The 136,902-nt window shown below is 55.5% G+C and overlaps 6 protein-coding genes across 9 annotated transcripts; 4 read left to right on the plus strand and 2 right to left on the minus strand.

Annotated features, from left to right (window-relative positions):
• Positions 1 to 307: 307 nt before the first annotated feature.
• On the plus strand, positions 308 to 3,591 carry TNNI3 (troponin I3, cardiac type). The gene is made up of 8 exons (XM_059153503.1): positions 308 to 437; positions 687 to 699; positions 846 to 932; positions 1,356 to 1,397; positions 1,690 to 1,821; positions 2,207 to 2,296; positions 2,779 to 2,955; positions 3,444 to 3,591. The coding sequence occupies exons 1-8, from the start codon at positions 427 to 429 to the stop codon at positions 3,525 to 3,527; spliced, it is 636 nt and encodes a 211-aa protein (XP_059009486.1). The 5' UTR covers positions 308 to 426; the 3' UTR covers positions 3,528 to 3,591.
• Positions 3,592 to 6,492: 2,901 nt separating this feature from the next.
• Positions 6,493 to 15,849, plus strand: TNNT1 (troponin T1, slow skeletal type). 2 transcript variants are annotated; one of them, XM_059153501.1, is made up of 13 exons: positions 6,493 to 6,539; positions 6,649 to 6,662; positions 6,852 to 6,881; positions 7,111 to 7,143; positions 7,850 to 7,871; positions 9,736 to 9,796; positions 10,085 to 10,201; positions 10,406 to 10,483; positions 12,787 to 12,900; positions 13,320 to 13,429; positions 14,904 to 14,994; positions 15,109 to 15,149; positions 15,712 to 15,849. In XM_059153501.1, exons 1-13 carry the CDS (start codon positions 6,508 to 6,510, stop codon positions 15,755 to 15,757), a joined length of 789 nt encoding a protein of 262 aa, XP_059009484.1. In that variant the 5' UTR covers positions 6,493 to 6,507; the 3' UTR covers positions 15,758 to 15,849. The 2 variants fall into 2 exon arrangements, with proteins under 2 accessions (XP_059009484.1, XP_059009485.1); XM_059153502.1 differs by having other exon boundaries at positions 6,500 to 6,539; positions 7,853 to 7,871.
• Positions 15,850 to 20,623: 4,774 nt separating this feature from the next.
• Positions 20,624 to 39,957, plus strand: PPP1R12C (protein phosphatase 1 regulatory subunit 12C). 3 transcript variants are annotated; one of them, XM_059153491.1, is made up of 22 exons: positions 20,624 to 21,004; positions 25,079 to 25,209; positions 25,297 to 25,415; positions 30,796 to 30,955; positions 33,897 to 34,041; positions 34,145 to 34,219; positions 35,431 to 35,504; positions 35,581 to 35,708; positions 36,012 to 36,085; positions 36,338 to 36,496; positions 36,574 to 36,641; positions 37,168 to 37,251; positions 37,462 to 37,552; positions 37,721 to 37,804; positions 37,882 to 37,942; positions 38,102 to 38,184; positions 38,276 to 38,316; positions 38,399 to 38,480; positions 38,620 to 38,724; positions 38,946 to 38,996; positions 39,176 to 39,226; positions 39,312 to 39,957. In XM_059153491.1, exons 1-22 carry the CDS (start codon positions 20,684 to 20,686, stop codon positions 39,396 to 39,398), a joined length of 2,274 nt encoding a protein of 757 aa, XP_059009474.1. In that variant the 5' UTR covers positions 20,624 to 20,683; the 3' UTR covers positions 39,399 to 39,957. The 3 variants fall into 3 exon arrangements, with proteins under 3 accessions (XP_059009474.1, XP_059009475.1, XP_059009473.1); XM_059153490.1 differs by having other exon boundaries at positions 20,625 to 21,004; positions 38,099 to 38,184; XM_059153492.1 differs by lacking the exon at positions 36,338 to 36,496 and having other exon boundaries at positions 38,099 to 38,184.
• A 1,833-nt stretch (positions 39,958 to 41,790) lies between these two features.
• Positions 41,791 to 52,758, minus strand: EPS8L1 (EPS8 like 1). The gene is made up of 20 exons (XM_059153489.1): positions 52,617 to 52,758; positions 51,954 to 52,006; positions 50,302 to 50,342; positions 50,115 to 50,173; positions 49,427 to 49,588; positions 48,943 to 49,092; positions 48,350 to 48,432; positions 47,504 to 47,759; positions 47,115 to 47,241; positions 46,860 to 46,948; positions 46,696 to 46,770; positions 46,444 to 46,592; positions 45,764 to 45,905; positions 45,630 to 45,658; positions 43,452 to 43,572; positions 43,233 to 43,364; positions 42,974 to 43,079; positions 42,615 to 42,789; positions 42,213 to 42,345; positions 41,791 to 42,127 (listed from the first exon to the last, which is right to left on the minus strand). The coding sequence occupies exons 2-20, from the start codon at positions 51,968 to 51,970 to the stop codon at positions 42,041 to 42,043; spliced, it is 2,133 nt and encodes a 710-aa protein (XP_059009472.1). The 5' UTR covers positions 51,971 to 52,006; positions 52,617 to 52,758; the 3' UTR covers positions 41,791 to 42,040.
• Positions 52,759 to 62,877: 10,119 nt separating this feature from the next.
• RDH13 (retinol dehydrogenase 13) lies at positions 62,878 to 74,179 on the plus strand. The gene is made up of 7 exons (XM_059152795.1): positions 62,878 to 63,078; positions 65,154 to 65,272; positions 66,780 to 66,935; positions 69,275 to 69,379; positions 70,214 to 70,426; positions 71,227 to 71,328; positions 72,682 to 74,179. Exons 1-7 carry the CDS (start codon positions 63,014 to 63,016, stop codon positions 72,909 to 72,911), a joined length of 990 nt encoding a protein of 329 aa, XP_059008778.1. The 5' UTR covers positions 62,878 to 63,013; the 3' UTR covers positions 72,912 to 74,179.
• Positions 74,180 to 102,945: 28,766 nt separating this feature from the next.
• LOC131818230 (USP6 N-terminal-like protein) lies at positions 102,946 to 112,324 on the minus strand. The gene is made up of 15 exons (XM_059152483.1): positions 112,025 to 112,324; positions 111,568 to 111,651; positions 111,202 to 111,271; positions 110,539 to 110,624; positions 109,315 to 109,354; positions 108,931 to 109,011; positions 108,489 to 108,596; positions 107,983 to 108,092; positions 107,275 to 107,323; positions 106,790 to 106,910; positions 106,026 to 106,120; positions 105,739 to 105,804; positions 105,104 to 105,203; positions 104,664 to 104,816; positions 102,946 to 104,362 (listed from the first exon to the last, which is right to left on the minus strand). Exons 3-15 carry the CDS (start codon positions 111,265 to 111,267, stop codon positions 103,581 to 103,583), a joined length of 1,857 nt encoding a protein of 618 aa, XP_059008466.1. The 5' UTR covers positions 111,268 to 111,271; positions 111,568 to 111,651; positions 112,025 to 112,324; the 3' UTR covers positions 102,946 to 103,580.
• Positions 112,325 to 136,902: the final 24,578 nt, after the last annotated feature.

The raw sequence follows: 136,902 nt of genomic DNA on the forward strand, positions 1-136,902 counted from the left end.
GCTGGAGGTCTGCACTCCTGGGTCTGAGGGAGGAGGGGCTGGGGGTCTGGACTCCTGGGTCTGAGGGAGGAGGGGCTGGGGGTCTGGACTTCTGGGTTTGAGGGAGAGAGAAGAGGCTGGGGGTCTGCACTGCTGGGTTTGAGCTCCCAGGCCGCCAAGGTGGAAGGGTGACCCAGCTGGACAGCAGCCCACCCCACCTCTCACGCGCCTGGTTATCTCACATCCTGGGCAGGGGGAGGAGGTGGCAGCAGTATATTTAGTCTCAGTCCACGCCCCTTATCTCAGTGTCCTCAGTGAAGCTTGAGCAGCCCAGACAAGCACGAAGTCCCGGGGGCTTTCAAGGTCACCCGGGGCGTGCCCTCACTGACCCTCCAAGCGCCCCTTGCCCCGTCAGTGCCTCCTGCAACCCCTGGCCCGAGTCTCAGCATGGCGGACGAGTAAGTGCAGCTTGGTAACTGGGACTCCCAGAAGCCCTAGGCGGTGGGGGGTAAGACTGCAAGGCTGGACACAGAGTCTGAGAAGGGAGGTGGGGACAGCATCCCTGGTATCTGCAGGAGGGAAGAGTTTGGGAATCAGGGCTCCTAGGATCTTAGGACGGAGGAGCTGGTAGGCCTTCCTCTGGGGTCTCTTAGACTGGAGGGGACACAGGCCCACCATTAATCCTTTCTCCCGGTCTCTCCCTCCAGGAGCGGCGATGCGGTGAGAGCGGGCACAGGCGAGGGGCGACCGGCAGGGGAGGGCGCAGCAGGGTGGGGCCTGGGACGGGAGGCTGCAATCCCAGGAGACGGCGTGGAGGGGGGAAGCGGGGGCCCGGCGGTGACGCGGCCCCATTCCCCCAATCCCAGGCGGGGTGCCCGCCCCCAGCTCCGGCCCCGATCCGACGCCGGTCTTCTGCCAACTACCGCGCGTACGCCACGGAGCCGCACGCCAAGGTGAGGAGGGGGTTGTGCGGGTCGGGGTTCCCAGTCTGCAGAGGTGGTGGCACCTAGGCATAAGGGCGGGACCAGAGCCTTAGATGGGGCGGGGCTTTGCTCGTAGGCGGTGCCTAGGAGCATGCCACTCTTTAAGGGCGGGGCTTTGCAGAGGGAGGGCTCGGATTGGTGAGACCTGCCTATGGGCGGAGTCCCGTTGTCCGCGGGAACTGCGATGCTTAGGGTATAGGGGGCGGTGCCTAACAGATCAGGGCCCAGGATTGGTGGGTGGGGAGAGGGGCGTGGCTTCCCGTAGGTTTGGCCAGAGTTGGAGGCAGGTCCAAAGCCGGACCAGGTGTGAGGGAGTGGCCGTGAGGCCCCCTGCCCACCCTCCGTCTTCAGTTCCCCACCCTCACTATTATTGGCTCCATTCCACTCCGGCAGAAAAAGTCCAAGATCTCCGCCTCGAGGAAGCTGCAGCTGAAGGTGCCGGTGGGCCTGGAGCGGGCGCCTAGGTGTCCTCAGGGTGCTTGAGGTTTGGGGGTGTAGGGGCGGGGCCTTCGATGGCTAGTGAGCGGGGCTCGAGGTGGGCAGTCCCGCTACAGGGGCGGAGCCTTGGAACGATGAACCCGACTTTGAAGGGGAGTGGCCCTGCGGGACAGCTGATCTGTCCTGGGCCTAGAAAGAGGGCTGTCCTGGCCAGGGCGGCTTCCCCCGTGTGGCGCGGCCCTCATCCGCTGTCCCGGGTGGGCTGCGGTCCCTGGCCTTCCCTCCGCAGACCCTGATGCTGCAGATTGCGAAGCAAGAGCTGGAGCGGGAGGCGGAGGAACGGCGTGGAGAGAAGGGGCGCGCTCTGAGCACGCGGTGCCAGCCCCTAGAGTTGGCCGGGCTGGGCTTCGCGGAGCTGCAGGTACCGACTCTTATCAGGGACCCCTGCCCAGCTGGGGATCCGAGGTTCCTAACGTCCGCTCTCGCATCCTTGGGGCTCATGGGTCGAGTCACTATGCTCCACTTCTGCTGGGGACCTTAGGGTCCAGCCTCCCAGTCCTTACCCTCAGGAGTTTAGAAATGTGGCCTGTGGCTGCCTAGGGTCTCAAAATCCAGAGGTTGATTTCTCCAGCTCCAATTCTGTCAGATTCTCAGGACTCCTGGCTCCTAGCACCCTTTCTTCGAGCTGCCCCAGAGTCCGCTTCAAACTGTGCCTCCAGGACCAAATCTCCAGACCCCAAACCCCTCCTCCCTTGGACTCAGGAGTCGGGGGCCCCCCACCACATATACCACAATTCCTTGACCAGGACTTGTGCCGACAACTCCACGCCCGCGTGGACAAAGTGGATGAAGAGAGATACGATGTGGAGGCGAAAGTCACAAAGAACATTGCAGAGGTTGGGGGGTCCCGGGCAGTCTTGGTCTCTTCAGGGTAGGGTCTCGTGTCTTACCCCCTGCAGCTGCGTTTGCAGACACCAGGAGACCCAGGACAGCTCTGTGGGTCTGGAAGGGACGGGGCAGAAGAATGAATAGAGTGGCTAGAAAGGCTGGTTCAGGCGGAAGGGACAGCACACAGAAGCCAGGAGATGGGAGACTGTGGAGCCAGAGCATCAGGGGTTGATGCGTGAGCCCAGGCATGGGTTGGGAATCATGGGACGCCTGCAGCTGGACCGGGATGTGTCAGTGCCTTGCTGAGAGGAAACGGGGCAGATCGGGGAGGACTTACAGTTACTGATGAGGCCGGTGGATTTTTCCCCGAAGGCAGTGGGAGCTGAGCCTCCTTAGGCTTGGAGAGAGGAGGGAAATGTAGAGTGGACGCATGGGGCTGGGGGAGGTGGATGGGGGGGCAGTTTCCACCTCCCCTTATCACTGCCCCCAGATCGCAGATCTGACCCAGAAGATCTTTGACCTTCGGGGCAAATTTAAGCGGCCCACCCTGCGGAGGGTGAGAATCTCCGCGGATGCCATGATGCAGGCCCTGCTGGGCACCAGGGCTAAGGAGACCTTAGACCTGCGGGCCCACCTCAAGCAGGTGAAGAAGGAGGACACAGAGAAGGTGAGTGTGGCTCGGGCCAGGAAATGGGCTGCTCCGGGGAGAGGGTGCTGGGACAGCAGTCCTTGGGCCTCAGCTCAGGGCAAGTGGCACTTAGAGTTATGGGGAGAAGAATCTGGTAGAAGGTCCTCTGGCACCCCTCTAGGACGGGCTAGAAGGGCGAGAGGAAGACAGAAGCTGGAAGAGGAAAGCAGGAAGTGTGTTAGGGAGGAAGGAAGTAGCAAGGAGTTGGGATGTCCATGAGAGAAAAGTAGTGCATGGGGGGAGGCCAGAAGGGGAAGATGAGCCTGGAGGCCTGCAGTGTGTGAGGAGGATGGGGTGTTCCTGGGGGCAAATTTGTTGGGATTGCCTGGGGGACGAGACATGTTCAGAACCAGATCCCTAGGCGGACATCCGGAACACCGTGGCCCAGCAGGCTGGAGGGTGGCCGGAGTATATTTGAGAGACTGTCGACCAGGGGGAGACCCTAACCCTTGACCGCATTCCCCTAGGAGAACCGGGAGGTGGGAGACTGGCGGAAGAACATCGACGCGCTGAGCGGCATGGAGGGCCGCAAGAAAAAGTTCGAAGGCTGAGACCGCCTGCTCCCTGCGCTAGCCCTGGAGGCGTCCCGGAGTAATAAAGTTGCTCTTCAGGCTAGGAGCGACTGCCTGTCTGCTGCCTGGGGGGTGAGGTGTGAGGCGGACGAGAAGATGGAGGAGGGGAGGGCCCCCCAGAGCTACACCATACCGCAGGAGCGGAGCTGGGCTGCAGAACGGGGAATTCTTGGGGTGTCCAGAGATGCCCGGACCAAGGCTCAAAAAGAGACACCCAGAGACACAGACAGAGCCAGAGACCCATGGAGTTGGGGTGGGGGGGGGGGGAGACAGAGATTCCTAGAAAGATGTGCAAAGAAAGGGACGCTGGAGAGGCACTTGTGCATCACAGGGCACAGAGATCACGGAGACAGACATGGGGACCCAAAGAGGGAAAATGACAGAGATGTGGAGGAGGATGCCCCAGAAAGATCTAGAAAGATAGAGACACAGATCCAGAGCCAAGGAGAGAGGGAAATGGGGTCACAGATAGAGACCTATAGATGGATACTGAGAGTGAGGCAGATTCACAGAGACCCCTGAGGAAATGCAGAGACAGAAATGTGCGGGGAGACCCGGAGAGTGAAAGACACAGAGGCAGAGAGACGCAGATAGAGCCTGAAAGCGACCCAGAGAGAACCCCCAGAGAAATGCCCCAGAAATAGACACAGAGATGGCCGACTGTGAGAGACAGAGAAACGGAGAGGCAGGAGGGGTGGCCGGCTCCCCTAGAGTTCAAGGTCATGGCTTGGCAGGGAAACGGGTGGGGAGGAATACCAAAACAGATCAGTGTCAGATGGAGGTGGGGGAGTGTGAGGTCGAGCGGGCCTGACACCACACCCTCTCCCCTCCCCCAGCGCACACCTGCTTCCCCACTTTAGCGCCTGTTGTCACCAGGGTGGAATCCTGGTGGCAGACAAAGGGGTGGGGGCAGGGAGGGGGGAGACAGAGACGAACAGATGGGGAGTCACAGAGACAAAGGAAAGAAGGACAGCGTCGGAGAGACACAGAAACCAGAACCAGAGCCATATAAGTGAAAGCAGCCCCTGTACCCCTTTTGTCAACAAGTATTCTCCAAGGGTCTATTGTGTGCTGAGCCCAGGGACCTCAAAGCATAGAGCACAGTCTGCTGTAAGGGGTGGGGAGCCCAGAGGTTGGAGGTCACCTGACCCAGCCTGGGTTCAAGGTTATGCCGATGGGGTGGAGGGGTCCCCAAGCAGCCAGGAGGTCTGGGATCCTGAATGTGAAGCCAGACTGGGGGCAGGGCAGCCCTTGAGCTGGGACTCGAGGTTGGAGAAAGGAATTCTCTGGCCCTCCCTCTCCCCTGGGGGGGCGGGGCCGAGCCTCTCCTATAAACCCCAGGGGTGCTTCAGCTCCGTCAGGAAGGCTCTGTCCCAAAGCTTGAGGACTCTGCAGACCCAGCCTTAGGTAACGGTCTTGGGGTCTCCAGGGACTTTGTCCTTGAGGGAGAGAACAGGAGGGGTGGGAGACATGAGGGGTGTGATGAGCTATAGGGCTGGAGGGGGTACAAGATGGAGGCTTGGGAATTCTGGGGAAGCTCGGGCTTTTAGGGGACTGAAGACAGAGTTATTAGGATTTCAGAGTTCCAGAGTCTGGGGTTTCAAGATTGGGGTGTCCCAGAATGGGGCATCCTCAGACCTAGCAGGTCTGAGATCTGATTCTGAGGGAATCTCAGAAGATGGGAGTATCTGGGCTTGGATGGTCTGGGATTCAGGACAGGGAGTCTCAGACTTTGGGGGTTTGAGAACTGAGGTCTCTGGGTCAGAGGCCTTATGACTGGAGTTGTCAAAATTTCGGAGCATCGTGAATACATCTCGGAGCTTGGGCATCTGGGTTTTGGGGTCTCAGGATATTGAGGCTTCAGAACGTGTTGAGACCTAGGGCATCAAGAGCTGAGGATATCTGAGCCCAGTCTGGAGTCTCAAGAATTGGGGTCTCAGACTCTGGAGACATGGGGACTTGCTTGTCCCCAGAAACCAGGGGGATCACCAGTTGGGGTGTCAGGATCTGTGGATCTCAGGATTTGGGGTGCTCTTAAACCTGGGTCCTGTGGGTCCCGGGGGATCTCAAAGATGGTGTGCTGTCTATGTAGGGCTCAGGATGAGGTCTGTGGACAACCCTCCTCCCCAGTCTGTGGGTTCTGCGGCAAGGAGGGGACAGGTGGGAAGATAACGAGCGGGTGGTGGGGTGGGGTGTGAGAGGGAGTTGGTGTAACTAATTCTCCCAGGGGCCTCCCCCCCTTGAATCCCTTCTTAGGAAATGTCCTCTGTTTCACCATGTAAGACATCCCCCCTGAAATAGCCTTTGGTGGGGGTGGGGCAGCTATTGTCTTCAGGCCACCATCCCTTCCCAAATACCTTCTCCTAATCCCCACTCAGATCAGGTTCCCATGGACATGTCATAAGACAAAAGAGGACAGCTGTGGTGGTGGAGGGGCTGAAGCAACAGCTTTCAGGCAGTGCCCCCCCCTCCCAGAGCCCTCCATTTCAGACCCCCCAGCACCCTCCTCCCTCAGACCCAGGAGTCCAGGCCCCCAGCCCCTGCTCACTCAGACCAGGAGTCCAGTCCCCAGGCCCCTCCTCCCTCGGACCCAGGAGTCCAGGCCCCCAGTCCCCTCCTCCCTCAGACTCAAGTGTCCAGGCCCCCGGCACCTCTTCCCTCAGACCCAGGAGTCTAGGCCCCTAACCCCTTCTTCCTCAGACCCCCAGCCCCACCTCCCTCAGACCCAGGAGTCCAGACCCCCAACCCCTGCTCACTCAGACCAGGAGTCCAGTCCCCAGCAACAACCCCCTCCCACCACCACCACTCAGACAAGAATCCAGACCCCCAACCCCTCCTCCCTCAGACCCAGGAGTCTAGGCCCCAGCCCCTCCTCCCTCAGATCCGGGGGCCCAGCCCCCGCCCCTCCTCCACTGCGACCCCACCTCACTCGCGTGTTCTCTGGTCCTCAGGTCACAGGATGTCGGACACCGAGGAGCAGGAATATGAGGAGTGAGTGGCGCAGGCGGGAGGGCTGGGGGCGTGGAGACGTGGGACACTCTCCCACCTCCAACACGTGTAACCCTGCCTCTCGCCCTTTCTTCCCCACCCCTGCCCTCAGGGAGCAGCCCGAAGGTGAGTGGGGAGTGGGCGGGCCTCGGTGGCCTGGGGACACGCACGCGGGGGGCGAGAGGACACCGGGGTCGCCCGCTGCCCCCAGCGCCCACCCCCCGGCGTGGCGGCGCCCCTTGCGTGCCCTCTCCGCACGGCCTGCGGCCCCGCGGGGCTCCTGATCCGCCTTCTCTGCCCCCGCCCCCTTTCCAGAAGTGGAGGCTGCGGAGGAGGAGGAGGAAGGTGAGGCCTGGCCCCCCCGCAGGTCTGCAGCCCCAGCAGCCCCGAGGGGCCGGGTGGGGGGGGGGCGCTGGTCGGGGCGGGGCCAGCGGGCACTGGGCTCGCTACCGCCCGGGCTTCAGGTCCTTTAACAGCCTCTCCCCTCTCTTTCCTCTCTGCCCCCCACACCCCTGCGTGGCCGCTCCCCCTCGCTTCCCCATCCTCGCTTCTCCCCCTGCCTCCTCCTCCCTAGCCGCCGAGGAGCCGGAGCCGGTGGTAGAGCGAGGTGACCGCGGCTGCTTCGCTTCCCGAGACGGATTTCCTCGGGCCCTGACCCCTGCGAGGACCCCCTGCGCCCCCGTAACCCGCCCAGGGCCGGTCCTTTAAGCCCCGGAGAGCTCGCTCGCCCTCTGGTGTCCACGAAGGGAAATAGCCTCGCTAAGGCTTTAACCCTTTCCCTTCCTTCTTAAAGGGACCGACACCCAAGCCTTCTCCCCCAGACTGGAGGAATACTTGTGGAAGGGTTGGATGTTTGCAGACAGGCATTCCCGACCCTGTCATGTTTTACCCCCATATACATTCAAAGGTTGGGGCCCAAGATGCAGAAGGGGCTCTCCCTGAGAGTCTGGGTTCCTGTGTCCCCAGAGGGGTTGGGGGTGGCGACACTCTGCAGGGCTAGGTGTAAATGGAGAAGAGCAGGAACTCTGGGTATGTAGAAGGAGGAAGGCCTGGGGGGTTTGGACTCCTGGGTTCCCAGAGAAGTAGGAAGGGGAATCCCCACACCAGTTCTGAATGTATATCTGAAGCGTGTGACCCTCTTCCCTCTTTATGACCACCCTGATTTCCCTTCTCCCCTATTCTACCCCGACTCATGCGTCTCCCCCAGACCTGCTCCTGGGGGCTGTGGCTTGGAGGAGGGGCTCCCTTCTCTGGGTGTGTCAGCCCCACCCCCATGAACTCTTGCTAATCATGTCTTTGTATCTCCCCACTAGAAGAAGAGCGCCCCAAACCAAGGTGAGATACTATAGGGCTGGGAGGGTCCCAATCCCATCCTCCTAAATATGTCCCCCACTCCCAGAGACAGGGCATGAAAAAGGCAGAAAAGGAGAGTGGGGCACTTGGAACAGGAAAGGACAGTGATTTCTTCTTTCAATGAATGGTTCAGAGAATGTTCCATGGCATCTGGCAAGTCAGATCCCATCGGCTCTGTTGGTGAAACAGACTGGGATCCAGTTATGGTAGCACACACCAGGGCCCTATATTTGCCCTCGGCAGTCATGGAAGGCTTCCCAGGGGAGGAGATTCCTGAATCACTAGCTGAAGAAGGTGGGAGGGATATTGTAGAGGAGAAAGCTGACGGGTACATGCCTGGGGCAGTGGCTGGATCTAGGCCACTTTTTGGGGGAAACAGATACAGACACAGGTCATTCTGATGACGAAGTTCCTAAACTAGGCAGATCTGTGGAGGCCATGAGAGCTCGTGGAGGCAGAGGGTCCTGGAGGAAGAGAGACTGAGGCCAAAGCTTGGAGATGCAGGGAGGCAGCAAGCTGAGCATGAGGAAAGAACCTAGAAGCAGACTTCTGTGGGCTGCTATGGGCAGTGGTGCCAATTCCACTGTGGCCAGAGTGTAGAGTGTAAGAAGGGATGGGGTCATGCGGGGTTTTGAGCAAAGATGACTTTGGGTCAGATCTGAGAGAGAGAGCAAGGGGGATCAGGGAAAGCTTGTTGGAGAAGGGAAGGCCTCAGGGGATGCAGTATACCAGGGGAAGGGCATTGCAGGTAGAGGGAACAGGATATGCAAAGGTCCAGGGGTGCAAAGGCACATGCCATAGCCAGGGAACCATGAAATGTGTGTGTCTGTGAGGGAGGAGAGATGTTGCTGGAGGAGTTGACTGTGATCAGGTGAGAAGGGCTGTGAATGCTGGGTTGCTTGGGCTTTGTCTTAATGGTGAGCTCTGAGCTAAAGTCAGGAAGGGAGATGAGCTGAAGGTGGACAGCCAGAGGCTGGGAGGCCAGGAGGAGGCTGGCATGAAGGTTCACAGGAGAGTGACTGAGGCCTGAGCTGGGCAGGGGGCGTGGGGTGGAAAGGGGAAACAGACTGGGGAGATGCCTAGGCAAAGAGGCCAGGACTTGTCATTGGGGCAAGGGGAGGGAGGAGGTGGGCATCACCTGCCCAGGGTCTCGGCTGAGAACCGGAGGGGCGGTGCACTCTCCCCACCCCCCCCCCCCTCCATCTTGGGGAGGTTGATGAGCTCTTTGGAGGCATGGTATGTGAGAATGCGGAGATGTTCAGGAGACGCTGGTTAACCTGAGTCTGGGATCTCAGAGAGAGCCTGGGCTGGAGACAGAGAGAGATTCCTGTGAATAAATAAAAGGGTGAAACCCTTTAAAGGGCTCTCTGGGGATGAGGAGACAGAAGTGGGACAGCCAGTGGAGTAGGAAGCAAATCGTCTGAAGGTGCTGTCTTAAAAACCACAGAAGCACCCAATACGATTTATGAATTTAATGCAAGCCACGTGTGTAAATATATGTATTTTTACAAGTCGCATTTTAAAAAGTAAAACAGAACAGGAAAACAGGTAAAATTAGTCTTTGCCGAATTTTTTATTCAACCCATTAAATCGGAAATTTAATCATTTCAACAGGTAGATGATAGGAGACATTATTAGTGAAATATATTCCATTCTTCTGTTTGAACCAAGTATTCAAAATCCAGTGTGTTTCTCAGACAGCCCAGGGAATGTCGATTCGGACCAGCCCCCTGTCAGGTGCCCCAAACCACGCTGGGCCGTGGCTGCCACACTGGTCAGGACAGCCGGCGGGGAGCTCGGTCAGGGAGCTCAGGCTGCTCAGTCTTTCCCCCTTCCCACCCGCCAGGCCTATGGTCCCACCACTGATCCCCCCGAAGATCCCAGAAGGGGAACGTGTGGACTTCGATGTAAGTAAGGGACCTCCAGTCCCCAGGTGCCTTTGTGCAAATTAGGAAGTGGTGCCTCTGGCTTTTCCCTCCTTTCAGAGCCTCCTAAATGGACCCAAGGTGTCCCCTAGTGCCCCTGCTGGGAACATCACCAACAGCAGCCCCTGGTCCCCTAAACGGCCCAGGCCCACGTCCGTTGCAGGAAGGGCCCTGCCTCGATGCGCCTCAGAGGGCACACAGGTGGGTGCCCGGTCCCCCTCACTGCCTGGAAGTGATGCACCCCCCTACCCCCACCCCTACGTCCTGCAGGACATCCACCGGAAGCGCATGGAGAAAGATCTGCTGGAGCTGCAGACGCTCATCGATGTGCATTTTGAACAGCGGAAGAAAGAGGAAGAGGAGCTCATTGCGCTGAAAGAGCGCATTGTGAGTGGAGGGAGGCGGAGTTCCGCAGCATCCTCCCCACCTGGTGCCTGTGCTGTGCCATCCTGTGGCTGGGAGTGCTTCCCGTCCAGTGCAGCCCCGAGGCTGTCCAAGTCGGTGGCCATACTCAAACTAGCTCATCTCTGCTCTTGACCTCCTTGGGGATGGGGCAACCCTGCACCCCCTCATTCCTCTCCCTTCCCCCAGGAGCGGCGCCGGGCTGAGAGAGCTGAACAACAACGCTTCCGAACCGAGAAGGAGCGTGAGCGTCAGGCCAAGCTGGCGGTGGGTGCCTCTCCTGTCCTGTGAGACCAAATGCTTCTTCTTAAGCCGAATGCTCTATTTCCCGTTCATGATCTTTTCTGCAGTCCTGAGGAAGGCAGGACTTGCACTGTGTTATTCAAGGATCTTTCTTTGGAAGGGACAGAAACCCTAACCCAAACTGAGTTCAGCAGAAAGAGAATTTTATTGACTCATATAACTAAGAAAAAGTAGAATGTTATTGGTTTCAGGTATGGCTGGATCAAGGAACTCAAATAAGATCACAAAGACCCATCTTTTCTCTTCCTATCCCTGGTCCCATCTTTCTATGGACACTGGGGGTGATGAGGTCGTCATGGGTTTGCCTGGGATGTTCCTGGTCTGAGCCCTGAAAATCCTGTATCCCATCAGTCCCAGGTGAACCAGATGGTAGGTCACCCAACTGGACACCCCGTTCTCAGGGGAGGCAAGTGACTACCAGCAAATCTGGCTTTCATTCCTCTTTTATCTGTCTTCTCCTTGATTCTGGGATAAGTTCAGATTGGTCACCTGTCCATCTTGGAGCAAATTGCTGGCTAGTTGTAGGAGGTTGGTGAAAATACTCCCATTGGTGTGGGCTTTGGAAACATGATCTGCCACTTGAATAACTTTAAAAGATTAAGAGTAGGGTGACATGGTAAACATCCTACTGGTCTCCCAAAGATGTTCTCATCCTAATTCCCAAAGTCTATGCATATGGTACCCTGCATGGCAAAAGAGACTTTGCAGGTGGGATTAAGTTAAGGTGGGAGATAATTCTGGATTATCCAGATGGGCCTCGTGTTACCACAATGGTCATTGGAAGAGGGAGGCTGTAGAGTTGGAGTCAGGGATGTTTGAAGATGCTGCTCTACTAGCTTAGAAGACGGAGGAAGGGGCCAGGACCCAAAGAATGCAGGTGAGAAGTATGGGGCAAGAGAGTGACTTTTCCCCTAGACCCTCCACACTGTTTACTTCTTGATTACAGCCCAGAAGACTCGTTTCAGACTTCTGACCTGCAGAGCTGTAAGGCGATAAACTTGTGCTTTTTTTTTTTTTTTTAATTTAAGATTTTATTTACTTATTTGACAGACAGAGATCACAAGTAGGCAGAGATGCAGGCAGGGAGAGAGGAGGAAGCAGGCTCCTTATTGAGCAGAGAGCCTGATGTGGGACTTGATCCCAGGACCCTGGGATTACAACCTGAGTTGAAGACAGAGGCTTTAACCCACTGAGCCACCCAGGCGCCCCACTTGGGCTATTTTTTTTTTTTAAGATTTTTATTTATTGGGCGCCTGGGTGGCTCAGTGGGTTAAGCCGCTGCCTTCGGCTCAGGTCATGATCTCAGGGTCCTGGGATCGAGTCCCGCATCGGGCTCTCTGCTCAGCGGGGAGCCTGCTTCCTCCTCTCTCTCTCTGCCTGCCTCTCTGCCTACTTGTGATCTCCCTCTGTCAAATAAATAAATAAAATCTTTAAAAAAAAAAAAAAAAAGATTTTTATTTATTTATTTGACAGAGAGCACAAGCAGAGGAAGCGGCAGGCAGAGGGGGAAGCAGACTCCCCACTGAGCAGAGAGCAGGACCTGGGGCTTAATCCCAGCACCCTGGGATCAGGACCCGAGCTGAAGGCAGATGCTCAACCGACTGAGCCCCCCAAACTCCGTGCATCCCAAACTCATGCTGTTTTAAGCTATTAAATTTGCACATTACAGCAAAGCGATAGGAAAGAAATTCAGATGGAGTGTGCTGGACGTGCCAGAAGCCATTGTGCCCGCCTCACCAGCGCTTTCAGTGTGGGGAGGAGCTGGGCTGGACAAGCCACTCTTTCTGGAACATGGGGCTGCCTTCATTTGACATTCTAGAGCCCCATCCTCAGGCTCAAGGCCATGGCCCCTTTAGTGTGCTGAGTCCCCCATCCCCATCCCCAGTCACCCTCTTGCATCCTCTGAGACATCATTCTTGTCTCGTGAGAATAAAGGAGACAAAGGCCCAGAGAGGGGGACTATCTGCACTGAGGCACATAGCAAGCTCGGCACAGGCCATTCAGAATGGAAGAATGCAGAAAGAAGCAGGAATATCCCTGACCCACTGTAAAAGTTTTGCTTGGGGGATATTAAGGCTCAGAGAGGAGAAGGGACTTGTGGGTGGTCACAGTCAGGCCTGGATGGACCCGGGGCAGTATGTCTGCATTTAACCTGTTCTGGCATTGACTTTGTCTCGTGCATTGGGTCGATGGATCCCTGTGTCACTCAGACCCCTTCCCCACAGGGGCTGGGCCAGCCTTCTGGGTTAACTCCTTTCTTCCCTCAGGAGGAGAAGATGCGGAAGGAGGAGGAAGAGGCCAAGAAGCGAGCGGAGGATGACGCCAAAAAGAAGAAGGTTCTGTCTAACATGGGAGCCCATTTTGGGGGTTACCTTGTCAAGGTGAGTTCAGCCTGCTGGGACCTAAGGTCTGTGTTCCCAGGGAGGAGGCAACTAAGGGCCTAGATTCTTGGTTCCTGATGGAGGTGGGGGTTGGGAGCCCCAACTCCTGGGTCTGAGAGAATAGGGGCTGGGGTCTGAACTCCTGGGTCTGAGGGAGGAGGGGCTGGGGGTCTGAACTCCTGGGTCTGAGGGAGAAGGAGTTGGGAGCCTGGACTCCCAGGTCTGACGGAGCAGGGGCTGGGGGTCTAGACTCCTGGGTCTGAGGGAGGAGGGGCTGGGGGTCTGGACTCCTGAGTCTGAGGGAGGAGGGGCTGGGAGGGGGGGTCTGGACTCCTGCATGTAGTGACATGGTGGTGAGGAGCCCAGCCCTGGGGTCTGATCTATCTCACAGTTCAGTGTGTCCCCTTCCATACCCTCAGGCAGAACAGAAGCGCGGTAAGCGCCAGACAGGACGGGAGATGAAACTGCGCATCCTTTCTGAGCGTAAAAAGCCTCTGAACATCGACCACATGGGAGAAGAGCAGCTCCGGTAGGTGGGATGGAGGGCTCAGGGTGGGAGGGGGCTGGTTGGAAGACGGCGAGATAAGGGGACCCCTACATAGCTCTGGGAGGGTGGGTCCCAGATCTGAGCCCTGGCGCTGTGTGACTTTGGCTAGTGCGTCTCTCTCTCTGGGCGGGTGCCCTGTTTTCTTCCCTGGGAGACGTCATTGATATAGGACCTACTTTTTGTGGGTATCATGAGCTGTAGGGTCTGGGAGGGGATATGGTGGGAAGCCAGACAAGATGGCTCACTAAAAGTTAAGAGATTATGTTGACCTATTGATGTGCCCTGGAAACTCAGAAAGGCCCCATCTTTACGTGAATTAAAGCCAGACATGCTGGTGAGAAATTTCCAGCCAAGTCTCTGCCCTGTGGGTCTCTATCTACCTCTTTACCTCCCATTCACAGAACAGCCCACGTCTTGTGATAAGCCACCAGAGGGAAGGCTGCAGAGGGCTGTTCCTTCTGGGCCCTTAGTGGTAGCTTGATGTTCTCTGGTCTGGGCATGACTTACGAAGTCCAAAACCCCCACCTCCCCAGAGGCAGCACAGCGAGGGGGGCTGGAGCTCAGCCTCTTACACACTGTGGGATCATAGGCACGTTATGTAATTTCTCTGAGCACGTTATGTAATTTCTCTGATGATGATGATGATGGTGATGGTGGTGATGGTGGTGATGGTGGTGATGGTGGTGATGGTGGTGATGGTGATGATGGTAGTGATGGTGGTGATGTTGATGGTGGTGGCTGCCACAGTCATGCCCTCACAGTCAACCCTGTGATGTAGATACTATGATTATCCTCCTGTTAAAGATGAGGGACCCGAGGCACAGAGAGGTTAAATAGCCTCTCCAGGGTGGCACAGCTGCAAGTGGAAGAGCTGGGATTTGAACCCTGGGAGGCCTCGGGCAGCAGCCCGTCCTTGCCGCTGGTGTTACAGTGCTGCATGTTCACCAGCCAGCTCTCCAGGGGCAAAAAGTCCTGACGGTAACACTTGCCCGTTTCTGTGACGTAACTGCTCCCACCATGCAGATTTAAAATTATCAGTGTGAGGGGTCTGAGCACTGGAAAAGACGTTCAGGGTTAGGGTTGGCTCTCAAGGTGTTTGCATGGCTCCAGGACCAGCTTGGGAGAGGGAAGCAGGATCCTAGAGGAGGTTACTTGGCGAAGGTCACAAGTCAGAGAATGGCAAAGCTGGGATTTGAAGCCAGGCTTCCTGACTCCAAAGCCTGGGTCCTTAGCCGTGACATCGTTCTCCCTTGGGGAAGCAGGAATTTTGGATGTGGAGGCGGCGGGCAGGGTCTTAAGAACCCTTTCCTTCCACTCACCTAGAATGTTTCGGCCTTGGATATTAACAAAATGGCAGTAGTGACGCCCACTGAGTCTCTCTGGGTGGCCTTGGGTGGTTCTGTCTGGGCCGGGGGTATGGGCCAGCCCCTCTCTGACAGCCCTTCTGGCCCACCAGGGAGAAGGCCCAGGAACTGTCGGACTGGATCCACCAGCTGGAATCTGAGAAGTTTGACCTGATGGAGAAGCTGAAGCAGCAGAAGTACGAGGTGAGACCCATCTCACAGGGAGGAAGGCGGTGCAGCGTGGGGGTGGATGAAGGGCAGGGGCTGGTGGGTGCGTCCCCACACAGTCCTCCCAGCATTTCCCTCTCTCCTGCACAGATCAACGTTCTGTACAACCGCATCAGCCATGCTCAGAAGTTGTAAGTGTGCCTCCCCAGACTGGGGTGTGTCTCTCCTTCTCTGGGCCCCCACCCCTCTGTGCACCTGGTCCCTTGGGCCCTCAGCCCCCTGCAGCACCGAGGACAGCCCCTGCCCCAAGTGTCAAAGGCTGAGACCCCGCGCCCCGTAGCTTCTGTTTCTTGCTCTTCCTACTCTGCTCCCCTCTCCTGCTCACTGTTCATCTCTCCTGTCTCCCACTTTCTGTCTCTTTCACCCCAGCCTTGGCCCCTCTTCAGTGCTGCCCACTCCCATCTCCCATCCCTCCCTTCCCCCCAGCCCCTCCTCCTCAATATCGCTCAGCACCCGTGGGAACATCCTGAGTTCACCCCCCAATGTCAGCTCCCGCAGGTGCGTGGGAGTCCCCCACACCCCATCAGCCACCCCATCCCTGTCACTGAACAGAGAGTGCATTTGCCCTGCCCCTTCCTCCGGGAGGCAGGGAGAGTGGGAACTGGGGGGCAGACTTCTGAGTTGAGGGCAGGACCCCTCTCAGAGGTTGGGGGAGCCCCTCCTTCCTGCCATCCTCTCCCTCTTCTCCTACAGCCGGAAGGGTGCAGGGAAGGGCCGCGTTGGAGGCCGCTGGAAGTGAGGGCCTGGGGCTATGCGCCCAGCAAGTCTCAGAGCCGCCGTTGGAGCGTGGGTCCCATCTGTGGTTGAAATAAATGCACCTCGCAGACACCTGCCCAGTTCTCTGGCTGTCATTCCCACCGGAATCAGTGGTCACTCTGACCTCGAGCCTGGAGAACCTGCACAGTCCCTGTGGTGGTAGGTGACCTTGAACCCTGCGCTGCAGGGAATGCCACAGGGTACGTATGGCCCCTTTGGAAACCAGTCTGGCAGTTCCTCAGAAAGCTAAGTGCCTGGTAACTCCCCTCCCGGGTGTTTGCCCGCTGCAAGGGAAAACATGTGTCTGGCCACATGCGCAGTGGGCACCGACATGGGCAGTAGCATTCCTCACAGCAGCCCAGAGGTGGAAACGGCCCCAACATCCACCAGCTGGGGGGTGGGTAGCAGGCGCTACCACGCGGGGAGAAAAAGGGGCAAGGTCTTGACACACATCACCGTGTCCACAACTCTCAAAACAATCACGGTGCTCGATGATAGGGGCCAGAATCAGAGGGCCACAGCCTGTGTGATTTCCCGCATGTGAATTGTCCTGAGGGGCAAAGCCATGGAGGCAGGAAGGAGACTGGCGGCTCCCAGCGGCTGGGGGAGGGCACATGGGGGGCTGAAAATGCTTGAAACTGGTAATGATGGTGACACACCCAACCTTGGGAGTATACAAGGCCACTCAACACTCTGTTGTTTTTTTTAAAGGTATTATTTATTTGAGAAAGAGAGCATGGTGGGGGGAGGGTCAGAGGGAGAAGCAGTCTTCCCCCTGAGTAGGGAGCTGGATGGGAGGCTCGATCCCAGGACCTGAGATCATGGCCAGAGCTGAAGGCAAATGCTTAACTGACTGAGCCACCCAGGTGCTCCCCTGTACACTTTTTTTTTTTTAATTGTATTTTTTTTTTTTTTTTTTTAAAGATTTTATTTATTTATTTGACAGAGAGAGATCACAAGTAGGCAGAGAGGCAGGCAGAGAGAGGGAGAGGAGGAAGCAGGCTCCCTGCCGAGCAGAGAGCCCGATGCGGGACTCGATCCCAGGACCCTGAGATCATGACCTGAGCCGAAGGCAGCGGCCCAACCCACTGAGCCACCCAGGCGCCCCTTTAATTGTATTTTTATAAAAAGATTTTATTTATTTATTTGGCAGACAGAGATCACAAGTAGGCAGAGAGGCAGGCAGAGGGAGAAGGGGGAGCAGGCTCCCTGCTGACCAGAGTGCCCAACATGGGGCTCGATCCCAGGACCCTGAGATCATGACCTGAGCCGAAGGCAGTAGCTCAACCCACTGAGCCACCCAGGTGCCCCTAAATTGTATTTTTTAAGTGATCTCCATGCCCATCCTGGGGCTCAAACTCACAATCCTGAGTTCAAGAGTCTTGCACTCTTCCGACAGAGCCTGCCAGGTGCTCCGTGAACTGTACACTTTAAAGAGGCTTTATTTTATTTTTCTTTTTCGGTGTAAATTATATCTGAATTTTAAAATGCAAGACCAGCACACATCAAACACCATGTCAAGTTGTTCACGGGACAAGGCAACACTCTTCGTGACAAAGCAATGCCCACCACTTGCCGCTCTGCCTTTGGGACCTTCAGGAGGCAAGGACCTACCTGAGCATGTAGGTCTGGCTCCTGGGCCCAGAATCACAACTATCAGTGGCTTAGAGAAGGTCGCCAACCCCTCCCACATAGTTGAAGCGGAGGCTCTTGTCTTGTGGAGCCGTCCTGGCCCGGCTCCTTTATCCTGAGGCTGTGTCATCTGTCCCTGACGTAAGGTGCAGTGCTAAAGCTTTGTGTCCCCATACGTCAAAGTCCTACCCCCAGTGTGACAGGGTGTGGTGGTGGGGTCTCTGAGAGGTACGTGAGCTTAGATGAGGACCCAGGATGGGATTAGTGTCCCGAGCACTCTCTCCGCCAGCTGAGGACACCACAGGGAGGGGACCTCCACAAGCCGGGAGGAGGGCTGTCTCCCGAACCCAACCACACAGGCGCCCCTCACCTCAGGCCTCCAGCCTCCAGAACTGTGAGAAGTGAACCGTTGTGGCTTAAGCACATTTGTTCTCACCTCCTGAGTTGACCAGGATACTAAGATTGCTCCCCCAGCTCTGGTTCCAGATAGCAGGAAGGGGCAAAGCGGAAGGAGGAGACAGGCTCCCACCTCTGCTTCCCCCGCATCCCCAGGCAGAAGTTCATTATGTCGCAACCTCTAGTTGTTTGTTCTAGTGGCTTTGAAGCCCAGCCTGAAATCAGCGGTAGAAGGGGAAAACGAATCATGCGGGATAAGCAGGTCTGTCCCTGGGCCCATTAGTGGAAACACTGTTTCTCCGTCCACTGCATCTGGCCACTCTCCAAGTGGCTTGCAATCAGCAGACTTGGGGGGTTCTTGGAAGCTGAACAGCTGACTGGCTGTATCCGTTGGTTTGGGCTGTAGAAGCAGCGGCCTCACATCTGACTGGGTTTCGGCAATAGTTTTATTTAGCGTATGAGTTTGTGGGTCGGTTGGCAGCTGGTGCTGGGCTCAGCGGGGTGGTTCTTCTGGGCGCGGCCAATCTGGCCCCAGCTTGCTGGTGCAGCCGCAGTCTTCTGGCTGCTCAGTGGAACTGGTTGGTTTAGGGCAGCCCTGTTTGGGATGGCTGGGACCTCTCTCCATGTGGTTGTATGCTTCTTTCTAAGGAGGGACATCTAGGGTTTTCTTTCATATATTTCAGCCTAATCTCACGCTCCCAGAATTTTGTTTATCTTCCTCTGCATCCTGTGAATGGCTCCTCATGCTTTGGCAGCTTGATTCTGGGGCTTGGACCCCTTTAAAGAGCCTTTCCACCTGGGTGGTGGAAACCCCACCCAGCAGTGTTCATTCCCATTGGATAGGCCACCCCTCATTGCAAAGACGACTAGGTCTCTGGCTCACTCTTTAGCTAGCTGGGGCTCTGCCACTTCAGATAAAACCAGGGTTCTATTTTTGAGGATGGAAACACTAGTCGTGGGCAGGCAATTAGTCCGAGACCCACGCCCAGGTCTTGGTGGTCAGACTGGGTTCTTGGGGCCTGACCAGCCCTATCTTTCAGAATTGTGTGTGCCTCCCACTGGTTTGGGATCCTATAAATGCACACCCAACTTCTCCCTTCCTAACAAATCCACAATGGAGAAGGTGCAGGGAATTATGATCATACCAATTCAGACAATTTTTCCACAGGAAAAAGAGGATTGTGTAGGAACAGAAATCATATGTTAACTTCTGTGGCTCTACACATTGGGATAAAACCCCTCTTCTGTAATTATTTTGGCTCCTGATGCTACAGGTAAGCAGAGGAGTTTGAGGGCCCAGGGGATATGTTAGTGTGTCGACAGTCACTAGAAGGCCAGCTACGGCATGTCTTTCACAGTACATCTCTCTTAAATTTAAAACTTTCCTTTAACGGTTTTAAAATATCAGAAATCACAATTGACCTATACTGTGCCTCGTTCTGTTTTCACTCTGGACAAGGGAGCCGACCTGATACTACACATCCCAAGACACCCCCCCCCCCCGTCCTTTTATATCTATGGCCAGCGTTATCCAGGCCTCATGGGATTTGTAGTTTATTTCTTCCTACAGGCCCAAGGACTTGAGTGGGTGGGCTCCTTGGCAAAAAAGGCTGTTGCCCCATCCAAATTTTACAGCCTTCCTGGGCTATTTTTCCCACTCTTTGATCTGATCTCAAAGTATCTGCATCTCTCCTAGCCAGATTCAGGTTCAGGACACTTAAAGTGAGATTATTTCGGGCTTTAAAATGCTACGCGGGGTCACCTGGGTGGCTTGGTGGGTTAAGTCTCTGTCTTCCGCTTGGGTCGTGATCTCGGTGTCCTGGAATCGAGCCACGCATCGGGCTCTCTGCTCAGCGGGGAGCCTGCTTCCTCCTCTCTTTCTGCCTGCCTCTCTATTTGCGATCTCTGTCAAATAAATAAATAAATAAATAGTTAAAAAAAAAAAAATCGTAATAAAACGCGACGCCGAACGCTTCACTGAGGACTGCAAATCCCAGCATGGCTTGCGAGGAAATAGAGCCTGGACTACATTTCCCAACGTGCACACGAGCGGGAGAGGGGCGGGCGCATGAAGGTTCTGGGGGCGCTATTGTTGTGGACCCTGCCCCTTGGGCACCTTTACCGATGTGATCCAAGGGTTACCATGAGGGACTCTGGACTCCTCTTGCCCTTGGGCCTGGTTTTTCCGGTGCTTGGGGTTATGCCCTGAGGACTACATTTCCCGGCGTGCGTTGGGGCTGCGGGCCGAAGGCAGTGACCTCTGCCCACTTTTGTCTCGAATCACGATCCCAGTCACCCGAGGAGGCTGGGACCCGGGTTGTCCCGAAGGCTCTCTGGGTCGCGTGGCGCCCTGGCGTGTCCCGTGACCTCGGGTATCCCTCCATTCATGGGTCGCGCACTCTTGGGCCCCACTCTGGCGCCGGGAAGAAGACAAATGTCTGGCCGCGTACTTCTAGTTGAAGGGAGCCGACCCAAGGGCCCACAGTAAAGAGTCACGTGGGGAAATGGGCGTTGTAGCTTTCCCGGCTCCCGGGCCCAGTGGGACCGAGCACTGCGTTTCCCGAAGCTCCCCGCCCCATCGCCTGGGATCCGAGGAGCGGCGGACTTCCCAGCGTGCCCCGGGGCGGAGCGAGGCCGGACGGTTGCCAGGAGCAACTTCCGCTTGCGGACTCCATTTCCCAGCGCGCCCCGTGGCGGCGTCCTGACGTCAGCGCGCCGGGCGGAGGCAGACAGATCCTCGGGCGGCGCGGGGCCAGCGGCAGTTCCCGGCTGCCCCGGGCGGGCGGCGGCGGCGGCGGCGGCGGCGGCGGCGCAGCGGCAGCTCATCCTCGGGGCCCGGCCCTCGCTCGCTCGCTCACCGGGCGGGCGGGCGGGCGGCGCGATGTCCGGCGAGGACGGCCCGGGAGCGGGCCCGGGGGCGGCCGCGACCGCGGCCCGGGAGCGGCGGCGAGAGCAGCTGCGGCAGTGGGGGGCGCGGGCGGGCACCGAGCCGGGCCCCGCGGAGCGGCGCGCCCGCACCGTGCGCTTCGAGCGCGCCGCCGAGTTCCTGGCAGCCTGCGCGGGCGGCGACCTGGACGAGGCGCGCCTGATGCTGCGCGCGGCGGACCCTGGCCCCGGCGCCGAGCTCGACCCCGCCGCCCCGCCGCCCGCCCGCGCCGTGCTCGACTCCACCAACGCCGACGGCATCAGCGCCCTGCACCAGGTCAGCGCCCCGGGTCCGAGCCCCCTCGAGCGTGCTCCCAGCATGAGTCGCGGTTGCCGCCCTGGTCTGCGCCCCCTCTGCCGCTCCACCCGCTGGAGCTCGTCGCTTCTAGTCTTGAGCCTCCTCAGCCGGTCGGGTCTTTGCCACCCTGCGCCGCCCCCTCTCCGGACGCGAGCCCCTACTGACAGCCTCCGTCTGGTCCGTTCCAACGGCCTCGTCGTTGCCGCTGCGCGCCGCCTTCTCCCGACCCCGAACGCGCTGTACGAGTGTGCCCCCCCCCCCGCCCCAGCCCCCGTTGCCCCTTTCCAGGCAGGTACTCGAGCAGCAGGGTCCTCTCGCTCTGGCGCCCCCCGGGCTTCCTGTCCTGGTCCCTGGCCTGGGCTGCCGCCTTTGCTAGGCCCGGATCTTCCGTGCCGCTGCTTTCGGCTTCGTGCTCCTTCCCTGTTCCTTCTCAGCAGTGCCCTCTGAGGCTGGGGGAGGATGCTCTTTTTTGGGCCGCTTTCTGCTAGGCTTCGTTTCCATGTCTGGGTCACCTCGTCCTTTTTCCATCCTGATGCCGATGCCGTCTGCACTTTCCGGAGGCTGTGCCACCTGTCTTCCACAGGCGGCCTAGTGTGGGGGATGTTTGTCCTTCTCAGGGCACCGCGCGTCGTCCTCACGCCCCTTCCCTTGGCTAGGCCTGTATCCTCGGTCTTTTCTGGGGAACCTCAGAGCACCCACCTCTCTGTCCTCGGTCATCTTGCTTTCCGGGCCCGATGCCTTCTCTTGGAGATTTGGGCAGCTTCTTTCCCATAGGCTGATCTCTTTGGCTCTCGTCATGTCACCTCCGCAAGTCTTCTAGAACCCTGCTGGTCCTCTCCTCCACAAGCTGGCCCCCATGCCTTTCCAAGACTCCCTGATTGTTGCCTCCAGTGTATCTGTGGCCCAGAAGCAGAGCCGCCTTATGCTCCAGGAATCTGTCCGGTTCTGGGTGCATTTATCTGTTCCCCCACGGTGGGACCTCCGGGCACAGGACTGGTCACGGAAGAGCCTCTGGCCCCTGTGTGATCCCTTAGACCGTCTTCTTCCTGGGCCAGTCCTCAGCCCTCCCCTCTCCTCTGTGCCAGAACCCACAGGCCTCGGTAATGGATGGAGTCACAGCAGACCCTGGGAAGGAAAGGTTGATGGGGGAGGCAGGGATGTTGGAAGTAGCCCACTTCTCAGGTCTCCACAAAGAGGAGAGGAGCGATTGAGGAGAAGCAGAACTGGCCCTAAGTTCTAACCTCAGTTGCTCAGCTTTGTGGCTTTGCTTTACTGTCCATTCTCTGCCTCAGTTTCCTCTCCTGTGCAGCAGGGCTAGCGGTGGGTCCCTCCCTGGTTGGGCTCTGGAGAAGGAGGGAGCTTGTATGTGTGGAAATCCCTTCAGGAAGCAGCGTAGGCGTTCAGCTGGGGAGTTGCTGCCGCCTGGTCTAAGTGCCCGGCCTCTCCCTTTTTCTCTTTCCCAACCCCCCAGGCCTGTCCCCTACAGAGTTCCTCGTGCTATCTGGGAAATTTTCTTCCACCCACAGAACAGTCCTGCTTCCCTGAGATCTTGTAAGTTCTCAGAGGACTTGGCAAGTCCAGGAGGGGTGTGTCAGGCTCTCGTGTCCCCCTTCGCCATCATCCATGACTTGGCTCACCTGGACTTCCCCTCAGGGGCTCTTGGTCCTGCTCTTGAGACTGAATCCCCCCTTCTCTGGCATCCCCTGGGCCTGGACCCTTGCAAAAGGCCACTCTGAGCTTGCCTAGCAGGCTGCCTTTTCAGGTGAGATCTTTCTCCCGCTCCAGGCAGGTACCTGGTAAACTCACTCTGTAGGAGGCCTGAAGGGTTAGGGCTTTGGAGGTTCAGAGAGGGGAAGTTCCCGCCTCAGGTCACATGGCCAGCAAGCGGGCGAGCTGGGGTTGGGTCAGGCCTGGGGTGGGGTGACCAGCTCATGGTGGTTTGCATGAGACTGGTCTGGTTTTTGCAGGGAAAGTCCCAGGTCTCAGGCATCCCCTGTCCCACGCTCCTGGGCCTTGTCTGGGTGAGTCCTGGGACTGTGATTTCTTTTCTGAATTCTCTCTGGAGTGGGTCCTGGGGCGTCAGCCCCCTGCCTTGGTTGTGGTCTGGGAGTTCTTAGAGCCGGGTGCTTGCTTCAGGTGGGTTCGTTGACCACTTGAGAAGGCTCCTGTACTGTGCTTCAGGTGGGTTCACTGACCACTTGAGAAGGCTCCTGTTGTGCATTAGTGGCTGGCTCTGCAGTGTGGAGTAGAAGAGATTGGGAGCTGCAGTTCTTAGATCTGAATAGGGAGGGTGGCAGCTGGGACTCTTGGGTCTGGGTAGGGGAGGGGCTTGGACTCCTGGGTCTAGGGGGGTGCCGGGGGTGGGGGCTGTCATCTGGATTCTTGAATCCCTGGTGCCCAAGCCTCGGGCATCTTTCACATGGATTCCTGTGCCTGGCCAGGTCCTTGAAAGGGAAAGGCCCATCTCCCTGCTTGACACCCCCCCCATCACCATGACAACCGGGTAGAAATAAACGGAGCTGAGTTCATCCCGTTCCCAGGGCACGTGTGGCCCCCCTTTCACGGCCTGAGTTTCCATGACTTCATGCTCTTGGCCCTCATGGCCTGCTTTCCCTTTTCCAGATGGGTGGTTTTGGAGAGGTGAGGGAGTTGGGGGGTTAATTTACCCTGAGAACTCAGGACTCCAGGCCTACCCCTTCCCTTGACCCAGCTCAGGTCCCAGCTCCCACCCCGTGTTTGCACGTGCCCTGGGCTATAAATCCCTTCTTTGTCCCCACTTGCTGTGCCTGCTTGGGCCAGGGCTCTTACCTCCCTGAGACTGATTTCTTCCTCCGCTGTGCAGAGCCCTGACAGCAGATCAGGGAGGATCTTCCCAAGTATGAACCTCTTGGAACAGTGCTCCATGTGTAGTGGGTCCTCGGTGCATGGGAGCTACGTCTGGGCTCCATGCTCTGGGAACAGGCAAACGCAGCCGTTTATACACCTTGAGGAGTCTTTTCCAGGACTCTCTTTCTGCCCCACGTTCCCAGGGACTTGGTGACTTTTTTTTTTTTTAAGATTTTATTTATTTGTCAGAGACAGAGGGAGAGAGAGCGAGCAAGCACAGGCAGACAGAGAGGCAGGCAGAGGCAGAGGGAGAAGCAGCCTCTCTGCCGAGCAAGGAGCCTGATGTGGGACTCGATCCCAGGACCCTGGGATCATGACCCGAGCTGAAAGCAGCTGCTTAACCAACTGAGCCACCCAGGCGTCCCTGGGACTTGGTGACTTTAAGAGCCCTGCATAGCCTTGGGCCCCAGGGGCCTAGCCTCTCCCCTCAGGGTATAAGTCAGGGGCATGGTCAGTTCCTAGAGTGTATCTCCTGGGCCTGTGGGAGGAGGAGCTGGGGTCCTACACTCCTGGATTTGAGGGAGGAGAGAGCTGGGGGGCCTGGACTCCAGGGTCTGAGGGAGGAGGGGCTGGGAGCCTGGACTCCTGGGTCTGATGGAGGAGGGCCTGGGGGACCAGGACTCCTGGGTCTGAGGGAGGAGGGGCTGGGGACTCCGACCCCTGAGTCTGAAGGAGAAGGGTTGTGGGCATGGACTCCTGGGTCTGATGGAGGAGGGACTGTGGGCCTGGACTCCCCTGTCTGAGGGAGGAGGGGCTGCTGGGTCAGGGAGGAGGGGTCCATTACCGGAAGCCCTGTCCTGTTGGTGGTGACTGGGGTACACTGTGTCTGACAAAGCATCTTCCGGGATTTCTGCACCTGGAGGAAAGTCTCTATCTGGTTTGTGCTCGCAGGGATTTGGGTGTCTTGCTGTCATGGTCTCTGCTGAGCTCCAGAGGCCCAGCTGACCTAACCTTTGGGAAGCCAGGGGTGTCATCGGGAGCTGGGTCGTTCCAGGAGTCGGGCTGGTGCCTTCCAGGCTCTATCCCAGCGACACCACGGTCTTTCCCTTGAGTGTCACAACTGCTTGTTCCCTGGATCTGTCTTGCGGCCCCTATGGGTGTCCTGCCTTGCTGGGCACACAGTGTGTGGGCCAGGCAAGGACTGACAGCTGTGCCCCTTGCGCCCAGGCCTGCATCGACGAGAACCTGGAGGTGGTGCGCTTCTTGGTGGAGCAGGGGGCCACGGTGAACCAGGCAGACAATGAGGGCTGGACGCCCCTGCATGTGGCTGCCTCCTGCGGCTATCTGGACATCGCCAGGTGAGGCAGGGGAGGTAACGTGGGATCCCCTGGGGGCCGGAGCTCAGCCCCTCAGCCCTGACCTTCCCACCCCACCCCTGCCCCCAGGTACCTCCTGAGCCATGGGGCCAACATTGCCGCCGTCAACAGCGACGGGGACCTGCCCCTGGACTTGGCCGAGTCGGATGCCATGGAGGGGCTGCTGAAGGCGGAGATTGCCTTCCGAGGTGGGCCCCCGGGAGCAGACAGCCGGGGCTCCGCGGCCGGCCTCTGCTCATCCCGGGATTGTCGGACTTTCTGTGCTTCCGCTTCCTTTCCTGAGCAGTGGGAGTGTGAGTGTGTCCCCAGCCTTGCTCGGGACATGGAGTGACTGATTGTATATGGCGCTTGTACCGCCGCTGGGCACAGAATATGAGCCCAGCACTGGTGACCCCAGTCATCACCTTATCACTTGAGTAGGTGAGGAAATGAGGGGAGAGCCTTGTTCGGGGTCTCCTGGGTGAGATTGTCTACTCGTGGATTCAGTGCAGGGGTCTGGGGGATTGGTCATCTCATGCACAGGGTCAGTGCACCTCGGTGGTCTTTAATGTGGGGCCCAGGGCCCCCCAAAACTCTGTATATGGCTTCGTTCATATTTCTAGAGAGAATGTGTGTTGTTTCTAGCAAGTTCGCAGAGGGGCTTACGACTGAACATGCTCCCCCACCGGAGCAGCTGTCTGGGACCCGCTGATGCGTGGGGTGTGTGGGGAAGGCTGTGGCCTGATGGGTCTGGAAGGAGAGGACACGGGTGGGGGGCACTGGTCTGGGTGCTGCTATGAGCACAGGGCCTGGGCGGCTGCGGGCCCACGTGGCAGCTTCAGGGAGGCTGCTGTGCAGCAGGTACTGGGCCGTTGAAGGGGACACCCAGGTCCCCGGCTGGGCTTGGGCAGGTTGGCTGCTGGCCCCGTGGAGGTGGAGGCCCCATGGAGGTGTAGGTGGGTGCCCTGCTTGGCGGGGGTGGGGGTGGGTGCGCAGTGGGCAAAGCTGACCTGAGCCGAGCTTCCCTCTGCTCCTTGACTTCTTGCTCTGAGATGCTTTGAGCTTGGAGAAAGGCTGGGGCAGCCTCGGGGTGCGCACGTGACCCTGACCGAGCTTCTCCAGGGTTCGGCTGCTCTGTGGAGCTGAGGTGTGAAGCCCGGTTGGCTCTCTCTGAAGGTGTACCGTCCGTGGGTTCTTTGGTGTTTCGAGTGTGCTGCGTCTGTCAGCCACCTGCTCTGGGGGCTTCAGTAACCCCACAGTAACCCTTAGCCCACGGCCCCCGGCCCCTTAGCCCTCGGTGCCCATGCGTGTGCCCATCGTGGGTGTCTCATACAGATGGAATCACGTGCTAGAGATCCATCAGCTTGTCACGTTTTGGCACATCTGCAGTTGCCCTGCCTCTCCTCCCCCACTCTACATAAATAGCTCCCCCTTGCCCCGTTCCCGTTTTCGCCCTTCCTGGCTGCCTCCCTCTCTGCTCCTGGACATCTCGAGAACGCGTTGCAGACTGTAACCCCCGTCCTGCCCTGGGAACCAGAGTCTCCTCCAACAAGGACAACGGGATGTCACATTGTTACTCCTCTCTGGGTCTTGGGACCTTGAGGCTGTGCTGTTGATTGTGGTCCCCTCCTGTTCCGGAGCCTCACGAGGCCGCACCCCGCCTGTCTTCGGTCCTCCCCTCGCCTTCCTCATCCAGCCTCGTGTCCGCGGCGTGTCCCTTGGCCTGCGGTGGGCTGCTGCTTCTCTAGGAGATTCAGGTCTGCATTTTGGGCCAGGAATTTCCTCAGGGTGTCACTCCGGGAGACATGTGCTGTGTGTCTGCCTTGTCGTTGTTGACCTTAGCCTTGAACCCCACATGGGCCTTGGCCAGGTGGCTCCAGTGTGGAGGCAAGAAGTAGTATGCGGGGGGATTCTGACAGCAGCTGCTGTGGGAGCCTGGCTCGGGCCGACAGGGCGTCCGTATGGCTGTGGGCACCCTGGCGATGTTCCCAGCCAAGTGTCCCTCGGCAGACAGACGGATAAGCAGTATGCGGTGTGTGCATACGATGGGGTAGTGTTCAGCCTCAAAAAGGCAAAAGATTCTGACACACTACAGTGTGAATGAGCCGCAGGGACGTTCTGCTCAGTGAGATAAGTCAGACACAAAGTACAAAGACCGGATGATTCTGCTTACCCGAGGAACAGGACTAAAGCAGTCATGTCTGTGGAGACAAAGAGGAACAGTGGGTTTCAGGGGCTGGCGGAGGGGGAAATGGGGAGTTGCTGTTTAATGAGGACTGGGTTTCAGTTTCTCTAGATGAGTGTTCTGATGGTTGTACAAGTGCAAACGTACTTAATACCACTGAACTGCACGTTTAAAAAGGGGTTAAGATGGTAACTTTTGTGTGTGTTTTTACCATGGTTTAAAAAAAAAAAAAAAAAAAGCCAGTTTACAGGCTGTGTAACTGAAGTCCAGGAATTTTGCAGGCTTCAGGCAAGGGTTGATCCAGGGGTACAGCGTCAAACCAGTCACTGTACTGAACTCATTCTTAGACAGAGTCTCTCAGTGGAGTACGTGGCTCGGATTCTCACAGCTGAGCCTGATACTCCAGCTGAACCGGAGCTAGACCTACTCAGTAGTCTGAGCTGCCACTCTCGGTCTGAGCTGCCACTCTCGGTCTGAGCCAGCCCTGAGCCAGCCACTGGGGCAGGAGGGATGGGCGGTTATGGAGCCCCACCAAGGGCGCAGTCTTGTTGGAGGTCACACAGGAGAGAGAGTATATGCCCGGAAGGCCAGCAGCGGCCCTGCCATGCCGCACATGCTGCCCCCAGGCCTGGCCACAGGGCAGGCCTCAGGGACCTGCTCAGACAGTACTCCAGCCACTTTGCCCACAGGACTGGGCAGGAGAGGAGTATTTGGCAGGTTCACTTCTAAGCCACCTGACAGGCCCTCCCACCCTGGGGCGAGAACCTTCGTCTAGTTGTTAGCAGGCGTGAGAGGTGGGGGCCTGCACCAAAGGAAGAATGGATAAATAAGTAACCTGCGAATCCATGGACTGAGCGGGGCTGGCAAGCTTTCTCTGTGAGGAACCACATGGGAAGTATTTGAGACTTCGTGGGAGGTCCTGTCATGCTGCCACTGTCCCCTGTGGCTGCTTCCCCCATCACAGCAGGGGGCGATATGTGACTGGTGGGCATGCCCGTGTTCCAATAAAGCTTTATTTATAAACACAGAGGACTTCCACATTTGGCAAACTTTAGTGACAGGGAGTAGATCTGTGGGCTGTGGGGAGGGAGGTACAGGGAATGACTGCTTCACGGGTATGAGGTTTCCTTTTGGGATGATGGGAAAGTTCTGGAAAAGGAATGGGGGTCGATGGTTGCACATTGTAAATCTAAATGCCACTGAGTCGCACAGTTTAAAGTAGCAAAATTGGCCCGTTTTATGTTACCTTTATCTTGCCATGGCCACAACAAAAACAGTAAAACACCAAACAGGTTTGCCAACCCTGGTCAGGAGCTCCATCAGTGAACAGGCAGATTTCAGCAAAAAAACAGATTGCAGGGGGATGTGTATGAGCATGCCCAAGGTTGAAGAGAAGGTCAGCAAGCCCCCAGCCCCGCCCCGCCCATTCCCTGTGCAGGTAAGGCCCACGGCCCTGTCATAGGCTGCAGGGGATTCCCCCTGAAGGAGTTGTGGCCGGAACCTGTCCCATAGTGCCCAGCACTCCGCCTGGCTGTCCCACCCTGGCTGGGGCTTGCAGGTGGGCCCTCACCAGGCACACATTCCTGGGGCGGCTGCCCACAGCTGAGTCCCTGTGAACCAAAGCCGAGACCCTGAGGCACTCGGACTGGAGATGGGGCCCGAGTGCTGAGGGGCCAGCAGGTGGCGCAGCTGGGCCACCAGGTCGCCTCTGCTTTCTGCCGCTTCGGGCGCGCCTTCTGGGATCTGGCGTGGAGACTTAGAGCAGGAGGTTTACAAGGATGCGGAGGAAGGATAAAGCGGATACCTGTGCAGGAGCCCGTCCGCGGCGGTGGTCACCTCGGGGGCCACAGGGTGTCTCTCTGTCATATTTGAGTTTTTCAGACCTAAGTGGTGGGGCCGTGGTTGCTCTTTGCTGGTGCTGTCCAGCAGAAAGCCAGCGTGAGCCACAAGCAGAACAGATGTCTTAAGTAGGTGCAGTTAAAAAAGTAAAAAGAAACCGGTAAAATTAATTTTAATAATACGTTTTCTTTAAGGCCATATGTCCGAGACATTATCATGTTAACATTAATGAGTATAAAGAAAACTGTGCAGGGGAGCCTGGGGGGCTTAGTCCGTTAAGTGTCCAAGTCTCGGTGTCAGCTCAGGTCTTGATCTTGGGGTGGTGAGATTGGACCCCATGGGCTTGTGCTGAGCGTGGAGCCGGCTTGAGATATTTTTCTCTCCCTTTCCCTCTGCTCCTCCACATGGCTCATGCTCACCTCTCTCCAAAAAAAAGAAAAAAAAATCTATTCATGGGTTGTCGCACGCTCTCCCCTGCCCCCCACCAAAATCCAGTGCGTCCTTTACGTTCGTGACACCTCCGAGCTCGGGCTAGTGTGGCTCCAGAGCTCCGGCTCTGCATGTGGTCCATGGCTGTGGAGCAGGAAGGCCCGGCTCCATGCAGTGCTTCGGAGAGCATGAGAAACCCCAGCTGGAAAAGCAGAGACACCAACAGACTTGGGGGAGAGATGGAACGTTTCCTGGGAAAGGGAAGGACTGTTTCTGAGTCCTTTCTCAATGGGCTGTACCGTGCACACTGCGGACACCGGGGACGGTCGGCAGACACTGTTCCAGCCTCCACAAGGCTGCCTGTTTTGACCCCAAATCCGCTGATGTGTGAAGTGGCAGCTTGCCTTCCGCATCCGTGAGTGCGGGATGGCTTTCCCGTGAAACCAGAGGAAAGGGTGAACCTGACCGACAGAGAAGCCTGTTGGCCTCACTGCTTGTCCCAGGTGACAGTGCAGCTGTGAACGGGAGCAGCTCCTGGGGAGGAAAGCAGCTGTTGCCTCGGTGACACGGACCCTTGGCTTGGTGCACCCCGCTCACAGGCAGCAGAAGTGGTCAGTATGGGGGTGCAGGGCTAAGCATTTTATCGGTGGTGCCCGGGAGAGTCGCATGTCATCAGACGCTGGGTTCGCTCTGTAAACTCCAGGCTTTATACTTAAAAATACCGGTAGGGGCGCCTGGGTGGCTCAGTGGATTAAAGCCTCTGCCTTCGGCTCAGGTCATGATCCCAGAGTCCTGGGATCGAGCCCCGCATCGGGCTCTCTGCTCAGCAAGCGGGGAGCCTGCTTCCCTTCCTCTCTCTGCCTACCTCTCTGCCTACTTGTGATCTCTCTCTCTCTGTCAAATTAAAAAAAAAAAAAAAAACCGGTAAACGTAGCACTTCGGTTGAAATGGGAGGAGGCCTGCAATCCCCATTCTCCCCCCACCAGCAGCGACCTGGAGACCCAGTGGGGAAGTCCAGGTCCTTCGCGTCCCAGTGGAGCAGACAGATGGAGAAGGACAGGGCATGGCCGCGCTGCCCTGTGCCTTCTGGAGCCCAAGGTGTGCGTCCCACCTGCTGCCCCTTCTTGTCCTCCCAGGTGTGGATGTGGAGGCAGCCAAACGGGCAGAGGAGGAGTTGCTGCTTCATGATACAAGGTGCTGGCTGAATGGGGGCGCCATGCCAGAGGCCCGGCATCCCCGCACGGGGGCCTCTGCCCTGCATGTGGCTGCTGCCAAGGGCTACATCGAAGTGATGAGGTGAGCTGGGCTGGCGGGGTGCTCCCTTTTCCCTGCTCCTTGACTTGGGCCCATCTGTTCCTTCTCGCCCTTCCGCTTCCCTGTGGACTTTTTAAGTTGGGTATGTAGGCTGAGTATTTCCCTTTAAACACAGCCTTTGCTGTGTCCACAACTCCTGACGTCCAGCCTCTTCGTTGCCATTCAGTTTAAAACATTTTCCAGCTTGTAGTCTTTCCTCCATGACCCATGGATTATCTGGAAGTGTGTCGTCCATTTCATGCAGATGCATGGGATTTTCTGGTCAGTGTTTCGTTACTCCTTTCTGGGCTCGACTGCAGTGTGGTCAGGCAGCGAGTCCTCTCTGATTCCAGACTTCCGAAGTCCTCTGAGGTTTGCTTTAGACAGCAATACATGTGGGCGGGAGAGGAGTCGTGCTGTCAAGTATGGCGTTCTATGTAGGTCATTAGGTCAGCTTTGTAGTTATACTGTTTAAATCCTTTATATTCTTAGTGATTTTTTTTTTCTGTCTGCCTATTCTGCCAGTTACTATGAGAGGTGTAAAAAACATTTTTTTTAGTTTTTTTTTTTTTTTAAGATTTTATGAAATTTCCACATCCAGCGTGGGACTCAGATTTACAACCCCGAGATGAAGAGTCATGTGCTCTACAGTTGAGGCAGCCAGGCATCCCCTAAACTTTTCTACTGTGTTCATGGATTTTGCTTGTTCACCCTTATGGCTCTAGCAGGCTTTATTTCTGTATTTCAAAGCCAGGTTATCTGGTGCGTATGTGTTTACACTGTGTGAACTTGAACAGTGCATGTTCCCTTGCTGCCGTCCTCCGCTGGCCCTTGTCCGTGCTTGGATGCCTCGCCCTTTTCTGTTGGGGTCGTTGGTTCTAGCTCTTATTCTCAAACTTCCTCTCCTCTCTTTGTGATTTGTACTTTATTTTTAGTCTGAAAGTGGAATAGAGACGAACCCTTCATCTCTGCTCACTTCCGTGTTGGATTTCAGGCAGGTCTTCTAGGGAGGCACTTAAGATGACCCCTAGTAGCTCCAGGCTCGTGTCCTGGTGGCACACCTGCTCTGAAGGTAGAATGTTTTGTCCTCCATACTTAAAGCAAAAGATCAGGTCTGATGCTCGTGGGCCGCCATGGGCACCTGCCCGTCTCAGAGCTAGTCCCTTTGGCGAGGGGAATGGGATACTGTACATGGCCGTGCCTGGCATGCACTCAGCCCTTCCCTCTTCTGCCCATGTTTTCCATCTCTGAGTCTCAGGTGGCTGCTTCACCTCCTGCCATAGCGTCTGCATCCCAGATAGCAAGAAGGGAGAGAGGGGGAGAGGAGCAAGTGTCCATTTCCCTTTAGAAGAGCAACCCAGAAGGGACACACACACACTTAACGCTCACACCCCATTTGTCAGACCACTTGGCATTTGCCCAGCATTACCCCATCCCAGTGACTCACCTGGCCACTCACAGCTGCCGCGGAGACTGGGACACTCCTCTGCAGCCAGGTGACAGTGTGTCCAGCCAGGAGTCGGCACTGTCCCGAGCAGGAGGAGAGGCCGTATTTGGGGCAGCCTCGCTCTCTGAAATGCTTTGGATGCAGACATATTCTCTGAGTCTCATTCTCTGAGTTCGTTACCGCCCCTCAGAATGGCTCTGTTTACAGCTGGACCCATTGCACGTGTAGGACTATGTAACTGCCTGGCTCCTCCTTGGAGACGGACGGCAGGGTAGAGACATGCGGCAGGCAGCTGTTTGGCGACTCATGGAACATCTGCTGTGTGCCAGGCCGTCTTCTAGGGCTGGGGACCCATGGGCGAATGGGCCAGGTCTGGGCCCATGTGCGGCCCCCAGACAGGTGACCAGGGAAGCAGGCCACATCAGAGGGCCCTGTGTGCATGGAGGGCTGCCAGTCGCCACGCTGGGGACCTGGAGCTGGCTCCAGGTTCATCATACAAGGTTGAGCAGCCTCCGGGGGTGCTGGGAACACACCCACCACAGTCATGACAGCCGGCCCTGTGTGGCCATTGCCCAGTGTTCCCAGGGGGCCAGCACCATCCCTGGTTGACCACCTCGGGCCTAGAAGGATATAAACAGGGCAGTGGGGGAGTGAGCGTGTGAGCGGTGGCCTGGGGACAACTGGTGACTGACTATTTGAGACCCCCTCCCACACCCTGGGACAGAGGGCCGAAGGGGCGTCCTCGGGGAAGTAGCAGGTGCCCAGTGCGGTAAGGAGAGTGAGCTCTGGGAAGGTCAATGTTGAGGTCAGCGGGGTATGCGGCGCTTTCATTCGGAAAGCCTCCTTATGAAATAACACCCCCCCCATCGTCCTACTGTGCGCTGGCCTCGGCCTCGGCGCCTGGTGCCAGCCGTGTGCGCGGTGGCCCTGAGCCTGTAACCGTGCCTTCCCCACGTCCTGTGCTCTGAGATGCTGACGATTGCAGACTCACGGAAGCCAGGCTTCCTCAGCCTTCCCTCTCATGGCGTGTGGACCAGATGAGCCTGTGTTGTGGGGCCGCCCTCCATGCCCTGGGATGTGTTGGTAACATCCCAGGCACGCACGCCCAGGTTGGGACAACCAGTAGTGACTCTGGACACTGCCCAATGTCCCTGGTGGCCAGTATCCCCGTGGCTGGGACCCTCTGCAGGCCGGTTCCTAGAGCAGTACCGCCCCGAGGCTGCTCCTTCTGGGGCCTCAGCCTTTTCAGCGGCTCTGGGGCTGTCTGTCCCATGGTGGGGGGCGACGGTCAAGAGAGCAGCCCCTCTCCTGCAGGTGCCAGGAGCAGTGTTTTGGAGGCTGCCTGCTGGCAGGCAGAGCAGCCGCACACAAGGGCTCTCGGCCATGGGCCTGGGAGCAGGTCAGTGCTGTCGTGGGCCCTGTGCCGCCAGCCGTGTGTCAGCCCTCGGTGTGGAAGCCCTATCTTGGTCCTTGACTCTCAGCTGTCCTGGCCCCCAGGCTGCTCCTTCAGGCTGGCTACGACCCTGAGCTCCGGGATGGGGATGGCTGGACCCCCCTGCACGCGGCGGCCCACTGGGGTGTGGAGGATGCCTGCCGCCTGCTGGCGGAGCACGGTGGGGGCATGGACTCGCTGACCCACGCGGTGAGGGCCAGGCGGCTTGGGGGCGGGGGGGCGGGCTGGGGGCTGGTAGGGGAGGGATTGTGGGGAAGGCCCGCTCACCTCCGCCGTCCTCCCCCTCCACCAGGGCCAGCGTCCCTGTGACCTGGCGGATGAAGAGGTGCTGAGTCTGTTGGAGGAGCTGGCCCGGAAGCAGGAGGATGTGAGTCTCGGGCACCCTCTGTCCCTGCAGCTGGCTGAGTGAGGCCCCCCTGCTCTGCCCCAGTGGTGACCAGCAGGAAGAGGAGTCGTGGGGAGGGGATGGGGTCTGGGGCGGAGGCAGGGCCCCAGGCTCAGTCACACCTTGGGATAAGGATGAGGATTAACTGTCCCAGGCTCAGGGGACCGGCCTGAGCCTGGCCTTGTTGCTGGAATAATGCAGAGTAAAGGGATGAATGGCATGGCTTCTGGGCTCTGAAGCCTGGCTCGGCCATGGAATTGCTGTGTGAGCTCAGGCTGGTCACTGAACCCCTCTGGGCCTCTGTTTCCTCACCTCTGAAATGGGGATAACGGTGTGTGCAGCTTTATGAGGAGCTGTGTGGGGTATATGCTCTTCTATGACGGGCATGTACATTACTGAACGAGAATGTCTGGTCATTGCTCGGCAGATGGTAAGCTGTGCAAGTGGCCAGTGGCCTCTCCTGGGGGCCGGGCCCTATCCCAGAGCTTCCCATGAGCGGCAGGTAGATGGATGCACATCCCTCTGTTGGAAGGCTGGCCATGGTTCTGGCCTGGTGGGCAATGTGCACGGGTTGGGGGAAACAGCATATGCCAAGGCTGAGGGAGCATGAGGCAGGGGGGCCCTGGGTTGGGGGCCCAGCCGAAGGGCTTGACTACCAGGTGGAGGAGCGGTGTGAGACTGAGGGTGAAGATGAAGGGGCCACACTGGGCTTTGTCGATGAGGCAGGGTCAGCCCTTGGCGAGGGGGAGCACAGATCTGTGTGTGCCTCCAGCCTGGAGGGAGTGCTTCCGCCAGCGGGGCTTGTGGGCCGGGCTGGGGTCTGGCGGACGTGGTGACTGGCTCTTCTAGGGGAGGAACCATTGTGCAGAGGCTAGGCTTGTGCCCAGCGAGCCATAGAGAGGGGGCTCCTGGGGCGGAGGACCAGGCCAGTGTCCCGGGCGAGCAGGGCTTCCTGGGAGGAAAGAGCCTTTCTGGCGATGAGCCCAGAGGTGGCTGTGAGAGCTTGAGGGACCCAGACACCACACAGCCACCTGCGCAACACCCTGATGAGCCCACAGACCCTCCACGCGCACCCCTGGAGCAGAGCGCATCATGTCTAGAGCATTCTCGAGTTCAGACAAGCAGAGTACTGCATGCTGGGCTGGACGCGGGCGCTGCGGGGCCTCCCAGCAGCCTGCTTTCTCCCCTCACAGCTGCGGAACCAGAAGGAGGCCTCCCAGAGCAGGAGCCAGGAGCCCCAGGGGCCTTCCAGCAGCAAACACCGAAGGTAGTAGGCGGGCGCCTGGATGGGTGTGCTGGGGTCTCTTGGGGCTTAGACCCCGACACCCTCCTCTTCCCACCAGGAGCTCTGTGTGTCGCCTGAGCAGCCGAGAGAAGATCTCCCTCCAGGATCTGTCCAAAGAGCGCCGGCCTGGGGGTGCAGGGGGGCCCCCAATACAGGACGAGGATGAGGGAGAAGAAGGCCTCACAGGTGGGGGCCGGAGTCTGGGTTTTTGGATCTAGGAAGAGGGAGCTGGAACCTGGACTCCTGGGTCTGAGGGAGAAGGGGGTTATGGGCCTGACTTCTAGGTCTAAGGGAGGAGGGGGCTGGGGGTCTGGACTCCTGGGTCTGAGGGAGAAGGAGGCTGTGGGCCTGACTTCTAGGTCTAAGGGAGGAGGGGGCTAGGGGCTGGACTCCAGGATCTGAGGGGGACTGGGGCTGGAGTCCTGGTCTGAGGGGTGGGGAGCTGGGGGGCTGAGAGACAACCGGCATCTCCATTTTCCTGTGCCACAGGGCCACCCTCTCCAGAATCCAGAGCTCTCAATGGAGTGTCTTCCCCGCCACCCCCTGGCCCTCAGGGCCCCATGGTGAGTCTGGGTGCCCTAGAGGGTGATGCTAACTTGGGAGGGGCAGGGAGGGATGCCATGAACTCTGCAACTCTCTCTCAGGGTATGTAGGGTGAAGATTAGTTTCCAGAGTTCCCCCGACCAACTGTCTGCTTCTTTCTGGTGGCAGCCTCAGGGGCTGATGGGAGTTGTGGTTTGTGTGGTCCTTCTGGGGTGACACTTGAAGAATTGGGGAAGGATCCTCTGTGTAACGGAGACCTTTCTCCTCCCCAGCCCCCAGAGGAGGCCCCCTTCTCCAGGCGCTTTGGCCTCCAGAAGACAGGCAGCTCTGGGACCCTGGGGCCCACAGATAGGCAGGGGGCCGAGGGCACCCCTGGGGCTGCGCTGCAGCGCTCAGCTTCCTCCTCGAGGCTGGAAGGGAGCTCTGCTCAGGTGAGTGGGGTGAGGGGTGGGAGACTGAGCCCTGACTAGAGGAGAAAGTCCACCCCAATCTTGGCCTCTTTCCCCAGGCCAAGGAGCCCCGTCTGGCCAGAATTATGCCGACGCCCTCCCGCAAGCTGCCGGAGCCCTCCGCCTTGTGAGTAGCAGCCTAGGGCCTGGGCTGTCGGGGTGGGAGGCAGGTCTGGGGTCCACCCTCGTCAGCATGACCCTCAGCAAGTCCCTTTGCTCTCTGAGGTCTCTGCCTGCCATCGCTCTCAGGCTCTGTTTTCCTCCAGTGCATCAAGTAAAGCTCACTGTTAATCTTTCAAGGTCACAGTGACAGGACCTCCTGTTGCCTCTGGCTGTACCTCCTGCCCCCTTCCTTCCTGATGCAGACGTGCTCCTGCCCCAGGGCCTTGGCTCTGCAGCCCTTTCCTTCACTCCAGAGTCCTTTAGCCTTCTAGCATAGCATAGGACGTACATGAGTTTTTACGCTTTGTGTTTGTTCTGCATCTTTTAATGTTGGACTCTTGGGGGCAGAGGGACTTGGCTTCTGCTCACCAATGCGTCTCCAGCACCTGCCACGTAACTCGAGTTTGAGTAAAATTTGCTGGATGCCTGAATTCACACAGGTTTGAGATCTCTAGGCGTCCTCCCTCAGCTAACCACTCTCCTCCCTCTAGGATTTCAGAGCCTGAATCCCCGGTGAAGCCCAGTGTCCCTGTAGCCTCCACAGCGCCCCCAGCTGACTCCCGGGACCGGCGGAGGTGAAGAGGCAGCGGGTGGGAAGCCCCTTTCTCCCTGCTGGGAAGAACTGCATGGCCTGGGCCTGGGTCCCCACGCCTCCGGCAGGCCCTCTCTAGAGGGGGCATTTGTCCCAGGGTTGGCTGTGAGTTGGAAGTTCCTTGAAGAGTGTCAGCCATGAGAGGGGAACAGGGTTCAAAGGACCCTCCTTGAGGTTGGGACCTTTCACTCAGGTCCTACCAGATGCCGGTGCGGGATGAGGAGTCTGAATCCCAGCGGAAGGCTCGATCTCGCCTCATGCGCCAGTCTCGGAGATCCACACAGGTGGGGGTGTGGGCTGAGGCCTGGACTCCTGGGTCTGAGGGAGGAGGGGGCTGGGGGTCCGGACTCCTGGGTCTGAGGGAGGAGGCTGCAGGGTCTGGACTCCTGGGTCTGAGGGAGGAGGGGCTGGGGCCTCAGCTTGGAGATCCCTGACTGTCCCCACTCTGCCAGGGTGTGACTCTGACCGATCTGAAGGAAGCGGAGAAGGTAGCAGGGAAGGCCCCAGAGCCGGAGAAGTCGTGCCTGCAGAGCCTGGTGAGAGGGGTCGGGGAGCAGGCACAGGGTGGTGGAAGATGGCTTTGGCTTCTGACCTCCCTGATCCTCTCCTCCAGGACCCATCTCGGCGACCCCGAGTCCCTGGGGTGGAGAACTCTGATGGCCCTGCCCCGAGAGGTGAGGTCTGGTCTCTGGGAGGTGGTCCTCCTGCCCTCTGGCCCTTCCAGCGCTCCTGCTGCAGTGTTTTCTGGGCAGTCGGGCTAAGGACCCTGACCCTGCAGGAAGGGAGGCCCCTCCACAGGTTTCTGGACTGATTTCTGTCCGTCCCCCTAGCAGAGGAGCCTGACGGGCAGGGGCAGGGACCACAGGCCACCAAGGAGCATCGCAGAGTCGGCAAGGAGTGGAGGGGGTTTGCAGAGGTGAGGGGTGGGGCCCGGGTGGGCCTTGGAGGCAGGGTGGTGGGCCAGACTTCCCTCCTGGCATCAGGCTGAACTCCACCTCCACCCGCAGGGGGAGGAGGCAGAGCCGGCCGACCGCAGCCCAGACTCCAGGTACAGGGTTGGCCGGGAAGGGTTTGGGCTGTCTGCAGGGCTGTCGAGAGCCCCGCTGACGCCCGGCCCGCCTCCGCCCCAGCACTTCAGAGGGCGGCCCATCACCTCGCAGACAGCGGGACCCCGAACCAGCCTCGGAAGAGCCCGATGGAGGCTTCAGGAAGGTTTGCAGACACCCCCCCAAGTCGGCCTCTGTCCCTGTTGCCCCCTGTCTGTGGCTCTGCCTGCCACACATCCCTGCACTGCCACCCCACAGCCTAGGGGCTGGCAGGCCTGACCCTGTCCCTCCCCCCGGGCCCCCAGCTATACTCAGAGCTGCGCAGCGAGAACGAGCGGCTTCGCGAGGCCCTGACGGAGACCACGCTGCGCCTGGCACAGCTCAAGGTGGAGCTGGAGCGTGCCACGCAGGTGCGGCCGTGGTCTGTGCTCCCCGGGCATGCCATGCAGGCTCAGCACCCGCCACTGGGCAGGGAAGCCCGAGCGACAGAGCGAGGGGGGACCGGGTCGGGGTGGGGTGGATCCTTGGGGGCGGGCTGGGTGGTGAGGGATGGGGCCCTCCAGAGCCTGGGCAGCTGTCCACCTCCCGGACTTTGTGGTTTGGACATTTGTCTTTCTTCTGTTCTCACCAGAGGCAGGAGCGCTTCGCAGAGAGACCGGCCCTCCTGGAGCTGGAGAGATTCGTGAGTAGGGGCTGCTGGAGCGGGGCCTGGTGTGGCCTCAGCCTTACAAACCACTGTGGGCCTGCAGAAGGCCACACTGACCCAACCTGGCCTTCTGACCTCTGCCCTTCCCAGCCTTAATGGCTGTTGGCCCTCCCCAACCCCTGGCCCCTGGGCCTCATGCCTCCTGTTGGTTCCAGGAGCGCAGGGCCCTGGAGAGAAAGGCAGCCGAGCTCGAGGAGGAGCTAAAGGTGAGTACTAAGGGGGCGCCGTGGGCAGGGGGTTCCACTGGCCCGGGCCCCCGGCTGACCACTCTCTGCCACTCCTCTCCCACAGGCCCTGTCCGATCTCCGGGCTGACAACCAGAGGCTCAAGGATGAAAACGCAGCCCTGATCCGCGTCATCAGCAAACTCTCTAAGTGACTCTGGAGAAGGACCTTCCCCCTTACCCGTATTTATCCAGCTGCTTCTGCCACACGCATCCCTTCCCCTGTGTGAGCACGAGTGACAGGGCTCCCAGGGGGTCTCTGAGAAGCCATAGCCTCCCTTCGGGGCCTCCAGACTGTGAGGGGAGTACAGAGTCCCCAGGAGCCAAGGGGGGCCCCTGAGGCCAGGATGGAGGCAACAGGCCAAGCCAGGTAGGGGGATGTTGCTGAGGGGGGCTCGGGGCTGGAGGTGGGACCAGGGAGGAACCAAGGACCAGGAAGTGCCAGGACCAGTAGCCAGGACCAGAGTGGCCACCAGAGGTGCCCCTCTCACGTGTGATGCCACCCCAGTCACCCCTCCCATTCCTGAACAGGGATCCGAGAGTGCCAAGAGTCCCGCCCGCCCGGGCCAGGCGAGGCTGTATATAGGGTCCGTGTGCAATAGGGAGGGAGGTCTCTATTTTTTGCTGCCCCCTCCCCGCCCACTGTCAGGGGCAGGGGGAGAAGATATTTTCAAGACAAAGCACAGGCACCACAAATAAAAGTCGTGAAGTTGCTGCCCAGTGACTGTGTCCCTGGGGTGGGGGGGTCGGTGTGCAGTGCTTCCCTGTGCCTTTGTGTGTGTCCCTGGCCAGACCCCTGGAGTGCAGGGGTGGGGTGCCGGGGGTGCATGGGAAGGGCTTGCAGGGAGGGGGGCCACCTCGAGCCATGGCCCTGAACCAGGGCTGCCGCGGTAGCCACAGGCGGGAATGCGCAGCTGGCCCAGAGGCCTGGGCTCACCAGTGCTCCTGAAACGAATTTGAGCCAACTGCCAACACTGATCTTAAAAACGCTAGATTTGGGCTTTTTTGGCTATTTGAATGGGGTAGTAGGACCTCTTCGTCCAGTACGGTCACAGGTGGCTGGGACTGGACACGAGGTGGGGGCGTTCTTTCCTGGTCATGTTCTCCTTTCTGGACCCCGTCCTACCTCCTGATGCTGTGGTAGTGAGGGAATGGGAAAGACCTGACGTGTGAGGAGAGGAGGGGGCTGTGGGGGGTGGGGCAGGGGCATCTGTGTGCCCACAGGATTGTGGACTAGCAGCTCTGGGTCAGCCCTCCGGAAAGCTGGCAGGGGCAGATACTTGCAGGTGTCAGGGAGGGAGCCGGGCAGGTTGTCAGGGAACAGCAGGGACAGAGTCTGTAGGGCAGAGATGTACCTGAAATGTGGAGACGAAGGAAGCAGCCTGTGTGGCCAGAGAGAGACAGGAGGGATGAGGTTGGAGGTGACGGCCAGCTGTGTCGGAATGGCCCCGGTGAGGTGGGACCTAGGCTTTAACAGGTCCCTTTGGCTGCTGCATTGACAACAGTCTGGGGGATGACAGGGACGGAAAGGGGGAGCCTAGCTGCTATGATCTCAGCAAGAAGTGGGGGTGGCTGGAGATGGTGAGAGACCGCGAAACTCTGGGAACAGTGGAGGGGACAATAGCCTGCAGATCCTGACAGGCAGATTGTGATAGGATAGGGCGTGGGTCTGCTTTGCTCCAACCCTGCATCTTGCATTTTATTTGGTGGGTTATGGGGCGGGGGCAGCAGAGGTGGTGGGGGCAGAGGGGAACAGAATATGAACTCCTGCATGCCCAGGGCTGGGTCTGAGCTCATCTGATCTTGGAGGGCAGCCTGGGGGTCTTAGGTAGAAGCTCGCAGGAACTAGGTTGGGGGGAGGGGAGGCTTGGCAGTCCCCAAGAGGGGACACAGAAGTGATCACAGGTCGAGGAGGAAAGGGCCATCTTCCTAAAGCTAGAGGGGCATCCAGTCTGAATGAGGGAAAACCTGTCCTAAACCAGCGGTGCTCACGGTCTGGACCATGGGAAAAGGAGCTGGCTGTCCCTGACAGTTGTCCCCTTACAGGAGAACAGTGGCCAGGAAGCCTGTGGCACATGCAAAAGTCAGGCCTCCTTTGTGGCGGGGCCCTCAGCAGTTGGTGGGGATGGAGGGGAGAGGGCACTGGGAGAGGACAGGCTTCTCTGAAGTGGGTGTTTGAGCTGCAGCAGGGAGGCTGATGAGCTGCTCACCAGGCAGCAGAGAGCACGCCAGAGCCCAGTGGCTGAGGGGTCCTGGGGGTGTTTGAGGAGGGAAGGGCCAGAGTGCAGGAGGCAGGGGGAGGGGATGAGGTGGGGTAGGGACCAAACCTCTCAAGGCCTTAAACATGAGGCGCTGGGCTAAGGTGGCCTTGGGGAGCCAGGGAAGGAGACTGGGTGTTCAAAGCTCTCTCTGGACTAGAGAACTGGCCAGCAGGGGAAGAGGAAGCCTGAGAAAGAAACCAGAAAAGGTAGGGACCGGGACCTGGGCTGAAGGGCAGGTTGCTGGACCCCCTGGTGGCCGCCTAGAGAAGGGAAACAGTTGACAATGCCTGGGAAGAGGAGGCTGTTTATGGTCTGGGTGGCGTCTCACAGTGGGCAGGGCACCCGAGTGTGCCCCCACCCACCCCGCTCCTGGCCAGTCCCCTCACTCAGGAGACTCCACGGGGTTGAGGGAAGACCAGAGGCGGAACAGGTCTGGAGCCTTTGCCAGGGGTCATCTTCTGTGGGTGGGGGTAGTCTGCAGAGTCCGTTCTCCCACAGGGCTGCCTCGAAACTTCGAGCAGAGCCACTGGGTGTGGTCAGATAACCTCTGTTTCCAGGTCGCCTTCCACCTTCTTCTTCTGCTTCTCCATTACCGCCTCCAGCTCTGATACTTCCTCTTTGTCCTGGAGGGCGGGGTGGAAAGCAGAAGCCTGGCCTCAGAGCCCTGGGCGCCCACCCAGGCCCCGGCCAGGGACAGCAACGGCTCACCTCCAGCAGCGCGCGCTGCACGGTGACCTGGCTGTACACACGGGCTCCCTCCTCTGGGCTCACGGCCCGCAGCTCCTCCTTCTGCAGCGTGAAGAGCTGCGCGCCTGTCAGCACGCCCAGCGCCTCCACGGTCCTGAGCAGAGCCGAGGAGGAGCGGTCAGCCCCCGTCCATCCCCGCTTCAGCCCCTCAGCCCCCCAATCACGTCCCTGCTGCCTAGCAGCTGTCCAATCACAACGGCGTTCTTGCGCCAGCTTCCCTCCCCCGCCCCGTCCTGCGGTGGCAGCGTGCGCCCGGCTTTCCACGGAGGCCGGAGCTCCCTGGCCACACCCATGCAAACCTGGGCCAGTAGGGCACCCAGACACACCCCATCTCAGGGTCCCCAGCTGGCGGCAGGCACTCACTGGGCGCTAAATCCCTTGGTCTGCAGCCAGGCGCGGACCTCGGCGGTGTCGGAGTGCGGGCTGAGCTGGGGCTCCAGGGCGCGGGGACCCGGGGCTGCGCGGCTGGGGCCGGAGCGGCCCTGGGCCAGGCGTGCCTGCAGCTCCTCGTTGACACACAGCATCTGGGAGAATCTCTCTGCAGGCAGAAAACCGGGAGGGAGCGTGGATTCAGGATGAAGGGTCCCGGGGCCTGAGGGGCCCAGATCTCCACCATCCTCAGGATGGGTTGGGAGTCTGGTTCCTCTTTTTGAGCCTTGGCTCCCTGCACCCGAAAGCGAGGACAAGGACGGATTCCTGGAAGGGGTGCCCCCACCACTCACCCTTCTCTCTGGGGTCCAGGTTGAGGTTATCACAACTGTCCCAATGGGGCCGAGACGAGGTAGGAGCTGAGGCCGGCGCTGGTGCATGATGGGGAGTGCTAGCCGCCTAGAGAGGGGGGTCAGAGCACTGAGTCCCAGCCCCTCCACCTTCCAGAGGTCAATTTCTGAGCACTCCCCCCCCCCCCCGCCCCCTGTGCCCTTAGCACCTGATCCTCACATCCCTCCTTCCCTTAAGCCCTAGGAGTCTGCCCTGGCTCACCAGGCTGCCGGAAGGGCTGTGGCTGCAACTTCCCCGGGGTCGCAGGTGGGGTGTCAGGATATTATAGGGCACGTATCCTTCCTGCCCTTGCTGGTCCCGAACCTTCCACCACTTGCGCCTGTCATCCAGGACCTGAGGGAGGTAGGAGAGGAGGGCTCAGAGCCTGGGTCTGCAGCTAGGGCTGAGCCCCTGCAGTCCCTGGGGCCTACACCCCCTCACCTCCAGCACATCCTGCTGCTTGACCGACAGCTCACTGCTGTTGCGGGCCTGGAAGTCGTAATTACACAGCACCCACTTCCCGTCCGGCTGCGGCTCAGCCTCCGGCTCTGGGTCTTGGTGACTGTGGAGCAGGAGAGTTGGGGATAAGGAGGTAGCTGGTCCCGCTGCTTGGGCAGTAGGGTACTGGTGTGAGCTGGGGTTAGAGCCAAGCAGGGGTAGGACAGGGGCCAGGTTAATACTGTTAATAAAGACTTGAAATGAAAACGACATCTCGAATGCATTTTGCTCCTTCTGTACCTGGCTCCCAGCTTGAAAGCACATGATAGGAGTACTAACATCACCTCCATCTGACAGATGAGAACAGTAAGGCTCAGAGAAAATCACTTGCTCCCCAGCTGCTGTTTATTGAGCACCTCCTGTGTACTGGGTTCCGGCTTAGGAGGACCCATAGTTACAACACAGTGGTTACCTGTTTGTTGACTTCCAGCACAAACTCGGTGCCAGCCCTGGTCAAAGACTTCACGTGTATTGGCTAATCTGGCTTTTGACCCAGCCCCTGCTATAACCCTGACCTTGGACTCCCTTCTCCACTCCCACACTTTCCTCCTCCACTCCCGACCCTATTATTTTCTATTTTACAGATGAGAAAGTGGAAGAACGAGAGAAAGGCACGATGGTGTCAAGTCACAGAGCAAGAAAGAGGCATTGGCCAGACTGAGGGAGACCCAGGCAGGCTAGCCCCAGAGTCCGTGTCCTGAGTAATTCTGGCCACACGGTGCGGGCCACTGGGGGTGAGCCTGAGCTACCAGGGCAGCTCTGACCGGCTTGCCTATAGTACCTCCTAGATTTCTAACTCCTCCAAGAAGGGATTATTATTCTCGGTTTCTCTGAACTGGAAACTCAGAGAAGGGAAGTCAAAAGCTGGGGATGTGGGGCATCTGGGTGGCTCAGTCAGCTAAGTGTCTGTTCAGCTTAGGTCATGGTCCCAGGGTCCTCGGATCCAGATCCGCATGGGGCTCCCTGCTGAGCAAGGAGCCCGATTCTCCCTCTCCCTATCACTCTTCCTGCTTGTGCGGTCTCTGTCAAATAAATAAATAAAATCTTAAAAAAAAAAAAAAGCTGGAGGTGTCAAGCCCAAGATTCAGAAGCACAGGGAATGGGTGAAGTTCTGCGAGACCAGGCAGCCGGCGGGGGCGGGACATGATGTTGGCTCTGATCCCCCAGGAAGAGGGACCCCAGCCCGGATCAGGCCTACCTGTGCAAAGGAGAGGGGGGGTCTTCAGGGCCGGCGCCCCCTGTGGGGCTGGCAGCTCCCAGCGCGCTGTCCTTGCTGAGACCCTGCCAGGCCCCCGCCAGACCCCCCTTCCGCTCTTGCAGCTCCGCTGCTTGGTCGTCATCTCATCCCACGAAGCTTCCCTCGCATCCATCCTCAACTTGCTCAAGGGCCCTAGAGTCCTGGCTTCTCCATGCCCCTTCTGTGCCCCCACTGCTTTTTGGAGTCAGGGACTCAGACCCCCAGCTCTTTCCTTTCCCAGAGATTTGGAGTCCAGCTCTCAGATCTTAATTTCCCCCACCTTCTAACCGCTGCCTGACACCCTGTAGGAATGGAGACAACTGCTTTCCACAGGCCTTGGGAAAGTGTGGGTCTGGCCTCCCCATGGCTGCCTCTTTCAGGGGCCCAGAAATACTACCACTTCCTAACTTCCCCAGAAACGTGCCCCATGACTCTTGAAGGCCCAGGTCTTCTCTGAATCTCCAAGGTCCCATGCACCAGACTTGAGCTCTTCTTCAAAACTCAAATGCCCAAACCCCCAGTCTCTTCCCTCTGACACCTGGGGTGCTCTTCTTAGAGGCCCAGACAGGGAGCTTCCCTGGCCCTGGGAAACCAAACTGCCATCTCCCAGCCTCTCCGACTTGACCCACTCCCAGCCCCCTCCTCCCTCAGACCTGCAAACTGGGCCTCCTCCCTTGGACCCCTTAGTCTGGGCCCTGCCCCCTCCCTCCCTTCTCCCCCCTCTCCCAGCCCTGGCCCTCCCTCCTTACCACCTCACCCACCTGTGACAAGCCAGAGAGACGGAAGGAAAGACAAAAAAAGGAGTGGAGTTAGTGCCTGGAACCCCCAGGATGCACCCCTCCTTGACCCCACCTGTTTCTCCTTGGGGGGAGTGGGACACTCACCCATTGACAGCGACCTGGGGCACACTTTGCTGCAGGAGAGAGGAGAGGAGAGTGGCAGCTCAGGCAGGTCCAGACTAAGGCACCCAGCCCCATTGCGCCCCTGGGGGAGTGCGTGGCTCTCCAGGGAGCCTTACCTGCTGGCGCTGCCGTTCGTGCTGCAGCTGTTTCTCCACAGGGTCTTCCCAGGCTCGGCCCTGCGGGTCGGTGGCTGGGGGCTCCCAGCCACTGGAGAACTCAGGGCTGTATGGGGATCCCTCCTCTGGGGGCAGCTCCAACCTGCGGCCATGGGGCTGAGGGCTCAGGGACCTAGTCTGGGCCCGAGCCCTATGATTAACCTCAGGTTTTCCCCAGCCTGCACCCCGGGTGTAAGCGCCGCTCCTCCAACCTCACGGCCCCACACTTGAGCTTCAACCACCCCCCGCACCCCCATCGACTGTGCTAGTAAATACACCGATTTCGCTCAAATGCTGCGGGGGCCTCTGAATCTCCCCGATTCTGCACCCATCCCACCCCCTCCCCTCAGTCCGGTTCTGCTCTCACCCCTCCCCCCCAGACTCGCTGCCTCCCAGTGCAGACGGCACCCCTTTCTCAAATCTACAGGTCCCACAACTCTCCGCGGAGGCCCGCCTTTCCTGTTGCGATTGGAGCTGGGGTTCAAGCTGCGACCCCTGCCCCGCACGAATGTCTGCCCCTCCCACCCCGTGGGCTCCCGCCATTTGTCCCAGCTTCTGCAGCAGCCTCTGTCTTGCCAGCCGAGCCCCGCGAGCCCCGCGGCAACCCTTCCCCGCCTTCCAGCCCCCCACCCCCGCCTCACCCCGGGCGGGTCCACGAGTCCCCAAGCGATGTCCAGAGCGCATTCTCACGTGGGGTGAGGTGGTCGCGCAGCAGTGCCACCGCCTCGGACGTCAGGTGCGGCCGCCGCACTTCACTTGCGAATCGAGGGCCACCCGATGTGTCCACAACCTGCCCGGGGTGCAGGAGTGAGCGACCCACTTCACCCCCACCCCCACCCAAAGTCGCGCCCCTTCTTTCCACTGCAGGGGGCCCGCAGGGCCGCGGCTCTCACCAGTTGCAGCGGCCCGAACAGGAAGTGCAGCAGCTCTGGGGACGAGGGGTTGGCGATGTTGCCGCTCAACCGGGCCTGCGGGACGGGAGGTGCCAGGTTAGCGCTCGCGCCGGTGGGTTCGCCATACCCCTGCCCTGCGACGGCCGGGGTTCACGCGTTCTCACCAGCAGGCTGAAGGCGTACTTGATTTTCTGAAGCACGTCGGTGTACTCGGCCTCGGAGGGGGGCTTGGCCCGAAGTGTCAGGAGACCCTCTGTGGGGAGGGGAGGCAGGTGCAGGGACAAAGAGACAGCACCCTCAGAGATCCCCAGGCAAGGGGAGTCACCCCTGGCCAGGGGGTGTGTGGGGAGACCCTAGGGCGAGGGAAGAGGTTTGGGAGTGACTGGAGGCTCAGGATCCCGCTTGGGAGCGCCTCTCACCCCCAGCCTCCCGGCGCCGGGTCCTGCGGCCGCGCTCTCGGTGCTCCAACACACGGGCTGCCTCCGCAGATTTCTGCAGCCTCGACACAAAACTCTCCACGTCGTCGAACACATGGTTCAGGATGTCCTGGGGGAGAGAGCCGGGGACTTAGGGATGTGGAGTCCTGGCCGCTCATCACCCCAAAGCTCTCAGGTCCAGAGCCTGGACACCCTCCCGGGCCAGGTCACGCCCTCTGCTGCCAAGCCCTATCCCCATATTCCAGTCGCCGTCGGCCACTCCCCGAGGAGTCTGACACGCCCACCGCCCCCCAGCAAAGCCCCACTCCTAGGAGCTGGGACTCACTCCCCACAGCGGGTCCCGCCTCCAGGCCCAGGCCCACCCCACTCACCACGTCCCGCTCCGCCTGCAGACTGGCCAGCTCCGGACCGCGGGGGCCCAGATCCGGGGAGGCCGGGTCAGGGCTGCCCGCGGTCCCGGCCAGGCCGGGCCTCTGCGACTCTTCCGCTTCGGGGATGGGTTCCGCCTGGGAGTGCCCCCGGCCGGCGCTCACCGTGCTAATGACCGCTCGGACCGATGGGCGGCGCTGCAGGGGAGGGGTCTCGGCCACTGGCGAGGGGCGGCGCTGCAGCTCCTCTTGCGTGGCCCTGCGGAGGGACAAGGGGAAGCAGCCTGGGTCCGTTGGGGGGATAGGGCAGCGGACGAAGTTGGGCCTAAAACTGAGACACTATGGTCAGCTGAGCCAAACCTGGGACAGGGAGAAATCGGAGGTAAGGGGAAGGGGAACGCCCCTCTGGAGAGAAACTGAAGCCCGAGGGAGGAGAAACCGAGGACCAAAATTAGAATAAGTCGTTTTGGAGAGCGGGTACACTTGTCTGGATGCTACGGGGGAACTCGAACCAGGCTTTGACTCCAAAACTCGTGCTGTGCCAGGCTACGGGGATCTGCTCTTTTGTCGGAGGGAGACCAAGGCCGGGGGGAGGGGGAGACCGGGGAGGGGGGAGGGGAGAAGAGAGTGAAGGGGGGAGGCCAAGGGGGGGCAGAGGGGGGAGACAGTGGAGGTGGGGGGAGACGGGGGAGGGGAAGACCGAGGCGGGGGGAGGGGGGAGACCGAGGCGGCGGGGGGAGGGGGGAGGAGGAGGAAGGGAGAAAACCGAGGCGGGGGTTGGGGAAGCTGGCCTCCCAGAGATCCTACCGTCCTCCTCTTCTCCCCCAGCTTCCAGCCCAGCACCCTCACCTGAGCGCCGCCGGCCTGCGCTCCCCGCGGCCCGACCGGTAGTCGTGCAGAGCCCCCTGGATGTCCTCCCGGATCAGCTCCGCCTGCCAATGGTGCTGTCAGGCCAGGTCCCCACCCCGCCTACCGCGTACCGCGTACCCCGGCATCGGCCCCGAGGATGGGATCCCTGGCTGGGCGCCAGACCCCCTCCAGTCAGCTGTCCCATGCGGCGCCCCACACACGCCCACGCCCTGAACACTAGCCCGCACTGCACCTCTGCCTCGGCCCTAGGCCTCTCGTCAGGCCCAGAGGCCGGTCCCGGTGTTGCCTCGGCCCTAGACCATACCCGCCTCCAGGTCCCGCCGCTCCCTGACCCTCTCCCCCACGTGCTGTCGTGCTCTGTCCCGGATGCTCGGTTCCATTTCGTCACGTTCTATCGCGAACCGGTCCAGCTGTCCTCAAAACCCCCTCCCTCCCAGAACTTTCCAGGCCCCGCCCCCTCAACTGGCCCCGCCCCAGTCCCCACCCCACCTGCGCACCAGCCCGGCTCTCGGAATCCACAGGGTCCCTGCCCCGTCCCAGTGGCCTGGTTCCTCCCGACCTGGCGGGCTCACCCCGAGACGCAGGCCCTGGAAGAAGTGCACGTCGGGGTGTGTGCGCTCGGGCTCCTGGCACACGAGCAGCAGCAGCGAGCGGCTCCGGCCGGGCGGCAGCACCGCGTCGCAGCGCACGATGGCACCCAGCGGGTACAACTCCAGCTCCTCCTGCGGGCCGGGACACGGCGGGCAAACTGAGGCCCAGAGCTGCGGGGACTCAATGGGGACAGCAGTGCCCGCGGGTACAGAGACACTGCCCAGGCAGCCGCTCGTGGTTGGGGGTTCCGGACGGTGGCCCCGCTGTACTGGGGGTTTCCAGATAGCGCCCCAGTTTAATAGAGGAACTAAGGATGCTTGAAAAAGGAGCGGAGATCTCTCCCAAAGTTCCCAGAGAAAGGATATGCAAGGGACAGGATTCACACTCAGAAGTTCCTGGGGTCAAGTCTCTGGGCCTCCCCCCACTCCCGCCAGCCGCTTCTGCTACACACGTGTCCCCTGGCACCTTGGAGATGGGGTCAAGCAGTGTGACATGGTCCGGAGACACACGCAGCAGCATCTCTTGGGCCCAGATGCGGCCCTGGCTATCCATGACGGCCAGCTTCCGCGAGGCGTCCTCCACGGTGTGCACGCCATCCTCCTCACCCAGGCAGAACGTCACCAGGTGCTGGCACGTCGTGGAGAAAGCAGGGAGTCCCAGGAGGACGCCGGGGTGGGGGGCTCATATCAGCCTTCCCACCGGAGACTAAACACCATTCCTGAAAGCCTTCCCGATCTCGGGCTCCACCAATGGGGCCCCTCCCAGGGCCCTGAGTTTTGCTTTCATCTGAGCCACCAGCACCTGAGTCCAGCTCCCCCGAACACTGGAGGCTCCTTGAAGGCACTGGTTCTGTCCAGTCCCCTCTAAGCTCCTCTGCCTCCGTTAGAGCACCGGGCACACTTGGTCTGAGCCGTCCTCACACAGGGGTACCTAATGTTTGTCCCCATGGCCTGACTGTCCAGCACAGACTTAAGTGGAAGGGACTTCCTCTGACAAACGCCCACTTCTGAGGCGGGGGGCAGGAACAGCCCATCTTGCAAATGAGCAAACTCAGTTTCCCGGTTTCCTTCTGCTTTCAACACTATCATCTTCCCAGGCCTGCCTGCCTTTGCTCCCACAAGCCTCCCTGGGGCAACGCAGACCCCAAACTCACATTGACTAGATACTGGGAAACGTCAGCCATAACCACAGTGGAGTACCGCTTCCTCTGCTCTGTGGGGGAGAGGAGAATGAACCCAGAAAACTCAGTGCCTCCTCCCTCAGACCCAGCAGTCCAGGCCCCCAGCCCCTCCTCCCTCAGACCTTCTTTCAGCCTGGGGGTTTCTTGTTCCCAAACTCACCATAGATTGACTTGGCACTTGGTTTGGGGGCAGCTTCTGGGCTGGTTAAGGAAAAAAAGAGTAAGAGGGGCCATGGGAATTGGGAGAGCATGGGGGTTTTGAATGCCAAGCAGAGCAGCAAAGACTTCACTGTGAAGGCAGTGGGCAACCTTGGAGTGTTCTGAGCAGGGGAGGGCAGGGCCAGAGCTGGCCGGTCACACAAGTAAGGCAGTGTGGTAGCAGGTGGTGGTGGAGAGAATGGTCTCAGCTGTCGCAAAGAACTGGCTTGGACTCCCCTGTCCAGACTGCCTTGCCATAAGACCCTGGACAGGAGACCTAATCTCTCCTGCCTCAGTTTCCCTTTCTGTGAGATAGGGGTTAGTAATCTGTTAGCCGCCGTCTGGTAGAGCGCTTGGTGGACACACGGAAAGTTGAGAGGGTTCAAAGCCTCAATAACTTAACTTTCAGTGCCATGGTACAAAGGGTAGCAAACAGCGGGTGCTCAATAAAGGGGGGGGTTTACAACAGCATTAACATTTGGGGTAGACAGATACTTATCTTCCCCTCCTATTCCCATGGGCCTGGCTCTTCCCAGCCGAATACTTCTCTGTCTCCTGCTCTAGCCTGCCCTTCTAGGTCACCTTCTCCAAGAAGAATTCCACAGATATGACAGAGATTCAGAGCTCGGGTGGGATCAGGGATGAGGGACGGAAAACACACACTTTCAGTCAAACCTCTGCTCCCTATCCTGCTCCTACCAGTCAGTTCTCTGCACAATTTGATTACCTCTGTGCTGGAGAACTCACTACCTTATATCTCCCATACAGCTATTCCCATGGTCCTCTCTTTGTTCTTTTCGCTGTTCACTCCAGAAGACTTGAATTTTATTAGAAACAGCCCAGGGGCTCCTGGGTGGTTAAGTGTTGGACTTTTGGTTTTGGCACCAGTCATGATCTCAGGGTTATGAGATCGAGCCCCACATGGGGCTCCCCGCTCAGTGTGGAGTCTGCTGAAGACACTCTCTCTTCTGCCCCTTCCCCCATGCTATTTCTCTCTGAAATTAATAAGTCTTTTAAATTTTTTTTAAATTTTTTTTTTGGGTTAAGATTTTATTTGTTTATTTGACAGAGAGAGAGAGAGAGAGAGATCACAAGTAAGCAGAGAAGCAGGCAGAGAGAGAAGGGGAAGCAGGCTCCCTGCTGAGCAGAGAACCTGATGCGGGCTGATCCCAGGACCCTGAGGTCATGACCTGAGCCGAATGCAGAGGCTTAACCCACTGAGCCACCCAGGTGCCCCATGAAATTAATAAGTCTTTTAAAAAAAAAAAAAACAATGAAAACAACAACGCCCAGATTTGTCTGCAAAGCATCAATATTTAACAACAAGCTAACCACGGCAACAGTGGCTCCCAGGAGCGGAGCACCTGCTCTTGGTCAGAGTCTGCTAATCTTGTACCTTCATTATCCTGTCAAGCTCTGTTTCCCAGAGGAGCTCAGACTCAGACTCAGGCTCCGTGGCCATGGTCCCCCCCTGCTGAGTGTTAGTTGGGCAGGGAAGAGGGAGTACAGGCTTCCTTCTCAGTGTCCATACTGGGAATGCTGCGAATGCCCCCTGGGGGTGCGGGGAAGAGGGTGGCAGAAGGGGCTGGGTAGCCCAGGGGTGGGACCACTTACCCTGTGGAGGTGCTCATGGTGAGAATGGGAAGCTCCTGCCACCTAGAGGTGCCCTGGGAACCAGCAGAGACTGAGGGCCTGACCTGGCCAACTGTACCAAGGATTTTTTCCCCCAGGCCCTCCTCCCTCAGACATAGGAGTCCTGAACCCCCAGTTTCCCCTCCCTCAGACCTGGGAGTCCAGAACCCCCAGTCCCTCCTCCCTCAGACCTGGGAGTCTAGAACCGCCATCCCCTCCTCCCTCAGACCCAGGAGTCCAGGCCCCCAGCCCTTCCTCCTCCACACTTTGTACTCTGCCCCCCAAATCTCTCAGGGATCCATGCATTTGGCTCCCTAATCTATGTGTATCCCATTTTGCTTCCTCTTTCCAGGGATCCTGTCTCTAGCCTAATCTCAGGGGCCCAGGAGTTCCAGCTCAGAACTTCTGGACCCTGAGAACCAAAGCGTCTTGTCTCCAAGTCCCTTCAGAGAGCCATTTAGCCAGTTTCTCAGCCACTGTGACCTCAAACTGTCCGATCCATCTCCCGGCCCTCACCTCCTCAGGACTCATGGGTTTAGGTCTGCCAGCCTTCCTGGTATGTGGATCCAGGTGTCCTAGCCCCCTGCTCCTGCTCCCCAGGAGTCCCGACCTCCAGCCCCTCCTGGCGGGGGGCCCCCTCCTCACCTGCCACCGGAGAGGCCCTGCTCTCTGCTGTTCCAGGGTTCCAAATGCCTGCCCCGTCCTTCCTGCTCCCCGCCGGGCCCGCCCGCCTCCGCATACCAGCGCACTCACGGGGCACAGCCCCACCGCCCTGGCCCCTGGGCGGGGCTGGCACAGACACCCGGGTTGGGGTGGGGTGGGGGGGACTGGAGCGGCCTGCGGGGAGCCAGGAGCTGTGACGGTCTCTGTCATAACACTAGCTCAAGGACAGCAAGCTGTTGGGCATCACGCTCGGCCAGAGACGCAGAAGCTCTGTCTCAGAAAGCCTCTTCCACTTGCCCTTATACCTCTGGGAGGTCAGATGTTTGAGTCGCACCTGTTTGCAGTTCAAGAGGGGTTTGTCAGTGTGGGAGGGTGGCATTTGAACCCGGGGCTGCCTTTCTGTCTCCGGGACCGGTGTCTGTCCCGGCCTGGTCCGCACTTCCTGTCCATGGTTCCTGCCTCTTCTTCTGGAAACTAGCCCCCCACCCAGGAACCCCTCTAATCATGGCAACTAATACTCAGCACCCCACCTGGCTCCAAGTACTTCTCAAACACTGACGAGCTCTTCAGGCTTGAAATCTGCTTTCCAGAACTTCCTCGGTGCCACAGTCCTTGCCGACCACGTTATCCATGCTATTTCTTCCCCAAATCTCGTGAGGTGAGGTTGGGGGTTTCCACTTCACAGATGAAGAAACTGAGTCCCGCATGGGCCTGAGGTTACACTTGCAGGGAGTGGGTGAGAACAGAGCTGGGAGAGCAGGATGGGCGGGCATGACCCCTTTTAGCCTTTCACTTTATCAAGGATCCCCACCTCGGGATCGATCCTGGTGTCCTCCAGACTCACACCTGAATTTGGAGAGCCTCCCAGCTGGCCCCTGCTCCCTTCCTCCCCTCGGTCTCCTGTCATTGCAGGGAGTCGGAAGAAACCTAGCTCAGCTCACACCACTCCCTGCTCCTGTTCCCTTAGGGGCTCCCCATTTCTCTGCAAGGCCTGACCTCCTCTGGGCCTCCATCCCTCCCTTCCAGCACACTGCGTCCTTGCTGCTCCTTGAACACTGAGAGCCCGGCCCTGCCTCAGGGCCTTTGCACTTGCTGTGCCCTCTGCGTGTACTGCTTATTCCCCCGTACCCTCCTGTTCCTCGTGGTCTCTCCCTGCTCCCTAATTAATTTTTTGCCAAATCGTTCCCCACCTTTTAACATACTGTGTTACCTGATCATTTCGGTTATTTTATGTTTCCCCTGTTAGAATGTAAGCTTCAGGAAAAAAAAAAAGAACGTAAGCTTCAGGAGGACACAGACTCCTCTGTGTTCGGCCCTGCGCTCTATTTGCCACACACCGTAAGGGCTGAAGAGACATCTGCGTTTGCATGCATTGTGCTCCACTGTTTGCTTTGGTGCGTTGAGCCCACGGGCTCTGCAGAGTGAGGCCTGAAACCAGAGAAAGCACCCCTTTGTCCCGGGCTGGTGGGGATGAAAGAACAGAGGTAACGAGAGACCATCCTGTGGGGCAGGGTGATGGCAGGGAGCCCAGGTGGGTGTGGGTTCAGGTCCTGACTTAATCCCTATGCAGGAGTGCTTCCATCTTCTGAGCACACTGTGTGTGTGTGTGTGTGTGTGTGTGTGTGTGTGTATGTGTATGTATGTCTCATCCTCACAACATCCTGTGAAACGGGTTTCATTAGCCCCCTTTTACATGTGAGGAAGAGACACACACACATTGAGGAATTTGTCGCAATCACACGGCTCGTCCATGGTGGGGAAGCTTGAACCCAGGCCATGCAACTCTGACCCTGCGTCCTGCGGCCACCTCGTGACTCTGCCCTTTCTAGCTGTGTGACCCTAGGTAAATCGCTTAACCTCTCTGTGCCCCAGGCCCCCAACTGGAACGTGGGATGGCAACATTAGGAGGATTAAATGAGGTCACGGACAGCTCTCGGCGCCGTCCCAGCCAAAGAGGAGATGCTAGGTTGAGTATTCGCCACGGCAGAGATAGTGGCCTTTCTTTCTGGATCTGCTGTGATAGGATGCAAAGGGCCCTGCGGAAGCCCAGAGGAGGCCGTTAAGAGGTCAGGGCAGGCTTCCTGGAGGAGGAGGGGCAGCCGGAGCTGAACCTGAAGGACGAGTTTGGCAGCTGGAGGTGGCCTGGAGGTTGAGGGAGGAGTGTCGAAGGCCTTGGAACTGCCTGAGCCCAGGAGGGGAGGGCCGGCTGGCCCATGTGGGTGTGCTCTCCTGGGAGCTTCAGGGAGAGGCCCAGAGTCCTGCTCCACTGTCTGCTACAGCTGTCATTCTGGCTTCCTGTCACGTTCATGCCACAAGTACTTTCTGCACGTGGCCCTGCCTGGGTTGGGGTCTGCAGAAAGGAGCAGACCCCTTAACTCTGACAGGCAGCTAGGGCTGGGATGGGTGCCCACTGGCACAGAAGACAGAGGCTCAAAGTGCAGAGGCCACTAACCCAAGGTCACCGTAGCCCTGGGCTAGGGAATAAAATGCAGAGCTGACCAGAGACCAGGCCCTTTCTTCATGTGGAAACGGAGAAAACTATCCTCAAATAGGCATTCCATGGGCGTCAGGGGCCAGGACTCCCAGATCTGAGGGAGGAGGGGGCTGGGGTCTAGACTCCTGGGTCTGAGGGAGGAGAGGCTGGGGGTCTGGACTCCTGGGTCTGAGAGAGGAGGGGACTGGGGGTCTAGAATTCTGGGTTTGAGGGAAGAGGGGCTGGGGCCTGGAATCCTGGGTCTGAGGGAGGAGGGGACTGGGAGGTTTTGGATTCCTGGGTCTGAGGGAGGAAGGTTCTGGGAGCCTGGACTCCTGGGTCTGAGGGAGGAGGAGCTGGGGGTCAGGACTCCTGGGTCTGAGGGAGAAGGGCAGGTCAGAGACAGGTGCCCCAGTCCCTGCCTCCAGGTGCTCTGAAGGCTGAAGCAGCAGGTGAGACGGAGACCGAAACCAGAGCCTCCACCCTAGTTCGGGGCCCAGGGCTCCTTCCTCCTTCTGTGGCCACAAAGGCGGCCCTCCCTTTCTTCACAAACCATAGCGAGTGGCTCCCAGATACCAGTGGAGCTCCTAGCCCAGCACAGTCTGACTCAGTGAGTCCGGGGCAGAGGCAGCGAACCCTGGTCTTAGAGACTCACCACGGGAACAGCCACCTGAGATCCCTTTCCAACCCCTTGTCTGCCCACAGTCAGTGCCTTTCATTAAGTGAGCTCTAGGACTCTGTGGGTGTGTTTGTTTCTGTCCCTAAACTGGGATAGCTTTGTCACTGGGGACTGGATTGCTTATTATCTGGGTTGGGGGCACCGAGGCAGCACACAGAATTCCCCACAGGGGCTTGATCCACTGAGATCCCCTGGGGTCATGTCTAAAACCACCCCATCTCTTTCTTCTTCCTCCTCTCCCAACACACATGCCTGTCCCCACTCCCCATCAGCCATCAGGTTTGCTGATGAACTCCTAGGATGGAACCCCGGGGGTGGGCGGGCATAGTCACAAGAAATAGGTATGGCAGGTTTTTGGCAAATATAAATAAGGTGGGGCTGGGTCTCCGAGAGATGTGTGTATTAACATGTGTGTCAATGAACTTAATCATTCAATGAATGGTTCCTGAGACCCAATCTGTGCCCCGCTCTTTGCGCTCAAGAAGAGTCTAACTGGATGTCCAGTTAAGTGGTGACTGGACAGGGTTCTGAAGGATGAATAGGAGTTTCCCAAGGACAATGTGGCAAGGGATGACACTAAGCTTGAGAGTGGCAATATGCAAAGTCCCAAAGTCATGCAGTAGCAAAGACTTACGAACCTACTTTGTGCCAAGCATTTCTGAGTGCTGGACGGACGAAAGCCCTGCCCCGTGTTATTGTCACCTTCGTGGGTGTGGTGGGAGACAGAAGGTAAACAGGGAGGCACATACATGAGGAAGACATTTGGATTGTGGTAAGTGCCACGGAGGACCTAGAACACAGGTGAAGAGATGGAGTGACTGGGGGCAGGCAGGTGTGGTCGCTTTGGGGGGGTGCAGTCAGGGCGGGCCTCCATGAGGAGGTGGCATCTGAGCTTTGACCTGGATTTTGAGAATGAGTCAGGAATGCAGAGAAGGTTCCAGGCAGAGGGAATACCTTGGGGAGGCTTGCAGGTGAAGTCTGTCAGGGTGTGTTTGGCCAGAGCACAGGAGACCCGGACACTTGGCTACCAGGACGATTAAGATGACAACTATGAAATAGCGCCAACAAGAGGTGGCCAAAGTCCAACGCGGATGGGGTTGTCCCAGGCGGCGCAGACTCGGGCTGCCCTCAATGGGCGATGGTGGCGTCTGCTCTGGCAGTGCAGCAGCCCAGAGGAAGGGTGAGGTGTTTCCCTGCAGATGCTGGAATGGGCCCGCCCCAGAGGGTGGGTCTGGGAAGCCGCCGGGGCTGGTGGGGGAGGAGAGTGGGGGAGGAAGGCTGGCGGCGGGGCTGTTTATTCTCTGGGAGGGATGTCGGGTGGGTCAGTCTCCTGAAACTGGGGAAGCCTGGCCCCTAGGCTGGCAGGAGTGGGCTGAGCCCCAGGGTGGGGGGAGGGGCAGCGACTGGAAGGGGCTCCAGCGGACTTGGGTTTAGGTTCTGGGTTGGAGCAGGTGACTCAGTTTATTCGGAGCTCTTCCTCTAAAACAAGCATAAATCCTAGTACCTGCTGTAGGGCCAGCAGGAGATGAGGTGTGGGAAGGCAGGAACAGTGCTTAGAATGGCTCTAGGCGCAACCTCCATGGAAAATAGCCAGAGCAATGGACCAAGAGCTCCATGACCCAGCAACGGGCAGGAACAAGGGATAGCTCTGCACATAGCTCTGCCTTCCAGGCCTCCCAGGTCCCAGCTTCCAGGGATGTCCGCTTATCAGACATCCATGCATCCATCTAACCAATGTTTATTAAGTATCTACTCTACACCAGACACTGTTCTGGGGACCAGGGAACTCAGCCCCAAACCTGCCCTTGTGGAGTTTATATTCTGGTGGAAAAGAAATTAAAAAAGTAAACTGTTTAGAACATCCAATGGCAACAGTGCCACGGCTTTTCTGCTGAAAAGCCATAATGTGGTTGGGATGATACTGAGTGAAGAAGATCTGGAGGGAGTTAGGTGGGGGATACCTGGGGAAGGATCTCCAGGCAGGGGCAACAGCCAGTGCAAAGGTCCTGTGGTGGGATCTTGTCTGGGATATTCACAGCAAGGCCAGCATATCTGCTGCACAGTGGCTGAGGGCAGAGGGGTGGAACATGAAATCAGAGAGATTATGAGAGCAGATCGTGGGTTCCCAGGGTCACTATAAGCATCAGAGAGAATGAGAAGTGTCTAGAAGTATTTTGGTCAAGTTTTTTTTTTTAATTGAAATAAAATTAATCTTAGAGTGAATAATGCAGTAACATTTACTACGTTTTCATTGTTGTGCCACCACCCACCTGCATCTAGTGCTGAAGCACTTTATCAGCCCACAATAAAGCCCCAAATCTATTAGCAGCTACTCCCCATTCCTCCCTCCCTGAACCCCTGGAAAACATTAATTTGCTCTTTGTACCTGCAGATTGGCCAATCTGGACATTTCATATACGTACAACCATACACTACATGATCTCACGGAAACTCATGAGGTGCATATATGTATTGTTCAAGTGCTGGAATAATTTCAGACTTACAGAAAAGCTGCAAAATAATACATAGAATTCCCTATACTACACCCAGAATCCCCAGAGCTTAACAATGAACATAAACACTTGCTTATCATTTCTATCTCCCTGTCTCTTTCTCTCTCGCACACATTTTTTCCCTGAACAATTTAAGAGTCACTCCCAGACCTAATATCCTTATACCCCTAAAATTTTTATTTTTAAGAAATATTTTATTTATCTATTTGTCGGCGGGGGGGAGCACACAAGCAGGGGCAGCGGCAGAGTGAGAGAGAGAAGCAGACTCTCCACTGAGCAGGGAGACAGATGATGCAGGACTCGATCCAGGTCCCTGAGGTCACAACCCGAGCTAAAGGCAGACACTTAACTGACTGAGCCACCCAGGTGCCCCACCCCTGAAGACTTTAAATGTATTTCCTAAAAGAACAGATAGATGGAGATTGAGACAGAATGATTTGGGGCCATAAGCCCCTGATAGGGAAAGCAGAGGGTTTTGTGGGAAAGGTCTCTCAGCACCTGGGACAGCACCAAGGCTTATCAAGAATTCACCAACACTGACAATGATAAAGAGGTGCATAGCCTACCTGGAGAGTTTCTAAACACCGTGGGTGTGCCTGGGAATCAAGTGGGAGGTCCTCAGAGAGGAAAGAATTTGCACGCATTGTTTCCTGTGTAATAACTACATTAGCAGCCAGCAAGTTCTGGCACTTAATCTGTGTTAGGTCCTTCTTGTGAATGACTTTATATCAACCTTCCAGATTCTATGAGCTGGTAAACTACGGCCCATTGCTCCTTTTTGTAAATAAAGTTTTATTAGAACACATCCACTCTCATTTGTGTGCATCTGTCTCTGGCGGCTTTCCTGCTCTAATGGCAGGATAGTTGCAGTAGGGACCGTATGGTCGTCAAGGGCGAAATTATTTACTATCCTGTCCTTTGCAGAAAACCCCCTTGAGGTAGATGATAGAAGGGGAAAAAGGCTCAGAGAGGAAGGGCTTTACTCAAAATCGAGAGAACCAGCATCTGAACACACAGTGCTCATCTTCCCCCTCCCCTCTCAGACCTCCTTCTCCTTAAGTACAGTACAAGACACACGACATAGAATATACTACCTTAACCATTTTCAACTGTACGGTTCAGTGGCATTAAGCACATTCACACTGTTGTGCAACCATCACCACTATCCACATTCAGAACTCTTTTCATCCTGCAAACCTGACATTCTGTACCCACTACACCCTAACTCCCCACTTCCCCTCACCTGCCAGCCCTTGCACCCACCATTCTACTTTCTGTCTCTAGGATTTTGTCTCCTCCAAGGACGTCAAACAAGTGGAGTCATATGGCATTTGCATTTTTGTGACTGGCTTATTTCACGTGGCTTAACATCTTCATGCAGTGAGAAAAGGCACATGAACAAGGAAGTGAAAAACAGTGAAATCACCCAATTTTTTGCCTGGCAGAGACCCGATGCTGAATATTATAGGTTTTTTTTCCCCTAACTCTAAAAGTATGCACTGCAGTATAGACACTTAAAAAGAGAGAGAGAGAGAGAGAGAGAGAGAAAGAGAGATGGAGAATGAATCAGCCCATCTCTCCCCACCTTGTATTGGTGCGGTTAAGGAAGAAGTCATGTATGTTCTTAAACATTTGGACCTGATAAAGCTGCAGACAGAGTCTTTCTGGAACCACATATAGAGGAATTAATTTTACTGTTAGTATCGGAGGGACCATTATTCTGCCTAGTTGCCAGCGTGTAGTTCAATGTCTGGAACACAGTGAGTGCTCATGACATAGTTGTTGAAAGGAGTGTGGAAGTTGGAATAGTAGAGAGTAGACCCCTCTTCTGTGGATAGGTATTGAGCTTAATTTTATTTGCTTCTGGCAATTTGAAGAATATTTTCCTAAGTGTCTTTCTTTCTGAATGACTACTCCCTTAGCATAATTTCTTACAAGGGGAATATATGCATGAATGTTTCTTAAAAAAACTATTTATTTGACACACACACAGAGGGACAGCAACAAAGGGAACACAGCAAGGGGAGTGGGATAGGGAGAAGCAGGCTTCCTGCTGAGCAGGAAGCCCGATGTGGGACTCAATCCCAGGACCCTGGGATCATGACCCAAGCCAAAGGCAAATGCTCAACAACTGAGCCCTCCAGGTGCCCCCATGCACAAATGGTTTTGACATGAATTGCTGAACGGCCTTTTAGGAGACTTCCACTGGCGAGTATGAGTCCCCATATCACCACATCCTTGCCAACACAGGCTGTTAGCATTGTTTTGACCTTGCCAATCTGATAGGCAAAAGTACCATCTCATAATTACCCTAATGAGCATTTCTTTGATTCCTAGGAAGGCTGAATAGTTTCATGTGTGTGTTGACATCACTTCTTTGCAAATAGCCTGTCATACCATTTGCCTATGCTCCCTTCTCTTGTTAGAGATTTGTAAGAGCTCTTTACATATTAAGGATACTGTCTCTTTGCCATTTGGTGGGTAAGAAGAGCCAGAAATTGAGAGAAGGGAAGCCACTGCTCAACGCACACATAAGAGGTAGAGCAGGAATTTGAAACAAGATGTGTGTAGATCAACGTTTGGGGTTCATTACCTGTCTTCGTGGCACCTTCCCCTTTCCCAGGCCTTGCTCCCTCCATGGCCAGAAGCCCTGAGTTCCCACAGTCTCTCAAAGGGGAGGGACGTCTTGCCAAACCCAGTCACCTTTGCCTCATCCCTAACAGCAAACCTGTTGTTTGGTTTGTTGTGTCAGTTAAATACTTGGCACATATATTGGTACTCAATAAGTAGCAGCTGGTATTATTGCTTATTTTTTCTTTAAAATTTTCCCTTCAGTCACATCTCTTGCCAGCCGCCTCCCCATTCAAGCCAACCTCCTACCATCCCAAACATGTGTCCCTCCCCAAGCAACTTGCGTCCTGATGCTTAGCCTTCGAATATGCTGTTACATCTGTCTAGTTGTCTCTCTCCACTCGGTCCACTTAAAGAACTCCTACTCATCCTTCAAAACTCTATTTATGTTTCCCTTCCTCTGGGAAACTTTTCCTCACTCCTAGGCTGAGACTCCAATTACAAATCCTGGACCCAGTGCTGTTGTGCTCCTTTTGGGTGCCCTGTGTCTGGGAGGGCACACAGAGCTCACAGTTATCACAGCATTACAGAGATAAGCAATATCTCTCTAAGAAAAAACAAACAAACAAACAAACAAACAACTTAGCTCCAAACTGCAAAAGCTGCAGACCCAAAGTGAATAATTTCATTCTGTCTACAAAACGTCACATCAAATTTGTTGTCTAATCCAATTCGAAAACCTCTTGGGCATCTGGAAATAATTTATCAAGGCGATATTTCTCACCTCATAAGAATTCTCAAATATATCTGTTGATTGCAGACAAAGCAGACTGATTAATAAATTAAGAGTTAGTTGTAGTCAAAAGATTTCCAGAATAAAATTGGAGAAAATTTTCAGTTCTTTTGAGTCACCTTTGTTGCAGGATAATTTACATGCAACAAAAGTCACTATTTTTAAGTGAAAATGCTGATAACATGTTACAAATAAATGTATGCGGTCATGCATATAACTGTCAGTAGGATTACAAGAGAGACATTTCCAAAACCCAAAGAAGTTCCCTTTCTGGCAATCACTTCCTCCTCCTCCTCTGCCCCTGGCAACCACGGATCTTCCTTCCTTCACTACTGGCTTGCCTTTCCTAGAATCATGCCATATAACTGGACTCACACGGCATGCTGTCTTCTGCGACTGGCTTCTTTCAAGCAGAATGATACTTTTGTAGCACATCTCGGCTGTCACAATTGCAGCATTTCATTCATTTTTTTTTTTTTTTTTAATAATGATCCGTTGTACGCATTTATAATATTTTATCCAGGAGTCCTGGCCTCCATCTCCTCCTCTCTCTCAGACCCAGCAGTTGAGACACCCAAAACCTCCTCCCTCAGACCTGGGAGGTCCAGACCCCAGCCCCTCCTCCCCTAGACCCAGGAGTCCTCATCCGATCCCTCCTCCCTCAGACCCGGGAGTCCAGACCCCCAGCCCCTCCTCCCTCAGGCCCGGAAGTCCAGACCCCCAGCCCCTCCTCCCTCAGACCCGGAAGTCCAGACCCCCAGCCCCTCCTCCCTCAGATTCTAGAGTCTTTGCCCTGATCTCCCAGGACACCAGGGGTTTGGGAAGTCCCAGGCCAGTAGGTCCTGGCCCGGAGCCTCGAAATTCTCAAATTCTCTCATCGTCCATGAGGAAGGTACTAGTGGTGAACACGCATTTTAGGTGTGAAGAGGCTGATATATGGGAAAGGCACACAGAGGAGCGCAGCCTGCGAGCGGCAGCGCGGGGCGCGGCGGAAGCAGCAGGACCCTAACTTCGCCTCTTGTGGAACAGCCGCGCGGTGACAGTACCGCGAACGTGATGTCATGGAACAGTGCGCAGGCTCGCCCCCATGCCCCGCCCCCAGTACGCGGCCACGCCCACGACTCCGGAACCTCCCATTCCTGGCTGCAGCGGCGCGGGGGCCCATCCTCAGAGGCCCCGCTCCGGGCAGGCCCGCCCCTTGAAGCCCTGCCCACAGCGCTCCGCCCCTTTCCGGAAGCTTCGTGCAGAGCAGAGCTTGCCCTTCTTCACGTGGGTCTCGCCGGCTGCCCGCTCCTCTCTTCCGAAAGACCCCGCGGGGGGCTCGGCGTCGGACCCTAGCTCCTGCCCGGCATGAACCGCTACCTCCTGCCGCTGTCCATGCTGGGCACAGCGGTGGGTGGCGCGGTGCTGCTCCGGTGAGTGCGCGCCCCGGGTGGGCGGGTCGGCGGCCGCCAGGTGGGGACTGGACGGGGACAGGTGGCCTGAAGGTCGCCGGCCTAGGACCGGTGTAGACAGTGCGGCGGGGCAAACCTAGGGCGGGCCTCGAGGGCAGGTCACGGCCCAAGGTCACCCTGAGGAAAGGGGCGGGCCCGGGCCCTGGAAACCTTCTGGTCATCGATTAGTGAGTCTATCCTGCAGACAGGCATTGGGGGACCCCATGCGTCACCCAGGGCCTCCTAAGCTCTCGTTACCCGCAATCAGAGACGCAAACCGGATTGCCCAGCTCGGTGAACAAAACGGTTGTACTGCATGGGATACACACAGAGTTCTTGTCTTTTCTAGGCTAACGCACTTAAAACCCCACAGAAAACCCGGCTCCCGAATATTCTAGAGCAGCACTGTTTGGCTCGGCGGATGGAAGTGTGTCTGGGTGGTGCGGTCCATGATGATCGCCATCCCACATAGCTAGTGAGCATCCCAGTTCCACTGTGTTACGCTTACAGTTAACAATATGGTCCTTAAACACCTGTGAAGAGCGCGCAGTTCCCGTGTTCTTGCCACTAAAAAAAAAGAATTAGCAATATATAATTTTATTACACTTACACAAAATAAGAGATTAGCTGGGAGGCCTGAAAGTAATTTGGGATATTTTTTTAATATAAAGATTTTATTTATTTATTTGACAGAGAGAGATCACAAGTAGGCAGAGAGGTAGGCAGAGAGAGAGGAGGAAGCAGGCTCCCCGCTGAGCAGAGAGTCCGATGTGTGGCCCTATCCCAGGACCCCAAGATCATGACCCGATCCGAAGGCAGAGGCTTAACCCACTGAGCCACCCAGGTGCTCCAAGTAATTGGAATATTTAAATACTTTTTTTATGTAAATCTCTTTGAATAAATTACCTTTGGGTTTATTTGCCTGCGCTGTGATGAGGCTTCACAGTGAACTTGTTGCTTCTGACCCAATAACGTCATTTTCGTGTAACTGGGCCATCTCTTGTGATTTATAGTTCATGACACTGCAGCTCTGGGATGGTAACTGGGTGTTTTTGAAAGTTCTAGAAAATGGAGATGATTCTTTTTTAAATGGAAATAATTTCCTCTTCTGATAAAATTCATCAGCTGCTGTTAGTTTTTTATTCATACTCTTGTTTTTCAGTTTTGACGAAGCTAAAAATAGTAACAATACTAAAGGGACAACTTGGGATGGGCAGAATGAACGGTTAGCAGAATGCCCTGGGGAAAAAGGATGGTTATTTCTTTTTAATTAACTTAAAGAATTAGCCCCGGGAGGGTGGTGGTTTCCATGCTGTACAAGGCTCTTCTGTCATAGGCTGGTGGCACTGTCTGCTTGGCCCGGCCCCTATCAGTGACATTCGCTTGTTTCCAGTATTTGGCTTCTGGGGATTGTGGGTAGAGGGTAAGAGTCTCGCAAGGATGTGCGTGTCCTCATGCTCAGAACCTGTGAAGGTCTTCCCTTGCCTGTCATAGGGGACTCTGCCGGTGCCACTGAGTTAAGGACCCTGAGATGGGGAGGTGGTCCTGGATTGTCCAGGTGGGGGCCCAGTGCAGTCACAGTGGTCCTTCAGAGTCAGGACCTGAAGATGCTGTGCTGAGGAGGAGGGGCCGTGAGCCAGGGAGTGTGGGCATCCCTCGGAGCTGGAAAAGGCATGTGACCCACCTCTTCCTAGAGCCTCCAGGAGGAGCACAGCCCTGCCAACACCTGTCCTTCTCCCGATGAGACCCATCTTGGGCTCCGGCCTGCAGACCCATAGATTTACCTGTGCATGGTTTTAACTGGCTGAGCCTGTGGTCACTTGTTACAGCAGCCATAAGAAACCAGTCCATTGGGTCTTTGCAAAGTAGTGATGTTCCCGTGCGGAGCCTCCCCAACACCCAGCCATGCGGAGCCTTTGCCTGCAACACCACACGGGCCCCCACGGAGTTAGGAGATGTCCTTCCTGTCTTATCACTGCGGGAACACAAGCGCCCAAGATCGTAACAGTCACAGTGCACACGTGGACCAAAGTGACCTCCTCGCCTCTTACCTACAGAGACTACGTTGCGGGCGGGGCCTGTCCCAGCAAGGCCACCATTCCCGGGAAGACCGTCATTGTGACTGGCGCCAACACGGGGATCGGAAAGCAGACAGCCATGGAACTGGCCAGGAGAGGTGAAGTCCCAGGGGGCACCTGGTCTTGGGGTGTGTGGTCTGGGGTGGAGGCCTTGCATTCTCAGGGGTTGGTAAGGTCATTTGATGGTTTTGGTAACAAATGACAGAGACCAGACTCTCGTCGGCTTAAGCCAGAAGGGCTGGTGTCCCTGACAGGCAGGGGAGATGGTGGGTCTCAGAGGAGGCTGTGGCCACCCAGTGGCTGCTAGTGCTGGTTTTTCTCTCTGCACTGGCTGTGTGCTTCTGTACTATAGCTGACTTGGTGCTCATGGCTGGGCTGGGGCCTGGCTCAGAATCCGGTTTCAGGCCCTTCTAGGCTTACTGGTCTGGTCAGGCGTTCTAAAGGCCCCTCGATTTGGGTGCGTTCAGTGTTTTTGTCCTGGTCAGACTGGGGTTATGGAGGACGTCCACGGAGGAGGAGTGATCGCTTTCGAAGTTAGAGTTAGTGGATTTCCTGTTGGATCATGCTCCAGAAAAGAAGTCAAGGATTTAGGTTTGAGCAACGGGGAGACCAGACCTGCTCTTGGCTGGAGTGGGAAGGCTGTGGCAGGGCAGCTGTGAGGGCTGGGGGAGATCGGAAGCTTCCTTTGGGCTTGATGGGTTGCGGGTGCCCAGGGAACGGGTCCCGATTGGCCAGGCTGGAGCTGCCCGTCTCCTTCTGAGGTCAGATTGGAGGGGGCTGTGATGGGCGGCATCCTGCCCCCTCCACCACATGGCATTTCCCCGAGGAGGGGGCATGTAGTCCTCCCAGGAGAGGCTGAGCAGTGACATTGGGTGGACACCTCCACTGGATCCGGAGGGCTGGGCCCCAACAGAGGATGGACAGATCTGGGGTCCACTAAGTTCCCTCGTGGACCATGTGAGGGGAGGCAGCTGGGCCCACGGCAGGGAGCGAGCCACAGGGATCCACACGGATCCACACGGATCCATAGATCCACGCCATCCACCTCGTGGTTGCCCGTCCTCCTCCAGTCCCTGCTGCTTCTCACTTCTCTAATTTTTCAAAGTTATTTTTTAGTGGCCCTACAGAAATTCAGTCCACACGTCACACAATTCCCCCATGGTGGTTAGTATATTCCCAGAGTTGTGCGAACGTTGCCAGTCAGTTTCGGAACGTTTTCATCAGAATGACAGCTCGGTCCTTTAAGTGGTCATCCGCGTTCCCACTCCTCCCAGGGAGCCATCCTGCCTCCTGTCGATTGGCCTGTTCCGGGTATTTCCCATCAGCGGAATCATCGGCCGTGTCCGCTTTCATGACCAGCTGCTCCCAGCGAGCACGTTAGTGAGGTCCGTCCACGTGGTAGCGCATGTCACGATTATTTCCGTGGCCGAGTAGGTTCGATGGTCTGGATGGACGCCTTGTGCCTCTCTGCTCAGCTGCTGGTGGACATTTGGGTGGTGTCCATCTTTCGGCCGCTGTAAACGGTGCCTCTGTTTTCATGTCTGTTGGGTGTCTGTACCTGGGAGAGGATCTAAAAACTAATTTTTTCCTGCCTTGGGCTCGCAGGAGGCAACGTCATTCTGGCCTGTCGAGATATGGAGAAGTGTGAGGCGGCGGCAAAGGACATTCGCGGGGAGACCCTTAATCACCGCGTCAGGGCCCGGCACTTGGACTTGGCCTCCCTCAAGTCCATCCGAGAGTTTGCCGCAAAGATCACTGAAGGTAGGAGGCACGATGCCGGCCTTGGGGGATGAGGTCCTGGGTGGCCACAAGTCCCATGGTGTGGCGCTGGTGTTTTCGGACAGATGCACGTCTCTATGGGTGAAGATTGTACATTTTTATAGCTCCTTCCATTGTCACGTGGAAACATTTACATTTCAACTGTTGCCTAAATTGGAAGAGTAGTATTTCTGGGTATGTGAACACTGTGTGAAAGTTTAATATCAGCGTCCGCCAGTACAGTTCTCGGCACCCAGTCGTGCCCGTTAGTTTACGTATTACCTGCAGCTGCTTTAGTCCGGTGGCAGCAAAGGCCATGTGGCCTGCAGAGCCAACAATATGTAGTCTGGGCCCTTACAGGGCAAGTCTGCTCTGTGGGACTCCTGCTCTGCAGGAAGATGAGCTCCGTCGGCATCAGAGCCGACAAGATGCAGAGGCCCGGGTGCGGTTAGGTGTATGGGGAGCTGGAGGCAGTGGAAATGCTGACTGAGCCGGCGGTTCCTGCAGCTTCTGGCCCTTGAGGCTGGTGGGTGCTGCCTGGGACATAGGCTCTGCGCCCAGTCTAGTGCGGGTCGCATGGGGTGATGTCCGACCCCTGCTTCCTCTGCTGGTGCAGGGATTCCGCCGGCGTTTCCCCCACTCTGCCTCCCTGACTCGCTCATTTCGCTCCCCACTGGATGTTCTCAGAACTGGCACATGTCTTTATATTTTCGAACAGGAGTACCATTTTATGGGATTAAACATTCAGAAAGGATAAACCAGGGTGCAGCCGGCACCTCCCTGCCTCCGGCTACCAGCTGCCTTCCTTAGTGGTGCTCAGGGTCCTCGTGTGACCTTCTGGAGACAGTTTATGGATTTATAAAGCAGGCAGGTGTAGAGACTGCCCTGTGGCTTTTGTCTTTTTTACAGAGAGGTTTCATGAGTGGAGGGGAAGGAGCAGAGGGAGGGAGGGAACCCTGCACCCAGTGCAGCCCAACTTGGGGCTCGATCTCACGACCCTGAGATCATGACCTGAGCTGAAACCAAGAGTCAGATGCTTACCCGACAGAGCTGCCCAGGCCCCCCCCCCCGCCCCCGCCTTGGTTTTTTTTAATACAATCAGAACCTGTAATACGTGAGGAGCTGTGCTGCTTTTTCTCCCTCATCGGGCCCAGCACGTGCACGTGTTACCTGTTTTTACAGAGGGGGAAACTGAGTCACAAAGAAGCTGTGTGACTTGGCCAGGGTTGTATAGCTGCCGAGGGTAGATAGAGCCTGGGGCTCCAGGGTGGGAGCTCCCGACGGCTGTGCAGGCCCTTCCAATAGGCAGGCAGAGGCTGTTTCATTGGTGCTCGATAACTAGTTTGTTGTCTCCACGGATCCTGCAAAGCACTGCCAGAGTGTGTGGGTTCTCCTGTGTGCCCTCCGAAGGTGCGTTGGGGTCCTGACCCCCAGGACCTCAGCACAAGACCTGGTCTGCAGAGAGGTGATTAAGCCTGGTGTCCTCATACAGAGGGGAGGTGAGCACGCAGACAGGCCCAAGGGAAGAGACTGGGAGTTGAGCTACCTAGGAGCCCAGGAGAGAGCCTAGCGCAGGTTCTCCCCTGTGGCCCTTGGTCCTCAGAAGGAAACAGCCCTGAGATGCACCGACCCCGGGCTTCCCACCTGCAGGGCCGGCACACATTATGTTCAAGCGGCCCATTGTGTGATGCTTTCTCAGAGCGGCCCTTGCTAACCGATACGGGAGGAAGTGCTAGGTCTGGAATCGGGTGCAGCACTGGCTGCCCAGCGAGCTGGGGTTCCCACGGGTAACCCCTCAGTCTGATGCCTGGGACCCCTGCAGGTGTGGCTTCTTTTCCTTTCCAGGAAAGGCCTCCAGGCCTTAGGTGGGCATGTATCTGTCTTCTGGGGCTGCCGTGGTCAAGTGCAGTGAACTGAGTAGCTTGAGATGAGAACCCGTTCTCTTCATGTTTGTGGAGGCCACAAGTCCGAGATCAGGGCATAAGCTGGGCGGCCCTGTTCCCGAGACTGGAGAAGGCCCTCTGCCTCTTCCAGCCTCTGTCCGTGGCTGCTGGTCCCCGGCGCTCTGCTCTTTGCCGTGTTGCTGCAGTCTCTGCCTCTGTCTCCTGGGGGGTCTCGGTCTGTGTCCTCCCAGGTTAGGGCCCATGCTGTGACCTTCTCTTAACCTGATGACTTTCTGCAAAGACTCTTTCCAAACACGGGTTGCATTCACAGGCTCTGGGTGGACATGAATGTTCCAGGCACTGTTTGGCCCAGTGCCGGGGGCGCTGTACCCCTGGCTGCGCTGGCCCTCCGTGCAGGCCCAGATGCTCATGGCGTCTTCCCTCACCCCTGTCTTCCAGAGGAGAAGCAGGTGCACGTTCTGGTCAACAATGCGGCCGTGATGCGGTGCCCGCACTGGACCACGGAGGACGGCTTTGAGATGCAGTTTGGCGTTAACTACTTGGGTGAGGGCTCGGGCTGAGGGCTGCGTGGCGTTTTGTGGACCCGGATGTGAGCGGGGTCCCCGGTGGGCTGGACTCGGGCTCCAAGGCTCCCCTTTGTTGCTGGATGCCCTGTCAGTCCTTCGGATCCTCTGTCCATCTCTTGGCCATGTGAGCCTTTGTCTGTCCTCCAGTTTGTCTGTCCATCAGTCACTCATGCTGTCCACCCACTGTCACCCTGGATGTGACTGGAGTTCTGTTAGTAAGGGCAAGGTGGGTAGATACTGGGTGGGCGCCAATCACTGGATCAGGGCCCACCCTAGTGACCTCATTTTCACTGTGAAGACCCCTCTCCAAATACGGCCCCGTTCTGAGGCCCTGGAGGTCGTAACACACATTGCTATCATTCGGATCCTATTGGCTGGGATGCAGTCACATGACCTGACATTGCTGCAAGGGAGTCTGGGAAATGTAGTCTTTCACTGGGCAGTACTGTGCACAGCCAGCAATTCTGTTGCTGAGGGAGATGCGGGAGGCAGTCCATCCCCTTGGGGTTCTTGCAGGGCCTGATGTCTGGGGCTGGGTCACTCTTTGCTGTGGGCTTATCCTGTGCACTACAGGGTGTCCAGCAGCATCCCTGGCTGCCTCCCGCCAGATGCTAGGAGCACCCCCCTTCTCTCTTTGGAGTTATGATGACTGGAACCTCTAACCTTGCCAGATGTCCCGTGGGGGAGAGAACTGGCCCCTGTCGAGAGCCCTGGGTTACTGGGAAGGTCAAAGGAGGTACTATTCTCAGCACGATCCTATGTACCAGCTAAGAATTTAGTGAAAACTGTCTTTTCCTTGTCCTTCCTCTAGGTCACTTTCTTTTGACAAACTTGCTGCTGGACAGACTGAAAGCCTCGGCCCCTTCACGGATCATCAACCTCTCGTCCTTGGCCCACATCGCAGGACACATAGACTTTGACGACTTGAACTGGGAGAAAAGGAAGTATGACACCAGAGCAGCTTATTGCCAGAGTAAGCTGGCCATCATCCTCTTTACCAAGGAGCTGAGCCGGCGGCTGCAGGGTATGTGCATGGCGAGCCTCACAGGCCTTCCTCCTGCTCTAGCTCTGGGCCTGGAATGTCCTGCTGCAACCCTGGGTCTAGGGGAGGTCAAGCCTTGGTCCCGGAACAGAGCAGGCAGATGTGTAACACACATACCCCTTGTTCTCTGGTGCCTGAGGCAGACATGACTAATCGATTGTGGCCTTCTGTGTTTATCCCACATGGCATCTAGGCCGTTGGTGCTCTACGCTAGTGGTGCTCAACCACGGCAGTGTCTGAAGATGGCTGTGACCGTTGCTTCAGGGAGTGGAGGTGGGGCGGGTGTTGCTGCTGGCATCTAGCCGCCTGGCATCCTTCCATGCACAGGATAAAGCATGATGGGACCTCAGTGTCCACAGAGCTGAAGCTGAAGCCTCCCCTTTGCCCCGCTCCTCGGAGAGCATCCGTGGACCAGCAACATCAGCTCAGCTGGGAGCCTATCCTGACTGCAGCACCTCAGACCCCATCCCTGACCCACTGCTTCAGGTTCCCTGAGGTGGGTGGAGCCCAGCCGTTTGGGCATCTCAAGCCTTCTGGGTGATTTTTTTATGTACGCGCAGGTTTGGGAGGCTCTGCTCTGGGCAGTCGTGCAACAGAATGGCTTTGCAAGATGAAACCATCGGATGTGGAAGTGTCAGAGCAAGAGGGGTGGTGTGAGGTTAAGGGTAGGACCCAGCACAGTATTGGGTAACCCTAAAGCTGAGGGTGGGCCATGTCAGGCTTCCAGGTGGGGGGTGAACCTGGCATCTGCCGTCATCCCTCCTCTTCCCTTCTCTCCTCAGGCACGGGTGTGACGGTCAACGCTGTGCACCCTGGTGTGGCCAGGACGGAGCTGGGCAGGCACACGGGCATGCATAGCTCTGCCTTCTCCAGCTTCACGCTTGGTAAGCCACCTCCTGGCCTGGGCTCCCTGAGCGGAACCCCTGCCCTCACAGCCTGGGGCCTGGGCTCTCTTCGGGGGATTAGTCAGGGTTCTGCCGAGAAATAGAACCAAGAGGATTATATAGATGCTCGGAGAGATTTGTCATGCGGGGCTGGTTCGTGCATTCAGAGAGGCTGTGATGACCCATCATCTGCTGTCTGCAGGCTGGAGGCCCAGGAGAGCTGGTGGTATAGTCCCAGTCCAAACCCGAAGGCCTGCAGACTGGGGAAGCGATGGCACAAGTCCCAGCCCAAAGGCCAGGAGCAGTATCTGAGGGCAGGAGATGGTTGTTCCAGCTCACGCAGAGAGAGGGGGAATTCGTTCTGTTCATACCTCAGCTAATAGCGTGGTGGCTGCCCAGTCAGCGTGGGCGGGTCTTTATGCAATCTGCCAATTCCAGTTCTGATCTCTCCTGGTCACATCCTCACGGACACGCCCAGAAACAGGGCTTTACTGGCTTTCTGGGCATCCCTTAGTTCAGTCAAGTTGACGCAAAATTAACTGCACACTCCAGATACTGTGTCGGCGGCTTGGCTCTTCCCCCTCCCCTGTGTCTTCCTGGGTCCTGAGAACGAGTCACTTCTATGTGTGTATCCAGCCTGCTGGCGTCAGAATAGGCCCAGAAAACAGGCTGGATCCTGTTTGATGAAACAGACCGAGTCTCAGAGAAGGAGACCAGGGAGTTGTGCATAGGGGGATGCTGGCTTCACCTCAAACTAGCTGTGCCACCCAGGGAAGCCATTTCACCTCTTGGGGCCTCGGTTTCCCTCCTTACAAAGTGAGGCCGTAATAGTGTTCTACAGTTGTTGGGAGGTTGAGATGGGCCTTAACAGGGCCAGCACAGGGCCTGACCAGCTTTAAGGTGAATAAATACTTAGAACTTTAGAGCTAGTATTTGTAATCCTGAAAATCATTTATGGGGTGGGTACCTGATTTCAAGGATCTTAAGCTGAGGCTGGCCCCAGAGACATTTAATAAATAAAAGTTATTTTTAAAGCAAAATGGGATAGGGTAAGGACTCAGAGCTGACTGAGGAGGGAGAGCTTCCATTTGCCTGGGGAAATGCCAGGGAGGCTTGCTGGGGGAGGCAGCTTTTGGGCCGGTCTCTGCATCTGGCGGGATTTGGCTGGGCAGTGCCAGGGAAGGGAGCTCCTGGTGGAGGGTATCTTGGGAGGCACAGTCCTGGAGGGGGGCTGGTATGGGACTGCAGTCCCACGTCTGGCCTGTGGGCCCTGGGCAACCCCACGGATGGTGTGGGGCTTTTCCTGTCCTCCCTGAGCGTGTGTGGACTGAATGCTCTGTGGGCTGATTGCAGGGCCTGTCTTTTGGTTGCTGGTCAAGAGCCCCGAGCTGGCAGCCCAGCCCAGCACGTACCTGGCTGTGGCGGAGGAACTGGAGGGTGTTTCTGGGAAGTACTTCGACGGACTCAAAGAGAAGGCTCCGGCCCCTGAAGCTGAGAATGAGGAGACAGCCCAGAGACTTTGGGCTGAAAGTGCCCGCCTGGTGGGCTTGGAGATGCCTCATGCTTCCTCTGTGAGGAAATAACCTCTTGGAGCCCCTCCCCAAATAACCTCTTGGAGCCTGTGGAAACTACATGGGAGGCTGAGTACCAGGATGGAGCAGCAAGACCAACCAAGGTTGGCCGCTCTGTCTGCAGCACCCTCTGGGTGGCAGTGTTGGCCAAGGAATGCTGACATCCATGCCCCTGTCACGCTCCGGATGGCAGTGCCCGTCGCCTGAGCCTCAAGGCCACTGCTGTCATGCCTTGCCGCACCTTCTGAGAGTCAGTATTGGCTAAGGAATACTGACTGCCATGCCTATGTCACCCTCTAAGTGGCGCTATTGGCTGCTTGAGCCCAAGATCGCTACTGTCATACCCCCAGCACCCTCTAGGTGGCAGTGTTGGTTGAGGAATGCTTACTGCCCTCCCCACGTCACCTCTAGCTGGCACTTTTGGCTGTGTGAGCCTGGAGATCACCGCTGTCATGCTGGTACTGCCCTGAAGGTGGCAGGTGCCCAGGGAACGCTGGCTGCCATGTCCACACCACCCTATAGGGGTCACTAGCGGCCCTTTTCTCTTTTCTCAGGCGCAGTGGACAGGACTGCAGATGTGCACCTGGCACAGTGGTCAGCTGGTGCAGCGCGCCCTGTAGCCCATAGGTGCATGGGGCCTTCAGAAACCTGCCTTGAGTGTGTAACTGGGAACTGCTGTGGGAGGCATCTGCTCCATCTGCCGTGGGCGTGTCAGGAGAGCCAGTGGTGGCCACTGTGCAGACTGCTGGGGAGGGTGTCGACCAGCTATGGTCAAGTTCCTGGTTCCCTGTGGGACCTCAGGTGCGTCTCTGAGCCACGGTTTCTCCCCCGGCGCACGTGCAGAATAACCTGACCACCTCACTGGAGGGAGTGTTGATGAATGAGTTCTTGCCTGGCTGAGTGAATGGGGCCATTCACTGCTGAATGTTCCCTTGCACATGCCATACCCTGGCCGAGCCACCGGGGACAGCCCTGAGGACAGGCCTTGTGATGCCAGCCCTGCTCGGGATAGTGAGAGCGGAAGACCCACCAGCTGCGTGGCTTCAGTGACAGAATCCAAGTTGGCACTCCGCTCCCACACAAAATTGGGGGTGGGGATGCACCAGAAAGTTCAGTAATCCGTACACACATATTTTAACAAAAAACTGTAACATTTGAGATACTTGTGTAGGCCAGGGATGCTGCTCTACACCCTTCGCTACCTAGAACAGTGGCCCATGCCCTGCTGCAAATGCTGATGGTGCTGAGGGCGGAATTAAAGATTGCTCAGGGCTGTGTCAGTACGGTTAGTTTTCTTTGATGAATGCACTTGGATAGGCACCTTCCAGCATGGACCCCAGCAGTCCCCACCTGCCCCTGTCCACACCCTCCAGCTACTCACTTCTAGGGCGGAGAACAGAGCACAGCTGGCAGAACGTCCGGTTCTGGGGTTTGGTTGCTGACGGGCGTCTGTACTGAGAGCAGGTGCTTGCTGGCCCTCGCCCTGCCTCCCTGGGATGGAGCCGTGGGCTGCCAAGAACTGGACAGCCAGAGAGGAACTGAGGCCTCCGTCCAGCAGTGCAGGAGAAGGTGTGAGCACCAGGAGGTGGAATCCCTGGGAGTCTGTCCACCCCAGGGATACATAACACCCCACACATGTGTCACGCATACACAGATCACACGCGTGTGCATAGCCTTATATAACATGCGCATTTCTCACTGCGGCATCGGAAAAACTCAAGCTTGAGAAATCCTTCTACTGGTAGTATGGTAGTTGGAGGGTAACCTGGAAACCCCTGGTTCTCTAAACACAGGTACAGGATTCGCCTGGATGTGATGGTATTTGCTAACATAGCCGAAATACAATGATCAAGGTCAAGAAAATAACAATCATGGTACTAATATCTGATATCGATCTATAGACACTGGGATTTTTTCAGTGGCAATATCTTTTATAGCAAAAACACTAACAAAATTCTTTTCTGACCCAGGATCCCACCCAGAATCTATGTTCTGCTAGTTGGCACATCTCCTTAACCTGCTTTGGACAGAAACGGTCTTTCTCTCATTAGCTGGCCCTTTCTGAGGGGTCCTGGCCAGGAATTTCATAGTAAGTGCTCCAGTTGGGGTTGTCTGTGATTTCCTGATCCTTAAACTCAGGCAATGTGTTGTCGGGAGGAGTACCACGGGAGCAATGCTGTCTTCGTGGTGCCTTCCGTCAGGAGACAGATGTCTTCTTTGCCCCATCATCAGTGTTGTTGTGATGACACCCTCTCGCTGGCAGAGACTCATAGCCAAAGTGCCCAGAGCCTTGCTGCTCCGGACACCACCCCCCCTGCACCTCCACTTGCTCACCAGCCCTGGAGCTCCTGCATGGACGTCCTGCTCCCGTTGTCTACAGTTTGGCAGGTTTCTCAGTCAGGGTCCCTTGTCTTTGCATATCTGGTGAGTGGGCTGCAGATGGGATTTGAGCAAGGCCAACCAGACCCTCTCCTTGAATGCAGATCTTGATGAGGCCGACACCAAGACCAGTCCTGTGTTCCAGAGATGTCTGTTGGCTCCTGGTCCCTGCACCCTGGCTCTGGTCTATATGACCATAAACTGGGGGCTTGAATGATACACACTCTCTAAGAGTTCTGGATGTCCAAAGTCCAGAATGGGTCTTGGGGTCAACGTCAAGGTGTCAGCCGGAGCTGTGTTCCTTCCAGAGGCTCAAGGGGACAATCTGCTTCCTGCCTTGTCCAGCATCTAGGGGGCCCCCACATTCCTCACCTCCTGGCCCTTCCTTGGTCCACAGGGCCAGCCGTGGTTGTCGCATCCTCATACTGCCGTCTTTCTGGCTCTCCCTCTGCTCTCCTTTTACGGAAGATCCCCAGGTGATCCAGGATCACCTCTGTCCTTTATGTCAGCGGGTAAGTGCTGCTTCCAGTCGGCGACGAGAGAAGAATTAGGCACAAACAAGTCAGCTGCAAGAGACTGGGAGCAGGGGACAACAGTTGAAAAGGACTGCTGCCACGAGCAACTCCACAGTCTCACTTTTATTGGGTAGAAAACAATAGCCAACAGAAGGACGGATGAAGGTCACACGTTAGTCCCGTCTTGCAGACAAGCAAGGAGGAGGGTCAGGTTTATAGTTAACCAAGCACATTCAAAGGACTCATCCAACTAACAATGGGCACTCTGGGATGAGAAAGGAGCGATAACGGGTAAGGCAAGCAGGTGGTTTTCGTTCCACCCTGAGCTGACCGGGCGTTCCCGGCTGCCTGTCTTCTGTGAAGGGGCGGCGTTCCGCCCTGAGCGAGCCGGGCATCCGCAGCTGCCCAGCTTCACGGTCGTACATCGTCCTTCTCCCCAAAGACCTGTTGCCAGTATATGTATTAATTAAGGCCATATCTAAATGTGCTTGGTAACTAGTAAAATCCTCCAGGGGTTACAGATTAAGTAACAAATTGTTCCGAGGGGCAGCAGCAGGTAAGCAATCGAATTCCATCTGCCACCTTAACCCTTCTTTGCCATGCAAAATAACGGGTTCTGGGGATGAGGGTATGGACTTTGGGCAGCCAGTGTTCTGCCTGCTACACCGTCCTCTTCAAAACCGGCTTCCTTAGCTTTTCTCAGGGCTGTGAGCTTCCCGGGACACTTCCTGTCAATTCCCTTCTGCTTTTAAGCAGAACCCACATCATGGGTGTCACTTTTAAGCAAGTCAAGTGAAACGAGTGTATGTTACCACGAACTTCCCCTTCTTGCACTTTAGGACTTGGGCTGGCATCTGGCTGGCTCAGTCGGAAGAGCACATGACTCTTGATCTCAGGGTTGCAAGTTCAAGCCCCACTGTGGGGGTGTTGACTTAAAAACAAAATCTGACCAAGCCCTGGGGTCAGGAGCAAGGAGAGTGGGAACCAGTCTGATTCAGAAGCCCACATTTGTGTGGGAGACAAACCCAGGTGGAAGGAGTGCAAAGCTCAGCCCACTGGGGCGGCTGTCCCCACAGGGACCCATCTCTTGTGTAGACAAGTGCAACGTGGCTTGGGGTTAATTCTGGCCATAAACCCTCATAACCAACATACGCTTCCCCTCTGGAACGAGAAACCCCAAGGACCGCAAACGGTGACTCACAAACCATGTAACCCCTGCTTCGTCTGAAGGTTTTGAGGTGGCTCACAACCCTGCAGAAAGTCCCCAGAGATGACAGATGATAAGAGCGGGCCTAAAAGAAAACCACCCAAACCCACAGAAGCCCAGAGAGAGCACTGTGGTCAGGTAATAAGCAGTCCGAGGAACTGAATGTGAATGGATGATGGTTTGGGAGTGGTTTGTTTTGTTTTGTTTTGTTTTCCCAAAAAAGGAACCTGAGGTGGCGTCAAACCCTTCAGACTGCTCTCTTGGCTTTGAGAATTCTGCCAGGATGGGGGGTGCTGCCTGTATCTGCTGTGCCGGGACACACATGGGGTGTAAGTGGGGCTGATGTCACCCCAGGCATAAGCAAGAAGGAACGCTGTCCCAGCGGTGGGAGCCCAGAGGAAAGGTGGGCCTTGTGTTCGGTTCTCCTGCTGGACTGACCCTCTGACCCGGGTCAGCTTCATCCCCGGGCCGCGTCTCTAGCCAGTCCAAGTGTGAACCCCTATGAGAGCTGTCCGAGTCTGAATCCTCGGCACCGGGGAGTGTGAGCCCATTTGGGAAGAGTTGCTTTGCAGATAAAATTAAATGCAGGATCCCGAGATGAGATCATCCTAGATTATCCCCGGGGTGGGGGGGCTCCCCTAAATCCAGCGACAAGGGTCCTTCTAAGAGACAGAAGGGTCCTTCTAAGTGATACAGAGTGGAGTGGGGAAGGCCACGTGGAGACAGGGCAGAGACAGGAGTGATGCGGCCTCATACCAAGGAATGGTGGGGACCCCCAGAAGCTATCGAAGGCAGCAGGGACAGATGCCCTTTGAGGCTCTGGGTGTTGCACAGCCCTCCTGACACCTTCAGCTTGGATGTCTGGCCTCGGGAACTCTGAGAGTAAATCGGCAAGTCGATGATCATCATCACAACAGCCAGAGGAAATTGACACAGTTTCCTTGGGGGTCCCAGGATTCTTGCCAGAGCCAGTGTGGACCCCGTGCTTGTTTTCTGTCCAGTGGGAGAGAGAAGGGCTTCTCTTTCGTCTACTGGGGTTTATCTCAAAACCCATAAAAGCCCCCGAGGGAATGCCAAGAAGTAATGGACAAGTAGCAGGTCTCCCAACACCAGTGCTGTTAGCATTCAGGCCTGGCTGACCCTGGCTGTGGGCCAGGGCGTCCTGGGCACAGTGGAAGCTAACGGCATTGCTGCTCTCCACCTGCTGGTGCCGGGAGCATCCACCCCCCGCCCAAATTGCCAAATGCCCCTGGGAAGGAAGTCCCCTTCCACTGAGAACCCCTTGCACAGACCTGTGTGGTCCCCTCTCTGGGCCATGAACATGAGCAGCCACAGGTGGACGACCATGGAACTAACCATCAGCCCCAGAGCGTCATGGCCGCTTGCTGTCATCTGTGCTATTGGGAGGACTCGGGATGGTGGTACTGGAGGGCAGGTGTGAGGGGACCAAGTGGCTTCTGAAGTCGACAGACCCTCATGGAAACCATGTGCATGGCAGTGGGCGGTCTGTTCTGATGGCAACATGAGCCTTAGGAACACAGGACCCGGCTCAGAATCGCAGTTTCCGTTGAAGATGTGCCACGACACCCAGAGTCCTCTAGAGTGGACAGAGGGGGACGGGATCTGCAGACAGATCCCACTGATGTCAGGCCAGGGGCTCAGGGTGGTGGCAGCAGAGCTTCAAAGGAAATGAAATCTGAGATCTGGGATTGGGTCATTTGTGGGGACAGACCTGAAAATCTTGAACCCCCATCTCTCCTGGGGTGCCCTTGTGAGAAGAGACCAGGACCTCCTCATTGGTCACAGTTCCTTCGTAAGCAGGTGTCTCCTGGGGTGATACTCCTTTACCCCACAATCTCCCTTTCATTGCCTGTGGCAGATCCCAGCTCATTCTCCATGAATTGTAGGGTCTGGCTCATGTGTTTTCCAGGAACCCAGAGAGCACTGCAAGGGGATCTCCAGGGTGTTAGATGGGGTGGACCATGAGACAAATTGGGAGGAATCCAGGGACGTGGGGTTACTCACATATGATGAAGGCATTAGCTAGTATATTGGGCTTTCTGAGTAGCGGAAGACGATGGCTGTTACGTGACTATGGCTCTCCCCCATAACGTCTAGAGACAGCAGTATCAGTACTCCCGTTCTAATGATGTATTATGGTTAACTAGGGGAATGACCTTGCTTGCAAGGAGGAAAGATCAGTGTCTGGGTGAGTCCCATCAGGTGTGTGGCATAGTCTCAAATGGTTCAGGGGGGAAAAGGCTTCTTTGTGTTGCATTTACATACTCTTCCCTAAGATCGTTTCAAAATAAATAGACGGAAAAGAAAAACAGTGCAGAATTACAAAACAGCACAAAACCACTTCTCCGCGGGAGGAGACAGAGACTGGCTGCCCTTCCAGACAATGCCAAGCAAAACAAAGGGAAAACCTCACCAATTTCCAGTGAGCAAGCTCTCATGCTCTCTCTCCCTTAACATTTTATTTTATTTGACAGATAGAGAGAGACAGTGAGAGAGGGAGCACTAGCAGAGGCAGAGATGGAAGCAAGCTTCCTGCTAAGCAGGGAGCCCAATGCAGGGCTGGATGCCAGGACCCTGGGATCATGACCTGAGCCCAAGGCAGACATTTAACGACTGAGCCACCCAGGAGCACCACTCTCACACTTTTTAAATGTTTTTTTATATTTGAACCATGTGCATGTGTTACTAGAATAAAATCAAATTCAATAAATAAAAGCAAAGGGACATGGTAAGATGCTATCATCTACTTCTGCATCTCGTTTTCCATTTAGAAAGACAGCGTGAAGATCTTCTACATCGCTACGCAAATATCTATCACATTAAAAAAAAAAAAAAAAACCTGTACAGGGGCACCCGGGTGGCTCAGTGGGTCAAACATCTGCCCTTGGCTCAGGTCATGATCTCAGGGTCCTGGGATCGAGCCCGGCATTGGGCTCCCTGCTTCTCTTTCCCTCTGCTGCTCCTCCTGCTCCTGCTCTCTTGGTTGCTCTGTCTCAAATAAATAAAATATTAAAAAAAAAAGTACTTGTGGATTATTTTATCACGTGGATGTATCACAAAGATGCCACGGGGATGGTTTGAGGGAAGCCATGCAAAAAACAGAGGTGGGTGCTGTTGGCATCCCTACCGTGGATGAAAGCCGGCAGCAAATAGCAAAAAGAGCATTCAGACAGATCAGGGCAGCGATGGCAGAGCACAGACCGCGGTCTGTGAGAGACTGAAAAACAGGGGGAGGCACCTTTTGAACATGGCACGGTGAAGGGAAAAGGGGGAAATTAGGATTTTTCAAGAAGAAAGGACCCAAAAAAAAAAAAAAAAATCAGGGACATAACCTTTCTCCCTACTCTCCGCCTCCTGGCAAGAGCCGACATGTAAAAAGCTGTACTTCACCACAGTAACAGCAGAGGGCACACTTGTACTAACAATCTCTACTACGGAAACCACGGGCATTATCTTAGAACACCTGTCCCCACGAGCCAAGCAAACCATCCCAATCACCTGCCCTGTTTACAGAAATACAGAGGTGCCAGCATTATTCGTCAAACACTGACATCCAAGTAAACCAGAACATGAGAATCCCCAAACCCAATGGATACACACCCAAGAGCAGAACTGGGAGATTGCATGGTAACCCTACGCACAACATTTTGAACAACTCCCTGTGTTCCTCTCACGGTCACAAGCATACTTAAAACAGTCCAAACCTGGGAGTCACACAGTGTCCATCAGAGATGACTGGGTAAAGGAAATGTGGAATGTTATTCAGCCCTCACATCTGCTACTGCAACGATAAGCCTTGAAAACACTGTGCTGAGTGAAATAAGCCAGTCGCAAAGACACATACTGTGTGGTTTCATAGACATGATGTTTCTAAAGAAGCCAGACTTACAGAGAGAGAAAATAGCATGGTGCTTAACAGGGGCTGTGGGGTGATGGTTGGGGAGATCGAGTGCTGGGACTGGAGCAGTAGGCATTAATCTCTCCGGCCAGAACTTGGGAACGGCAGGGAGCTTCTGGGGAAGGCACAGAGACTGTGGTCTACCCACCAAACGGGCAGCATAACCTCGAAATGCCTGGGGAAATCGGAACATGTGAAAGCAGTTACAATTAACTACAATCAAGAGCTTGATTCTACCTGTTGAAAACATGGGAAGGAACATTGTTCCTGTAGCTTAGAGCATTTACCCTTAAAAAATTTTTTTTCAGCGTTCCAAGATTCACTGTTTATGCAGCACACCCAGTGCTCCACGCAATCTGTGTCCTCCTTAATGCCCATCACCAGACTCTCCCAACCCCCCCATCCCCCTCCCCCCTAAAACCCTCAGTTTGTTTTTCAGAGTCCACAGGCTGTTATGGTTCACCTTCCCCTCCAATTTCCCGCTACTCCCTTCTCCTCTCCATCTCCCAATGTCCTCCGTGTTATTTCTTATGCTCCACAAGTAAGTGAAACCATGTAATAATTGACTCTCTCTGCTTGACTTATTTTACTCAGCATAATCTCCTCCAGTCCTGTCCATGCCGATGCAATGGTGGGTATTCATCCTTTCTGATGGAGGCATAATACTCCATAGTGTATGGACCACATCTTCTTTATCCATTCATCCATTGAAGGCTACCTTGGTTCTTTCCATAGTTTGGTGACTGTGGCCATTGCTGCTATGAACATTGGGGTACAGATGGCCCTTCTTTTCACTACATCTGCATCTTTGGGATAAATACCCAGCAGTGCAATTGCAGGGTCATAGGGTAGCCCTATTTCTAATTTCTTTTTTTAAAAAGATTTATTTATTTATTTGGCAGACAGAATCACAAGGAGGCAGAGGCAGGCAGAGAGAGAGGAAGGGAAGCAGGCTCCCTGCTGAGCAGAAAGCCTGATGCGGGGCTCGAACCCAGGACCCTGAGATCATGACCTGAGCTGAAGGCAGAGGCTTCAACCCACTGAGCCACCCAGGTGCCCCTCTATTTTTAATTTATTAAGGAATCTCCACACTTGCATTCTCACTAACAGTGTTGGAGAGGGTGTGGAGAAAGGGAACCCGCTTAGAGCATTTCTTTTTTTTTAAAATAATAATAATAATTAAAAAAAATTTTTTCAGCATAACAGTATTCATTATTTTTTCACCACACCCAGTGCTCCATGCAATCTGTGCCCTCTATAATACCCACCACCTGGTACACCAACCTCCCACTCCCCTGCCACTTCAAACCCCTTAGATAGTTTTTCAGAGTCCATAGTCTCTCATGGTTCACCTCCCCTTCCAATTTCCCCCGACTCCCTTCTCCTCTCTAACTCCCCATGTCCTCCATGCTATTTGTTATGTTCCACAAATAAGTGAAACCATATGATAATTGACTCTCTCTGCTTGACTTATTTCACTCAGCATAATCTCTTCCAGTCCCGTCCATGTTGCTCCAAAAGTTGGGTATTCATCCTTTCTGATGGAGGCATAATACTCCATAGTGTATATGGACCACATCTTCCTGATCCATTCATCCGTTGAAGGGCATCTTGGTTCTTTCCACATTTTGGCGAGCGTGGCCATTGCTACTATAAACATTGGGGTACAGATGGCCCTTCGTTTCACGACATCTGTATCTTTGGGGTCAATACCCAGGAGTACAATTGCAGGGTCATAGGGAAGTTCTATTTTTAATTTCTTGAGGAATCTCCACACTGTTCTCCAAAGAGGCTGCACCAACTTGCATTCCTACCAACAGTGGAAGAGGGTTCCCCTTTCTCCACATCCTCTCCAACACATGTTGTTTCCTGTTTTGTTAATTTTGGCCATTCTAACTGGTGTAAGGTGATATCTCAATGTGGTTTTAATTTGAATCTCCCTGATGGCTAGTGATGATGAACATTTTTTCATGTGTCTGATAGCCATTTGTATGTCTTGATTGGAGAAGTGTCTGTTCATATCTTTTGCCCATTTTTTTGATGCGTTTGCCTGTTTCGTGTGTGTTGAGTTTGAGGAGTTCATTATAGATTCTGGATATCAACCTTTTGTCTGTACTGTCATTTGCAAATATCTTCTCCCATTCCGTGCTTTGCCTCTTTGTTTTGTTGACAGTTTCCTTTGCTGTGCAGAAGCTTTTGATTTTGATGAAGTCCCAAAAGTTTATTTTCGCTTTTGTTTCCTTTGCCTTTGGAGACATATCTTGAAAGAATTTGCTGGGGCTGATATTGAAGAGATTACTTCCTATGTTCTCTGATGGATTCCTGTCTCACACTGAGGTCTTTTATCCATTTTGAGTTTATCTTTGTGTATGGTGTAAGAGAATGGTCGAGTTTCATTCTTCTACATATAGCTGTCCAGTTTTCCCAGCACCATTTATTGAAGAGACTTTTTTCCACTGTATATTTTTTCCTGTTTTGTCAAAGATTAACTGACCATAGAGTTGAGGGTCCATATCTGGGCTCTCTACTCTGTTCCACCGGTCTATGTGTCTGTTTTTATGCCAGTACCATGCTGTCTTGGTGATCACAGCTTTGTAATAAAGCTTGAAATCAGGTAACATGATGCCCCCAGTTTTATTTTTGTTTTTCAACATTTTCTTAGTGATTTGGTGTCTCTTCTGATTCCATACAAATTTTTGGATTATTTTCCCAGCTCTTTGAAGAATACCGGTGGAATTTTGATCGGAATAGCATTAAAAGTATAGATTTCTCTAGGCAGTATAGACATTTTAATAATGTTTATTCTTCCAATCCAAGAGCATGGAATGGTCTTCCATCTTTTTGTGTCTTCTTCAATTTCTTTCATGAGTGTTCTGTAGTTCCTCGAGTACAGATCCTTTACCTCTTTGGTTAGGTTTATTCCCAGGTATCTTATGGTTCTTGGTTCTATAGTAAATGGAATCGATTCTCTAATTTCCCTTTCTGTATTTTCATTGTTAGTGTATAAGAAATCCACTGATTTCTGTACATTGACTTTGTATCCTGCCACGTTGCTGAATTGTTGTATGAGTTCTAGTAGTTTGGGGGTGGAGTCTTTTGGGTTTTCCATATGAAGAATCAGGTCATCTGTGAAGAGAGAGTTTGACTTCTTCATTGCCAATTTGGATACCTTTTCTCTTTGTTGTCTGATTGCTGTTGCTAGGACTTCTAATACTATGTTGAACAAGAGTGGTGAGAGTGGGCATCCTTGTCTTGTTCCTGATCTCAACGGGAAGGCTGCAAGCTTTTTCCCATTGAGGATGATATTTGCTGTGGGTCTTTCATAGATAGATTTGATGAAGTTCAGGAATGTTCTCTCTATCCTTATACTGTGAAGCGTTTTAATCAGGAACTGCTCATTGCCCTGAGCAGGGCCCCAGCAAACCCATGCCCTGCTCGACCCTGCAGCCCCCTCCCCTGAACCATAGTGACTGCTGCAAACTCCACTGGGATCACCCTTCCTTCCTTCGAGGCACCTCCCCAAACACCCTACCCACATGCCCACTCCTTTCAGGCTCTGCTTGTCACCTGTTCCCATTAATACAGTTGTCATCGTAATTACATTTTGTGGATGACGTATTGTGTGTTAGCATCTGTTTATTTTAGTTCTTCTCCATGGTGGTGTGAGGCCATAGCAGGCAGGGACCTCCCCATTCAATAGAGCCCACCTGGGCATCTCGTCTCCCTCTAGTCAGCTCCTTATGGACTCCATCCCCAAATACAGTCACCCTGGGGGTCAGGGCATCAACGTAGGAAGGTCCCGAGTCTGCTTTCCCATCCACAAGCTCAGTTTATGCTGGTGCTGGTTCTTGGTGGAGGGGACAGTCAGGTGCCCTCGGGGTGGAGATGTGATGCCCCACAACCTGTTCCATGTGACATAGAATGTATTTTTACAAAGATATCTCTGTTTGCTTTTCAGAGGGAATTTAGAGGGGCACCTAGGTGGGCAATGGGTTGAGCGTCTGCCTTCAGCTCAGGTCATGATCCCAGTGTTCCCTGCTCAGTGTGGAGCCTGCTTCTCCCTCTCCCTCTGCCACTCCTCCTGCTTGTTCTGTCAAAGAAATACATAAAATCTGCATGTGCAGACAGTCTGTCCCTGCCAGGGTCATCCAGTTCCTAGAAGCAGAAAACAAGTAGGCTGAAACTCCCTGTGGAGATGCAAACCACGTGTGTCTCTCATCTGCTCTTTTCATGAAACTCGTGTAGTTTGGGACACTCTCCCCCTGGCCTCATCATGCCAGGGCTAGGTACCAGACAACTAGGGACCAGAGATATAACCCAGATCTCACTGAAATTATTCAAACTATCCAATCCTAAGCCTGTTTGTCTTGCATACCCTGACTCAGCCGTTCCTTCCCACAAAACCCACAATAGATACCTGGCCCATGCTCTCCTCTCAGTCCCTGACCCTCCACACTCACCCCATGCTTCCCTGTGGGGCCCCGTGGGGCCCAGAGTGGCATGGCTCCTTCTCTCCAGAGTCATGAGTAGTGAACTCTCCTCTCAGACATGGTGTGTCTCTGTGTCTGTCACCTTAGTCTACCTGACTCAAACAAATCCTGGGGGCATCTTGAAACAGGGCTGGGGGTAGGCAAGGCAAGCACATCAAATCCAGATCTGGTGGTGGAGGGGACCCTCCCAGGTGGCAGTGGAGCGGGAGAAACTGAGCCCAGGGTCTCCCATGAGGGGGTGGCCAGCTTGGGGAATTGAGCTAGGTCATGGTGCATTGGCACAGGAGACAGAGTAGGAGCCAAGGAATCCATTGAGTAAGCTGATATCTCAAGGATGATGGGTTACAGGCTTCTCTCGTTGGAGAAGGGAGTTTTGAATATGGAAGACGGGTTACTGGAATGAGTTCCAAATTGTTAGAATCCTTAGTATCAGCATAAATTATAATTTTTAATTTCTATATAAAGAAAGAACAGTAGAAATATAAAAGATATAAAAAGATACAGAAGTCAGTGTACATGTGTGTCTCTTTGTGTGTGTATACTATATACATACACACCCTTTATGTACACACGCACCATGCACACTCACACACACACTCACGTGTATATGTACTATGTTCACCGAGAACGTCTGGACGGTGTACTGGAAGGGAGTGGGGAAAATTCCAGAAGTTTATAGCTCACCCAGAACCCAGGTCTTGGCTTCTAAATACCATTGTGCATGAAAAGAAAACCAGGTCATCCTCAGAGAAATGCCTCATGCCAGGGCGAGAGCCCATAAGGGATCTGGACAACCAGGCTGTGCTAGAAAGTAAGATAGGACTTAAGGAATCTGAAGACATGTCAAACGGACCCAGGAGCCAGCTCAAAGGGGCTCCTACTGGCCAAATCAGGAACAATCCAAGAGTGAAAATAAGGAACCCTAGGAACAGAATTGATAACCCTTGGAGCAAAATGGGAAAATGTGAGTCCATGCTGAAATACTAATACAAATAAATGACTGACTCAATGAACGTGAATGAGAAGATAATGGGTCTCAAAATCTACAGCAAAGTACTTATTCCTTATGAAGGGTAAAAGAGTATCTTGATGCTGAGGACCTTGCAGACAGCACGTTGATCCAACCCCTGGGGCAAGCACCATTCTTCACAGGCAAACCAAGTGGACACCCTGAACAGGAGGCAGGAGAAGAACCAAGCCTCACTTCTGCACAGTTCCTGCCAGAGATGCAAAACCCAAATGTGGCCATGAGCAAACTCCACACAACACAAGCCAACCCAGAGGACATTTCACAGGATAACTTCTCTATCACCACCAAACCATCAAGGTCATGGAAGCTGAAGAAAGACTGAGAGCCAAGAATATGAAAGGAACATAATCACTGAAATCCATGCAAAGTCTGAACCACACCCTTGGATGGAACCCGTGTGGTTGGGACCTTCGGCATAAGGTCTGTGGGATCTGACGATGAGAGCATGGTGAGAACTATGTTAACGTCCTGCTTTTGAAGTCCAGCAGATCCTGAACAGGAGAGGCGTGGAGTCCCCCTGCGCCCCAGCAATTTCCAGCCTGGAGACCCACCTGAGGTGATTGCAAACAACTCTCCACACAGAATCACAGAGTGGAAGGATCCTAGGAGCACCATTCACAACTGCCACAAAATGGAAACAACCCAAATGTCCATCAGCGGGTGATGGATAATCAGAACATGATTAATCACTGGGCCTCAAAGAGAGGGGAATTCTGAACCCTGCTACAGCATGGACACACCTTGGAAATGTTCTTGTCCATGAAAGAAGTTGGGCTCAGAAGGCCAAGTTTTGTGTGATTGCATTTCTGGGAAATGTCCAAAACAGGCAGATCTACAGGGACAGAAAATAGATTTGTGGATGCTTGAGGCTGAGGGCAGGGAGAGACCAAACTTCTGGGATGACAGCGTTGGGGTGCTCCACTGATGGTGGTCTTGGTCCCATAACTCTGGCACTGTACCAAGAACCCCTGAATTGTACCCTCCCACTGGGTGAATTATACAGTATGGTAAGTACTATCTCAATAAAGATCCCCACAATATTGATCAAATAAATCAAGACATGAGTAGAATGAAAGATAAAAGTCATAGGTCATTTCAACAGATGATAAAATTCAATAAAATTCAGTATCAGTTGATGACGAAAACCCTCAGAAAACTCAAAATCGAATGGACCTTTCTTCATCTGATGCAAAAACCCATAGCCAACATGCTTAATCCAAACCCTTTCTCCTTCAGTTTATAATCAACACAACGATGTTGCATTCTGCATTGATGAGAGAGGCTGACAAGTACAGGCAAGAACAAGAGAGGTGGAATGATTCCAAACTCGTGTCGTGCAGTAATCCCAACCATACATAGAAAAGCCCTGAACATCTGTAAAGGATCTACTAATGTTAATGTGTGGATGGAGCCAGGTTCCTGGTATTCTCCACCTATAGCCACAATGTGAAGTTTAGAAGGAATGTTATTGATCATATGAAAGAGTGAATTCTAAAACCATCCAGTACTTCAGAACAAACCTACTGGAAGATATGAAGGACCTGGACACCCAATGTACAAAACACTGCCCCGGGTCCCACAGAAAGCTCGGCTCATGGAAGAGCACACCACTTCGTCAGGGATGGGAAGTCAGGATCCTCTTCAGAGGCCCACGGATTCTCCCTTCCCTACCCCATGTGCTTCTACAGCCAACACAGTGGGGTTCCGGTTGGCTCAGTTTGGGGAGGGGGCTGGTCCTGAGAAGCTGTAGGTCTTGGTGTGCTTAAGGGATAATCATGTTGTGGTGGACTTTGTTCCACTCAGGTCATGATCCCACGGTCCTAGGATTGAACCCTGAGTAGGGCTCTGTGTTCAGGAGGGAGTGTGCTTGGGGTCCTCTGTCCCTCTCTCATTCGGCCCCTCTCTGCTGTGCTCTCTTTCTCTCAAGTAATAAACAATAAATTTTTAAAAAATGAATGCAGCTATTGTCTCCCCCACACATAAAATTCAGTTTGAAGAAGATTGTATGTCTCCATGTGACTTGCAAAGCCATACAGCTTTGAGAAGGCAGTATGGGACTATACAATGATGACACTGGGGAGAGAGTGGGCCCTGAAGCAAGATGTAGAAAGCCCTGAGAAGAGAAGAAAGTATGGAGGGATTGGTACACTGTCCAATGACAATATTGTGTCCGTCGTCCAACCAAAGGCCCCAAAAATAAGCTGAAAAACCAAACAGTGAAGTTTGACAATAATTTTTAGAGTTTTAAAATTTTATTTGAGTCATCTCCACACCCAACATAGGGCTTGAACTCATAATCCTGAGATCAAGAGCCACATACTCCACTGAATGAGCCAGTGGGGTGCCCCAAGAATAGATTATAGTGCAAAGGAGAAAAACAATTTTTTTTTTACCCAAAGTCTATCAAGAGCACCTTTGAAATAGTCAGAAGAGTTTGCCATTTAAGAGCATCAGTGCTGCAGAAAAATGGAAATAAATGTGTCTTTCAGTTAAATGCTGTTGTGAGCACTAATTCTCTAAGCAGAAAAGAAGGAACGTAGATGCATATTTTCTATCATACTCGGAAACCAGGACAGTGTCTACACAGTCAGGTGCAAGGCTCAGGACATTGGAAGATGATGTGAGAAATGATCTTCACCTCCTTCCTATAGGAAAACATCTTCCCTATATAAGATGGAAAATCAATAAATTTCAAGGAAGAGATGACCAGACTTGACTGTGGCAATATCAAGCACATGTGTTGATCAAAAATACCATGAAGGGTTGGAAGGCCAAGGCACATGGCATGAGAAATACTTGCTGCAGACACAGAGGGTGAGAAATGAGCAGCTTAACATCCAGCTGGACTGGACCTCCTCCTAGGGCACAGGCACAGTGAGCTCACTGACACATCCTCGAGGCTGTCGTGAGAGCCCCGTGCCATGGGAGAGCATGCCGATTGGGTCCCTGTGTGCTGCGCATACATGGGGAAGGTGTTGGCAGCAAGAGCAGGGTCCTCAAGATCTGTTTTCTGACTTATTTTCCTATGAGGCAGCCAAGCCTGCGAATTACTGTTGTTAGTTCTTATATGATAGCGTGGTACTTACTGCCAGAGACTTAATCAATATGGATATAAGTTAGATGCCAGAACTAGAATTCAGAATAATGATTATAAAGATACTAACTGGACTTGGAAAAAAAATAAAAAAACAGAAGACACTAGAGAATCCCTTTCTGGAGAAATAAATTAACTAAAATCGGATCCAGTCAAAATCTCAAAGATTATTTCTGAGATGGAACAAAAATGTTGGCTCTAACTGGCAGGATAAATGAGGAAGAAGAGGGAGTCTGTGCTCTAGAAAACAAAGAAGAACAAACCACTAAGAAAAAGAGAGAGAAACAGTTCCTGGGTCAGGAGGGGAGAGTTTGAGACCTAAGGGATACCACAAAGCCAAACAATATTAGAAGAAGTAGGATCCTAGAGGAAGAAGAAAGTGGGAGGGCAGCAGAAGGGATATTTAAGCAACTGCAGCTGAAAACTTTCCTGATTTGGGGAAAAAATAGGCATTCGAGTCCAAGAGGCATGGAGAGTCCACCTCAAAATCAATAAAAAGAGATGAACACCTCAACATAGCATCATAAAGGTTGTAAATTTCGGAGCAAAGAGAAAATTCTGAAGGCAACCCAGGATAAGAGGTCCTTAACCTACAAGGGGAGAAACATAGGCTGGCACTGGACTTGTTCAGAGAAACCTGGCAGGCTGAAAAGACTGGCATGGCATATATAGAGGATAAATGAGAAAAAGAGGCAGGCGAGAATCCTTTGCCCAGCAAGGCTGACATTCAGAATGGAAAGAAGGATAAAGAGCTTTTGGGGCAGAGAGAAATCGAAAGAAATTGTGATCAGAAAACCAATCCTGCAAGAAATAGTCAATGGGATCATCAAGAGAAGAGAGACCCGAAAAGAAACAAAGACCCAAAAGGAAATAGAGAATGTATAAAAAACAGTGACTTTACAGGTAATCCTGTGGAATGAAATTCATATGAAAACCCTTGGGATGCAGCAAGGGCAGTCCATAGAGGAAGCACGGAGCAATCCAAGCCTTTCTGGAGAAACAAGAAAAGTCTCCAATACAGAACCTCACCTTCCACCTAAAGGAGCCGGAGAAAGAACAGCCACTAAAGCTGAAATCCGGCCAGGTAGAGAATTAATAAATGTTAGAGCAAACATCAATAAGCCGAAACCAAAAGCACAGTACAACAGATCCACAAAACCAAGACATGCATCTTTGAAAGAATGCACAAAATGGGTAAAATCCTAGCCAGACATATCAAAAAGAAAAGAAAAGGACCCAAAAGGATAAAATCACAAATGAAAGAGCAGAGCTCACAACCGACATCAGAAAAATACCAACAATTCTAAGAACATATTCTGAGCAAAAATAGGCCAACCAATTAGGCAATCTGGAATAAATGGAGGCATCCCTAGAAACATAGAAATGACCAAAATTGAAACCAAGAAAGAAAGAGAAAACCTGAATAGATCCATAACCCCAAAAATGAAAAATTGAAATGAGTGATCAAAACTCTCCCAAACAAGGGTATAGCACTGGATGGCTTCCCAGAAGAGTTCTACCCCACCGGATAGAATTGACCCTAATCCTCCTGGAGCTGTTCCAAAAAATACAAATGGATGGGAAATTTAGAAATGAAGTGTATAAGGTCCATTATTTCCAAAGATCATTGGTCACATGAGTATGCATTCTTAAGTGAAAAAAGGTCTGTTCTGCATGTAGTGAACCACGGAGACATGGTGCACTGTTTATATCCTTCCAGAAGTTGCTTCTTATCAGCACATTGATAAACTAGCAAGACAGAAAGAATAAAAAACAGGAACACACGATTCACCAATATTAGGAAAGAAAGATATCACTGCAATGCATGAACACATGGAAAGAGGAAGAAGGGAAATGACAAACAAGTCTACACACATAAATTGGACAAGGCCAATGACATGGAACAATTCTTCAAAACCCCACACTTGCTATCACCCTCAAGAGGCAAGAGATAACTAGAGCAGTCCTTAGCATGTGTGTGTGTGTGTGTGTGTTTCTATATCAGCAAGGAATGAGCTCAGTATCACAGACACTGACCAGGTATCCCAGCAAATGAACTCCATTCTGACTGTACCTGCGTTAAGAGAGCACTGTAGCTCAAGGACTCAGGCCCATAGGACAGCCTCCAGTTTAGACCCAATCTGGTTGTCTCCAGTGCTTCTGACTGACCAGCTAAGAATCAGAGACCCCCACAATCCCCTCCTCCAGGTCCATTCATTTGCTAGTGGAGCTCACAGAACTTGGGAGACCAGCTGGCTAGTAGATTAGGGTTTCATACTAGGTTTCATACTAGTCATTAGACTAGGTTTCATACAAAGTATGGTCAAGGAACTGAATGAGTGGCCAGATACAGAGATACGTAGGGTGAGGTTGAAATGGTCTCTGGTCCCTTTAGGAGTTTGAGGCCCAGGATCCTGGAATAGGGTTCACTGATGTGGAAGCACTCTGACCACCCGCCTTTTGAGTTTTTATGGAGCCTCCAACCCCCTCATCACACGTGGCCTTCCCAAAATTCCCCTCAAGATCGTAAACCCAGCTGTGGTGGAGGGTGGCTGGTTATGTATAACAAGACATTCACATCACCTCCATGGCTCTGAAAGAATTTCAGGAATGGAGGTCAAGAGACCAATGCTTAAACAAAAGATACACATTTTGCTCTAGAAATTGCAAGGGTTTTGGGAGGTGTGAACCAGAAACCTAGATGAAGACCAGATGACATCTTTAAAGCATGGTATCAGAGCCATAGAACAATGATTAAAATTGAATCTGTAGTTACCCTACTGAGAAATTCCCAGGCCCAGATGGTTTCGATGGTAAATTCTACCAGAGACTTAAAGAAGTAAGAGGACCTATGGTATGCAGTCTCTTCCAGAAAAAACAGGATAGGAGGGACTATGTCCCAACCTATGAGGACAGCATTATCTAGATACCCACAACTAATAGTACAATGGAGAGAAACAAGGAAGAAAAGAGGGTGGGAGAGAGAGTTAGAGAGAAAGAGAAGGGAGGAAGGTGGAGAGGGTGGGAGAGAGGGTAAGATGAAGGCATAGAGGGAAGAAGGGATAAAAGGAAAGGGGGAAGGAAAGAAAGAAGAAGCAAGAAAAGGGGAGAGAAAGGGCAGGAGGGAGGGAGGAAGGAAGGAAGGAAGAGGGAGAGAGGAAGAAAGAAAGAGAGAGAGAGAAGAAGGAAGAAAGAGGAGAGAAGGAAAATAAGGGCCAACTACAGACCAATATCCCTTCGAACCCCATGAGAACCCTCATTCAATATATAATGAATTCAAATGCTAAAATATATAAAAGAATAAGGCACTAAAACCAAGTGCCAATTCTCTTGAAAATGCAAGATAGGTTCACAGGTGCACATGGATCATTGCTACGTGCCGTGTTAATGATCTATAGAAAAAGATCACAGGTCGTATCACTTGATCCAGAAAGAACATTTGATGAAACCCAACACTCATTCGTGATGAAAACCTCCAGCAAAATCGGAATAGAGGGGAACCTCCTCAACCCATAAGGGCCATCTCCAAAACCATCCAGAAGCTTCCATCAGGTGTAATGGGGAAGCACTAGATATTCTCTCTGAAACCAAAAATAAGAGCAAAATCTACGATCACGCGTCTCATTCAACTTCATACTGGAAGTCAAGCCACTCCAATGAAAAATTTTAAAAAGTACACACATGCAATCAATATTGCAGTGTGCCTCATAACAGAGAAAATGCGGAAATTAATCTTATATGTCCATTGACATATATGAACCAATATATGTGAATTGAAAAATATGTGTATATATAACAAAACAATAGCAACACGGATCCACCTGGAGGACCTAAGCTACGTGAAAGGAGCCAGACATGGAAGCACAGGTTAGAATGGCAGTTGTTCATGTCTAAAGCGAGTGAGAAATGGGAATATGTGCGTCCGTGTTGTACCCACATATGAGGCTCAATACAGCCGTTTTACATAGTTAAGAACATTGTACTGCCCCCTGCCCATCAACTCGATGGGTCCCCACTTCAGGGGTGGGGACCGGAGCCAGTAGGCCCAGGGGAGGCCCCGGTGGGGTCCAGATCCAAGGATGGGCCGTTCAGCCCAGAGGAGGACCAGAGTGCACGGGAACAAGTGTGAAGTGGGGGACGGTCCCAGACATGGGAAGCAGGTGAAGGTCCATCAGGAATCCTAGGGGTCAGTTGTTGATGGGGTCAAGGCAGGGATCATAGGCTGCAGGATCTCGGGAAGCCCAAGCTAAGATCCCAGACAGCAGGAACTTGGGGGATCCAGGTGGGGTCCTAGGCATGTAGGAGCAGGTCTGGCCCCAAGGGAGACTTCAGCAGCAAGAGGACGAATGCCCCAGGCAGGGTCCAGAGCCTCAGTTCCGCAGAGGAGACCAAGGGGCTGTGGTTGGCCCTAGGAGTGGGGGAAGCCAGGTGAGGGCCATCTCTGGTATACCGAGGCACTGCTGTCAGGCTGCTCCCAGAGCCAACAAGGCCTGCCTCTCATGCTAGGCCCTTTTCCGAGGGTGCTGGGCTCCCTGAGGATGCAGGGGCGAGAGGAGCCATTCTGCTCCCTCCTTTCCCCCTGCTTTCCTCTGGCTTGGATGGGACCCCCACCACGGACCCTCTCTGTTTCAGGCACGCCCAGTCGTGTCTTCAGGGGACGCCCGGGAAGGTGCTGACCTCTCGCTGTGCAGTCTCACTGTGCAGGCTCATGGACCATCACGGCTTCCTGCAGTGAGTCCTGGGGCCCTCCTCTGGCCAGCTCAGGGGCAGAATGCATTGACAGGAACTTCTCTCTCTGGAGGCAGGACACAGTGTGGGAGTGGCAGGCTAGACACTGGGCATGCAGGATCCGTGAGCCCGTGGTGTCCTCAGACTGATGGTCACAGGGGCCACCGAGGCAGCAGTGACAGGACTAGGAGTGGCCCAACCCACTTTAGGAGCAAGTCTCTCCAGGGGGACTGCTGAGGGACCCCAGTCCAGCCTACCTGGCAGCAACTGCCTTCTCACCCACAGGTGGGATGCTGCTGTTCCCCCCTGAGCCACAGGCAGCTAGCAGCCCCAGCCCTCCCCAGGGTCAGACCTCCCCTCCCAGGTGTTGGGGGCTCTGGGGCCGGGCCTGTTCCTCAGGACTCTGCTTCTCTTGCCTTCCAGGGAAAAGGAGCTGCCGGGCCTCAGCAGCCATGAGGCCAAGGTATGAGCCTGTCCTGGGGCATGGGCAGGACACAGAGGGTGGGCGTGGGGCCAGGGAAGAGCAGTCCCAGTCCCCAAAGCTGTCCCCAAGGCTATGTCACCTAAGCCACTGTCCCAGGAAACCTCACGATACTGGGAACACACCTGACCCCTGGAGACGTGGTCAGCGGGAATGGCCCTGTGCCTCCTAGGCTCCTCTCAGTCTGTTCCCATGCTGGCCCCACTCCGCAGAGCACCTGGATGTTACCTGTGGGCCGGTCTCCTCCTCCGGGTGGCTTATCCGCTGCTCCCTTCTCCTGTTCCAGCAACATCACCAGGAGACCCACAGGGCCGACAAGTGGGCGAAGATGCTTCGCAACTGGGACCACTACTGGCCCAGCGAGAAGGTGGGTGCTGCACACCTGCAGATGGCATATGTCCCATTGGCATTGGGGGTAAAGCCCCCTGCCTCCCCCAGACCCTGACCCCATGGTAATGCCCCTGTCTTGGGCGAGTCTTCTGGCAGAGCCCCAGCCTCTGCAGGCCCAAGAAGGCCCTGGAGGGAGCAACGGGTCAGGGCCCCAGTCCCCTCATCTTCGTGGCATTTGGGGCCCAGCTTGAGAGAGTCCCAGCCTCTCAGAGGACGCCCCGAGAGCCAAGACCAGAAGCTTCCAGTGAAGACCCGGGGGCTGACCCTTGGGAGTGTCCTGGGCCTCCAGGGCTCCTGAGTGTGATCCCTGACGCAGTGTCCCAGGCACTGTGGACACCGAGCTGATCTCTGCCTCAGAGACCAGGGAAGAATGGAGGTGTCCGCAGGACATGGCCCAGGGCAGCTTGGGACGTGCTCTGCTTCGGGGGCAGTTGGTGACAGTTGGGATTCTGTGTGCTGATGCTGGCTCCTCCTCCCAGGTTTTGCCCACAGAAGATTTAGGGGCGGGTCCAGCTCTTCTCCAAGGGCACCAGGCAAATGGAACAGGACGTGAACCAGACCTTCCAGAACCACGTCATGTTGGGGGACTGCTATGGCGTCATGTGAGGCTGGGGGATAAGCAGGGCTCTGGGGACCCGGAGCTACTCGGGGGGTCAGGCATGACCCAGGGGGCTTCTGAGCGGGAGATGCGGGGACACTGAGGAGAGGGGAGGAATGACCGACATGTGGGCAAAGATGCTATGCCACTGTGACCACTGTGGCCCAGCGAGAAGGTGGGTGCCTTGTGCCCACAGAAGGCTTGTGGCTCATTGGCGTTGAGGGTAAAGCCTGTGTCTCCCCCGGACCCCGACCTCACGGGAGTGCCCCTGTCTGGGGTGAGTCTGCTGGCAGAGCCAAGCCTCTACAGGCCCAAGTGGGTGGAGGAGGGAGCAATGGGTCCGGGCCCCAGTCCCCTCCTCTTTGTGGCAAAGCGGCCTAGCTAGAGGGAGACCCAGCTTCTTGAGGGACGCCCAGAGACCCAAAACCAGAAGCTTCCAGATGCCTCATAATCCCCGGGCTCAGTGGGGCAGCCCTAGTTCTGGGTCACAGCACTGCCTTGATTCCTTCAGATGCGTCCTCGAGTGTAACAAGGGTCCCTCGCCAGGTCAGGGGTCAGGTGTGGGCCCTTCTGCTCCATATTGAGAAGGTGAAGTCCACCCAACAGGGGCTCTACGAATTAAGTCCTTGCGCCCTCAGCAGAGACGTGGCCCTTGGAGGAGGTCTGGGCGGGAGCCAAGGGTACCCCGTGGGGAGAGACGAACTCGGGGCCCAGGAGGACAGGGCTCGGTGCGGAGGAGGTGAAGACCTGCGGGCTGACCCTCGCGAGTGTCCTGGGCTTCCAGGGCTGCCGAGTATGATCCATGATGCAGGTGTCCCAGAAAGGATGGGCTCCTGTGGGGTCCTACCTCAGAGACCAGGGAAGGAAGGACATGTCCTCAGGACAAGTCACGGGGTGGCTCGGGACTCTCCCTGCTTTGGGGGCAGTTAGTGGCAGTTGGGGTTCTGTGCCCTGATGCTGGTTCCTCCTCCCTGGTTCTGCCCCCAGCAAACGAAGGAGCGGGCCCAGCTCTCCTCCAAGGACATCAGGCAAATCGACCTGGACGTGAACCGGACCTTCCGGAACCACGTCACATTGGGGGACCGCTATGGCGTAAGGTGAGGCTCGGGGACAAGCAGGGCTCTGGGGGCACAGGAGCTCTTTGGAGGGTCAGGCGCGACCCAGGGGACTCCTGGGTGGGGGACACGGGGTCACTGAGGAGAGGGGAGGAATGGCAGGAAACATGATCCAGCCATATGGTGAACATGAGTGAGAGGACCCAGGGATCACTTCCTTCCCCCCTGGGGTTGCCGTGATGGGGAGGGCTCCAGGCCAGGGCCTCTCTGGGAAGCCACGTGAGCAGACCCATAAAGGAGGCGTGGAGCTGGTATAAGGGGAGCCAGGCTGGGGGTGGGGTCATGGCCGGGGGCACTACGGGGAGCTGGGGGCTTGGCAGCCCAGACTCAGCCGGGCGAGGACACACATGGACGAACAAAGGGCACACGGTCAAGGGGACAGTCCGCTGCGTGATTTTCTGCGTGGACTGGCACTGTATTTTCTACAGTGGACACTGTTTATAACTATAACCAGGACCATGAACCTCCCAATGCCAGGGCCCCACCCCGGGTCCCATGCTCACCACCCACATCCCCCACCTCAAGTGTCCCCCACTGCGCCTCGCTGAAGACTGCGGGTCCCCTGGGGATGCACTCTACTCCTCGGGGGCTCTCATGCAGCTTTGTCAGACGAGAGCCACTCACCGTGCTCTCCCTGTCCCCAAGCAGCGAGCCATGTTCCATGTCCTCCGAGCGTATTCGGTGTACTACCCCGTGAGTGTCCTTGCCGCCAGCCCTCCTGCCCTGTGGGTGCCCTCTGTCTCCAGGATGCCTGAGCAGGGGGGACCCCCAGTTGGGATTCCAGTTCCACAGTCCCAGAGACGCAAGAGAGGGGCCCAGCACCCTAGGACTGACACCGGGCTGGGATGCCAACCTCAGTGAGGGCGATGGATGACCCCTGAGTCCCTGAACGCTGGGTACCTGGTGGCTCTGGCCTACACAGCTGTGGTGCTATCGCTCGGGGCTGGGTCCTGAAGAGCCGGTGGGCGGATTGGGACCTGGGTGGGGAGCGCAGTTATCCATGTCCTGACCTCCCACCAGCAAGGTGGCCCATTCCATGGGATCTGCGTCTTGCAGGAGGTGGGCTACTGTCGGTGGATGAGCGACACTGTGAGACTCCTCCTGATGCTCCTGGGTGAGGAAGATGCCTTCTGAGCCCTGGCCCAGATGATGAGCTTGGAGACCCATGCCATGCACGGTAGAGGGCCTGCAGGGCACCTGGGCGGGACCTGGAACTCAGGACCCCCTCCTGCAGGGCAGCCGCAGTAGAGGGGCAGGCTGGGACCCCTGACGAAGCCTGGGTGGTGGCATCTCTCACTTCTTGCAAGAAGTGTGCTGGGTCCGACAGGCCTGCTGCACAGCCCAGCCACCCACTCAGCTGGCTGCAGGGGAACATCCGACCCAGTCAGGGGGTTGTCAGGGACTGGGCAGTGGGGAGGCCTTCACCCTGTGGAGCCCCCCTTGGACCACCCTGAAGCAGCTCCTCCCACACCCACCCTCCACACAGATCCCCTTTTCGCTCACCATGAAGCTGTGGGATGTCTACATGCTGGACGAAGAGTGCGTCCTCACAACTATGGCCTATACCTTCCTCAGGCTGCACCCTAGTAAGGGACGGCACGAGATACCAGGGGTGCCCCATGCAGGTGTGGGGGTTGGGGAGATGGCCCCCGCTCCCAGGAACGAGGAGCTGGCAGACCTTGGTGGAGAGACACAGGCCGGCAGGTGGCTTCAGGCCCCACTGCAGAGTAGTAGCGGGCATGGGGCCTCCCCTGTCCGGCTCTTCCTCTGGTGCTCCTGGGAACAGCGGGACGCCTAACTGCTGTCTCTGGGCAGGATCCTGGGACGGTCGGGAGGCATCCCTCTGCTCTGACTCACAGCATTGCCAGATCGCCCCCAGGAGCAGAGACGACACGAGCCCCACCACGACCAAAAGGAAGACTGAGGAATCCGAGCCCCTGTGGCCTTGGGCAGTCCTGAGTTCTGACCCAAAGCTGGTCAAGTGCTCAAGGAACTCTGTGTGTCTGCGTGTGTCCTGGGTGTGCCCCATGGATCCACAACTCCCCACGAGGTCAGCGCTGGGGATCAAAGGTCACCCCAGTGTGGGGACAGCAGGGCCGAGCCAGTGGGCCCCGCCCTCCCGTTCCTCAATGCAGGAGACAGGAGCCACCAGAGTGGATGTCTCCAGCGGTCCCCTTGCAATCCTGGGGCTATGGCTCTGGCCAGGCAGATGTGTCGGGACCCTGTCCGGGAATCCGGATGCTGAACCCTGGCTCAGGTCCACCGGCCTCACCACCTGCCTCTCAGGGCCCCAAACTCGCGAAAGGTGCCCACACCTGCATCAGCACAGTTGCCAAGTGGGTGATGCTAGCGCCTAGGCCTCTGTGGGACTTCCGCCTTCCTCTGAAGGAGAAGTTGGTGTCCGTCCCCAGGGGAAGACTCCCACTCTTGGTTCTGAGCCCCCGTTGACTGCTGATATTCAATAAAGTGTTGTCGTGGTCCAACACAAAGCCGGCCTGTCCTGTGGCGCCCAGACTGTCTGCTAGACATGCCAGACAGACACCCAGACAGAACAGGGGGGCTCGACCCAGGCCGCTCCCCAGTCCACGCAGGGCTCCCCGCAGAGTGGCCTCCAGGCAGACAACGCTGAGTGACCTGGGGCCCTTCCCATCTCAGCCAGACGCCAGCATCCAGTCCCTGAAATAATGGACTGAGACTGAGCCTGTGCCCTCTCCTGGGGCCAGGAGAGGTTGGGAGCAGTGTGACAGGCGGGTGCCGGTGGCCTCAGGTCACCACAGTCTGTGCAAAGCTCCTCCTTCTTCCCCCTGTCTGCCCAGGTTCCCACACAAGGGGCGCCGTGTCCTACTCACTCCACAGCCCCAGGCCTGCCCGCACCAGGCAGCTCGCTCCTCAGGAGGTCCTTACCCCACTCCCCCACAGGGCATACCTGGGGTCTGGCTCCCGGCTTGAACATCCAGTGTCCCACTCCCATCTGAGCAATGACCTTGTCCCCACCAGCCCATGAAAGGGGCAGGAACAACAAGGACCACAGGAAGCTCTGGGGACCTAGGGACCAGGGCCCCAAGGTCGCCCTTAGGGCCCGCCTCAGGGCAGCACTATCCAGGGAGCTGCCCCTGTCCCTGGAGCTCCCCCTGTCCCTGGATCTGGTTCAGACTAGACCCTGAGCGCCGGCATTCTCTACCACCCTGAGATCCAGGGACACTTAAGGCGCTAGGGGCCGCGGGGTCGCAGGGCTCCCGAAGTGTTATAGAGGGTCCTGGAGCTGGAGTGAGAGCCAGTGTGGCTGCCCTGTGTGGGAGGAGAGGGGACGGGGAGCACTGCTGGCTGGCAGGGCCATGGCAGGGCAGGGCAGGATGGGTCCCTGGCTCGCTGTGGGGTCGGGAGCCTACTCATCTGGCCCGGCTTGGCCCAGGCCTCTATGAAGGGGAGGCCATCTCTGCAAGCAAGGTCCTGCCCCACCTGAACTGCACGGAGCTTGGAACCAGAGGATGGGCTCTCTTGGCCAGGGAAAGGGACTGACGCGGGGTGCGGAGGCACTTCTCTTGGGAGGGTCTTGCTGTGTTCCCAAGCGACGGATGAGGCGATCTGAAGATCTAAGGGGCTTAGGACACTGTTCCTGACTGGGCGGCCTCCCATCAAGTGGGTGGAGGAGAGCTCCAAAGGGCAAGGCCCAAAAGTTTATTTTCGCTTTTGTTTCCTTTGCCTTTGGAGACATATCTTGAAAGAAGTTGCTGTGGCTGATATCGGTGCTGGAAAAACTCCTTCTTATGCGGGAAGTCTTTGGAGAAGGAGAGAATTGTGTCCCTCCCTCTGCTTGGGCCCACATCTCGGGCACAACCCGATTCATGTTGTGTGGGGGCCTTGCTGTCACTGTGGGAAGCTGAGGGGAAGGTGGAGTGCAGACTTTGCCGGCCCAGAGCCTGAGGAAAGTCCTCCTGGGACAGGAGGGTGGAGCCCGCCAAGAGCCCGAGCCTGGACCAGGGTGTGCGGGAGGGCTGTGTGTTGCTTGGGGACTCACCATCCCTCTTCCTGCCTCTCAAACATCTCCTGGTCCTCTGTGGGGGGCCCCCGGGCTGCAGCTAACTGGTTCAGGGATGGGCGTTATGACCCAGCAAGAAGACACAGGCACTGATTTCCTGCTGGATTCAAAACGGGGACTTGGCAAGGCAGAAGGTCATAGGGCCCTGATGTGGTCATGAAGGGAGCCAGCAGAGTCAGAGGAGCTGAGCAGGGCAGGGGGAGGTGAGGCCCAAGTTCTCAGGACATGAGCATCCCATGGATCCAGCCAGACCTGAAGCCAGTCAGAGCCCTGTACTATGCTCCATGTTAACCAATAAATTCCTCTCCTTGTGTACAAGTTTCTTTTCTTAGGGAAGGCTTTTGGGTAGGGAGAGCAGCAGAGACCCCTGACTGCCCCCTCCCCAGCACTGGGGGGGGACTGTGAGTGTGTGAGGCCTACCCCATCTCAGCTTCACTCTGCAGCAGGGAGGCTGTGATCCCCTGGTACTTATGGCCCAGAGAGAGGATTCGTGGAACCAAGAGGGACTTGGAGGGGATGGACAAGGGAGGCTCTTTGTCCCACCACATATGTAGAGTCTGCTCCCAGAAACCACATTCTCTTTAATGGAGCCTTTCTTGAAGGCACTCAAATGGAGAGATCCCTCTCCAGTGAGATAGGAAACATGAGGCTGGTGTGGTCTTCCAGCCCGGGTGTCTAGGCCCCCACCCACGGTCCCCAGTGAGGCCCGTGAAGCACCGGCTGCCTCGCGGGAGGGGCCCTCTGTGCAGGAGTGGCATCAGTCCACCCTGTCCAGGTTCTGCTGGCCTCTGCTCTCAAGCTGGACAACCTAGATAGAGAGGTCACGTGAGTGTCCACACGGTCAGAACCCAGCGGTTCTCCCTGAATGAGGTGGCGGTCTCAGGACTGGATAAGCAGGGTGAGCTGACCCCATGATCCCGAGGGTGCGGGAAGGATACGGAGCACTTGCACTGGACGAGTCTTGGCGACGGTGCCTGTCACACGAGACCACAATGGACTGTATCTCTGCCCACGTGTGTCTTCTTAGGGGCCCACCCGGACCTGGGGTTTGCTAGACTCCCTGAGTCCTAATGTCAGCCAGGCAGGCAGAAATCTGTCCTCAGCGGATGGGTTGCTTAAGGGTTGGGCAAGAGCAGGCCCAGTGGGTCCAGGCATTAGGATCAGGCGGCTCAGACCTTCACATCAAAGAAGGCTTTATGGTAGCTCACTCTTAAAGACTTCAAGGCGCTTTCCTCGGGCCACAGCGTGGAGGGGGACGACGTGGGTACCTTATGGGTGGGCTGCCATGTTGGTCGGAGCATAGCATGAACGGCCGTCCCAGCATAGCCCTACGAGGGGGGTGTCTGCAAAGGACAGCAGGGAGGGGACGTTCGTGAGGTGGACAGAGCTACGGGCATGGGGTCCGCATTGTGTGGAAGATGATGTGGTCTGCGATAAGGAGGAACGTGGACTCGGCAGTTGCACATAGCATGGTTGGAGACCCCGCCGTCAAGTGTCAGGATGGGCTCAGACTCCCCAACGATGAAGGTTTGGGTCACCCTCCTTGGGAAGCAGCCACTAGACAGAGACACACAGAGTGGTGGACGACAGATGACGAATATTCATTATGGCCTTGGGGAGTGGGCCCTGAGCCCCGGGGACAGTCTTCAGCCACGCAGACAAGTGTCCCTTTGGCCGCTTCTGTGAAGGGTTGGCTCCGGCTGCCCCTCCTATGGAGGCGTCCCTTGTGTGGGGGCCTGGGTGGGCAGAGGGAAGAAGGACGAGCTTTGCACAGACTGTGGTGACCTGAGGCCAGCGGCACCTTGCAGTCACTCTGCTGCCAGCCCCGTCCTGGCCCTTTGGGCACAGGCTGGGTCGCAGTCCATTTTTTCAGGGTCTGGACGCTGGCGTCAGTCCGAGGTGGGAAGGGCCCTGGGTCCCTCAGCATTGTCTGCCTGGAGGCCCCTCTGCGGGGAGACCTGCGGGTACTGGGGAGGCGGCCTGGGCCTAACCACCTTCTTCTGTCTGGGTGTCTGTCTGGTGCGTCTCACAGAGAGTCTGGGCTCCACAATTCAGGCCGGCTTTGTGTTTGACCACGTCAACACTTTATTGAATGTCATCAGTCAAGAGAGGCTAGGAAGCAAGGGTGCCAGCCTTCTCCTGGGGATGGAGACCTGCTTCTCCTTCAGGGGCAGGAAAAATCGCACGGAGGCCTGGGCACTAGGGTCTCCCACTTGTCGCTTCCACTTGTGCTGAGTGCGGGTGGCGGGACGTTTCCCGAGATTGGGGTCTTGAGAGGCAGGTGCTAGGATGCTGACCTGAGCTGGGATGCAGCGTCGGGGTTCCCGGACAGGGTCCCGACACGTCTGCCTGGCCTCGGCCACTGCCCCGAGGCTGGCAGGTGATCGCTGGAGTCCTGGGCTCTGGTGGCCCTTGCCTCCTCCTGTGGGGGAGGGGAGGGCGGAGCCCACCACTCTTCCCTACTGCGCTCAGGCTGGGGTGACCTGTGGTGGGAGTCGTGCACCCGTGGGGCACGGCCAGTCCCCAGGCGGACACAGTGTGCTATCGTGGACTTCACTAGCTTTTGGTCAGAACTCAGGACTGCCCAAGGCCATGAGGCCTTGGACCGCTCAGTTCTCCTTCTGGTCATTGTGGGGGTGGGGAGCTTGTGTCGTTTTTGTTCCCCCGGGCCTGGGGTCAGGCCAACGGAGGTCCCTCTAGGTCAGTGACTTGTACCTCCTGGCGGGGGTGCGATCTTCTAAAAAGTCCAGAGTGAGGAGGCAGGGCACCATGCTGGCTGCCCAGAGCCTCTCAGCCCCCAAGCTCTTCTCCAGAGGCCTTGGGGAATCGACGTTGCGCATCCAGGAGGCGGTCAGCGGGGCCCAGGCATGAGCAGGGCCCTGGGGCTGCGGGCTCTGCACTGGCCCGCAGGTGTCTCGGCTGGGCCGGTCCAAGCACACACAGGGGCAGGAGCTGCGGAGGCCCCAGGGCAGGAAGGGTGTCCCGGGCCCTACCGCGTCCTCCTTCCTGGGCTGGGGTGTCCTCACCCCAGGAGACACAGACACAATTTGGGGCCTGGTCTGGGGTGTGGCCACAGGTGTGGCCCTGGCAGTGGCTGAAGGAAAAGGGGCCCACGGTTGTGGCCTCAAGGCCTTGTCCACAGGCCCCCTACACACCCCCCCCTGGTGTCCTGGGAGGTTGGGGAGGGAACTGCATCGCTGCTGGGGCAGCTGCGCCAGAACCGGGGTGCCAGGGGCTCCCGGCCGCAGGGGTGCAGCCAAGGGCTGCGTCGACCTTCCCTCCCGCAGCGGCTGCTCGGCCTTGATCACAGCCTGGCGTGGAAGGGGTCCCGGCTGCTCAGTGTGTGTGGCTGGGACTAGGGAGGCCAGCCCGTCTGCTCTGGAAAGCGACTCCAGGGTAGGAGAGAGGAAGAGGGCCGTCAGGGCTGGGGACCTGTGCTCCTGGCCCAGAGGCATCTTGGGGAGCTCCTCAGGGCCGGCTGCAAAGAGGAAGACTGGGTCAGTGTCTCCAGTAGGCTGCTCGTGCCCAGCAGGTTGTGCCCCCAGGCTGTGCTCCCGGCTCCCTGGGTGTCCACCCCGGCCTGCCCCTCACAGCTAATCCAGGCCGCGCATGCCCTGCCCCCACAGGGAGCACCCCGATGCACAGGCCGGGCCTGGGTTCCCCGAGGTTGAAGCAGAAGAGCAGAGGAACAGAGACACAGAGGAGGCCCCCCGGGGACTGGGTCCACTGTGAGCTGCCCCAGGAGGGTGAGGCGGGAGGGGCCGGGGACCGGAGCCCACCTGGCGGGGGCAGGTCGCACTTCCTCCGGCGGAGATGGGCCATGGAGGCCCGAAGGTGTCTGAGGACGGCCTCATCCTCCAGGGCCCAGGGCTGGGCCAGGGTGTCTTGAAGGAAGCCCTGCAGCCCTTCCAGGGGCAGCTTCAGGAGGTGTTCTGGGCAATGGGTGTGAGTCAGAGCAGAGGGGCGCCTCCCCACCATCCCAGGATCCTGCCCGGGGACAGCGGTTGGGCATCCCTCTGTTCCCAGGAGCACCACGGGCAGAGCCTCGTAGGAGAGGCCCTGTGGTCCTTGCTCCTCTGCAGGGCAGCCCCCAAGCCACTGGCCAGCCAATGTCCCTCCACCAAGGCCAGCCTGCTCCTCGCTCCTGGGAGGAGTGGGCCATCTCCCCGGCCCCCGAAACCTGCATCAGACACCCCTGGGCTCCCGCGGGGTCCCTTACTGCGGTGTAGCCTGAGGACAGTGTAGGCCATAGCTGTGAGGACGCGCTCTCCGTCCAGGATGTAGGCGTCCCAGAGCTTCAGGGTGAGCCCGATTGGGGTCTGCGGGTGAGCGGGTGTGGGGGGAGCAGCCTCAGTTAGGCCCAGGGGTTCTCCGCCTGTGTGAAGGCCTCCCGTCTGCCCTGCCCCTGCCATCCCGTCTCCCTGGCTGCGACGGACGGGGATCTGCAACCCGTCCCGTGGGTGTCCTCCTCCTGGGGAAGATGGGCTCCAGACGACCTTGGGCGGGAAGGGACTGGCCAGTACGACACCCAGAAATGCGGGCCACAGACTCTGTCCCACTCTCGGTGCCCACACACCCCGACAGGACTGCAGGTTGGCCGCAGAATGGGCCGAGGGCCCGTCTGCTCCCAGGCTGACCTGGCCTTCCTGGGGAGGCGGAGACGGACAGCGCCGGTCCCCGGAACCTCCTCCAGGGGCCCCATTCGAGTCTGCAGGATGGGTCTGGACCGTGAGCCTCAGGCTCAGGGTGTTCGGTGTTGGGCCTGGCTTGTCTGGAGAGTGAGGCTGAGCTTGGGCTTCCCTTGGGCCCAGGGCCAGGAGCAGGTCAGGGACCAGGTCTGCCTGAGGTTCTTACCCGGCCGATGAAACATTGTAGAAACCACTTGGTGGTGTACAGCCCCGCGCTCATCCCTTGCTCGTCCTGGCAGAAGGACACAAGGTGCTCGGGGCCCAGCTGGCAGCCCACGCCACACCCGCAGCCAGGTGGACACACCCCGCGTCCCCGCTCAGCCCCGAGGGCGCCCTGGTCCCAGCAGGAGACAGAGCAGGACACCGGGCCCTGGGCGGCATGGGCAGGGTTCTGCATGTCCCATACCCCTGCCCCGGGCGGTGATGCTGGGCCTCCGGGGAGCGTCTACTCACCAGGTGTTTCTTCAGGCCTTTGAGCTCCTTCTCCATGATGATGTCATGATGCCGCTGGAAACGGGCCAGCTTTGGGAATCCCGGAGCGAAGAACCCTGGGAAGGCCCCAGGCACCCCCACCATCAGAGTCACCCCCACCAGGTGGGGGGTGACTCTGCCAGGGGGCTCCGCTCCCTGGCCTGACTGGAGTGTGTGGCCATAGCCCTCCCAGCCCTGGCTGTGCCTGCTGGTCCACAACTGCAGCAGAGCCGTCCAGGCCTGGTGGCTGGGCCAGAGGACCCTCCTCCTCCCAGAGACCGAGCTGAGTGAGTAGCCAGGCTTTGCACCAGGGCTGTCGGACCCAGAACACTTCCTGCGGTGGTCACAGCAGGGGCAAGGGTGTCTCTAGCCCTGAGGGGCAGAATGAGGCTCCCACGGGGAGGGTGATGGTGTTTTGCAGGCCCAAATCCTGGGCTTGGGTGCTGGACTGAGGGTCCAGGGAGTGGGACATGCCACCGTCAGGTCTTCGTCTGGCCGTGGGCTGCCGGGGGACCCGGCAGGCAAGGTGGCTGCCAGACAGGGTGCTGAAGGCCCCGTGGGAAGGCGAGAACAGTCTGCAAACGCTGGGGCCAGTGACCATGGCTACAATCGCCTGAGGAGGCCGTGCCCTTTGCCAGTGGGGAGGCGGGCTGGCGGGGGGTCCCAGCAACCCCACTGCTCTGCCGCCCTGCAGGGAGGAAGTCCTGAGTTGCAGGTCCCGCCCAGGTGCTCTGCAGGCCCCCTACCGTGCATGGCGTGGGTCTCCAAGCTCATCAGCTGGGCAAGGGCCCAGAAGGCGTCTTCCTCACCCAGGAACATCAGGAGGAGTCCCACAATGTCGCTCATCCCCTGACAGTAGCCCACCTCCTGCAAGAGCCAGACCCCATGGAATGGGGCCAGTTCACTGGGGGAAGGTCATGACAAGGGAACCGCCCTCCCCACCCAGGTCCCGAACTTCCCACGGGCTCTTCAGGACCCAGCCCCGATCGTTAGTACCACAGCAGTGCAGGCCAGAGCCCCCAGGCAACCATCGCTCAGGGACTCAGGGGCCTTCCCTCCCCCGCACTAAGGTCTGCACCCCAGCCCGGCCCCAGTCGTAGGGTGTAGGGGCCCTCGCTTGCGTCTCTTGGGCCATGGGAACTGGAGACCCAACTAGGAGTCCCGCCTGCTCAGGCATCCTGGAGACAAAGGGCACCTGCGGGGCAGGAGGGCTGGCGGCAGGGACACTCACAGGGTTGTAGACCGAATAGGCCAGGAGGACGTGGAACAGGGCTCGCTGCCTGGGGATGGGGAGAACAGGGTGGGTGGCTTTGTCTGACCAACCCCAACCCTAACCCTCGCCCGGAGCAGAGTGCAGCCCCAGAGGACCCGCAGTCTTCAGCCAGGCTTAGGGGGGGACACTTGCGGAGGGGGATGCGGGTGGTGATCCGGGACCCAGGCGGGGCTGGGTGGCATTTGGGGGTTCACGGTCCTGGCTATCTTTACACTGTCCACTGTTGAAAGTACAATGCCAGTCCACACAGAAACACACCCAGCGGGCTGTCCCCTTGAGCGTGTGCCCCTAGTCCATCCATGTGTGTCCTCGCCCGGCCGAGTCTGTGCTGCCAGTCCCCCAGCTCCCCGTAGTGCCCCCTGCCATGACCTCACACTCTGGCTCGGCTCCCCTCCTACGTGCTCCACGCCAACCTTTGGGTTGCGCTCACATGGATCCCCGCCAGGCCCTGGCTCCATGCCCTCCCCATCGCAGCAGCCCCAGGGTGTGGGTAGGGACCCCTGGGTCCTCCCTCCCACGTTCACCATGTGGCCGAGACCACATTTGCTGCCATTCCTCCCACTCTCCTCAGAGACCCAGTGGCCTCCACCCAGAAGCCCCCTGGGTCGCGCCGGACTCCCCGAGGAGCTCCTGTACCCCAGAGGCCTGCTTGTCCCCCAGCCTCACCTGACGCCATAGCGGTCCCGGAACATGATGTGGTTCCGGAAGGTCCGGTTCACGTCCAGGTCGATTTGTCTGATGACTTTGCAGGATAGTTGGGCCCGCTCCTTCATTTTCTGAGGGCAGAACCGGGGAGGAGGAGCCAGCATCAGTACACAGATCCCCACTGTCAACAACGGCCCCGGAGGCAGAGAGCGTCCCCTGCCGCCTGGGCCATGTCCTGAGGACACCTCCTTCCTTCCGTGTTCTCTGAGGCGCCCCCCCCCCCCCCCCCCCCACTCAGGAGCTCACCGTGCCCAGGATGCCTGCATCAGGGATCGTGTGGGTAGGCCTGGGGGCCGAGGGCACTACCAAGGGTCAGCCTTTGTGTCTTACCCTCCCCGAACCGAACCCTGACCTCCAGGATGGAGCTCCAGCCAGGGCCCTGACTAGCCTCTCCCCAAGGGGTGTCCGTGGCTCCTGCCCAGGCCTCCTCCCAGGGCCACCCCTCTGCTGAGGGCACAAGGGCTTACCTCATACAGCCCCTGGTGGGTGGACTTGACCTTTGGAATATCGAGCAGCAGGGCCCACACCTGACCCCTCACCTGGGGAGGGACCCCTTTATAAAGGCGCCGACGCATCTGCAGGCGAGAAGGTAGTGCCTGGACCCAGAACCAGGCCCGCCCCGCCAGGCCTGGGAGCAAGAGGCATCTGGAAGCTTTTGGCTTTGGCTCTGTGGCGTCCCCGAGAGGCTGGGTCTACTTGGAGCTGGGCCCTGTCTCCCATGAGGAGGAGGGCACTGGGCCCTGACCCGGTGCTTCCTCTGCTGCCGGCTTAGAACTAGAGAGGCTGGGGCTCTGCCAGCAGACTCCCCCCAGACAGGGGCACTCCGGTGGGGTCGGGGTCCCCGGGAGGCAGGGGACATTACCCCCACCCCCTTGGGACAGATGCCATCTGGGGGCCCACGGCACCCACCTTCTCGCTGGGCCCGTAGTGGTCCCAGTTGCCTAGCATTTTCACCCACTTGTCGGCCCTGCGGGTCTCCTGGCGATGTTGCTGGAACAGGAGAAGGGGGGCAGCGGATAAGCCACGCAGAGCTGGATACCGGCCCATATGCAGCGTCCAGAAGACCTGGGGGCTGGGACTGTGCTGGGAACAGACTCAGAGGGGATTGAGGGGCAAAGGGCCGTCCCGCAGAGCGCATCTCCGGGGCTCAGGCGGGTTCCTGGTCACGTGCGGATTCCTGGGACAGGGGTTTTGGTGTCCTAGCCCTGGGAACAGCTTTGGGGACTGGGTCTGCTGTCATCGGCCCCACGTCCACCCACTGTTTCCTGCACATGCCCCAGGACAGGCTCGTACCTTGGCCTCTCTGGGGCTGAGGGCGGGCAGCTCCTTCTCCCTGGAAGGCAAGAGAAGCAGAGTCCTGAGCACCAGGCCCCCCACCCCGGAGCCCCAAAGACCCTTCAGGAGGGGAGGCCTGACCCTAGGGAGGGCTGGGGCTGCCAGCTGCCTGTGGCTCAGGTGGGGGCAGCAGCATCCCGCCTGGGGCATGAGAAGGTGGTTGCTGCCAGGTGGGCTGGACACGTGTCCCTCAGTTGTCCCCCAGAGGGACCTGCTCCTAAAGTGGGATGGGCCACTCCTAGTCACTCCTGCCTGGGTGTTCCCTGTGACCATCAGTCTGAGGATACCACGTGCTCACGGGTCCAGTGTCTATCCTGCCACTCCCACAGTGTCTATCCTGCCACTCCCACAGTGTCCATCACCCTGCTGTCCCGACTCCACCCTTCTTGCTGGTCACTTCTGCCGCTCTGGCCCCTTGTCTTGTCAGAACCACAGGCATGACCCCACCCTCCCACCGATCTCCACGGCCACTGGTCACTGGGTGGCGAGCAGGGTCTGAGGACCTGTAAGTAGCATGGCGACCAAACATGGAGTCTCTGGCCACGGTGAGGTCTTGTGGGGCACCTCGGCCTAACAGCTTCCATCCCTCATAGTAAGGCCACTGTGCCGACCCCTGCCCTGGTTCCTCCCTCTAGGACAGCCTCCTGTCCCTCTCTGTGCCCCTCGCCCTTGTGATTCGGCCCCTCCCTCCGCTGCCCATCACCCCTCCCTGCCTAGGCCTTGTCCCTGGCATCATCCTGCCATCCCCCAGAAGCCTTCAGGAGCTGTGGCAGGCCTGGCCTGGGTGTGTCACCAAGGGTACCCCTCAGCCCTCACCCCAGACCACACCACCCTTCCACGGAAAGGACGCCACTGTCCCAGAGCCCCTCACCCTCTGTAGTCCCACCTGAACTGCCTGGATGTACAGACAGAATGCAGAAGGCAGGCCCTGGGCCTCCCTGGAACAGGCATGGACGCCTCGTTGGGGTGCCCAGGGGCCCAGCCCATGTCCCAGTTCCATTCCTGCCACAATAACGGTCTGCCTCCCGGGTCACCGAGCTCCAGCCAGAGCAGAGTCGGGCCCTCAGAGGGCTGCAGGGAGCGAGGCCCTGAGCTAGGGACATGGGTCCTGCCTCCACAGAGAGAAGTTCCTGTCAATGCATTCTGCCCCTGAGCTGGACGGAGGAGGGCACCGGGACTCACTGCAGGAAGCCGTGATGGTCCGTGAGCCTGCACAGCGAGAGGTCAGCACTTTCCTGGGCGTCCCTTGGAGATCCCACTGGGCGTGCCTGAAACAGAGAGGGTCCCTGGTGGGGGTCCCGTCCGTGCTAAGGGCAGGGGGAAAGGAGGGAGCAGAATGGCTCCCCTCTCCCCTGCATCCTCAGGGAGCCCAGGACCCTCGGAAAAAGGGCAGCATGAGAGGCAGGCCCTGTCTGCTCTGGAGCAGGCTGACATCGTGCCTGCGTCTCTCAGTGATGCTCCGCTTTGGTCTCCTCTACGGGACTGAGGCTCTGGTCCCTGCCTGGGGCATAGGTGCTCTCGCTGCTGAAGTCTCCCTTAGGGCCAGACCTGTTCCTACACGCTTAGGACCCCACCTGGATCTCCTGAGCACCCGCTGTCTGCGATCCCAGCTTGGGCCTCCTGAGCTCCCGCCACCTACGATCCCTGCCTCTAACTCATTGACAATGGACACCTAGGATCCCCAATGGACCCTCAGCTGCTTCCCAATGCCCGGGACCCTCTTCCACGTCACACTTGTTCCCGAAGACTCTGGTCCTTGTCTGGGCTGAAGGGGCCCATCCTTGGCTCAGGCCCCACCCCTGCAATGAGGGTTCGGCAAGTCGATGGGTCCCCTCTGGGCCTCACCTGGGTGTAATTGGCTAGGATGTGGGCCCGTTCCAAGGCCATCAGTGTCTCCAGGTCCTGGTTCATGGTGCTGCTAACCAAAAGCATCCCGAGGGGACCCTGCATCAGAACCGCCAGGGAACCAAGGCCTGTGCTCGCAGCAGGCAGATCCCCAGTCTGTCTGAGCCCAGAGTGGAGCGAAATCTGGGGCTCCAAGGGCCGTGCTGGGTCGACGGATCCCACGCGAGCACTGCCTTCCCGGGGCACTCCCACCTCCAGACTCCCTTCCCAGCCACCGTCCCCAGCACATGGTCTAGTGAGAGCACGGTCCCTTCACCCCGTACCCAGGAGCAAACGGGGGTCCGGGTTTCTCCAGGGATTGCTGACCTGATGCTTGGGGTGGCGTCCCCGAGCCCAGGGCCGACAGCTCGAGGCTGGATGGAATGGCCGGCCAGCGAGTGTCCCTGTCGGCTTAGGGGGGATCGAATGTGACTCTGAGATGTGACAAGCTCATGGGTATCATGGAAAAGCCCGTGAGCAGGACGTCCCCTCATGAACACATGCCAGCAAGAATCTAAACTGGCTCCCCAGCTGGCAGCCTGGGTTTTGGGAATTGCCCGAAGAGGGGCAGAGGAGTTGAGGGGCTTGTGGGCTTCCTGCCCAGGAGGCTGGGACCTTACAAATGTCCCAGCCCGCCCTCCAGGGGGATGTGGAAAGGCTGCCCTCGCCGGCTCAAGGTCTGCGCTTGGGGTCCGGGAGTCTCGGCCACAGCCCTGGAGGCCCGTGCTGCTCTGCCTGAGCCTGTAGGCCCCACAGGGGCCTGAAGGGAGCAGCTCACACTCACCTGTGACCTGTTGCTGTGGGAGCTGCGCCTGTGGTCTACACGGGGTTCAAGGGGGAGCGCGTCAGTGAATGCGTGGCAGAGCCGGGAACAGAGAGCGCGAGCGTCTCCAGCTGCCGGCAGACACAGAGCACAGTGTGCGCCAGGCAGCGGTGGAACCCTGAGGCGCCACCGTTCCGTCCACAGAGGGTCCTATGTCATAGGTGCGGGTCAGCGGGGTTCTGTCTGCACTGAGCCCTTCCCCCTGTAGCTCTCACTCTCTGAGAGGGTCTTGGTAACATGCATGGTGGGAAGGGGTGATTTGGCACCCTCCCACCATCCTGAGCTCCTATGCGGGGGCCCTTGGGGCAACCCTGCATCGTCGACAGGTTTACGAATGTCCTCCCAACCCATGGGTGGACAGCGTGCGTTTTGTCCTTGAGCAAATTGGAGGGCTGCTTGTGGGGCTTGGTCGGGTGACAGTCCCCCTCTAGATATTCGCTCAGGATATGATCTGCCTGGTGGAGAGATGGACCCTCAGTTGGGTCCTGGACGCTGCTGGGAGTCCGCGTCAGGGTCTCTCTCTCTCCCTCTGCCCTCCTTCCGCCTCAGCTCTCTCTCTCTCTCTCAAATAACTAAGAAATCAGTGGTTTTCAATACACATTGCAGACCATGGGAGGAATAGCTCTCATGTCTGCAGAGGTGCCGCCTCCTTGGAACGGCAGAATCATGGCCTTTCATGGACCCACGAGGATTTCTATTGGAAGCCCCTGGTCGTCTGTGTCTACTGCGGTGTTGTCAACACGTCATGGTACATGCGTTTCAGGAGTGCCACTCAGTGATTCAACGGTTGTCCCCATTCATCTGCGCTCTGCAAGAGAAGTGTCCTCCCCCTCTGTCCCCATACCAAGTTTGGACCATCCCTGGACGAGGGACTGCATTCCCTACGTTCACTGTGCACGTTTCTGGGACATCTTTAGCTTCGCACTGGAAGTTTAGAGCTCTCAAGAGTCTTCAGGTCTACTGCCCACCCCGCACCCACCACCCACGTTCCCTCCTGCAAATCCACCAATGCCATGCCCCACTTTCACTAGAGAAAGGACCCAAGCTATTAAGTTAGCATCTTAATAGATGCACAGAGAGTCTGGGACCAAGGACAGCCTCCATTCTTGATAAAAACTCTCCACAGTGGAGGGAGAGAGGGAACATACCTCAATGTCCGAAAAGCCATCTAGGAGCCCCCACAGCAAGTACCAGTCTCAATGGGGGGAAGCCGAGAGCTTTTCCCTTCAGGTCAGGAGCACAGCAGGGATGTCCACCCTCACCACAGCTGTCAGCAGGGCACGCCAAGTCCTACCCTCAGCAGTCAAACAACACAAATTCAAAGCATCCAAATTGGAAAAGAAGACATCAAACTCGTCCTCTTCACAGATGAGTTCCTCTTCTTGAATTCCTTTCTATGGACAACCTTAAAGTCCACCCCAGGATGGCTAGAACTCAACTGGGAACTGAGAATGTCGTAGGATCGACGTCGGATGCACAGTCGTCAGTTGCTTTTCTCTGGGCTAACAAGGAGATGAAAGGGACATGAAGGAATCCATCCCACTTACGACGACACCCAAACCCAGAAGATACAGAGGAATCAACCCAAGCAAGGAGGTAAAGGATCGCTCTTCTGAACACGACAGAACACTTGTGAAAGACATCAAGGAAGACACCGAGAAGGAGAAAAATATTCCGTGCTTATGGTTAGGAAGACATAGTATCATTAAAATGTCTACACTGCCCAGAGCATTCTCCCCACTCAATGGAATCCCTCTCAGTATACATTGGCCTGTTTTTCAGAGCCGGAACAAGCAAACCGAGTGTTTCTCGGGAATGAGGACAAACCCTAAATACCTAAAGGGAGGTGGAAAAAGAATACCAAAGCTGCTGGCATCCTTCTGGACTTTCAGAACTAGTCCATGGCCGTCAACATCAAGACAGTATGGGACCAGCACTAAATAGACACAGAGTTCACTGGAACGGAATAGAGAACCCCAAAATAGACCCTCAACTCTATGGTCTGGTCATTGTCAACCAGCAGGCTAGTTAGTCAATGGAGAAACACAGTCTCTTCAGTAACTGGTATTGGGAACACTGGAGAGCCACATGCAGAGAGGGAGCCTGGACAGCTTTCTGGCACCACACCCAGAAATGGACTCAGCAGGGCTGAAAGACTTCCCCGTGACGCAGGAATCCAACCACAGCCCAGAGAAGCACGCAGCTGGCGACTGCTCAGACCTCAGTCTCAGCAGCTTGTCTCAGACACATCTGCAAATGCAACGGATACAAAAGCAAACAGGAACTATTGGGAATTCGTCAAGACTAAAAGCTTTTGCCTAGCAAGGGAAAGAGTTGATCAAGACAAGGACAGCCTCCTGAATGAGAGAGGATATTTCCAGATGTTTTATCAGATAAAGGACTAGTGTCCAAAATCTATAATGAGCTTATCAACCTCAACCACCCCCAATACACTGATGCAATGTGCAAAAGGCATGAACGTACAAGTGGAGATGTACAAGTGGTCAACAGAGACATGAAAATACAGTCAACATCACGTAGCATCAGTTAATTAGAAATCAGAATGTCAATGAGACACCAGCTTTCCCTGGTTAGGATGGCTTAAATGAACAAGTCAGGAAACAAGAAATGTTGGAGAGGATGCAGAGAAATGGGACCCTTCTACTCCATTGGTGGGAATGTTGTCTGGGGCAGGACTCTGGAAGACAGGATGGCAGCTCCTCAGAAGGAGAGGAACGACAGAGCTACCCTTGAACCCATCCATGCACTACTCGGTAATCGCCTGAAGGATAAAAACGTGGTGCTGGGAAGGGACACACACACCCCATAGTTACAGCAACTGTGTCCACAATATGCAAATGATGGAAAGAGCCCAGACATCGTCCATCAAGAGGGGAATGGATAAAGAAGCTGAGGTGGAGATACATATACACACACCATGGAATATTACTCAGTCATGAAAACAATGATTTCGTGCACCAGCTGGGTGGCTCAGTTGAGTAAGCGTCTGCCTCTCAGGTCGGGACAGGATCCCAGGCTCCTGGGATCGAGTCCCACATCAGGATCCCCGCTCAGCGGGGTGTCTGCTTCTCTCTCTACCTCTGTTGTTTCCCGAGTTCATGCTTGCTTGCTCTGTGTCACAAAATAAATCCAATATTTTTTTTAAAAGATAATGAATTTTTGGAATTTGCAACGGTGTGGATGGAAGTGCTGAGTATGAGGCTCAGCGAGGTCAATCAGTCAGAGTAAGACCATGATCACGTGCTCTCACTCACGGTGGAATTTCAGAGACAGGAGAGAGGATCATAGCAAATGGGAGGGAAACACAAAATAAGATAAAAAGAAAGAGAGAGACAAAGCATAAGAGATTCCTGACTCTGGGAACAAACAGGGATCCTGGAGGGGAGGCGGGGTGGGGATGGAGGTGACCTGGGTGTCATGGAAGACTGACGGACCACTGAAGTCTCCCTTAGAAATGAGGAATGTGTTCTATGGTCATTAATCAAATTGAAATATAATAGTTTCTTAAAAAGGACCTTTCCAGACGTTCTAAGGTTCCATGAGCTCATACAGTAGGGCCCTGATTCAATCTGACTGGTGTCCTTATGAGAAGACAAAGAGACACCAGGGGCATGTGCACTCAGAGGGACGACCAGGGAGGACACAGGAGGAGCACGGCCATCCACACTCCAGGAGACAACCTCAGGAGGACCCTCCCTGCCCACGCCTGCAACCTGGTTTTCAGCCCCCAAGACAGGGGGACTGTGAGTCTCTGTTGTGTGAGCTCCATGTGTGAGGGCTCATGTTCCTGGAGAAGGTGACCACACGGGGTCCTTACCCGGGCTGCAGAGGCAGAAGGCTCCCTCCTGAGACCCACACCCGTGATGTGTGTGCTGCATCCAGGGTCATTTTGGGTGCTGGCCCTTCTGTAGGTCCCTGATGCAGCCCATTCTTGAGCTCCCAGGAGCCCCCTTCATGGCCATTGCCCATCTTCACACGTACCGGGGACGTCTCCCCAAAGCCATCGACAGAGAGAGGGCAGAGGTGATTTTGACAGGATGACTGCGGGTACATTTTATTCGGAAGTGGGGTCCAAAGAGCCACGGACGTCAGGCTAGTCTCTCAGGTTTGGCAGAGACGCTTTCAGCTCCAAACCCAGTACACTCCCATGCCCACGCTCCCATTGGGAGGGCTCCTCCGGGGAGCAGCAGGCAGGTGCTGGCCGCAGGGTGCATTGGGGAGAAGAAGGGTCTGGGCGTGGGAGTGCGGGGCTCCAGCCACCTCCTTCTCTCTGGGATCGGGCGTGTCCACCCAGCTCCCTCCACTCAGGGGCAAACCCCGAGACAAACCTGGCCCGGGGGTGCTCGTGGCTGCAGACGGAGGACGGGATTCCCTCCGGGGGGAAGGGCGTGAAAGCCATCGCTGTGGGAGACCCAAGGGTGCTGGCCGCAGAGGACGGGGTCACAGACTTGCACCCTGAGCAGAGCCACTGGCCAGAGGGGCCTCGCGATCCCTGCGAGAGGGCCGGGGTTCACACCTTAGGCCAATTTGCAGCCGGGCGATATCCAGCCTGGCTCAGACCCCCGGCCCGAGCCTGGAGCACACACTCAGCCCCTCCTCAGGCCCCAGCAGGGTGGCCGGCCTTCCCACGTGCAACTCTGGACAGCCACATCCTGGTAGCACCCCTGCAGTCCTCCAACAAACACTGTCGGCAGGCTGGTTGGAGCCGAGCCTGTCGAGGCGGCCCTGGTGCAGGGCCCAGGTGTATGTGTGGCGTTTGCGACCCGGGGTGGCCCCTTCAGGGGTGCAGAGGCCCCCGAGCTCCCTGCAGGTGACTGACCAGTGGAGGCCCTCAGCAGGCCCCAGACTAGTGAAGGAAGCAGACCTCTGTTTCTCTGGGAGCGCCCGGCCTGGCATGGACCATCGAGGCACCACCGCCTCCTGGGACCCTGTTCCCCACCATGAGGCCCAGACCAGCATCCTCGGGGCCACAGAAGAGACAGGGAGCGGGCGTAGGCAGAGGTGTTCCTCCCCCTCCTGGTGCTGGTGGTCCTGTGCGGGGTGCTGGGCAACGGTGTGGTGGCCTGGACTATCTGCCTCCACGTCCGAGCCGTGCCCACCCCTCTATTTCCTGCAGCTGGCCCCTGCCCACGGTTGAGCCTTGGCTGCTTAGTGTTCATCCAGCTGTAGAAAATCCTGCAGCTGTGGCCCCCTGGGACATGGCACGCAGTCGTGGTCCTGAAGGTGGTAACTGGCTTCTGTGACATGGTGGGCCTCTGTCTCCCGGCTGCCATTACCACCCAGAGCTTCTCGGTGGCCCACGTCCCCTCCTGGGGCCATTGCCACCAACAGGGCACCTCAGTGGCCCCGAGCACCGTGAGTTGGGCCCCGGCCCTCTGTGTGCACCCCGGGACTGAGGTCTGTGCTGACCTGTAGACAGACCCCCCCGTGTGACTGGCTTCAGGAAGGATGGGAGGCCTTCCACCTGCTCCTGGGCCTCGATGTGAGTGTCCAGCCTGAGCCTGGCTTTCTGGTGCTCCCAGTGGTGTTCCCCTGCTTGGACCTACCTGGTCTTCCACACGGCGGCTGTCCCTGTCTTCTTCTGGTGCCGGCCCTTCACGGTCACTAATCACCTGCCACAACAAAGATCCCCAAGCCTGGCCTTCCTCGGCCCCTTGCTCCTGTCCATTAGGCCGGGATACCTGCCCCAGTCCTCTCTGTCCTGGCTTTTCATCTCTGCAGGAGGGGGAGTCTGGGGCCCTGGGGATCCTCCTCCAGCGAGACCTGCTGAGTGGGATGGAGAGGGGAGGGGAAGGGGCCCTCGGGTCCTGAGGCCGTGGCACGGGTGCTCTTCTGACCCAGGAAAGCTGTTTGTGCTCTATGGGATGCTGAGCCCCAATTTCCTCCTCTACTAACGACCCCTTTCTCCCACCCCCCGGAAAGATCCCCGGAGACCAGACGGGAAAGAGAACAGCTAAAGGGGTCCTGCACCACTCTGTCTGAGGTGGTGCCTCCATCGCTCCTGTGATCCCTCCCATGCCCAGATGACCTGCATCTATGTCTCCCTCCCCTTCCCCACCCCCCTTCCCTGGAAAGCCAGGAAAGATCCAGGACAGCATCGGAAGGGAGCCGTGTGGGGCTTGGTGACCTGAAATCCAGGACAAACCTGGGGTTCTCCAGCCTCTTCCAGCTTATCTGGGATCCAGACTCAGGCAGCCCTGTCTCACTTCACCTCAGCTCCTTGGCTCTCAGACCACCTCACCCACCGCCCCAGGTCTGTCCTAGGCATGTTCCTCTCCCTCCATCCTGAGCACTAGGAACAAGTCATCAGCCCCTCTGCCCTGTGGTCAGAAAGTCAGTGGAGCCCCGTGTCCCTCCTTGGGTTCCGTCCCTGCTGCTCCCAACCAATGCTCTGCATCCAGCACAGCCCAACACCCCGGCCTCACCCCTGCCATGGTCCACCTGCCCAGGTTCCAAGGACACCTGCAAGCTTTGGGATGGCGTCATCGCCCTGAGCAGGGCCCCAGCAAACCCCTGCCCTGCTCGACCCTGCAGCCCCCTCCCCTGCGCCACAGTGACTGCTGAAAACTCCACTGGATTCACCCTTCCCTCCTTCGAGGCACCTCCCCGGCACCCTACCCACGTGCCCACTCCTTTCAGGCTCTGCCTGTCACTACAATTGTCATCGTAATTACGTTTTGTTGATGACGTATTGTGTGTTAGCATCTGTTTATTTTAGTTCTTCTCCATGGAGGTGTGAGGCCATAGCAGGCAGGGACCACCCCATTCAATAGAGCCCACCTGGGCATCTCGTCTCCCTCTAGTCAGCTCCTTATGGACTCCATCCCCAAATACAGTCACCCTGGGGGTCAGGGCATCAACATAGGAAGGTCCCGAGTCTGCCTTCCCATCCACAAGCTCAGTTTATGCAGTTGCTGGTTCATGGTGGAGGGGACAGTCAGGTGCCCTCGGGGTGGAGATGTGATGCCCCACAACCTGTTCCATGTGACATAGAAGGTATTTTTACAAAGATATCTCTGTTTGCTTTTCAGAGGGAATTTAGAGGGGCACCTAGGTGGGAATGGGTTGAGCGTCTGCCTTCATCTCAGGTCATGATCCCAGTGTTTCCTGCTCAGTGCAGAGCCTGCTTCTCCCTCTCCCTCTGCCACTCCTCCTGCTTGTTCTCTCTCTCTGTCAAAGAAATACATAAAATCTGCATGTGCAGACAGTCTGTCCCTGCCAGGGTCATCCAGTTCCTAGAAGCAGAAAACAAGTAGGCTGAAACTCCCTGTGGAGATGCAAACCACGTGTGTCTCTCATCTGCTCTTTTCATGAAACTCGTGTAGTTTGGGACATTCTCCCCTGACCTCATCATGCCAGGGCTAGGTACCAGCCAACTAGGGACCAGAGATATAACCCAGAGCTCACTGAAATTATTGAAACTATCCAATCCTAAGCTTGTTTGGCTCACATACCCTGACTCAGCCGTTCCTTCCCACAAAACCCACAATAGATACCTGGCCCATGCTCTTCTCTCAGTCCCTGAACCTCCACAATCACCCCATACTTCCCTGTGGGGCCCCATGGTGCACAGAGTGGCATGGCTCCTTCTCACCAGAGCCATGAGTAGTGAACTCTCCTCTCAGACATGGTGTCTCTGTGTCTGTCACCTTAGTCTACCTGACTCAAACAAATCCTGGGAGCATCTTGAAACAGGGCTGGGGTTAGGCAAGGCAAGCACATCAAATCCAGATCTGGTGGAGGAGGGGACCCTCCCAGGTGGCAGTGGAGCGGGAGAAACTGAGCACACGGTCTCTCATGAAGGGAGAGGCTGGCTTGGGGAATTGGGCTAGTCCATGGTGCGTTGGCATAGGTGAGAGAGTAGGAGCAAAGGAATCTATCGAGTAAGCTGATATCTTGAGGATAATGGGTTACAGGCTTCTCTCGTTGGAGAAGGGAGTTTTGAATATGGAAGATGGGATACTGGAATGAACTCCAAATTGTTAGAATACTTAGTATCAGCATAAATTACAATTTTTAATTTCTTTTTTTTTTAATATAATTTTTTATTTTTATAAACATATATTTTTATCCCCAGGGGTACAGGTCTGTGAATCACCAGGTTTACACACTTCACAGCACTCACCAAAACACATTCCCTCCCCAATGTCCATAATACCACCCCCTTCTCCCAAACCCCCTCCCCCCAACAACCCTCAGTTTGTTTTGTGAGATTAAGAGTCACTTATGGTTTGTCTCCCTCCCAATCCCATCTTCTTTCATTTATTCTTCTCGTACCCACTTAAGCCCCCATGTTGCATCACCACTTCCTCATATCAGGGAGATCATATGATAGTTGTCTTTCTCCGCTTGACTTATTTCGCTAAGCATGATACGCTCTAGTTCCATCCATGTTGTCACAAATGGCAAGATTTCATTTCTTTTGATGGCTGCATAGTATTCCATTGTGTATATATACCACATCTTCTTGATCCATTCATCTGTTGATGGACATCTAGGTTCTTTCCATAGTTTGGCTATTGTGGACATTGCTGCTATAAACATTCGAGTACACGTGCCCCTTTGGATCACTACGTTTGTATCTTTAGGGTAAATGCCCAATAGTGCAATTGCTGGGTCATAGGGCAGTTCTATTTTCAACAGTTTGAGGAACCTCCATGCTGTTTTCCAGAGAGGTTGCACCAGCTTGCATTCCCATCAACAGTGTAGGAGGGTTCCCCTTTCTCCGCATCCTCGCCAGCATCTGTCATTTCCTGACTTGTTGATTTTAGCCATTCTGACTGGTGTGAGGTGATATCGCATTGTGGTTTTGATTTGTATTTCCCTGATGCCGAGTGATATGGAGCACTTTTTAATGTGTCTGTTGGCCATCTGGATGTCTTCTTTGCAGAAATGTCTGCTCATGTCCTCTGCCCATTTCTTGATTGGATTATTTGTTCTTTGGGTGTTGAGTTTGCTAAGTTCTTTATAGATTCTGGACACTAGTCCTTTATCTGATATGTCGTTTGCAAATATCTTCTCCCATTCTGTCAGTTGTCTTTTGATTTTGTGAACTGTTTCCTTTGCTGTGCAAAAGCTTTTGATCTTGATGAAATCCCAATAGTTCATTTTTGCCCTTGCTTCCCTTGCCTTTTGCGTTGTTCCTAGGAAGATGTTGCTGCGGCTGAGGTCGAAGAGGTTGCTGCCTGTGTTCTCCTCAAGGATTTTGATGGATTCCTTTCGCACATTGAGGTCCTTCATCCATTTTGAGTCTATTTTTGTGTGTGGTGTAAGGAAATGGTCCAATTTCATTTTTCTGCATGTGGCTGTCCAATTTTCCCAGCACCATTTATTGAAGAGGCTGTCTTTTTTCCATTGGACATTCTTTCCTGCTTTGTCGAAGATTAGTTGACCATAGAGTTGAGAGTCTATTTCTGGGCTCTCTATTCTGTTCCATTGATCTATGGGTTTGTTTTTGTGCCAGTACCATGCTGTCTTGATGATGACAGCTTTGTAATAGAGCTTGAAGTCCGGGATTGTGATGCCACCAACGTTGGCTTTCTTTTTCAATATCCCTTTAGCTATTCGAGGTCTTTTCTGGTTCCATATAAATTTTAGAATTATTTGTTCCATTTCTTTGAAAAAGATGGATGGTACTTTGATAGGAATTGCATTAAATGTGTAGATTGCTTTAGGTAGCATAGACATTTTCACAATATTTATTCTTCCAATCCAGGAGCATGGAACATTTTTCCATTTCTTTGTGTCTTCCTCAATTTCTTTCATGAGTACTTTATAGTTTTCTGAGTATAGATTCTGTATCTCTTTGGTTAGGTTTATTCCTAGGTATCTTATGGTTTTGGGTGCAATTGTAAATGGGATTGACTCCTTAATTTCCCTTTCTTCTGTCTTGCTGTTGGTGTAGAGAAATGCAACTGATTTCTGTGCATTGATTTTATATCCTGACACTTTACTGAATTCCTGTATAAGTTCTAGCAGTTTTGGAGTGGAGTCTTTTGGGTTTTCCACATATAGTATCATATCATCTGCGAAGAGTGATAATTTGACTTCTTCTTTGCCAATTTGGATGCCTTTAATTTCCTTTTGTTGTCTGATTGCTGAGGCGAGGACCTCTAGTACTATGTTGAATAGCAGTGGTGATAATGGACATCCCTGCCGTGTTCCTGACCTTAGCGGAAAAGCTTTCAGTTTTTCTCCATTGAGAATGATATTTGCGGTGGGTTTTTCATAGATGGCTTTGATGATATTGAGGTATGTGCCCTCTATCCCTACACTTTGAAGAGTTTTGATCAGGAAGGGATGCTGTACTTTGTCAAATGCTTTTTCAGCATCTATTGAGAGTATCATATGGTTCTTGTTCTTACTTTTATTGATGTGTTGTATCACATTGACTGATTTGCGGATGTTGAACCAACCTTGCAGCCCTGGAATAAATCCCACTTGGTCGTGGTGAATAATATTTTTAATGTACTGTTGAATCCTATTGGCTAGTATTTTGTTGAGTATTTTCGCATCTGTGTTCATCAAGGATATTGGTCTATAGCTCTCTTTTTTGGTGGGATCCTTGTTTGGTTGGGGATCAAGGTGATGCTGGCCTCATAAAATGAGTTTGGAAGTTTTCCTTCCATTTCTATTTTTTGGAACAGTTTCAGGAGAATAGGAATTAGTTCTTCTTTAAATGTTTGGTAGAATTCCCCCGGGAAGCCGTCTGGCCCTGGGCTTTTGTTTGTTTGGAGATTTTTAATGACTGTTTCAATATCCTTACTGGTTATGGGTCTGTTCAGGCTTTCTATTTCTTCCTGGTTCAGTTGTGGTAGTTTATATGTTTCTAGGAATGCATCCATTTCTTCCAGATTGTCAAATTTATTGCCGTAGAGTTGCTCATAGTATGTTCTTATAATAGTTTGTATTTCTTTGGTGTTAGTTGTGATCTCTCCTCTTTCATTCATGATTTTATTTATTTGGGTCCTTTCTCTTTTCTTTTTGATAAGTCGGGCCAGGGGTTTATCAATTTTATTAATTCTTTCAAAGAACCAGCTCCTAGTTTCGTTGATTTGTTCTATTGTTTTTTTGGTTTCTATTTCATTGATTTCTGCTCTGATCTTTATGATTTCTCTTCTCCTGCTGGGCTTAGGGTTTCTTTCTTGTTCTTTCTCCAGCTCCTTTAGGTGTAGGGTTAGGTTGTGTACCTGAGACCTTTCTTGTTTCTTGAGAAAGGCTTGTACCGCTATATATTTTCCTCTCAGGACTGCCTTTGTTGTGTCCCACAGATTTTGAACCGTTGTATTTTCATTATCATTTGTTTCCATGATTTTTTTCAATTCTTCTTTAATTTCCCGGTTGACCCATTCATTCTTTAGAAGGATACTGTTTAGTCTCCATGTATTTGGGTTCTTTCCAAACTTCATTTTGTGGTTGAGTTCTAGCTTTAGAGCATTGTGGTCTGAAAATATGCAGGGAATGATCCCAATCTTTTGATACCGGTTGAGTCCTGATTTAGGACCGAGGATGTGATCTATTCTGGAGAATGTTCCATGTGCACTAGAGAAGAATGTGTATTCTGTTGCTTTGGGATGAAATATTCTGAATATATCTGTGATGTCCATCTGGTCCAGTGTGTCATTTAGGCCTTTATATCCTTGCTGATCTTTTGCTTGGATGACCTGTCCATTTCAGTGAGGGGAGTGTTAAAGTCCCCTACTATCATTGTATTATTGTTGATGTGTTTCTTTGATTTTGTTATTAATTGGTTTATATAGTTGGCTGCTCCCACATTGGGGGCATAGATATTTAAAATTGTTAAATCTTCTTGTTGGACAGACCCTTTGAGTATGATATAGTGTCCTTCCTCATCTCTTATTATAGTCTTTGGCTTAAAATCTAATTGATCTGATATAAGGATTGCCACTCCTGCTTTCTTCTGATGTCCATTAGCATGGTAAATTCTTTTCCACCCCCTCACTTTAAATCTGGAGGTGTCTTCGGGCTTAAAATGTGTTTCTTGGAGGCAACATATAGATGGGTTTTGTTTTTTTATCCATTCTGATACCCTGTGTCTTTTGACAGGGGCATTTAGCCCATTCACATTCAGGGTAACTATTGAGAGATATGAATTTAGTGCCATTGTATTGCCTGTAAGGTGACTGTTACTGTATATGGTCTCTGTTCCTTTCTGATCTACCACTTGTAGGCTCTCTCTTTGCTTAGAGGACCCCTTTCAAGATTTCCTGTAGAGCTGGTTTGGTGTTTGCAAATTCTTTCAGTTTTTGTTTGTCCTGGAAGCTTTTAATCTCTCCTTCTATTTTCAATGATAGCCTAGCTGGATATAGTATTCTGGGCTGCATGTTTTTCTCATTTAGTGCTCTGAAAATATCATGCCAGCTCTTTCTGGCCTGCCAGGTCTCTGTGGATAAGTCAGCTGCCAATCTAATATTTTTACCATTGTATGTTACAGACTTCTTTTCCCGGGCTGCTTTCAGGATTTTCTCTTTGTCACTGAGATTTGTAAATTTTACTATTAGGTGACGGGGTGTGGGCCTATTCTTATTGATTTTGAGGGGTGTTCTCTGAACCTCCTGAATTTTGATGCTCGTTCCCTTTGCCATATTGGGGAAATTCTCCCCAATAATTCTCTCTAGTATACCTCCTGCTCCCCTCTCTCTTTCTTCTTCTTCTGGAATCCCAATTATTCTAATGTTGTTTCGTCTTATGGTGTCACTTATCTCTCGAATTCTCCCCTCGTGGTCCAGTATCTGTTTGTCCCTCTTTTGCTCAGCTTCTTTATTCTCTGTCATTTGGTCTTCTATATCACTAATTCTTCTTCTGCCTCATTTATCCTAGCAGTGAGAGCCTCCATTTTTGATTGCACCTCATTAATAGCTTTTTTGATTTCAACTTGGTTAGATTTTAGTTCTTTTATTTCTCCAGAAAGGGCTTTTATATCTCTCGAGAGGGTTTCTCTAATATCTTCCATGCCTTTTTCGAGCCCGGCTAGAACCTTGAGAATTGTCATTCTGAAGTCTAGATCTGACATATTACCAATGTCTGTATTGATAGGTCCCTAGCCTTCGGTACTGCCTCTTGTTCTTTTTTTTGTGTTGAATTTTTCCGTCTTGTCATTTTGTCCAGAGAAGAGTATATGAGGGGGCAAGTAAAATACTAAAAGGGTGGCAACAACCCCAGGAAAATATGCTTTAACCAAATTAGAAGAGAGGGGGGAGAAAGGGGATAAAAAGAGGTTCAAAAAGGAAGAAAGAAAAAAAAGAAAAAAGAAAGAAAAAAAAAAAAGAAAAGAATTTTTAAAAAAAAGAAAACACCTAAGTAAAATATAAAAAAGAAAAAATATATGTATTAGATAAACTAGTAAAACATCGTTAAAAAAGAAAAAGGTAACAATTAAAAAAAAAATTTTACCCGAAGGCGAGGAAAAAAAAACAAAAAATGAAAAAGAAAAAAATTAAATTAACTGCAAGACTAAAAAAAATCACAGGGCAAAAGCCATGAGTTCCGTGCTTTGCTTTCTCCTCCTCTAGAATTCTGCTGCTCTCCTTGGTATTGAAACTGCACTCTTTGGTAGGTGAACTTGGTCTCGGCTGGATTTCTTGTTGATCTTCTGGGGGAGGGGCCTGTTGTAGTGATTCTCAAGTGTCTTTGCCCCAGGTGGAATTGCACTGCCCTTACCCGGGGCCGGGGTGAGTAATCTGCTTGGGTTTGCTTTCAGGAGCTTTTGTTCCCTAAGCGCTTTCTGTAGAGTTCCGGAGGACGGGAATACAAATGGCGGCCTCCTGGTCTCCGGCCCGGAGGAGCCGAGAGCCCAGGGCCGCACTCCTCAGTGCGCGCTCAGAGAACCGCGCCCAGTTACTCCCGTCTGCCTGACCTCAGGCCGCGCTCCGAGCTCACCGAGCCTGCGACCGGTTCAAGGTCACCCCGAGCTGCGAGCTTACTGTCAGCTCTGTCTCTGTAGCCGGCTTTCCCGTTCCAATACCCGCAAGCTCTGCGATACTCAGACACCCCCGATCCTTCTGTGACCCTGCGGGACCTGAGGCCACGCTGACCCCGTGTGGGCTTTGCCCCGGGTAGCCTCTGGAGCGATGTCCCTCAGCGGAACAGACTTTTAAATGTCCTGATTTTGTGCGCGGTTGCTCCGCCGCTTGCCGGGAGCCGGCCCCTCCCCCCGGGGTCTATCTTCCCGTCGCTTTGGATTCACTTCTCCGCAGGTCCTACCTTTCAGAAAGTGGTTGTTTTCTGTTTCCAGAATTGCTGTTCTACTTCTCTTCGATCTGCCGATGGATTTTCAGGTGTTTGCAATCTTTAGATAAGCTATCTAGCTGATCTCCGGCTAGCTGAAGTAGTCTCGGCCTGCTACTTCTCCGCCATCTTGACTCCTCCAATTTTTAATTTCTATATAAAGAAAGAACAGTAGAAATATAAAAGATATTAAAAGATACAGAAATCAGTGTAAATGTATGTTTCTTTGTGTTTGTACAGTATATACTTACATACCCTTTATGTACACACACACCATGCACACATATACACACACACACACAGACACACGTATATGTACTATGTTCACCGAGAAGGTCTGGATGGTGTACTGGAAGAGAGTGGGGAAAATTCCAGAAGTTTATAAGCACACCCAGAACCTAGGTCTTGGCTTCTAAATACCATTGTGCATGAAAAGAAAGCCAAGTCATCCTCAGAGAAATGCCTCATGCCAGGCTGAGAGCCCATAAGGGATCTGGACAACCAGGCTGTGCTAGAAAGTAAGCTAGGACTTAAGGAATTTGAAGATGTGTCAATGCTGCTATGAGCACTAATTCTCTAGGCAGAAAAGGAGGAACGTAGATGCATATTTTCCATCATACTCAGAAACCAGGACAAGTAGTGTCTACACAGTAAGGTGCAAGGCTCAGGACATTGGAAGATGATGTGAGAAATGGTCTTCACCTCCTTCCTATAGAAAAAAATCTTTCTTAAATAAGATGCAAAATCAATAAACTTCAAGGAAGAGATGACCAGAGTTGACTGTGGCGATATCAAGCATATCTGGTGATCAAAAAATACCATGAAGGGTGGAAGGCCAAGGAACATGACATGAGAAATACTTGCTGCAGACACAGGGGGTGAGAGATGAGCAGCTTAACATCCAGCAGGATTGGACCTCCCCCTGAGGGCACGGGCACAGTGAGCTCACTGTCACATCCTCGAGGCTGTCGTGAGAGCCCAGTGCCACAGGAGAGCATGCTGGTTGGGTCCCTGTGTGCTGTGCATACATGGGGAAGGTGTTGTCATCAAAAGCAGAGTCCTCAAGATCTCTGTCCTTACTTATTTTCCTATGAGGCAGCGAAGCTTGAGAATTACTGTTGTTAGAATTTTTACATGATAGCGTGGTACTTAATGCCAGAGACTTAATCAATATGGATGTAAGTGAGATGCCAGCACTAGAATCCAGAATGATTATAAAGATACTAACTGGGCTTGAAGAAAAAAAAGACACTAGAGAATTCCTTTCTGGAGAAATATAATAACTAAAATCGGATCCAGTCAAAATCCCAAAGATTATTTTTGAGATGGAACAAAAATTCTGGCTCTAACTGGCAGGATAAATGAGGAAGAAGAGGGATTCTGTGCTTTAGAAAACAAAAAAGAACAAACCACTAAGAAAAAGAGAGAGAAACAGCTCCTGGGTCAGGAGGGGAGAGTTTGGGACCTAAGGGATACCACAAAGCCAAACAATATTAGAAGAAGTAGGATTCTAGAGGAAGAAGAAAGTGGGAGGGCAGCAGAAGGGATATTTAAGCAAATTGTAGCTGAAACTTTCCTAATTTGGGGAAAAAGTAGGCATTCGAGTCCAAGAGGCATGGAGAGTCCACCTCAAAATCAATAAAAAGAGGTGAACACCTCAACATAGCATCATAAAGCTTGTAAATTTCAGAGCAAAGAGAAAATTCTGAAGGCAACCCAGGATAAGAGGTCCTTAGCCTACAAGGGTAGAAACATAAGGCCGGCACTGGACTTGTTCAGAGAAACCTGGCAGGCTGAAAAGACTGGCATGGCATATATATAGAGGATAAATGAGAAAAAGAGGCAGGTGAGAATCCTTTACCCAGCAAGGCCGACATTCAGAATGGAAAGAAGGATAAAGAGCTTTTGGGGCAAAGGAAACCGAAAGAAATTGTGATCAGAAAACCAACCCTGCAAGAAATCCATCAAGTTCCAAAACATATCCTCCATCCCAAAGGAGACTCCGTGTACCTCTGGGGCAGTCAGTCCTTCCCTGCTCCAGCCCCTGACGACCATCAATGTGTGCTTTCTGTCTCTCTAGACTTCCCTACCCTGAATACTTGAAATAAAATGAACCATACGATAAAAAAAAAAAAAAAAAAAAAAAAAAAAAAAAAAAAAAAAAAAGAAATAGTCAATGGGATCATCAAGTGAAGAGAGAACCAAAAGGAAACAAAGACCTAAAAGGAAATAGAGAATGTAAAAAAAAAAAAAAAAAAACAGTGACTCTACAGGAAATTCCGTGGAATGAAATTTATATGAAACCCTTGGGATGCATCAAGGGCAGTCCATACAGGAAGCACGGAGCAATTCAAGCCTTTCTGGAGAAACAAGAAAAGTCTCCAATACAGAACCTCACCTTCCACCTAAAGGAGCTGGAGAAAGAACAGCCACTAAAGCTGAAATCCAGCCAGGTAGAGAATTAATAAATGTTAGAGCAAGTGGGTGAAAATGCTATGTAACTGGGACTACTACGGGCCCAGAGAGAAGGTGGGTGCCATACGCCCACAGAAGGCATCTGTCCCATTGGTGTTGGGGGTAAAATCCCTGCCTCCCCCAGACCCCAAAGCTACGGGAGTGTCCCTGTCTGGGGCGAGACCGCTGGCAGAGCCCCAGCCTCTCCAGGCCCAAGCAGGCAGTGGAGGGAGCAATGGGTCAGGGCCCCTGTCCCCTCCTCTTCGTGGCATATGGGGCCCAGCTAAAGGGAGTCCCAGCCTCTCAGGGGATGCCGTGAGAGCCAAGACCAGAAGCTTCTGGATGCCTCACGATCCCTGGGCTTGTTGGGGCGGCCCTGGTTCTGGGTCGCAGCATGCCTTGATTCCTGAAGATGCGTCTGCGCATGTATCAAGGGGTCCCTCGCCAGGTGAGGGGTCAGGTGTGGGCCCTCCTGCTCTATATTGAGAAGGTGAAGTCCACCCAACAGGGGCTCTACGAGCTAAGTCCTTGCGCCCTCATGGAGACGTGGCCCTCGGAGAAGGCCTGGGCAGGAGCTGAGGGCACCCCGTGGGGAGAGGCGAGCCTGAGGCCCCGGAGGACTGGGCTTGGTGCGGAGGAGTTGAAGACAGGCGGGCTGACCCTCGGGACTGTCCTGGGCTTCCAGGGCTGTCGAGTGTGATCCCTGACGCAGTTGTCCCAGGCAGGATGGGCTCCTGTGGGGGGCCTCACCTCAGAAACCAGGGACGGAAGGATGTGTCCTCAGGACAATCACGGGGTGGCTCGGGACAGTCCCTGCTTTGGGGCAGTTGGTGGCAGTTGGGGTTCTGTGCCCTGATGCTGGCTCCTCCTCCCCGGTTCTGCCCCCAGAAAATGAAGGAGCAGGCCCAGCTCTCCTCCAAGGACATCTGGCAAATCGACCTGGATGTGAACTGGACCTTCCGGAACCAAGTCATGTTGGGGGACCGCTATGGCGTCATGTGAGGCTCGGGGACAAGCAGGGCTCTGGGGGCACACGAGCTCCTTGGGGGTTAAGGCGTGACCCAGGGGACTCCTGGGTGGGGGATGCGGAGTCACTGAGAAGAGGGGAGGAATGGCAGCAAACATGGTCCAGCCGCATGGTGAACATGGTCGAGAGGACTCAGGGGTCACTACCTTCCCCTCTGGGGCTGCCGCGATAGGGAAAGCGCTGGGCCAGGGCTTCTCAGGGAAGCCATGTGAGCAGAAGCCATAAAGGAGGCGTGGAGCTGGTACAAGGGGAGCCGGGCAGGGGGTGGGTCATGGCAGGGGGCACTACAGGGAGCTGGGGGTCAGTCACCACAGACTTGGCCTAGCGAAGACACACATGGATGAACGAGGGACACATGATCAAGGGGGCAGCCCGCTGGATGTGTTTCTACGTGGACTGGCATTGTATTTTTGACAGTGGACACTGTAAAGATAGCCAGGACCATGAACCCCCAAATGCCACCCGGCCCCGCCCAGTGTCCCGTGCTCACCACCTGCATCCCCCGCCGCAAGTGTCCCTCCCTGAGCCTCGCTGAAGACCGTGGGTCCCCTGGGGCTGCACTCTGCTCCTCAGAGGGCTCCTATGTAGCTTGGTCAGACAAGAGCCACACATCCTGCTCTCCCCGTCCCCAGGCAGCGAGCCCTGTTCCACATCCTCCTGGCCTATTCGGTCTATAATCCCATGACTGTCCCTGCCGCCAGCCCTCCTGCCCCGTGGTGCCCTTTGTCTCCAGGGCACCTGAGTAGGCAGGACTCCTAGTTGGGACTCCAGTTCCCAAAGTCCCAGACACACACAGGAGGGACCCTGGACCCTAGGACTGAGGCCGGGCTCGGATGCAGACTTCAGTGCGGGGAGGAACAGACCTTAAGTCCCTGAGAGGTGGGTGCTGGGGGGCTCTGGCCTGCACCGCTGTGGTGCTAATGCTTGGGGATGTGTCCTGAAGAGCCCGTGGGTGGATCGGACCGGGGCGGGGAGGGCGTTTCCCATTGCCCTGACCTCCCCCAGCATCCAGTCCCCATTCCATGGGGTCTGCCTCTTGCAGGAGGTGGGCATCTGTCAGGGGATGACTGACATTGTGGGAATTCTGCTGATGTACCTGGGTGAGGAAGACACCTTCTGGGCCCTGGCCCAGCTGATGACCTTGGAGACCCATGCCATGCATGGTAGGGGGCCTGCAGGGCACCTGGGCAAGGCCTGGAACTCAGAACTCCCTCTCTGCAGGGCGGCCGCAGCAGAGAGGCAGAATGGCACCCACAGCCAGCCTGCCTCCCCACCGGCAAAGGGCACGGCCTCCTCAAGGCGTCTGTAGCCATGGCCATTGGCCACAGCGTTTGCAGACCATTGTCCCATTCCCAAGGGACCTTGAACCTCCTGACTGGCTGCCACATTTCCTGCCGGGTCCCTCTGGCAGCCCACGGCCTGACCGGGTGGTGGCATCTCCCACTTCTTGCAAGAAGTGTGCTGGGTCCGCCAGGCCTGCTGCACAGCCCGGTCACCCACTCAGCTCACTGCAGGGGAACATCTGACACAGTCAGGGGGGCATCAGCAGCTGGGCAGAGGGAAGGCCTTCACCCTGTGAGGCCCCCTTGGGCCACCCTGAGGTGGCTTCTCCCACATGCGCTCTCCCTGCAGACCCCCTTCACACTCAACCTGAAGCTTTGGGATGCCTACATGCTGGACAGAGAGCGCGTCCTCACAGCTATGGCCTACACCGTCCTCAGGCTGCACCGCATTTAGGGACCGTGCGGGAGCCCAGGGGGGCCCCATGCAGGTGTGGGGGTTGGGGAACCGGCCCCCGCTCCCAGGAGTGAGGAGCAGGCAGACCTTGTTGGAGGGACACAGGCCGGCAGGTGGCTTCAGGCCGCACTGTAGAGGAGTAGCAGGCATGGGGCCTCCCCTGCCTGGCTCTTCCTATGGTGCTCCTGGGAACAGCAGCAGCCTAACCACTGTCTCTGGGCAGGATCCTGGGACAGTGGGGAGGCGCCCCTCTCTTCTGACTCACAGCATTGCCAGATCGCCCCCGGGAGCAGAGACAACATGAGCCCCACCACGACCAAAAGGAAGACTGAGGGATCTGAGGCCCTGTGGCCTTGGGCAATCCTGAGTTCTGACCCAAAGCTGTCAAGTGTTTGAAGAACTCTGTGTGTCTACCTGCGTCCTGGGTGTGCCCCATGGATCCACGTTCCCACTGAGGGCACCGCTGGGGATCACAGGTCACCCTAGCCTGGGGACAGCAGGGACGAGCCAGTGGGCCCCGCCCTCCCCTTCCATACCACGGGAGGCAGGAGCCACCAGAGCTTGTGTCTCCAGCGGTCCCCTTGCAGCCCTGGAGCTATGGCCGTGGCCAGGAGTCATGTGGGGACCCTGTCTGGGAAGCCGGATGCTGCACCCCGGCTCAGGTCCACTGGACTCAGCACCTGCCTCTTGGGGCCCCAAACTCACGAAACGTGCCCACACCCGCAGTTAGCATAGTCGCCAAGTGGGGGACGCTAGCGCCCAGGCCTCCGTGGGACTTCTGCCTTCCTCTGAAGGAGAAGCTTGTGTCCGTCCCCAGGGGAAGACTCCTACTCCTGGTTCTGAGCCCCCGTTGACTGCTGATATTCAATAAAGTGTTGTGGTCCTACACAAAGCCGGCCTGTCCTGTGGCACCCAGACCATCTGCTAGACACGCCAGACAGACACCCAGACAGAACAGGGGGGCTCGGCCCAGGCCGCCTCCCCTGTCCACGCAGGGCTCCTCGCTGAGGGGCCTCCAGGCAGACAACGCTGAGGGACCCGGGGCCCTTCCCATCTCGGCCAGACGCCAGCGTCCAGTCCCTGAAATGATGGACTGAGACCGAGCTTGTGCCCTCTCCTGGGGCCAGGAGAGGGGTAGGAGCAGAGTGACAGGCGGGTGCCGGTCTCCTCAGGTCACCACAGTCTGTGCAAAGCTCCTCTTTCTTCCCCCTGTCTGCCCAGGTTCCCACACAAGGGGCGCCGTGTCCTACTCACTCCACAGCCCCAGGCCTGCCCGCACCAGGCAGCTCGCTCCTCAGGAGGTCCTTACCCCACTCCCCCACAGGGCGTACCTGGGGTCTGGCTCCCGACTTGAACATCCAGTGTCCCACTCCCATCTGAGCAATGACCTTGTCCCCACCAGCCCATGAAAGGGGCAGGAACAACAAGGACCACAGGAAGCTCTGGGGACCTAGGGACCAGGGCCCCAAGGTCTCCCTTAGGGCCCACCTCAGGGCAGCTCTGTCCAGGGAGTTCCCCCCTCCCTGGAGCTCCCCCTCTCCCTGGAGCTGGTTCAGACTAGGCCCTGAACGCCGGCATTCTCACCTCCCCAAGGTTCAGGGACACTTACAGCGCTAGGGGCCGCTGGGTCGCGGGGCTCCCAGAGTGTTGGAGAGGGTCCTCGAGCTGGAGTGAGAGCCAGTGTGGCTGCCCTGTGTGGGAGGAGAGGGGACGGCGAGCACTGCTGGCTGGCAGGGCCACGGCAGGGCAGGGCAGGATGGGTCCCTGGCTCGCTGTGGGGTCGGGAGCCTGCTCACGTGGCCTGGCTTGGCCCAGGCCTCTATGAAGGGGATGCCATCTCTTCGAGCAAGGTCCTGCCCCATCTGAACTGCACAGAGCTCGCAGCCAGAGGATGGGTTCTCTTGGCCAGGGAAGGGGACCGACTCGGGCTGCTGAGGCACTTGTCTTGGGAGGGTCTTGCTGGGTTCCCAAGTGTCGGACGAGGCGATCTGAAGATCTAAGGGGCTTAGGACACCGTTCTTGACTGGGCGGCCTCCCGTCGAGTGGGTGGAGGAGGGCTCCAAAGGGCGAGGGAAGGGGAAGGTGTGTAGCAGCAGTACAAGGTCATCATACACAGAAAAAGAGAGGATTTGGAGTGAGGTCACCTTCTGGGAAGCCATCCAGTGCCGTATTCTTGTCTGCTGGGAGAGTTTTGATCCCTCGTTTCCATTTTTCTTTTTGGTGGTTGTGGTTCTGTTCAGGTTTTCTCTTTCTTCTTTGCTTTCAGTCTTGGTCGTTTCTCTGTTTCTAGGGGTGCCTCCATTTCTTCCAGATTGCCTCATTGTTGGCCTATTGTTGCTCAACTTATGTTCTTAGAATTGCTTGTATTTCTTTGATATCGGTTGTGATCTCTTGTCTCTCCATCATGATTTTATCGATTTGGGTCCTCTTCTTTCCTTTTTGGTACATACATCTGGCTACGGTTCTGTTGGTGTTATGAGTCCTTCAAGGAATCAGCTCTTGGCTTCCTTGTCTGTTGTTCTGTTCTTTTTGTTTTTGTTTATTGATGTTTGCTCTAACCTTTATGAATTCTCTGTCCTTCTGGAATTCAGCTTGATTTGTGGTTCTTTCTCTGGCTCCTTTAGGTGGAAGGTGAGGTAGTGTATTTGAGACTTTCCTTATTTCTTCTGAAAACCTTGTATCCCTCTGCACTTCCCTGTGAGGACTGTCCTTGCTGCATCCCAAATGTTTGAAGAACTCTGTTGTCCTTTACATTTGTTTCCAAGAATTTTTTTTTAAAGATTTTATTTATTTATTTGACAGAGAGATCACAAGTAGGCAGAGAGGCACGCAGAGAGGCAGGCAGAGAGAGGAGGAAGCAGGCTCCCTGCTGAGCAGAGAGCCCGATGCGGGACTCGATCCCAGGACCCTGAGATCATGACCTGAGCCGAAGGCAGCGGCTTAACCCACTGAGCCACTCAGGCGCCCTGTTTCCAAAAATTTTTTAATGATTCTTTCATTTCCCAGTCAGGACTGAGGTTTGGGGCACGAGCAGTAGCCCACGGACTCTCCCAGGCTGGGCTTCGGGTCTCCCGATCACTACTGTGAGGCCAAAAGAGGCACGACCCACAATGAAGCTTCCCCGAGACCGTGGACTCACTGGGGTGGGTCTCATGGGGACACAAGGTGTGTGGACTCGAGCACCAGTCTCCCTAGTCCTGACCTTGGGCTTCGGACCTTCTCCCACCTTGGTCTTGGGACAGATCAGCCTCTGCTGCTTGGTGCCCTCTTTATGGGAAACAGAAAATTCCCTACATATCAGAGTGGAGCAGAGCATCCCCTCATCCGTCGGACCCCTCCCTGTTGCAAGGCCCGTCGTGCTGTGGGTGGAAGCATTAGCCTGTCCAGACTGATCATTTGGTTCCTGGGGTAATGCTGGAGCCCTCAGGGTTTGGGCTTGATCTCTCTGAACCAGGCTTTGCTCTGGACAACTTCGTGGTGTCTTGCAGATGAATATCTGTGGCGTCCTCATTGAGCCCCACAGGGCAGTGTGAGTGGGGCGGGCAAGGCTCAGCCAGGGTCGCAGTGTTCTGGGTTGTCTCCATGGAGGGCAGGACCAGACCTGGGTAGTAGAGGGGCATGCCTCTCTTGAGCTGCAGGAGACTCAGGTCACATGCATGCGGCCTCCATGACTGCTGTCTTCCCAACACATCGGGGGTGCCTGGGGGGCTCAGCCTGAGGGGCCTCTGACTCATGGTTTAAGCTCAGCTCATGATCTCAGGGTCGTGGAGTCCAGCACTGCTTCCAAATTCATGCTCACCCTGGCGTCTGCTGACATCCTCTCTCCATCTCCCTCTGCCCCTCTCATTCATGCTCTCTCTCTCAAATAAAATAGAGTTTAAAAATGTCGGTCGATGGCCCAGGGATAGCTGACCACAAATGATATAGTCACAGAAGCAGGAGCCAGGGATAGTTGCCTTCAGGAGCCCTGACACCCTGTTGCCTGCCTCTGGCTTCAGGTCAGGATTCACCACATCCTGTGATCCATCTCCCTTCAGCAAAGCTTGTCCCTGGCCATTCTGAGGGAGGGAAAGATAAGAAATATGTCATCCAAAGGCAGAATCCCAAGCCTTCCAGCAGCAGGATGGTTACAGTGAGGACCCCACACCCCATCGAGAATTCCCACCAGATTTAGCTGCCTCAAACAATTCCAATTAGTCACTTTGTTGTCACCTTGCGGCCTGGAGGCCCCCAATCTGTGTGATGTCTCACTGGGCTATGTTCCCTGGGAGGACTGCGTTCTTTCTGGAGGCTCTAGGGGAGGACGTGTTCCCTTGCCTTAACATAGCTTCTAGAGGCTGCCAGCATCCCCGGTCTCCAGAAGGCCACCATCTTCAGAGCCAACAGTACATGACTCCAACGTCAGCTGCCATGATCCCATCCTTTGAAGACTCCTTCTTACAAGGACCCCATGGTTCCATGGAGGGCCCACCTGGGTAATCCAGGAGCACCTTCCTCTTTCAAGCCCAGCTGATTCGCAACCTTCACTCCTTCTTGCCAACCTAACATAGTCACAGATTCCAGGGATTAGGACACGGGCATCTCTGGCAAGAGCCGGTCTTCTGTCTACTGCAGCTCCTGGGATGCTCAAATTCACAACCCTAAGGACCCATAGAGCACCTCTGGGGGGCCGGCTGTGTTTGGAGTCATGGTCACGTGGGTGATGCTGAAGCAGAGGCCATGCAAGAAACCCCTCAGGGGCTGGGGCACGGCTCCCGCAGTGGCACCAGTGCACGCAGGCTGCCACTCAGCTCAGGAGGCTCAGCACGGGACCCAAGGAAGGAGGTAGACCAGATGACTCGGCCCACACGGACACTGCCCGCTGCCCTTCCCTGGTGTCCTGCATTGCTCTTCCCGGCCCGGCCACATTCAGAGCTCAGCCCTTGGGGGTGACTTGCTCCCCAACCCCAGACCCTTCCATGGGTGGTTTCTGTGTTTTGTGCCTCCCTTCTCCTAAGAACTGTTTTTACCACATTTTTTTCAAGATATTATTTACTTATTTGACGGAGAGAAATCACCAGCGGGCAGAGAGGCACGCGGGGTTGGGGGAAGTAGGTGCCCTGCTGAGCAGAGAGCTCAAAGTGGGGCTCGATCCCAGGACCCCGAGACCATCACCTGAGCTGAAGCAGAAGCTTCACCCACTGAAGCACCCAGGTGCCCCCATACCTTCTATGTCTTTTACTCAAGTGGTGGCCCTTTCTTTCTGCTGAGTCCCAGAGCTCGATCCTATGATCCCATAAGCTGTGGATACTGGAGGTTGCTAGAGGGCAGAGACTGGGTCTCCCCAACTCCTACCACCTGTGCATTGAGCTTA

This window comes from Mustela lutreola, chromosome 16 (assembly GCF_030435805.1).
Source record: "Mustela lutreola isolate mMusLut2 chromosome 16, mMusLut2.pri, whole genome shotgun sequence".
Classification (NCBI taxonomy): domain Eukaryota; kingdom Metazoa; phylum Chordata; class Mammalia; order Carnivora; family Mustelidae; genus Mustela; species Mustela lutreola.

Coding starts and splice junctions, on each gene's coding strand:
- TNNI3 (XM_059153503.1), top strand. Junction 933..1,355: donor CCACGGAGCCGCACGCCAAG/GTGAGGAGGGGG, acceptor CCACTCCGGCAG/AAAAAGTCCAAGATCTCCGC. Junction 1,398..1,689: donor CGAGGAAGCTGCAGCTGAAG/GTGCCGGTGGGC, acceptor TTCCCTCCGCAG/ACCCTGATGCTGCAGATTGC.
- TNNT1 (XM_059153501.1), top strand. CDS start 6,508: ATGTCGGACACCGAGGAGCAGGAATATGAGGA. Junction 6,882..7,110: donor TGCGGAGGAGGAGGAGGAAG/GTGAGGCCTGGC, acceptor CCTCCTCCCTAG/CCGCCGAGGAGCCGGAGCCG. Junction 14,995..15,108: donor TGAAGCAGCAGAAGTACGAG/GTGAGACCCATC, acceptor TCTCCTGCACAG/ATCAACGTTCTGTACAACCG.
- PPP1R12C (XM_059153490.1), top strand. CDS start 20,684: ATGTCCGGCGAGGACGGCCCGGGAGCGGGCCCGGGGGCGGCCGCGACC. Junction 21,005..25,078: donor GCATCAGCGCCCTGCACCAG/GTCAGCGCCCCG, acceptor CCTTGCGCCCAG/GCCTGCATCGACGAGAACCT. Junction 38,317..38,398: donor GACCGCAGCCCAGACTCCAG/GTACAGGGTTGG, acceptor CCTCCGCCCCAG/CACTTCAGAGGGCGGCCCAT.
- EPS8L1 (XM_059153489.1), bottom strand. Junction 43,365..43,451: donor AGCAGCAGGATGTGCTGGAG/GTGAGGGGGTGT, acceptor TACCTCCCTCAG/GTCCTGGATGACAGGCGCAA. Junction 42,790..42,973: donor CCTGGACCCCAGAGAGAAGG/GTGAGTGGTGGG, acceptor TTCTGCCTGCAG/AGAGATTCTCCCAGATGCTG.
- RDH13 (XM_059152795.1), top strand. CDS start 63,014: ATGAACCGCTACCTCCTGCCGCTGTCCATGCTGGGCACAGCGGTGGGT. Junction 65,273..66,779: donor CATGGAACTGGCCAGGAGAG/GTGAAGTCCCAG, acceptor TTGGGCTCGCAG/GAGGCAACGTCATTCTGGCC. Junction 66,936..69,274: donor TGCCGCAAAGATCACTGAAG/GTAGGAGGCACG, acceptor CCTGTCTTCCAG/AGGAGAAGCAGGTGCACGTT.
- LOC131818230 (XM_059152483.1), bottom strand. CDS start 111,267: ATGAACCAGGACCTGGAGACACTGATGGCCTTGGAACGGGCCCACATC. Junction 106,911..107,274: donor CCTATTCGGTCTACAACCCT/GTGAGTGTCCCT, acceptor TGGCTCTTGCAG/GAGGTGGGCTACTGTCAGGG. Junction 105,805..106,025: donor AAGGCCTGAAGAAACACCTG/GTGAGTAGACGC, acceptor TCCTTCTGCCAG/GACGAGCAAGGGATGAGCGC.